A 144,179-nucleotide genomic window follows, 5' to 3' on the forward strand; every position below is an offset into this window, starting at 1 on the left:
GGCCCGCTAACCATAGCTACTTACTGTATTTTGATATATTACAACCTCAAAAACGGTTACTATATCACAGAAACTTACTTTGTCAGTATTTAAGTGTAAAAAGCTGATAAGTACTGAAACACCAACTCAATGTTAAAGAAAGCTCGAAGATACATCTCTATCATAATTACGTCAATCGCTACGATGGAAACACGTTCAAATAATGCTTGATCTAGGTAACGTTGAGCATTTCCAGGTTACTCAAGTGTTAAAATCTGATAAAAACTTTGCTAGAACTTACCTGACGAATGAAACATTTTTCACATGAAGTATTAAGAAAGGAATGTAGATGCATCCTGTTTCGTAAGCCCATAGCTCAAATACAATACATACACATACTTTGGCTGATCTATACTTCTTAGCATACCTACTTAGACCAACACCCACTTATGACATACCGTCTTATTTAGACATACATACTTGCATACATATACATATAAACAGTTGGCCTACAGTTGACCCAATGTCCCAGTTTTTTTTTAAAGATGATCTTGTTCCAAACAAAGTTTTCAGTCAGTCTGATACCTACCGGCTAAATACATGATCTTTGTAATGTACGTACTACCATTCATTTTCATACTGATTTATATGAGCCCAAACAAACGATCGGCTGATTTGAAGTTTGCAGTGTGCCCTCTTAAGTAAAACTAGCCACTTTCCCGCGGTTTCACCGGCGTCCCGTGAGAACTACTGCTCGTATAGGATATGCTATAGTGAATGTTACTCGAGGCCAAAGTTGTTTTTGAACAGTGAAATATTTTATGTAATCGGTTCAGTCGTTTTGGAGCCTTCTGCATAGAAACACATTTTTTTCCTCTTTATTATATTAGTATAGATATATTCAAACAGGATGCTTATCCCACACTAAAATATCTTAAAATATTGTTTGTTTGTTCATCCTCCAGTTTGAAATAGATTTCCTGTGATCTCAACTCATTCATGCTTTGTAGTGGTAATAATGAAGCAATTAATGATACAATAATAACGTATCTTGTCTTTGATCTTTAAGAAATAATATTGTTTTCATAAATGATGAAAAAGAAACGTGTTTCTTATGTGTTTGGCTCTTTATTTGCGCCACTTAAATTTTGTGAGTTTAGAAGTTTTTTGTTATGCGGTAGCAAGTTAGAAGTTGCATTTGTCTAAATGAAATTGGCGGCCCTGAAAAAAAAACTGAGAATGTCAAAGCTTATGCCAACGCCGTAGTTATAACCACGTTGCATTACTTAAAAACACGCTTACTTTTAAATTTCATTTAAATCGGTTAAGAAGTTTTGACTACAAAACCCGACTTTTTTTTAACGACGTCAAAAATCGTCAAGTGCCCCTCCCACTGTGGGTTAGCAGAGATAAAGGTTAGACTAAAAACCGTCGTGTCCCGTCGTAGGCCTTTTATGTATGTACCAGTGCCGCGGTAACTCTTTCCAACAATCCCGTAGCCCAAGCCCGACAGACTGACAGGCAGACAGAGAGATTTACTTATGCATTTAGTATTTAGAAAGGATGAGGCTAATACCTATCTATAGTAAAACAAGTAACTAAAACATCTTTGAGAGGCTTCGTCAATCACACTGATATTATATCAGACTAACTGTATGAAATCATATCTCACCTGACTTTTACAACGAAATTCTTTAAAACAACGTCCACCTAAATAACAGTTACAAACAAAATGTGTAGAAAGGCCACTACCGAATCCACAGTCTATCATTGTCTCAAAATGCATTTAGCTCATCACTCACGTACTCTAAAACATAAGTGTTGACACTATTCACCTGCTGATTTATAGGTCACCTGACTTCTCCAGTTGCCAAGGGAATATCAGACGCGAATGTTGAAGAAAAATTTACGACTCCAACTGATTTATGAACGACAATAAAATTGGAGTTGTTTGTCAGATCACGGGTTGAGAACAAGGGTGTATTATTAACTTCACTTTTTTGTTATACGATGATATACCGCTTTAAAATGCAAAATGAAAAAGTTTTGTGGGAATATTCGGACAAATTGCAAAAAAATGTTATAATAGGGGTTTTTAGACTTGACCTGCAGGTAAAGGAGACTAGTAGTAGTTGAGTTTATTTACAATAAGGAATAAACAACAATAAATTTATAGACTGGTAGATACTGTTTAAGACTAAGCAATTGTGTGATAAGATCTTTATTTTCTAGATTAAGTATATGAGCTACATAATAAGGTATTCAGTCATTAGTTAAAATATAGAAATAAGAGGGACCAAGAAAATTCAGTTACACCGAAATAATTCAAGGGAAAATAACTGTAAGTACGAAATAACTGTAAGTAATTTGCTACTAGGAACTATACCCATATCAACAGAACCCATTAGTGCTGGCTCAAACCCTATCCCAACTTGCAACAATGCTACAGCATTAGATCAGCTTCTATCTTCAGCGGAAAACACCTCTGCACCAGCGACGTCACATATGACGAGTCCGTTATCCAACCCATGGCGATGCCTGCATCCGCCCACGCGAATTCCGCCCGCCCGCCTCGGCCAGCCGCCAAAATTTTCATAGTTTAGTTACGATTTCGAAAACGACCCGACGCGTCCCGCCGCCGGCGACAAAACCGCCCGATTTCTCTGACGAATCCAGTTTCTTTTAACCTTCGTCAAGTTCTCGAACGTCTTGTTTAGCGAATTTTGTACTTTTCTGTGATTGTGTTTTGACTTGAGTGTTTCGTGACACTATTGGATTATTGGCTGTTCCTATTGTATTTGGTATGTTGCTTTTACTTATGGTTTGTTCGATTTTTAAATTTTACTATTCATATTGAATTAATTTATCAATTTAATTTGGGCTTTGATGTTCAACTTAAAAGCAGTGGGTCAAATATGCGCCCTTGCGGCACTCCATCGCCAATCAAAATATCTATAGAATTTAATGACTCAATAAAATGCTTAACGTCAAGTGTATTTCGAGCACTTTAAGTACTCGAACATGGGAATGCATCATAAAATTTTGGAATGAAATCTTGTACGAGTGTTAGGTAATCAGAGGAAGTTAGAGTTGCAAGTTATAAAATTTCTTCGGGGAACGTTCGCCGCGAGTCGGGCTTCAGAGGCCTTCAGCGGTTACAGAAATAGACCGAGACACTCTTTCGTTTCGTTCACACTCGTGAATATTTGAACACTGGACACCCACTCAGTTACACTTCACCTTGCCAGTGTTGATGGCGCTGACCGCTCGGCGCGTGACTCACTTCGTGAATCGGACCGCACTGAAGTGGCCGACATTGCTTCGGTTACTGACGATATTTGATGTATGATTTTCAGACCTGATAATATTAATGATCTTGACAGGTGTCTTTGTGGATGACCTGAAAAGAGAAATAATGTATCTGCAATAACTGACATACTACATAATGAATTACAATGTAATAGATACATATCAACAGTAGAACTGACTGAGGACAAAGTCCTGTATTTTAGTTTTATACACTCTTTCTACACAGCAACTTCAACCAAACACGATGCACTAGCAGTTTGCATATCAAAAGATGTAGGGAAAAAACTTTATGATATATTAGTTTTATACACTCTTTCTACACAGCAACTTCAACCAAACACGATGCACTAGCAGTTTGCATATCAAAAGATGTAGGGAAAAAACTTTATGATATATTGCTTGTGACATATTTTCAGTATCTACTAGAATGAAAATATGTCTCAATCCAAGACCATGATTTTCAATCTAGAGTACAGACCATCTTCATGCTATGTGTCATCCAAATCAGTAGAGCTGTTTTTGACTTAGCAACAAATATTTTTTCTCTAACATTCACACTACTGTTGGTATTTTTGGTAGTCTTGGTATTCTCTTGAATGTTTGTAGATGTGGATGGATTTCTATCTCAGTATGTCAGATTGAAAACTGCAAAAATATATTCTTCAAAAAGAATAGGTTAACAACTGTATTTTTTACAAACTAACACTGATTGTGCTAGAATGTGATATGCTGGAATGATCACTAATTTATTTCCACCCATTGATTGACATGTTGGAAAACAAACCAGAAAACATTCGAGCTGTTTACCTCGCTTTTTACTCGTGAAAAGATTGATCTTTTTACTTTGCAAAATAGATTAGATTTCGAGTCGATTGAAAGTGAAGGTAGGAAGACCAACAAAACGACATGAAGAGACAAAACAATATGTCAACTGATAGTTGAAACTAATGTTTAATAAAACGAAATGAGCAATCATCGCTACTGTAAAAGCAGAAATCAATATTATCTATTCTCTTGTTACGAACAAAGTAAAATGAAAACCCATCATTCGTAATATTACCACCATGTCCAATGAAATCCTTATTGTTTGAAAGACAATTAAAAAAACTACAAGAACGTAAATACTCAAACTACCCTTAATAAAAGTATTTGTACAATAAGGCTATTTTTAAATTACCAAGCTGCGAATCAGCAGACATTAATGGTGAAAAAAACTTTTGTTATTTATAGTTATATAGTAAGTTATAACTAAAGAATTACTATTTATCTCCACAAATTGACTTATTCCTTCATCACTCTTTTGTATTCAGGAAAGTCCAACAACGGTTAAACTTGTATCAGCATTTGTTTTCATAATTCTTCTAATATCTACTAACATATTATGTTGCCAAGCACCAAACGCTTAACTTTAATTTTTGTTAAGTGTATCAGTCTTGGATTCTTCATCATCAAAACTGACAGTACCCTCCTTCTTTCCAGGTCGAAGCCTATCATCAGAGCGGTAGTGTTGGTCCAACCGCGAGCGTAATGTCCCCAAGCTAACAATGGGGGTCACCGACGATTTAGCCCCTAGCTTCACACAGAAGCCCCAGCTGAGGCAGGAAGACGATGGCAACAAACTCGTCTTCGAATGCCAGCTGGTCGCATCGCCCAAACCGGAGATATGCTGGTTTAGGAGCGATGAACTGCTCAAAGAAGATAATAGGACCAAGTTTAAGTGAGTACTTTTTACTTTGCAATAGTATGTTCAGACGCCAGCGCAAAAAGCTTCTTCAATCTATAAAACCTAATCAATATTGAATCTTATACCTCAGAGATAAAATTGAAAACCTATTAAAAAAAGACAGATTGTAGCAGCTTGGTGCAGTGATGTCACGGTGTACCTGTACTTTAGTACAAACAAAACCTTACAAAAAAATCTTCCATTTTGTCAAAACAAAACCAAATGTTTCCTTGAGATCATGGTTACCTTTACGTTACGGTTCTACGAAGATATCAAACATTGGTGCTTAGTTTTCAAATAATTCTAGAAACGCCCATTACCTTTTGAGCAATTCTCGACTGTTCTACATAAATCTTAAGTGCTCTTTTTGTTTAATTCTCCTTAACTTTTCACCTACAAGGTGGGATACAGACTTAAAATATTGCGAGAATTAATTCAATAATGTTAATTTGTTAATTCAATGTTAAAGAGTCCGGCACACCCACTCCACCGACCCCAGGTAGAGGGTAGTCCATGAGGATTTTCCCCCTGATCAAAACAAATAAATTATTCAATGAATACAATACATTGAACTGAGAAAACTGAATATATGCCAAAGATGTAGGTACTGTGTCAGGAAATGCCAAACAAATGACGCTTGATGAAAAAATATAGCTTGATGACAATACTGAGAAATATGTTACAAAATGGTTAAATTGCATGGCACCCCGAATTGGTTTTATGATTATGAGAATAAAGAGCCAGTAAAGAGAGAAGTGACCATGCTTATTAAGCAGAAAAGTTTCTCAGGAACTACTAGTCTGATCATCAACTATGTTAGTGTCAGCTACCAGTCTGATCTGAAAAATATATCAGCGTTAGGAAAGCCATTTATCGAGGGAGGCTATAAGTTAATTTTTATTCGGGTGCATGAAATAGTTTCAACGGGCATGAAGGAAACCACTGGCATAATCTAGTCTACAATAGATAGATATGGCTATAACATGTTAGAATATTTTAACATCCATTGCACATGACTGCACTAAATGCACCTACGTGACAGGTATCAGACACTCCCTTACATAAAAGTGTTGATACTCTTAGTCATTTGTATAAATTGTAACTTCGTCACGATAACGTTGAATCATTTGTCCGAGAAAAGTTTGTGTATAATATCTCATTCTATTTTCGTCGGTTGTATGAATTTGTTTGTTTAATTTATCCCACCTAATATGTAATCATATAAATACACTATCCGCTGTGGGCAATGTGAACTCCCTGAACTAGTTTTAAGGACGTAGGAAAACAGATCTTGGAGAGTTGGGTGTTACTATTTCTTCAGGACATTCATTTTTATCAAATCTCCTTGGATACAGAATTTAAAAAATCTTGAAAATATTAATCTTCAAGATTAATACTTAACATAAATATTATACACCTAATAGGGCTGAACAAATAACCAAGTTACTTTACTGTGACGACCAGATGACAGGATCGAACTCTGTTCTAGGGTAACTAGAGGTAGAAAACAATTTTGCTAATAATTAAGAAACAATACAATTCTCATAATACAGTCACAGACATTAATTACCAAAAAAAACTAGTTCACCAAATTACATTTGCTACGATTTATCATCATCATCTCCGTCATGGGCAGTTTATTACTGAACATAGAAGATTTCTGGTATCACCAATAGGACTGCTAACAATAGTCAAAGTCCAAATGTCCATAAGCCCAGTGTAACATGTCCAAAATCTATTGGGTCAACGTTCGATGTCTATATATTTACAGTTTGTTTCTCTCAAGCATGCCTTTGATGTGACGGCGAAGTAGCCGACACACTTGGCAAGCAAGCCACTGTGGGCTATTAATATTTGATGAGGAATGGCAATTTCTTGAAGATGATGCAAATTCGTAACTGTGTATCGGTATTTTGTTTTTCTTGTGACTATTTTGTTAGGTAGACTTGTAGTTAATTTCATAACTGTGTAAGTAACTCTGTCTTTGCCCCGCTTTCGTCTCAAAACTACTGACCCGATATGAATGAAAGATACATAGTCAGGGTAGTTTTCTAGAACCTGAGAAAGTACTTTTACATGTATTTCTGAGGTTTGCTTTTATCCGATATTGTGTCAGTTGGCCATTCATTTGTTTACCTGTAAAACTCTATTATTTAATTAAATCAATGTTAACATAGTTTTGCTGCTATAGGCTGGTTTTGGAAAAAGCAGTCAAAATTATTTACCAAGTGCTCGGATGCATGGTAACATACATTAAAACAAGCGTCGTACATGGAAACAAATGTATTACTTAATGTATTTAAATGTAAAACATTCTTAATATATCTTTAGGATCGTGTTCTTTCCGCCCTGTTCCCAGTTATTTGGGGTCTTCCCGTCATTTTTCACTTCTATTCCTTTTTCGTCGGAAGTCATACTCACATCCACTCCCTTTTCATTCATTTCAAATTTCAGACCTCTTGATGTACCTATGCCTCTCTATTGATCCACATTCAGTACTCTTTCTTCATTTTAATCGTAACACGACAAACGCTGACCTCGTATTTTCTCTGTCACTGGCGCTATTTCTCGGCTGCATCTGATATACTCATTTTTCATCCTGGTATTTCCACCCATCCATCTCAACATTTCAAAGTATCTATATAGTAAAAAAATACGTCAAAGTTTAACCATTCGCCACTTCAAAGCTAACCGCATAAACATACTGATCATAATTTAATTTTTTAACGACTCTGAAAATATTATCATTGCTGCTAATCGGTTAAAGGTTTGAAAACTTTCCAAGTATTTACGTGAAAATAGTTCATTCTCGTCAAGAACAAGTTGTCCTTCGTTACGTGTAGTTACGTATTTTGACTATTATCTACATACATTCCGATGTATACTTTACCTATACTTTTGAGCTAGAAAATTTTACACTCATCATCTGTTATCCGTTTCACATCGGCTTTCAATCTAGCTGGATGCAGCTGTGTACCTGTGTTTTACATAGAGCGTCTGCCCATCTGACCGAAAAGACACTAAACGAACTAAATTATAGGTACACCAGAATATTACTCGCACAGCAATAAATCCGATCCCGTAGTAGGTAAAGGAAACATTACAATAACTTTATGTGTTTACAAATACCTCGGGCGACCCACTTCGGTAATCCAGTAAGATCTTGGGCTATTTTAGAGTAGGATTAAGCTGCTGGCTACATTATTCTTAGGTTAGTCTAAAGTGTATCATTTAATTACATTTCGCTTGGAAATATGACAGCTATATTTTTGCCTGGACATGAATAAAGTGGCAGCTTTTGAATAGAGTTAAGATCCATACATGAGTTTGATGGTATATGATCGATCTCACCAAAAACATTTTTGCATTACTTGGTGCGGATACCATAGCAAAATGGGGGTTTTTAGTCAACTGGACACATGAGACTGGTGTCCAGTTGGTGAAACTCAAAATAGTGCCATTTCGTTATCTGGACACGAAAGGATTTTCATGCATGTCCCGTTAGTGAAACTTAATTTATATCATTTTTATGTTTTAGTCCAGATAATAAAACATAATTTACATCACTTGTGCGGATGCTCTAAACTTGTTAACTACGATAGTCTGATACGAGAATTTCTCCTCAGCTAAATCAACCTCCCAACAGTTTAGGCATTTTTCCAATTTATTAATGAAATATATTCCTTCCAGGATCCAAAGCATCGCCAACAACAAGTTCCTGGTGGTGCTGGAACTAGATGACGTGATCGAGACCGACGCGGGGCTGTACAAAGTTAAGGCTAAGAATAAGATGGGCGAGGTGGCCGCTTCCATCAACCTTAACTTCAGCCGTGAGTATTACATACTATGAAAGTGTGTGAAAGTGATGAGTCAAAATTGTTTATTATATAATGGCCTATTTAAGCACTTGTACCAGTGAGAAAATACAAAAGGATAGTACCCCCAAAAACTCCCTCACCACTGTCTAATGTTACGGATGGAAAGAAAAAGCATCGTATGTAACAACTATGGCACTAGACTTATCTATGGTCGTACCTATCTTATTGCTGATTATGACATGCATTACCATTTCCAAAAAAGTTGCTAATAAAACAAAATAAACATAGTAACAAGCAAAGCAACAGTATTTTCTAACTAATTCGTATCCAGAAGGAATGTCCCCGATGGACAGTTTTGCCATATAATTTTCATCAGTCCAGTTTTTCAACTATAAATGGTACCGATGAAACTCTCGTAGTATTAACGGTGTTAAAGCTATATTTCCTGCTGAATTTTAGAACAGCAGTTTCCCTCTTTGTGATGATAAGTCCAAATAATAGTCTTAAAATATTACCTTCATTCATGAACCGCGTTTAATCACCAGAAACATTAATAAGCAATAAATTATTTTATTTTCAATTAATGTAAATATTCAGCAGGTAATTTTATAAAATAAAGCAATAAATTATACAACATTGAACAATTTCTTCTTTTTCTTACATTGCTATTTCCTTTGAAAATCCTTATTAAGGAAGTGACGTAAGTAGAGTTAATTTTGTTTACAATGTAACCGTTAGTCACAACAATGTCTTGGTTTGATTTGGGTTTACTACATGTAACACTAAACGATTTGAAATGGTCAAATTGCTTCCTTCTTAACTCTTAGTTACTCAAGGACTCAACACTGCCTATATCCATTACCCATATTTATAATGAAAAAAAAAACTGTTTCTGTCTACCAAACAATCAAAAACTATAGAAAGGCTTGTCACCATATGTCCGTAACTCAACACTGGCCCAATAAAAATACCTACACAAATAACATTATTAGTCACAGTTGAAAATAAATGTCTAAGAAAAATTATCGTTGAACGGTAACCCACGCTTCGGGGTATTGAGCCAAACTTGCGCAGGCGCATAGCATTGGCAACACTAACGTCTGACAGCAAAACTGTGGTGACGACAATGTACTGACGAAAGTTCAGACTTTGTAAACATGTGGACTGATTTACGATGGTATAAGTTGTATTACAAAATAGCTGTGACGACAATACATTTTCGTGGAATGTAAAATTGTCGATGAATGTAGAATTGAGAATGATGACTGGTTTGAAAAAGACCAACCTAGATATGCAGTGAATGAATATGTACAAGATGTAAATAATGTTAACAAAGTAAATGTAGGATAGATGCTAAATTACAATGAGTTGAAGAACTGTCTTGGATACAGACAATAAGTTATACATCAAAATAAAAGAATAAAAAAAAATAAAAAAATACAGAAAATCAATCCGATGAGTCTAAGATTGTATGTAATGAAGATGCAACTCACATGACACCATATCTAAAAGTAGAACAAGTAAAACCAAACAATGATGCTACTCGACGCAAAAATATTACTTTTGCAAAGAAATTCAATATTGATGCCATAACAATAGCTCAAAATAAAGATGCAATCAATTTTGAAGCTAGAGCTAGTCTAAATTATTTCAGGATTTATCAAATCATTAGGAAATTATTTCATTGTTAATGTCTGCTAGATGTTCTAAATCGTAAACATTAGCTCAAAATATCCGATGATATCGATACTTCTGCAGTGCATTCTAATTTTACGATTTACGTAGTTTATTGCATGCACCCAAATGTTTAGATAAACCATTCGCGAAATTAAACTTTTACTACTCTGTGGAACTTTATTTTGGATTCTATTTTAATGTGGTCATTTTTTTTTTCAGCTGCTGACGAGGAAAAACAGAAGTGAGTATCATATCATAGTTATTTTCAATCATTAAAGTACTGATAGTATCCTGTATTTTAAGGAACACTTACGATCATGAATTATCTGATCCTTTTACACTGACTACAGTATATGCGTTACGATTATTTGCAACAAGCCCCCAGAAACCAAGAACAATTAATATTTTGGAAACCTCTTTTTAAATCGATTAATCAGTAGTTCAGAAACTGCAATTTAAAACTTTCCTCAAAAAGCAAACGTTACCAACTTTGCTAACTTGAAATTCTTTTGCTATAGACAAGTGGACGGTAAAGCGCCCACGTTCGCGCGCAAGCCGGCCATTCGGCAAGAAGACGATGGCAAACGGCTAATATTCGAATGCCGCATAGAAGCTGAACCCCTGCCCCAGGTGTCGTGGTTCCACAGTGGCGTGGAAGTCAAGCCTGGAGCCAGGCATAAGGTAAGAAGAAAAAATATACTTTAATACGAATATAACATGGTCCATTGTCGCGAAAATTTTAGGCAGTGGTGCAAATTTTGTAACCCGTGTGACAGAAGTCGAACGAGAGAAGGCAACTTCAGACTTGTTCCTAAAAAAAGGTATGACTTACCATTACTCTGAACTGTATTGGCATTCGGCGCAAACAGTAGTATCCATCATCGTACTTGTTTGCTATAACTCTTAATAGACCATAATATTTGTATTTTGGACAAACAAACAGAAGTCAATTTTAGCAATGATACAACATTTCTAGAAATGAATATGTTGAACATAACAGTTGTATTCAAGTCATCCTCTCATTTTAAAGGCTTACGACGTTGGTGATAACAATAAAAAATACAAAATTAGACATCGAGTAACACCTTTTTTTATGACTTCGAAAATCATCAAATGACCCCTCCCGCTGTGGGTTAGCAGCGGTGAGGGAGTGTCAGACTCTTACTGACTAAAAACCGTCGTGTTCCGTCGTAGGCCTTTTATGTACCAGGGCCGCGGTATCTCTTTCGAACAACCCGCAGCCCCGGCAGGCCTTGGCCCTACTGGGCCCCGCTGATCGAGTAACACCTAAAACAACTAAAAATGATATTCAGGACTGTGAAGATGATGTAGACGCAACACAAAATACTGCAGATGACATTGCAAAGAAAGTAAAAATAACAGTGACTATTAAAGATGTCCTAGTTTTAATAGTACTCAGAAATGGCCTTGACCCCGTTTTAGTTGGCTGGTGACGATACCAGGTGTCGGCTGTCTTACTGTCGCGCGATGACCTTTCATCAAACGCATTTATTAATAACATCTCTTTCACAAGTTGAAATTGCTGATGCAACAAACATTCTTAGATTTTCGAAAAAAATATTAACTATTATTTTAAACTTTAGTTAATTTTGAGATCAAACTTTAGATGTAGTACCTACCAATACGATTCATTACCATCATAGTGATTTCTCTGCCAATCAATATTTGGAAGAAATCTTTCAAGATTATGAAATCTTATTTCGATTTTGGACATAAATTGACTTCTTCTTTTTCAAGCAGTTATATGTTAATGACCATAATTCTAATCCTTTTATTTTCCTTATCCAGCTCACAGTGAGCAAGGAGGCCAAGTCTTACTATGCATCACTGGAGATCAACAACGTAACTGTGGAAGACGCCGGCAAATACAGGGTTACGGCTAAGAACGAACTCGGCGAGAGCAATGCCACGATCAGCTTGAACTTCGATAGTAAGTGCCTACCAACTGTTTCCAATATCTAAATTAAGACGACATATATTCGCGGCAAAAAATTGGCTTCCAATTTTAAAGTCTTCAATCCTAAAATCAGCGGACGAAATTCAGAAACGAAATTGCAGCGATGACTCGTACAAATTATGCTTTATATTGTTTAACCAAAGCTATTTTATTGTGTGTATCTAATCCTTTACATGTATTAGTTGTTATTTGTCTGAGTATAAACGTAGATATTGCAGCAATGCTTTTATAATCATCAACTAATTCCTTCAGAATGTCAGTTACTCTACATAATACACTAGTTAATGTCGTTGCAATTGGTTATTATGTATTACAGATTAAGATGTTTTCTTAATTATCTAATTCGATCTATAAATTCTGTTTCTTTAAACACACACTCTCAAAATACACTGCACACACACTAACAACAATTATATTGTTACCTATAACACACTCTACACCATACACTATTGCACCAATAATACAATTAAATTATTAATTATTATTTTATCTCTATTTCTTATTGCATCTTTCTCTTTATCACGATCATGTTTCTTATGTTCACTATTGCAACTTGCTTTAACTAACACTAATACACCCTCGCAATATTTTTTGTAGTTAGTGTATAATGTTGCAGACTCTTCGCTTTAGCAAATGCACAATTAACATAATAACTCAAGCAACTGTCATGCGTACTGTTTGTCAGAATGAGAGTAGAATGGAAAATATTATACACGTATAATCCAAATTTTATTTATGTATTCTATTCGATTATATATCATTTATCTATTTTCTTATACATCCCTCGATTAACTCTGAATGAGCCTGCGTTGCGTATCTTAATACACTAGAAAAGAAAACATCTTAAATCTGATAACACGCGTGTAAAGGCAGCTGCAAATCTTCGTCAAATAAACATTGGTGAACAATCTAATAATGTGTGCATTGATGCAATAGGCGACGAAGCGCCCGTGCCTGAGGACTTTATCAAACCGACGTTTACGGAGAGACCAGTCATCAGGCAATCGGATGATGGTACCAAAATCTCATTCGAATGTCGATGTGTTGGCAAACCGAAACCAACCGTCACATGGTAAGACGCTACACAACACATATTTAATGTGACTCAAAACATAAAAAACGGTTTTAACACTAGCACTGAATGATTCAGGTACCATGGAAAAAAGATGATAAAAGAAAGTAGTAGATATAAAATAACGTTAGAAGAGGACCAAACATTATACCACATGGCGCGACTCGAAATCTTAGGCGTTGAGAATGCGGACAGAGGAGAATACAGGGCTGTAGCGAAAAACAAACATGGTGAAGGCGTAGCAAAAATTAACCTAAACTTCGAAGGTGGAGATAAACCTAAGTAAGAAAATACACACAAAATTAATACATAAGATCTTGTATACGTAAATGTTAGGGCAACCATTTAAATATTTTATGTTTTAAACAGAATACCCGACGGTAAAGCACCGAGATTCCCTAAAAAGCCAACCATTAGACAGGAAGGCGAGGTACTTATTATGGAATGTATATTAGAAGCATACCCAGTTCCAGACATCACGTGGTTCCACGGAGATAAAGAAATTAGGGATGGTGCTAAAATGAAGATGTCCAGGAAAGCCACTGGAAAAGATACATTTAATTTGACGTTAGAAATTTTAGGCCCCACGCGGGAAGATGGGGGCAACTATAGGTGTAACGCCTTCAACTTGTTTGGCGAGAGCAATGCCAATATTGCTCTCAATTTCCAAGGTAAAACAGGATAATAATGTGGCATCATTTTTTATTTTCTTATGTACGCATACAGTAGCATCAGCATGTAAAGCTTTAAGCTTTAGAGCAGCATGAATGCATTGTAATCGGTGCTCTGTGTTATAATAAAATATTCACATTTCTCAGGTGGGGATGACGAAAATGGTTTCCCGCCATCATTCGTGGAGAAACCCCGAATCATTCCCAACGAGGACGGCACACTCATCACTATGCGTTGTGTCTGCAAAGCAAAGCCGGCGGCCGAAGTCACGTGGTACCGAGGCACGACCGTCATCAAGGCTAGTAGTAAAATCGAAATCAGATCATCTGAAATGGGTGAAGACGTTTATGAGTTATTGTTGCTTTTGACAAATCCGACGGCAGCGGATGGTGGCTCTTACCGCTGTCACGTCAAAAATGAATATGGCGAAAGCAACGCTAACCTCAACTTGAATATTGAGGCTGAACCAGAACCAGAAGGTGAAGGCCCAACATTCGTTGAAAAGCCAACAATTCAATCAAAGGATAATGGCAAATTAGTTATAATGGGATGCAAGGTCAAAGCTAGCCCGAGACCGACGATCGTGTGGTACCACGAGGGTAAAGAAATCAGGGACTCGTCGAAAATAAAGACCAGGGTCGAGGTCCACGAAGACGTATACACAATCATATTGGAACTTATCGATCCTGGTATTGAAGACTCCGGATTGTATAAATGCAACATTAAAAATGAACTTGGAGAGCTCAATGCGAATCTTACGCTCAATATTGAAAGTAAGCATTATTTTCATTTAAAAAACAAAAACATATTCAAACTACATTTACATTTTACTAATAAATATTTTGTGTCCACAGTCATTCCAGTTATCAAAGAGAAACCAAAGATCATTAAGATAGTTAAGAAGAAGACTGTTATTGTTGAATGTAAAGTATTAAGTAAATTTGCACCTGCATGCACATGGTTCAAAGAGAGTACAGCTGTTAAAGAGGGCTCTAGGCATACTGTGCTTATTGAGCCCAGTAGAGAAGTAAGTATTACTATTACAATAATAACTTTAGCTCCTTCTGTAGAAGGTGAAAATTTAAAAGATGGTAATTAAAGCTACCATGTAACAATGAATTAATGAACTTATGTTTATCTTACTCCAGGGTGAATTCACAGTCAAGTTGGAAATCTCAAATGTATCTCAAGTAGACAAAGGCTCGTACAAGCTGGTCGCCAAGAACGAGAAGGGTGAGGCGACGTCACAGATTGTCGAGATCACGGACATACCTGAAGAGAAGGGCGACAAACCACAGATCATCAAACATCTTAGGAGTGTGGTAAGTTCAATTGATAGTTACTTTTACAATCTACATCAAAACATCATCATCATCTCCCTAGCTTTTTTCCCAACTACGTTTGATGTCAGCTTCCAGTCTAATCGGATACAGCTGAGTACCAGTGTTTTACAAGGAGCAACTGCCTATCTGACATTCTCAACCCAGTCACCTGGACAACCCCTTGGTTAGACCGGTGTCGGACTTACTGGCTTATGACTACCCGTAACGACTCCCAAGGATGTTCAATGACAGCCAGTTCAATGACGTCAAAATATAAGTTCGAAATAATCTCAAAAAACCTTCAAATAATAATTCCAGGCCCGCAAAGAAAACGAGGAAGCCGAGTTCGTGGCAGTTCTCAAGACCTCAGACCAGTCGTGCAGATGCACGTGGTACAAGAACTCGACTGTCATCAGAGATTCCTCAGAAATCAACACTTCGTTTGATGGCACCAATGCCAGGCTGATCATCAGGAAGGTTTCTTCCAAATACGTCGCCAACTACAGAGTGGTGATTAAGAACGAATTCGGTGAAGACGAGTCTAGTGCTGACTTGACTATCGTCGAAGAAAAGGTAAATAAGGAACAATATGATATAACGTCAATATGAATACGATTAAAATTGTTGTAATATCGGGTGTGTCGTACCTACTCACATTAAATTCTATCACATATACTTTATGATATTCTATGGTATATGGTATAATTGTATAAAAAAAATAACCTAATATATTAAAATAATAACAAATAATAACGTATGTAATGTAATGTGATTAGGGACGACGCCCCTGATATACCTCTAATAAAAGTTATAAAAAAATACAAGTACCATTGCTATTTACTAAAACACAACTACCCGAAAATGAAGTACTAAAAAAATCAATTCGTGAATAGATTTGTGATTATATCACAAAAATATTACCTCAGTGAAAATTTACTAGTATTAGTAATGGCATGATATTAACGCTTCTGTTAAATAATTTCAGAAAAAGAAGAAGGAAGAAGAAGAAGAAGAGACCACCGTTATCGAGGAGTCTGAGGAGGAGATGTCGATAGTGGAAGAGAAGTCCATCATCGAGGAAAATCATGTTGAAGAGAAAAAGAAGGTAAGATGAGATGATACGTAGATGCTTATTGACTACTGTGTGTGAAAAATATTAGGTCTGTGTAATATGTGATATATTTCTGTATTACTTAAGATTCAAAATATGTACTAAATGGTAGTTTCATAGTTGTGTATTATAAAATTGTGTATTATTTATAAAAGGAGGAAGAAAAGAAATCAATGCGAAAAATGTCAACAAAGAAGGAGGAAGTTAAAGTTGAAGAAAAGAAAGAAGAGGTCAGCATTGAGGCCAAGAAAACTGAATCTAAGGTCGAGGCCAAGAAGGTCGAATCTAAGGTACAAGAGACCAAAAAGGCCGAACTTGAAGCCGAGGAAACCAAAAAGATATTCGAGAAGAGACTTTCGAAATCTGAAGAAGAGAAGAAAGCTCTTCTGGAAAAACTTGAAAAGAAGAAACCTGAACCTGAACCAGAAAAGAAAATTGAAGGCATTCCAAAACTTAGGTCTGTCAAGCCTAAGGAAGAACCCGTTGAGGAAAAGAAAGAAGACATTAAGAAGAAAACAGAGGAGAAGAAGAAGGTGGTCAAGAAGAAGGTTGTTTCTAAAAAGGATGAGGTAAGTGGAGTGTTCCATTGTTTATTGAGCTATGTAAAAAGCTTATATGATTATAGAAAAATGTATATAACAACTTTCAAAGATAGAAACAGAAGATATAATATGTACTAGTTGAAAAAAATAGTAAACATGTGACTAAATCAAAATTTCATCCCTTTACCCCAACCCTATTGAAGGTATAAGTATAAACTAACTTCTACATGCCTTGCAGTAGATTAGTAATTTACCAAACCGACAGAATTTCATCCTACTTACAAGACTTTTTCAAACTTCAATTTGGTTGGGTTTAGTCAACATTTTAGTGAAAATTGGTAAATAATGTTATTCTCATTAATATAGCTGTTTAGATTGTGATAACTGATTTATCTGTCGTGTGTGTTGTGTTAACTAGATGTGCTCAAATTTATTTGGATATAGGACGTTATCGAGTTCGTCGATGATTACGAGAGACCAGTATTGGAGAAATATGAAAGGATTACTCCGACGCCGCTTGATAAAAAACCTAAAGAGGATCACACACCTAAGGTAAACACATTACACTACACACTTACACACACATTTAATAGGCAAAAAGTTTTTGATGAATTGAAAATTAATACGGATTAAAACGTTTAGGCTAAACGCGCATCTATAGCTGAAAGCGTTAAAAGTGAACAAGACAGTGAGGAAGAACCCTCAGTGGCCGCGCCTGCACCGGAAAAGAAGCCTAAAGTTGAACCTAAAAAGGTATATTTTTATCTACCTAATTTAGCTTAACCGGATTATTTAATCATTCAATGTAAAATAAAATCACGTGTAAATTCTAATAAAAATCGGGTGACTTAGGTTGAAGAAGAAAAGACTGAACCAAGGCGGTCTAGTATCAAAAAGGGATTGCCCAAACCAGAGGAGCCTGTTGACGAGCTTTCTAAGGTTAAACTTGGTAAAGCTCCAACAAAAGCTGAAGAAACTAAGCTTGAGGAACCTCAGGTTGCTAAATCCAAGAAACCGGTTAAGAAGGTAACATCACAGTACATAGATACATTTAAAAAATCGATATGTAGAAAATTTTGTAACCTTTAAAATAATAATTACGATATTTTTGTAAAGCCGGGCGAACCAGACGAATTCGTTGACGATTATGAAAGGCCAGACCTCGAGAAATACGACAAATTCACACCAACTCCTTACGAAAAGTCCAAAAAACAAAATGGGGTTGATCAGGTACAACTATTGTTAATTTATTTAGTTGCAATAATACATTATTTTGGTTTTCACTTACTTATATTAAAAAAAATAGTAAATATCAGATTCTAAATATAATATTTTATAGGCCGATCACGAGTTTGTTGACGATTATGAGAAACCTGAACTCGAGAAATACGAAAAATACACACCTACGCCTAAGGACAAGCGTCCTAGCGAATCTCAGGTAAAACATTATCAAATTGACACTGTATTTATCGATTCTGAGCGTATAATTAAAAAATCGAATATATTTTAATAGGATGACGTAGACATGATGAAGGGTAAAATCAAACCAAAGGAAAAAGAACCAGAACCTGAAGTGCCTACACTCCGCAAACGACCTGTCCAAAAGGACAAGGTAAATAGATAACTTTTATAACAATTTTATTTAAAAACTGTTTGCGAAGTGAGGGCACCAAAATAATCACGCATTTTTATATAGGAGGAGGAAAAACAACCAGAAGACAAGCCCAAGGCTAAACCTAAGAAAAAGGATGAGCCTGAAGCTAAAAAACGTCCTTCTCTCAAAGAGAAAGAGGTATACACTTAACACAATCACTTTACACTTAACAGTTTGGTAGCTCAAGATAACGAGTTTGAACGCGAACATTCTAAAACATAACCACACACTAAGTTTCAAACAATGCAAGGGTCTTATGAAATCACAATGCAATAATCCTCTATCGCGGAAATATTTTCAGCAGTTCTTAAACTTAAGTAACAGTAAGTAGCTTTGTTCGCATGCATGGCAAAAACTGTATCTAAAGCTTCGCTTCTCTATGTTTTAAATGTAATATTTTTTGAAGAAATTACAGCTGTGACACGTGGAAGGAATGGTAAAACTGATCTTTTTATTTTTTACTAGGTCAATTTGGAAATCTACTCAAAATTACAGACTTCACAGAAAACAAATTCATTTGTCTAATTTTCTGTTCTACTCTGTACTTCGTAATTATTACTAATGAAATAACACTCTTTACACAAAACTGATACATAATCAACAATTTAAAGGTTGCTGTCGAGGAGTTTGTCGACGATTACGAGAGACCAGTTCTCGAGAAATACGAGAAAATCACGCCCACACCTCTTGAGAAAAAGAAAAAGGTACACTTTGACAAACGCTTACTACGCTTACACTCACTTGCTACTGCTTCAAAATATACATATTCTTACTGATGACATAAAAATGTTTAGGAAGAGAAAAAGCCTGAGGAAGAAGTACCCTCAGCCACAGCAACTGCTAGACGACGATCTGTTAAAGACAAAGACAAACCAGAGGTAGGAATCACACACACATAAGTAAATTTTCGTAAATTAATTACACTGAAAGCTTCAATGGATTAAAATTAAACATTTCCACAGCCTATGGATGTTGACGAAAGCGTCAGCCTATCCAAACCGAAGGCTCCGGCTAAACCTGGCAAGGAACCTGAAGACGTTTCACTTACACACAAAACACCTGCTGAAATTAAGCCTACGGTTCGTACACTTACATAATTACACATTCAATATTCTAAGAATGATGTCAATAGATATTAACAGCAATTTCATTTCAATGATATTTAGGAAGGCGAGGCTGAGGCTAAACTCAGTGTTAAGAAACCTGAAATTGTTGAGGAAAAGACAATTAAGAGACCTTCACCTAAAGATCAGCCTAAAGAGAAGGTATGGTTTTAACATATCTTAGCAATACAATATATTAAAACACGTCAAAATATTTAAGCTTAAATTCCTTATTTATTGTGCATTACATACATCAAAAGATTTAATAGCTGAACATTTTTGATTTCAAATAATTCACAGACCGGATTGAGGCCAATCAACACTAACATTCCACCATTATCTGCTGATAATGGTGCTCCTACTGTTTTAAAACGAATATTAATTCTAGATAAGGTACCTGAGTCAAAAACAATGTAAATTTTTCAAAAAGCAAAGGCACGGTTGAATTAAATACACGAATTTGGAGTGTAATTGAATATGCACACAACACGATTCCACAGAACACATTTTTATTTTTCTATTAATATTTAGACTAGTGAAACATGTAAGATATGTTTCAATCAAATGAGCTGATTCTATCACTACATATTAACTTAAACAAACAAACCCATAATTTTGAAATGAAAGAAGATATAGTAAAGTTGTCTTGGTTAGTGCTAGGATCAGCGTCATGACACAATTTTATTTTCCACTAACTCAATGATGTGGTGTGTAATACAAATGTGTTTGGGGGCTAGGGAGAGGACACTGAGGAGGCTGTCAGCCTAACCAAGCCTCGCACTAAGACAAGCACAACTGCTCCTGAAGAGGCACAACTCACACAAAAGACACCCGCTAAGAAAAAGTTAACGGTACAGTCACTTTTAGTACTCTTTTTAATTATCTCAGTTCTTTTATATTCAATTCTGTTATTATTTCACTTTAACTTAATGTTTTTTACTTCATATACAAAAGATTTTGTAAAGATGTATCTAATTGGCGAAATGCGTCCAAATTTTAAAATGCAATAATATAAATATCCATAGGAGGGTACTGAGGCAGCACAGTTGAAAGTCAAAAAGCCCGCTGTCGTTAAAAAGGATAAAGAAGACGAGGATCAGGTAGAGAAGATAACGCTTAAATGCTGCAATGTAGTTAGGCTACTGAAACTGATTTTGTAGCCGTTGTCGTAGTACTAGACCTACATACTGAGATAGTTAAAAAACAAACACTAATGTTTTGTAGTTAGTCTAATACAATGGATACTCTTGGTCTATCTACGTGTCACACTATCTATGGGACAACGATGGTGCCACATAATTCTTCTTTTCTAACTTAACAACTGTCATTCTTTTCAACAAAATTAATCGAGCTGAGTAATTATGTACTTTAGCGACAAAAGTGAGATCGATGAAGAGGAAGTCCACTGTAGCATGCAATTTCACGGTTTTCTACAAACACACTAATGCAATAGTTCAGCACCTTAAGCTGCGCTTGTAATGTAGAACATCAATTAAAACTTGATTAATTCTCTAGGACCCAATCATAGTAAAAGGTGGTAGATTTGAGAAACCCCAGCTCAAGAAAACTGTTAAGAAGACAACAGAACAGCCTAAAAAAGCTGTGTTTGAGGACAGAGAGATTGACGAAGACGGGGTAAAAACGGTTTCAAACGATATCCTTAGTGACGTCCACTTTCTTCTCTTTCTGTCTATCTGCAATCTTATTCTTATGGAATGTATCTCTATTACACTTCTTGTTTTGTCCAGTTTCAAGCACAGAACCTTTTGTATCGTCCACAACTAATCACAACTCCACAGTCTTGTTGGCACACACCTCACTACACCCTATTTATTTTACTCTGAAGAGTTCTATGGGTCCTGCGTCGTTTGTCACAGGTTTGGTTGCAAGTCGCATGCCGCTTGTATTATGCTTTTTCATGTAGTTTCTTTTTTCACAGGTTTTTTTTTCATCAATACGTTTGCTGCTTATAAGATTTCGTCCAACCATGCCCTTCAATACTTTTTTTTTTGGTTTGCACTAAATTCAGAAAAGCAGCAAACGTATCAACTTTTTCTTTGTTACATGTTTTTAATATTTTATGTTTTTTTGTTGGGGACTGTAAGTAAATAACCTCCTCCTTTTTGGGAAGTCGGTTAAAAAAACTTTTGAGTAAATTCAGATATCTATGAAATTTCTAATAAACCATCTAAGTCAAGACAAGAAAGTAATACATGATTGTAAACAATTACAGATTGAACTCGACTTTGTCGATGATTACGAAAGGCCAGTACTTGAAAAGTACGAGAAAATCACGCCAACTCCCACTGTTCGGGAGAAGAAAGAAAAGGAAACAGCTAAGGTAAGAAAAGATAAAAAACTTAACAAATCGAATATAAATAAGAAAAGAACAAATAGAGATAATAGGCGTGACGGTAGGCTTAAAAATGATTAGTCCATCTTTATGATTACCAAAAAATATTGGACGCGCACTTTTTATTTCAACAAAACATTAAAAATGAAAAAAGAAATAAGGTATTAAAGGTTGGGAGTGGGACTTTGCGACATCACGTTTATGTATTTGTCTAGAAAATTAAGATACCAAATTAAAACGTGCTGTGTCTTCGCTGTTATTGGTCTGTGTCCATCATTTAAGGGTTATCTAAAAGACGGACTATTTTTTTTCATTCGCCATGCCTATTATATTTATCACCTACAATAAGAAGAAGAAGGTAATTAAAAGGTGTATTTAAATAAAATAGGTGACGATGATCGCCCAACAACAACAGCATCTTGAAGTGAAGGTATAAAAGGAACTGTGATGCGTGTCCCTGTCCATTGTCGATGAATATTTGTACCACCACATGCAATCATTACAGACAAAAACCAAACACTATAAAACGACAATAATAAGATTAATTTTATCGTCTCAGATAGATTGAATATGGGAAAAAATGTAGAACTGAGCAGTCATCCTGAACTCAGTATTGTTATTTTTAAACGGTTTTATTTAGCTCACCCAGTTTGTTTTATTATTTATTCATTCTTGGGTCAAATTTAGTAATTCAAATTTCACCCTCTTCCTGTCAACCGATTAATCTGAAATTTTGTATACACCTTTAATTCCGATGACAATACAATATAGTAATATCAATAACATTGTAAATCCAATATGGCCGCCGGCACAAAATGGCGGATAACGTAGATTTTATCAATCCCATCAATATGGGTATCAAATGAAAGGGCTCAACAAGCAGAATACAATATACTATAAAAAATTGAAATCCAAGATGGCGGCCGCTACAAAATGGCGGATAACGTAGGTTTTATCAATCCCATCAATATGGGTATCAAATGAAAGTTCTCAACCAGTAGAATACAATGTACTATATAAAATTAAAATCCAAGATGGCGGCCTCTACAAAATGGCGGATAACTTAGGTTTTATCAATCCCATCAATATGGGTATCAAATGAAAGTTCTCAACCAGTAGAATACAATTTACTATGCAAAATTGAAATCTAAGATGGCGGATAACGTAGGTTTTATCAATCCCATCAATATGGGTATCAAATGAAAGGGCTCAACAAGCAGAATACAATATACTATAGAAAATTGAAATCCAAGATGGCGGCCGCTACAAAATGGCGGGTAACGTAGGTTTTATCAATCCCATCAATATGGGTATCAAATGAAAGTTCTCAACCAGTAGAATACAATTTACTATGCAAAATTGAAATCTAAGATGGCCGCCGCTACCAAATGGCTGATAACAATTTTTCATCAATCCCACCAATATGGGTATCAAATGAAAGGGCTTCACAAGTAGAAAACTGTCAGTAACTCCAGCGGGGCCCAACAGGGCCAAGGCCTGCCTGGGCTGCGAGATTGTTCGAAAGAGTTACCGCGGCCCTGGTACATAAAAGGCCTACGACGGAACAAAGCGGTTCTTATTCAAGAGTCTGGCACTCCCTCACCGCTGCTGACCCACAGCAGGAGAGGTCATGTGATGATTTTTGGGGTCGTTAAAAAAAAAGTATCTGGAAGGGCTATGTTTTGAGGAATTAGATTGTAATAAATTGTCAGGTAAGAGACCGTGTAATAATGATGCACTAAATGAATTAGATAGAATGAGGAATATTCGGTAGGCATTTTCATTAAATACTAAAACTAGAAAATAAAAATCGGTAAAAAAACTTTTAAGTTAAACGGTTTTATCTTATGTGCACTGAAAACTAGAAAATAAAAAAATAGTTACTTACCTGTCAACCTACGTAGGTGGTCCCGGTCATATTAGACTAAAATAAAAACGTGGGGCCCCTGTGAAATCCTACCTATGGCAAAGCATATCTTTATACTTTGGTAGATCATGAGCTACGGCTGATTATTGATTGTCAAAATCTCCAGTTACGATTATAGTAAGTCGATGCAATCCACACCTATTATACCTCTAGAAGAGAGTACTACAGCAATAGTTAATGGGCCCCACGTTTTTATTTTAGTCTAATATGACCGGGACCACCTACGTAGGTTGACAGGTAAGTAACTATTTTTTTATTTTCTAGTTTTCAGTGCACATAAGATAAAACCGTTTAACTTAAAAGTTTTTTTACCGATTTTTTTAGTAGTAGTACCTATCAAATCAAGTAAAAATAGAATATTGACAACTATGACTAAGAAAGTCTGTCTTGATAGTTACATACATAAAATACTGAATCACACACACGGTGGTTTATCTACATGTTTTGTTATACATGAATCCTTTTGTTACATATTTTACAGAACAAAATATTTGTAACAAAACCATTGATTGGCCCTTTGTATCCAGATTTGTCGATCCTCATTTGTATATATTGTTCTAAAGCCCTGTTTCCATTTGTCCTGTTATTTTATCGTCTGTATATAAAGTGTCGTTTGCTAAAAATACTTTAAGAGTAATTTCTGTGCTAATAATATGTAATATGTTTCGTTTCCCTTAGACCGAAAGCCGAAGAACATCGTTCCAAAGCGAGGTTTGTATTATTTAAGAAATCTCTTTCAGCTTTTACTTTATCTTCAAAAGCCCCATGTGCCTTAAAAAAACTGTCTAAATATATTGTTGCTTTCTCTGCTTCAGTAGCACAAACGTTTAAACACAGTCGTTCTTAAAAAATATATTTATTCTTTAGGTCAAGGAAGAAATGAAATCAGAGAGCCGTAGGAGCTCCATCATGGAAAATAAGGCTGTTAAGGTAAGATAAGCAACCTGACCTCAATTACTGTATATCGAAACAAATCCATAATAACATTGCTAGACAATTAAACTTGGATGAAATAACTATTAAAACCTTAAATACAGTCTTTGAAGAAGGTACTGTAGTACTAATGCCTTCTTCAAAGACTGTATTTGACTGTATTCCTATAGGAAGTATCACAGTAAGTTAACATAAAAACACTAATGATGAATGAATCAGTCAATTCATTGAGATGTCTTTTCTATAGCTTACAAAGGAAACTGCTGAAAGCAGAAAGTCTTCGCTAACAGCTTCAATGGCTGAAGAACAACAAGTTGCTACTGCTTTGAAAAAGACCGCACAAAAGGTATGTAATTATAAGAACATAATAATTTTAATATGAATACTAAGAAGACAACCAAATCTTTCGAAATAGGTATCAATTGAACTTCAAAACAAAAAAGGATCTGATAAAGAAATAACTGAAGCAAAAGTAATTGGTAGTCTTTTTAGAATTCATATTACAACCGTAGAAAAGCAAAACCCTAGCAATTGCAAGATTATCCAAAGTATACTTTTTAGAGTTTTTTGAAGTAGACACTGTAGACCCCGAGTGTCATAGAATTTAAAATTTTGAGGCTGAAACTCCGATGCTTTTAGAAAATAAAGACATTATTGAGCAAGACCCAAAGCTTTAGTAGTTAGTTGAGGCGAATGGAGTTTATTTTAGATTACCTACACAGATCTACACCTTTCCAGTAAAATTAGAATAAGCCTTTTTGTACAGAATTCAACATCTTATCCGTTGAACCAATCATCAAGGCATTAGCAGTAGATTTGCTTAAATGATTCTCAGAAAACATTAGATTTTGATGGCAGCCCCGATTCACGCTTATTCATATTCCCCATTAACTTATTATTTTAGAGTACAATAAAGGCAGCAGAAGCAACCGAAATGGAACAAGTCAAGCTCAAGGTAAGTTTCATGTTCTACACCATGCATGTCCATAGGAAAAATATAAATTGCGAAACTATGGAAAATATAAATGTCACTGACTTTTCTTTTGTATATACAATTCTATTCTCAAACTTCGAACAATCCACAGACGATTGTTTTATTATTATTTGTGTGTCAGTAAATAACTATGTGGTACATAACATTTATTGTAAAGAATATATTGTAAGTACAACGAATGAACGTCGACGTACAAGTGCAAGATACTGAACGATTTATTTTTATGAATAGGATGACAAAGAGAACGTAGAAGATACGGTAACGACTGATAAGCCTTCAGATAAAACATATCCGTGGCGACCTACGAAAACAGACACACAGGTATATACACACACACACTCACACACATACACACTCACATTTAATTATCCGATTTACTTATTTATTTGCGTGTATTAGGAACCAACTGAAAAAGTTGAACCGAAACGTAAGGAAAGCTTGAAAAAGCCGACGGACACTACAGTTCCGAAACGTCGTGAAAACGATACTGAGGTATTATTTTTTAACATTACATTTAGTAATATTAAAATCAATGTTCAATTTACAATAAATGCTAATGATGATAACGTTAATTAGGAAACTGAGGACGTTGAGGAAATTGAGGAAAAGACAGAGGTTAAACGTAAGGCTTCTATCGATAAGCCTAAAGAACCTAGACGCAGACCCAGCAAACCTGATGAGGTAGTCTTTATTTTCAATACTAATGTTACATTTCAAACAAATACTTATTTTACACAGTTATTGTATATGAGTAGGTAGGATGAGTTTTTTTACACATAACTTACATCGTAATTGTGAACAGGTTAAAGAAACCAAAAAGAAAACTGAAACGGTTGAAAACACTGAAACCAAACGAAAAACATCGATTGATAAACCTACTGAACCTAGGCGAAAACCAAGTGCTGATGAGGTAAATGTTAATTTTCAAATTGATTCAATATTAAATCAAAGTAGAATCTTAATTGATGTAAAACTTTTGAACAGGACAAGGAAAATATTGATACTCAGATTATTGAAACTAAAACAAAGAGGAAAGCCTCAATTGATCGCCCCACTGAACCAACATACCCGTGGCGTCGACCGAGTGAGGTAGATGAGGTACAAAATCTTAGTTAGAAAGTTAACATTTTGTTACAATTAAAATTTTTAAAGACACAAGGCTTAATAATGACATTTTTGAACAGGATCAGGTAGAGGTACAAAAAACTGAAGTAAAGAGAAAGGTTTCGATAGACAGACCAACTGAACCTACTTATCCTTGGAGACGTCCAAGTCAGGTTGACGAGGTAGTTAATTTTTCAAATAATATTGAATTAGTAAAAGCAGTAAATAATTATATTGATATTGATTATCATTCTAAACAGGACGAGAAAATGGTAATAGATGATGAGCCATTCGTACCTAAAAGGAGGGTGTCTGTAGATAGACCAACAGAACCTACTTATCCATGGCGTAAACCTAGCATTGCCGAAGAGGTAGATGATTTTAATATTTCTATTGTTGATATTACTTCTCTCAATACTCATATAGTTACAAATATACATGAATGTGTTAAACAGGAAACGGTTGCTCCTGATACTAAGGAAGAAACAAAACAACCTTCAGTAGAGCAACCTAAAGAGCCATCATATCCTTGGCGTAAAACTAATAATGTTGCAGAGGTATACATTTTTATCTTAATTTTTAATATATTTTATAAAGAAGATACTTTATTTTAGAAAGAATATACTTCATAATATGAACTTTTATTTCATTTAATTTATCAGGATAAAAAAGATGTCAAAGAACCTGAAAAGCCTGACAATTTATTGGCTGATAAACCTAAGGAACCTGAGTATCCTTGGCGTAGACAGAGTAAAACTGAGGTAGATAAACTTTACAACATTTCTTTGACAACTATTTTTACCTATCATTTAGAAAAAAAAATACTTATGGTAAATATTTTAATAGGAACCCGCGAAAAAGCCGGAACCAGAACCCGAAATGCAAAAGCCTAAGGTAGCTCATACAAAAATATTCATGATTTATTTCGTACAAAAACGTATATACTTAACTCTTTCACTTCACATTATTAGGAACCCGACGACACACAGAAAACACAAACAGACAAACAATTGAAACCTACACAAACACCATTCTTCATGAGGAAGAAGTCTAGTCTAGAGGTAGGTATTTACACACTATTACACATATACACACACACACACATATATACAAATACAGACACACAAGTGGTGGTATTGATGAAATAGTAGAAATGTATAAGAATAAAATAATACAGTCTCAATTACTTCTAATAGGAACCACCCGAATTCTTGAAGAAACGTACAGATTCAATTGTAGAGCCAACTAAGGATAACTTATCAGAAATAAAGGTACCTACTGTTGAGAAAGAAAAGGATACGCTCAAGGTAGTTTCAAGTATAAAATTACATATTTTACCCTGTATATTTTCTGCTATTCTTCTTAGGGTCTAATTTAAATCCTAAGTATCTGTTTTTTCTATAACAAACATCTAGAGTATCTCTATTTCTAAAATATCTGTTCTATTAATTAAATATATTTTTATCTCAAAAAATATATATTATGACTTCAGCATAAATTATTTTATTAGGATGAGAAACCTAAAATAGAACCACCACTTGAACAACCAACACAAACACAATATCCATGGAGAAAACCACACACAGAGGTAACACACAAAATACATACATTCACACATACTCACACACACACAACAATACTGCACTACACTCACACACAATATTTAAAACCAAATAGAATACTCACGTTCTGCAGTCCGTAAAATATGAAATACATCATCAGGTACCGACAGTCGAGGCTCCTGAACCCGAAAAGAAGGTGGAACCACCAGTAGTTCCATTCTCTTGGCAGGTCATTCCTGAAATACCACAGGTAGACATTGTAACACACATAAATCAAATAATAAAGATGACCAAAATACAAGTGTAGGTAGTAACGAAAACTATTTTAATGATCAGGCTGAACAAACACCCGAGTTAGAAGATAAATACAAACCAACATTACTTGAAACACCAGAGCCAACTGCCCCGTGGCGCAGAGCTAAATCCCCTCAGGTAGACACACACTCATCGACATACATTCATCGCTTAAACACACACACGCACACACTCTCATACAAGAGCACCTGGATTTTGCATTCTCTGATTGGCCAAATGAGTTCGAAAATAGATGACGGATTTTGGTAACAATCAATGTTCAAACGAATGAAGAATTGAATTTAATGGTTGTTACAAAATACGTCATTTAAATGCTTGCAAAATTCCCACACTTCGTACGGTCGCCAATTATAAAATTTACTGTATAGGCTGAAACGACTGAAGGCAAAGATGAAAGTAAACCAGCTACGTTAGAATTACCACAGCCCGCTTTGAGCAGCAAACCTCAAACGCCTGACGAGGTACAATTGAGCACCCAGTCTATTGCACAGGATATTTGCACTATGCACTATTTCTTACAGGACTTTGGTAGAGCACCAACACTTGCACAGCACCTAGTCATCGTATTGCACTGTTGTCTTCTAGAATCTATTATTTAGAAGTAGATGCACTTATTATAGCTCCCTTGTAGTCGATAGCTCTATTTCTATCTACAAGATCTACTAGCGGTTTGATTGTAAATATGTAAATATGCACATTAGTGGTTTAGTATTTAGGTTAACAATAAATGCAATGTTTGCGAGTATTAATAATGCACTTGTTTTAACTAGACTGTTTTTATGAAATAGTTTCTAGTCTAACATTTCCTGCTTACGCTTTTGCTTCTTAATTTATCCACAATTTTGATTGTACAAAATGTGTAATTTTCAAAACTTTCAGGCAAAGGTAAGTATGACGTAAGTATAAATCTTTTGTTTTACTATCTTTAAACCAACACACCAAACTCATAACTTGTTCACAGTTTTATATATAAGAGTTAACTTTACCTTTTCCATTCTAGGTACCATATATTCTTACTTCAACATCTAAAAAAATTAAGACAAACATGTTAAACAATCCTTCGACTTACAGAAAGTGGCAGTTAAAGAAGAAGAAGTCAAAGAAGAAGCCAAGAAGGCCAAGGTTACCTCGGTCAAGAAGAAGGCTGAGGATCTGCCAGAAATCGCTGACTACGAGAGACCCGAGCTCGAGAAATTCGAAAAGCCGGAGTTCACTCAAACAACAAAGGACAAACCAGAGAAGGTACAATCCCATATTTATCGTCCTAGACCAAATAAACCTGCTTTTTAAAAGGTACTCACTAAATCATGTGATTCCAAACAGCCAATACCAAAGGTACCTGAAATCAAGGCGCCTGAAGAGAAACCAGTAGCACCAAAGATCGAGGTCATACGTGAGAAGTCTCCAAAGCCAGAAATGCCAAGGAAACCTTCCCTAGTACCTGGTGCTCCTGTCGGAAGACGTGGTTCCCTTATTCCTCCCCCAGAGGAAATGGGAAGACGTCCTTCCCTTATCATCAGCGACGAGGTATGTAGAGCAAGAACATTTTTTAGACCTAAGATTTTTCTAGAATTATCTTGTTATGTATTATGTACTTGGATACCAATTGTCTCCATTTCAGTGAAGGTATGATTTGTTTTGTAGACTTTTATGTACAATTGTGCCGTCTTAGTCCTAGAAACTATACATCGTTCAGTAAAGCGCTGGCATCAGAATCACTCTTTGAATCGCAAGCTTCACAGCTGAAAGCACTCCTGCGTTTGAGTCACGGAATCAGCATTTGCACTTTCTAAACTCTGGTATTCTGGTTATTTATTTAGTTCTGCTTCAGATATGTCGTTAAAAGACTTATTTTGAAAGTTTAAGTTATTTTGAAATGAAACCAGATTGCCAACTTTTGATTAGCGTTCTGAACTGTTCCACAGATTTTTGCTGCATTTGTTTTGAACATCTGCAATTTTGAAGCATGATACTTTTGAACTAATGTGGTGAAATTATGTGCAATCAACGAGTGATTTACACCGATGTTGGCGTCTTACCACAAAGTAATTTTAGCCCCTCGTAGTATAGACCCTATTCTCTCAAGCCGAACCCATAACACGAATGCATAGACCCTTCAAAGAGACATATTCATAATCGTCTAGAAAGATGATGCTTTGACCACGAACGCTTTAGCAGACGATTTTAGAGAATGACTTGGTTTACAGTGAAGTTGAGCTTAGACCCTTAATTCCTTGCTTCTAGATTAAACAGAGTTTAGCAATATCACAGCAGATACTTTTGAAAACACTGATATTGACTCGTGTATGTAGCGATATTAAGACCGTGCAAAACGTAATCCACAGGAGAATAGAAAACTAAGACCCGGTGAGGTGATCGAAGAGAAGAAGGTAAAAGATCAAACGCTAAGAATCCTAAATGAATGTTATTATTGCCGTGACAAATTCTTAACTATTTCTGTATACGGTATTATATTAATGCATTTGCATCGCGGTTTAAAACACTGTTTCACACGTAATACTGGATAATCACATGAACCTTTGAGAATTTTACTTACGATACATCACATGAGTTGGTAAATGTAATTATCCAGGTTATATCTGTCTAAGAAACGTTTTGTCGTCGACAGCACAGAGCTAAATTGCACAACTTTGTGAAGTACGCACACACAGATAAACTGCACAGCTTGTCAGCACGTAACGCACACGAAATAATGGTCAGAGATTGGTCGTGGCGAGGCGAAATCTTTTACAGGAATGGTGTGCCTAAGGAGGCTTTTCTTACACATCACGATAATGAAACGGACACTAACATGAACGATTAACATGAAGGTGACGCAATTTGTAACGAAATAACTTTTGCACTCGCTGGCTAGGACACTGCACTAAATAATGAACTAAAGTTAGGTTAGGCAGGTAGCCCAGGTTCGGCAGCGGAGATTTAGGTAGGGTAAATATTACATATGGGATTATCAATGTTTTTTAAACAACAGGTCACGAAATTACGTCCCGGCGAAGTATTAGACGAGAAAAAGGTGAGATCGATTGGATCTGGTCAGTTTTAGGTGGACGCTGCTCGCTTTTGCAAAGCATTTTTGTCTTTTAATTTTTTTTCTTCTATTGTTGCACACATGACACGGACGATTTACTCTTAAGATTTAGACTTAAGTTTTTTACAGGGAAGATATGTGATAATTAGTTTTTCCCACAAAGTAGTTTAAGAGTCGATTCATACCCCTATTCCCACACATCGCTTGACACGACAAAAAGTCGGAGCGATCCATGGTTTAAAAAAAAAGAATCAACATTCAGACACACTATCTTCCACTCCTTTCTGTCATAGTATTCCTTTTTCAATAGCTGCGTCTTCAGTAATTTCTTTAGACCCCTAGTTGCAATCTTTACAAAGTCCGAACTCTTTTTTACTTTTTAGTCTTTTTCTTTTTAGATGTTCTTTATAGAATTAGATCTAGTGACCGCTTTGCCGACCAGCGGGTTTACGATGTGACAGTCCGTCGCTGGGTTTGACTTTTATGTTTTTGAGGGAAACAAACTACTTACTTTAATATTTAAATCAGTTGCTAGAACTCTGAGTATTAAGGTGATCTTTGAATATAATCTTTATTTGTCCATCTGCGTAACTATTATTATTATTTTTCTTCTGTTAACTTATGGTTTCTATTTTATCAACAGTTTGTTCCCCTCACAAACCAAGCTTTTTAGTTTTACTTTTAGTATGGCTTTTTCAGTTTCCAATTTTTAGTTTTCCACTAATCATTTTCTAAATGCACTATACATTTGATTTACTACCACTTTGACGAGCTACAAATGCAATAAAACAATACTTTACTGACTCGCATAATATTAACGAATGTACGCGGAACTTGTAAATGCTTGGGAAATATTGTTTCCCAAAATAGTGGAAAAAACTAATTATATTAAGAAATAATTTATACTTAATCATTCACAAACAAATTCACACTATACATTAACATTTTTACATTTGACACTACTACATCTCACACAGACAGAAACACATTTATTAACTTATAAGCACTCAATATGTATTGTACAGAATTTTATATATAAAAGAGCACAATTTAACAGGAATGTTTTACTAAAACTGATACTTTTTTTCCAAAAAAGAAACGCGCCAGGCCGGGTGAACTCTCCGACGAGGTATATAATGTGTGGAAAACTATCTGTTTAGATTATTTACATGTCATAGAAAAAAATAGAATCGTGGCTAACATAGACCTTTTCAAAGTGATTAATTTTTTTACAGTGAATAATTTCATACGTCGTAAATAAAAACCCTATGCACAGATTTGGCATAGAAAACTTGTCATTACCTATATGTTATATTTTTGATCCGGAAATCGTTTATATGTTTTGTAATTAAAATAGAACAGTGCTACTAATACCTTGTCATTCTAACATGTTATTAAACACTTAATTAATGAAACTTAACATTAAGACAACATTTTAAATGTATGCATGTATCCTATTAAAATCCAACTTTAAAACGAAAACAATTTATCGTACTGTGTCAATAAATGGTTGAAGTTAATATAACTTGTTACTAATAAATCCATTTATTTATCAGTACCGATAAATAAAACTATATTTATAACATCTAATATTGTAATAACAATAACGACGCGTTTGCGCACGCACAAGTAAATAACAAATAAATTATTAAATTTATTTAATTTAACGCAACAATAATTGCCAACATTAATAGCTTGGAGCAAGGTTATTTATTGCGTTATTGTGACAATGCATGAAGGTATTCAATTTATTGCTGCAGCACCCAATAACATTTAAAATATGTGTCATAAGTACCTAATAAAAGTAATGTCTATGATGGCCTTGATAAAGTACTAAACGAATATCCAACAGTTATATCTGCTACCTCAATAAACACTATCATAGATGTTACTTTTAATCATTATAAAGATGCCACAAAATGTCAATAAACTTACGAGTCCACAATTTGTATCGCAAAACACAGTATCTAAGTGCACAAAGTAATAATTTAAACAAATCATGCGTAAACAATATTATTTTAGCAACGGAAGCTAAACAAAGATTCTATAATTACTAATGAATTTCGTTTGGAGCCAACATTTTCTGTATCTATGACGCAAATAAGGCGATAATTTTGTCAACTTGATGACTCATAAACAAGTTAGTTGAAGAACGCATAGGTAGTTAACTACGTAAGGGAAGAAATATTCTTTCTAGATTACACTTGAAGATAATAAAATAAGTTCCTATTAACACTAGATTCGTTTTCAAAAAGACAATAAATAACAACAAAGAAATCGTGATGACAATGACAAACTTTGAGAAGCGACAGCTAAACTAATTAAAGTTAATAACGTTAGTCAAGCCTACGTTAATGAAGTAGTAAATGAGGCTTTAAAAGAAAGAGAAACACTACTAATAAATAAAGAAAACACACCTGTTACAGTTGATAACGTGAAGGCAGATGGCGCGCGTGCGTTTAATGAAGCAAAGTGAGCACAATATGATCCGCGCCAGGAGCGCTTGTCGCTGTTATGATTGATCGATATTTGTATTAATATGAGTGCAGAAATCAGGCCAAGAGCCCACTGCTCTTGAAACGTTCTCACCCCTAACTGCCTCAAGTTGCCAGCGCGCCTGAGTTATGTCCGTCGCATATTGTTAAAAAGATATACGTCTCGATATATTGATCGGTTGGACTATTGTTGACACCTAAAATAGATTGAAAAAGATTGATTGCCTTAATTGAACCGTAAATTATAAGTGGCAATGTAATGACGATTTGCATTATTGAAAACATTTAAAAATAAGCTGTCGAGCTAGGCAGACGAATCTAGGCACTGTTGGACAGACAAAAAATACAATTTAACTTATTTAACACTATCACAGACATATCTATTAATATTAAACTCGCAGTACTCGAAAAGCAATGTTTGAACATAACTTGACCCAATACGGAACAGAAATACTTTCTAAATAAAGACAAGAATGTCGTAGGTAGTGAAAAACGTGTTGATAAGAAAACAAACGTTATGACATCAAACATTGTTAAGGCGGATATAAATAATAACAAGGACAGTCCTCAAATAGAAATAAAACGGATCTTTGATTGACATAATGGTCGAATAGGAAATACCTTAAACGCGCGTGGGTAGACCACGGGCGGCGCAAAGGTGGGCAGAACTGCACCATCAGAAAAATTTGGCAAGAGCCGTGATACCAATATGTTTGGCAGTTAGTTCCTCAAATTAATCTCGACATAGACAAGTGTATCTAACTGACCACGCAGAGATTTCCAATCTAGAAGCTCTTTCTTCATACTTATTATACCTACATTCTGAAACAAAACATGTCCTGATAAGCAAAACGGATCATGCTTATGTTATACAAACATACATTTAAAAGTTATCAAAAAGCTTACCTATAATATCATACCCCATAGAAAACTGCAAAAAAAACCACTCACGAAGACTAAGGAACGCGGAAAAACAGTAAAAATCAACAAGTTACAAACAAATGTTTTTAAAATTTGTCGGCTCGGCAGCAATGCAGGCGCTCTCGGCACCGACTAACGTGCCAACTATGGCAATCATGTGAATAGAATGCATTAATACCAGGGTGCCAATCAATCTTTCGATCTTCTTGCGCAACCCCTCAATCTTGTATTATTTATTAATCTAGACAAACACGCGCACACACTTTGTCTCCTCGAGACAACTGTTCTTTGGCTGTGACACCCAACTGATTGTTTTAATATTGACCGACGTCATACAATGCAAACTGAACACCTATAATAGCCAAGGCAAAAGTTCGACTCATCCGCAGTAGGCCATCGGAAATCCATTGACCTTAATTGCAGGTGTCAATTAAAGAAAAATGCCGATCATTAATCATTGCACCGAAACTGAGAGCTTCCTAGGTTCAAAGCCAAACTTCGGTGCGAACATCTCCAGCGGCGACAACTTTACGCATATATCAGTAGGCACGTTCAAGAACATGCTGCGCGGATGGCTCACCTTAATCTGATAATTAATTGTATTGGTCTGCTGATTTGTGCTGTGCACAAATAGCCGCCCACCGCCCCCGCGCCCCACCATTGCCAGGCGACCATGTCCGCACGACCCCTTCTTCAGTCTTTTGACGTTCGCGCCCATTTTTACATGGAACGACATACGAACTGCCCCAAATCGAAAAAACACTAAACGACTCCAAAATAAAAACAACAAAAACTAGAAAAATCGACGTGTGACACTTAGCAGTAATAATAATTTTATAGCATTTAATTGTAAGCTTTTTTTGATAAATATGGATGATCCGCCTGAGAGGAGAGTACTTTTTGAAGTTTTGATTCTTTTGAAAATAGTTTTAAGTATAATAGAAAATGTGTAGACTAAGATAACATGAGACTGTGATAAAGTGCGATGCAGTTATAAACTTTTAATTTTTATACTTATTGTACGAGAAACGATTGTTTTGTGGCATCAAAGTGATTAAACGTGATTAACCATGGCAGCGGTTGCTAAAAAACCGTCAGCTGCCTTACCTAAACCCAAACCTGCGGGTGACCCGGTAAGTATTAACCTGCTTCCGTTCTATGTATTACATGTCCCCATTGAATCAGAGGTCATTAAAATTTTACTTGCTGCTGACAATGCTAAAATAAATGATTCATTCTGAAACTAAAGATTCGACGTTCACGTTTCGATATAGAGACATTTTGCAAAAATGTTACCTGCTCTTTCAGAACGCCGCGCTCTGTCCTTCGGATAATCCACCGTGTATTATTTTAACACAATTCTGAGTTATGAAGCTCACGTAATGTGGCCGTAAATCAGTTATTACGATACACCTGTTAATTATTTCATTTAAATCAAATGCATTCCAAGAAATTCATAATTTAACGCCTACTTGCGTCAATTTCAGCTGAAACTAATACTGTGTTGCGTAGGCAATATATCTTTCTGATTAGCATTGATTTTCAAAGAGTAATTTAGAATACTTTACTATTATTTTGGAGTCTTTCGTAGTAAATCACGATCAAGTCTTTTACTCGATGCTACCATTGCAGTATCTTTATCTATTGTTATTTCTTTAAAGTAGAAATATATTTTTATATCTTTTAAATTATTAGCCACTTCAATGAGTTTTGGCACTAAAGATGAAACGATATTATCATGAAAATTTAATCTTGTTTCCAAAGGGTACTATTCACTTTTACGAGAACTCAAATGCTATAAATTAAAGAAAGTACAGTTGATAGTAACAGTGGTTATTCAAGAAAGCGTGAAAGCATGTAAGAGTACACTTGCGCCACATTCATCAGGAAGTCCGGAGCTTTGTCAGGTCATTTGGCGAACGCTCATAATGCGATACAACTGTCATAACATTCTAATGTATCATCCATTTACTGAGCAGTTACCAAGCTAGTAATTTTTCAATCTATATCGAGGTGGTACATCGTTTTGGTAATGTTTTGATGACCTTTGATGCTGATATGTACGTCATCTGTTTTATCATTAACATTTTGGATATGAGATTTTATATTACTATACATATCAATCAATTGTCTAATGAAGATGATCTTTATTGATACAATAGGTGACGTAAATAAATCTCTCTGTTTCAATGTTATTACAGAAGATATGGTTTAACTTTTATATGTTTATCATCAACGAGTTAACTTATCAATGTATTTTTGTTTTTAACTTTTTCAATTTTCTTCAGTAAAGTCAAGCAAATGGGTTATTCTTAAATGAAGCATATGATCAGAGGAGTACTTCCTTGATTTTAGTAGTTACAGATATATTGTCATTAAATTATTTCCCAAAAGCATTCGCTTGACTTCTATTTGTCGGTTTCAAAGTAATTAACCTACTTGTTGAACTCTTATAAGACAAAAGTGACTCACATGTTTATGATGATATAGAGACGAAAATCTGGCGACGCCAGGAGGCCGTCCGTGCAGGATCTTGAAGACCTCATCAACAAACCTTCAGTGCCTCTTAAGCCTATTGGAAATGAAGGCCCACCGGTTATTGTTGATGTACAAGAAAGCTACTCTGCTGTTGAAGGTCAGATTTATATTCAGAATATCTTAGTATCAATACTGACTGAATTCATTCATCATTTGTAATTTTTCTTTGTTTTCATTCCATAACCAGATCAAACTGGCTACCTCACTGTACAAGTGGAGGGTAGCCCAGCACCTACATTCAAGTTCTACAAGGGTGTCAGTGAGATTATTGAAGGAGGCCGTTTCAAGTTCATCACCGATGGTGAAACTGGTCTCATCACCCTGTGTATGAGGAAGGTCAAGCCCAACGATGAAGGCAAATACAAGGTTGTGGTCAGCAACATCCATGGCGAAGATTCGGCTGAAATGCAGCTTTACGTATCTGGTAAGTTCATTAAAAAAACACTTAAGCTATCTCTTGAAATACCTAACTCCAAAAATAAAATTAGGAAATCGTTGGCAAGAACATCACGTTTTAAAAAATAGGCAAAGGATGATAGTTAAAAAGTCTTTAAAAGACATCTAAGATGTAACTAATCAAAATGTTTACGCAGACGCCAGTGGTATGGACTTCCGTGCCATGCTCAAGAAGAGGAAGTACGCCAAATGGGGGGAAAAGAAAGAGGACCCCGACTGGGGAGACCTCAAAGAGACAGAAAAGCCGATTCCACCCCTCAAGAAAGTGGAAAAGGTAAGGTGTATCTTCATAACAAAATCTCAAAATTTTTTACTGGTACAGCTGACATTCCAATCAACAATAATAATTCTAAGGTAGAAGATGGTGATATAAACACTACTTAAAATAAACATCATAAATATGAATTTAAAAATAAACGACACAAGACAACGTAGATCGGAATTAGATCTTTAGACTGTTCTAAATATAGACATACCTATCAAAGATATTTATCAACACATGTATCAAGATTAAAATAAGCACTCTGTTTTCTATATTGTCTTGTAGTTGATTTAAATCTATTTTTAAACTAGTAGACGGCTCCATCGGGCTAATAATATATCCATAAATGAAGTTCAAGGAACTGCCAAATATTGTGAATACAACAAATTATACATAACTGTATATTCTATGCTTTCAAATCAATGCTTTCTTCAGGTAAAAAGCATGCATAAATGACGAAATAAGTAAAGATTTAGTTAGCTTCCTTTGGTAGATTTTAACAATTTTATTCAAACTCGGAGTATCTTGATGCCATTGGATTGGTTGATGGGTTATGTTTTTTATTTTTTTTGGTAAAGCCATTTTTAAAGAAACAAATGATGCTAAATTATTATCATAGTCATAGTCTGGTATGCATTCCACGAGTATCAGCCAAATCTCTCAATCATCAGTTACATCAAGAACTCCTATATTTGCTTCTTTATATAAAACATTGTATAACTCTGTTTTGAGTTATTTAATATTGTTAACTGCCCAAGATTTGTTTAGTATGTTAATTTGTTCTAATATTTTTATATAATCTATAATCATTATGCATCATGCCATTTGATTCTTAGGGCTTAGAAACTGGATATTTCGAAGATGACGGCTTCATAGTCGTCGTTTCTGAAGGTGTCGAGATGGGTAGATTCCCAGCCAAGAGAAGGCAATCCTTAAACTGGTCCTGGGTCAAGGTCATCAGTATTTTAAAATATAGTATCATTGTTCATTCCATCTTACATTTCCAGTTTATCTTCTTTTATTACGAAATACTAACAGGACGTTAATTTATGAGGAGATTTCTCATTAAGTGATTAATTAAGTTTTGGAATTTCATTTTTTTTTCAAATACAAATGAGGTGCTCAAAAATACCAAAAAGCGGTATCACAGCCCACATGATTAACATTTTTAGTTTTCATACTGTCGACGAAAATTGATGTTTGTAACCAAATAAAGCAATCAATCCCGCATGCACTTAAAAAAGGTTCTAATACTATTAATGTTTCTTCTAAAAAAACCTATCTCAATGTCAAAATTACGTCAATGTTACATTTATGACTTGTTTACATAATGAAAGCTGGTGAATTTTGCTGATGATTCAAAAGCAATGGCTGGCTGGTACTTTAACAAGCTTTTTCCCTGGTTCAGTGTTCGCTCTTCATCCAATTATGTAAGCAAAGCAGAATTATAACTTGTATTAAACATTAAACCAAATACTTACCTAAATACATCTCACGTAATTCACTCCTGTCCATGTTCCATATGGCTTCTTAATAATGTAGCTTGGAATAAATTAATTATGGATTCCGCAGCTGTTGTAACATAACTATTAAAATTCTAGGGTATCTATGAAATAAGGAGACGAATGTCTCTGCCTGAAATAATACCTGATTGGCCCGAATTGATGGAGGCTGTCAAAATAAAGGTTCGATAAAAAGGAAAGATAAACAAACACTAAAATAAAAAAGGGATTTTCTGGTCATTTGAAATCTTTTCCAACTTGCAATTTTGACAATAAACATTTTTCCAATAATATTAGTCAAAGTAAGAATGTTCCCTGACTTGAATTTCAAATGGGCAGAAATGAACTTCTAAATAATGAATGAATTTAAAACCACGAATGATAAAATAACTAAACTAAAATTAAAACCTTTGAAATTATTGGCTTCAACAATATAGGCAACACTCCGAAGGCATATAAAACAGAAAAGATAGATCATGTGTACCTAAGAATTTAAACTAGAAAAAGATACAGAAGTTGAAGTCGGTAGTTCCAAAGCGGTCTAAATAAACAAATGCATTAAATTGAATTTTAAATTAACAAAGGGTTTTGTATCACCACTTCACGTTTCTATAACTTGAACATGACTTTCAGGCAATGTAAGTGGAATGAATTTGATGACTATTGTTACTTTTGGATTGTTGTCCACTATGTCAAATTGCAGGTCTATATTGACTTCGGATTGAAGAGCTTCTGTCACGTCATTATTATCAAAATAATTATATTCCTCATTATTTACTTCATTAATTTCAGCTGATGCATCCGGTGTTACGCAGATGTTGGAATTTTTTCATGAATTATGTTGATTATGATTATTCAGGCATATGACTGTATTGTAATCAGCATTCATATCTTTAGATGTACCTATCAATTTTATTTACATTTCATATATGTAGATCAATTTAAAAAATCCTTGTATATAAATTATGTAGATTACCTGTCCTACACGCGATAGTAATTTCAAATCACTAAGAATGAATGGATATTTTGTAGAGATCCCATAATAGAAGACCGTCACTGGCTGAACTGATCCCGGATTGGCCGGTGCTACACTCGTTCAAAAGAGACGAGGTTTGACAGCAACGTCAATAGACACAATGCATCTTGAAGTGTAATATCACAAAATGCAAATTATTTGTCGCACAGCAATGTGTCCCACGGATATCTGTATGATCGCATAATCTGGTTGAATTGTTTTAGAAAATCTTGCATTAATGTCTGCTATAATATCTGCATATAAACACAAAACTAAAGCTGAATGATAATCTTCTTTATTTCTTAAAATGACAACCAGATTCTCTGTCTTCTTCCAGGCCCAACTTTTGTTGATGGTGTAAATATAATCTATCTTCGTATCAAATTCTTCTTAAATTAATCATATCGACTTCTACCTGTTCTATTAAATACTTCGACATTAAACTTAGCAGATATTCGTGCAGGAATGTTTCAATGATTTTTTCAGATTATTTGATCAACAGCGTCGTGGTCACCGACTAGTCAGTCCAGCACATCTTTGGTACTCTATTCTTCTATTCTCCTCTTGAGCAATTCTTCTGTGCACCATCTTCGTCGATATTTCACTAGCAGCACAGCGCACCGGTTCAATATTCTATGCACAGTGACTTCAATGTTCCAGTGTTAAATAAAATCCCTTCAAAAATGATGAATACAATTCGATATTGTTTGCAGAAAAATTTTACTCTTCCAGAAAATTCATCATTTTTGTTCGGTCAAATGTATATTAATTAAGATAAACGTTAAATAAAATCACGACCACTTTTGCACATACTTTAAAAGAGAACTATGGAAATTCCAATTTCTGTACAATAGCATGGAGTTCACATGATTGTCTGGGTGTCGATGATGACAGAATGGCTGATGATTCTAACGCCTCGGATACTACATAAGAGTTCTATTGTTTTCGTTGATTTTTTGCACTTGAGTTACTGTTCGCTGGAGACGTTGACAGCGGGGAGTGAGACAGGTTTCTTGATGGTCAGCACTCAATGCTTTTGTATGAAGAGCACATTTTTGTGTTATGCACTTTCTCGTCTTTTTTGGAATAGGTATATTTATGTCCCACGGACGTTGTTTTCAGAAACAAGAGTCGTTCTTGAAGCCCCTCGTAGATCAATTCGCGAAAGAAGGCAAGGATAAGAAGGTTACATTCGAAGCCATCTTTACTAAACCAAATGCGAAGCCGAAGTGGTTCTTCCGTAAAGATGTAAGTTAAATTATTTGAATTACTCTTCAACTGTGTTGAGTTCGTCTGAGTTGCTTACTTAACTTTCTTTCATCAATTCACAGGAGCTATTCCCCGGGTCTAAGTACAAGATGACAAACGAACAAGATTCCTACAAACTGATCATCATGGGACCCAAGGTCGAAGACACCGGTAAAATTACTATTGAGATCGGCGGCATCACTTGTACTGCGTTCTTGCAAGTCGATGAGCCTGACCCTACCTACACGTTCACCAAGCCACTGAAGAAGAACACCAGTGGATACACAAAGCACGAGTGCGTCTTGGAATGTGCCGTCTCCAACAGCCTCGCCATCGTCTCCTGGTGGAAGGGCGAGGAGAAATTGGAAGATGGTGACATATTCCAGATCTCCAAGGACTTGTCTGGTGTCTGCAGGCTAGTCATCAAGAACTGCAAGTTCGAAGATGCTGGCAAGTACACGTGTAAGATTGAGAAGCAACCTGACAAGACTGAGACTGATGTTAAAATTGTGGGTAAGTATCTTATGAATCCAAGGATAGACCTAACTCCTAATTTTGTAACACCTATTTAAAAATAAGAACTTACATATTAATCATTGTGACCGTTTTCATTTCAGAATACCCATACAAGTTCACAAAGGTACTTAAATCTCAACAAGCTATTGAGAAAGATACCATTACACTTCTTTGTGAACTGGACGATGCTTCTGGAGATGTCAAATGGTAAGTTTGTTATTTAACTTGTTTTTTTTCTTAGAACTGAGAGATCCAATAGCTAAGTCCTATTTCGATGTTTGTTCATAATTAAAGTATGCCATCTATATCTTGGTTTTTGTAATCAATATCATAATTGTCATCATATTTTTCATTGTTGTCAACAGGTTCAAGAACAACGAGCCTCTGAAGGTTGACAAGCGCATCTCGATCGTGAAGGAGGGTCGCAAACGCAAGGTCATCATCAAGGACGCTAAGGTCACTGACGCTGGCAACTTCAAGTGTGTCAGTAACGCCGATGAGACTGCTTGCGAATTGATTGTCAATTGTAAGTTATTTTTATCACCTAAAACTAGATTATAATAGAAAAGTCTCCATACCCATGATGCTCCACTTTAGGAAAAGTTTAATATGATTATGACAATGTATGATGTTTAAAGCATCTATGTAGCCCATTAGTAATAATAATGAGTATTATTGTGACACATCTAAACAAATGATTGTCTAATACAAGAAACGGGCTTGTTTCTAATGGTCCATTGTTTGGGACCACTAGACTAAAACTTACCTGAGGAAAATCAGTATCTAGGTATTCCAAAAATAATTCTCGATGAACACGGTCGGCATGTAGGTGATCAAAGTAATATATTTTATCTAAAATTGTGTTTTGTCTTGCAGACTCGAATCGCTTCAACAAGAAGTTGAAGGATACAGAAGCAATTGAGAGGGACAAGGTTGTCCTAGAAGTAGAATTGCAGGACCAGACCGCTGAAGCTGTTTGGTCTTTCAATGGACAGCCTATTGTGCCTAATGAAAGGTGAGTTATTTTTTTATAAGTAGCCGTGTCATAAGTAGCCGCTACTTCTTCCTCCTGCCCTGTTCCCAAATTTATTTAGGGTTCAGTTACCCTTATTACACCCATTTACTCATTTAAGTACCCGCTATTTACTGTGTTAAATAAAGATAATAAATAACATTCTATTTTTCTTAAATTGTATCAGAATTGAAATCAAGAACCTGGGCGGTGGTAAACACCAACTCATTTTCAACAAATTGGAGATGGAAGACGATGGTGAGATTCTCTGCGAGTCCGGCAAGTTGACCTCGTCTTGTAAGCTGACCGTCAAGAAGGGCGAATCCAAGCCCTCCATTGAATGTCCTGATGAATTCAACGGACCGCACGACCGACCATTCGTCATTGAGGTGCCTTATAAAAGTAAGTCATAATAACACATATCTCCTTAAGATTTTAATTTAGAAAACAATGTGTAAGAAATTGTCTATAACTATTTATTCAATTTTACAGTTGATGGCACCCGTCAAACACCAATCGAAGCTAAACTATGGAAGGATGGCAAAGCCCTGCCCGCCAAAGAAGTCGAGGCAGTGGTTGAGCAAGAAAAGGTTCTATTCAAGATCAAGAAGCCGAGCAGAGAAGCATCTGGCAAATATACGATCAAGCTAGCCAACGCCCAGGGCGAGGACACGAAGGATGTCACGATTATCATGCAGAGCGTCCCATCAGCTCCTCAAGATGTACAGGTCACTGAAGTATTCCAGACATCTTGTGTTGTCGCCTGGAAGACACCTCAGGACGACGGTGGCACTCCAATTGCCAAATATGTTATTGAGAGGCAGGATATGTCTCTCAAAGCTGGATGGGACAATGTTGCTGAAGTGGCAGTCGGTCAGCCGCTGAAATACAAGGTCGAAGATCTCATTCCGAAGAAGACGTACAAGTTCAGGATTCGGGCTGTTAACAAGATCGGTTCCAGTGAACCTGGTCTCTTTGGCAAGCCTGTGCTGGCTAAGGACCCATGGGGTAAGAGACCATAATATTACTTAATTATACCAGGATATAAATCTGGTTTTGAATCTTTATAACTTGGGTGTTAATACATTCTTTTGTTTCTAGACGAACCATCGAAGCCCAAGAACGTTGAGCTTACCGACTGGAACAAGGACCACGCTGATCTCAAATGGCAGAAGCCTGACAACGATGGCGGTGCACCAATCACTGGTTACGTCATCGAGTACAAGGTAAAAGAATAACAAAAAGTGACCTAACTTTAGCAATTTCAGCAGAAACCTGAAGATTTCTTGATTCTCAAACTATAATGCTCTTGCAGGAGAAATTCGGCAAGGACTGGGTGACCGGCAAGGAGGTTCCTGGGGACTGCCTGGCAGCCACTCAGGATGGCCTCAAAGAAGGCTGCACTTACGAGTTCAGGGTCCGCGCCATCAACAAGGCTGGACCTGGTGAACCTAGCGATGCTACCAAGCCTATTGTCGCTAAGTGCAGATTCGGTAAGTGGGGGGACAGCCCAGGATTTATTTTTGGGGGAAACAACTTTCTGTCACCAATGTGGTGTCTTAGATCTAGAAATTTCTGACATGCTAATTAATAAATTCCAGTCAAGCCTTACATCGTTGGAGAGGGTCTTCAGAGCATGATCATCAAGAAGGGACAGGTTATCACCTTCGACATTAAGTACGGTGGTGAGCCTGAACCGACAGTCAAATGGATGAGGGGTGAAGAGGTAAATATAGTGCATTTTCTACAATTTCATAAATGGTGGATATAAAGTTATTAACTAGAGAAAAAAACAGTCGTTTCACTGTTTCTAATCGTCGTTTTACCATGGATCAGTTTTATCGTGTCCATGAAGCAAACATTTATATTGACACTGTAGAACTCAAAACTATATTTTCAGAGCTTCAATCCGAGAAGTAACGAAATTTTTGTCTGAGTTCATTGTTTTGTATTTTCTATATCGAATCTTTTCACGTTTTCGATTTTAAAAGATACCATTTCATCAACTTTAAATTAGAAAACACGATTTTAATCAAAAATTTGTTCTTTTTCTCCCAAAAAAGAAACGTGGCAAGCCGTACACGGAGAAGGTTAGATGGTTGGATCTAGATGTTGTATCGCATTTATATGTTCTAAACACAAAAGCTCATACACTTTTCTCTATTATTTTATTCTACAAATGTGCTAACACAACTACACAATATATCTACTTGCAACAAACTGTATTTTGTGGTGTTAAATCGAACGAAAATATAATTGTAGCTCTACATATTACTTCCAAGTTTTTCTTTCGACTTAACATCACAGCACAAAGCAACACATTACATTGTTTTCGTAGAACAAACCCACAATGTAATTGGCTTTGCAAAATTACGCTTTCGATGTTGTAACTAAAAGTTACCTACATAATAAATGTATTAACTGAAAATGACTTAGATTGGTTCAAAAGCACCAAACTTATATAGATGCACTTATATAAGTTATATGAAAAAACCAACAAAACAGACTTTTCACAATTTACTCACAAACACTTTTCTATTTTTACTGTGGTAACACTCGGCAGTGTTGCGATTTTATCGAACACTGCCAACACATAACATTCTAACACTTATTACTGGTCGCACCGTGTTTTTTAGATTTATTTTTATGGGATTGCGTCTGAAACCACCTACATATGTCTTCATATTTTTTGAAACATCACCATCACCGTTTTTGCATTCAAGACACAATCATATACATCAGCATTGCTACAAAGACATCAACCAAACAAACAAACAAATGGCGTACGTTTGTTAGTACCACTTAATAACCAGGTAAGAATCTGGTCTTCAAGACCCGATCCAACTAAAACGACCAAGTCGGTCATTGAAGAATAACGTACCGGCAAGCATCTACTGGGAACTGCCATCTGCAGAGCACCTAAAAGGCTTCACTAACTTGAAAAATACTACACAAAAAAATATTACCTACTCTACACACACTAACCATCCATGTCTAAAATAATCTATCACAGAACTACTTATTTAATTTTTCGTCAAAAACATGACATCACCAGAATGCAGGGAATGTCTCATTCAATCGCCGGTGGGGGACTGGATGCCATAGATTCCCAGACCCCCTCCACTCAGGCGAGGTCGGAGTGCCGCTGGGCCTTTTTAGTGGGTATACTGGGAACGTTTTTACCGGGGAGTCCCACATACCCCTCTCCCGTCCCCCGACGGGGAGGGGATGCGTAATAGCATTTTTAGCCCAGCGACAACAAAAAAAGGGAATGTCTCATTACTCACATTCACCACAACACTAAGATCATCAAAACGCACAATATTCAGACGCGATCCCTTCGTAATCACCATACTCATGCCCCCTTGCCATCACAGGAGATCACCGATGATGGTGATCGCATCACCATTGATAAGTACGAGAGGAACACTGTTCTGACGGTCAGGAGGACCGCTAGGGCTGACAGTGGAAAGTACAAGCTGGTGCTGACCAACTCTTCGGGTACCTGCGAGAGTGTTGGCGATGTGGTTGTCTTGGGTAAGTTAATGGCCTTTTCAATCTTTGTATAAAGTTTTAATGCTCATACGAAAATAAAGTAGGTACTACTTCAATAGTTACCACAATATTTATAAACTTTCAATCGTATTTCAGACAAACCAAACCGCCCGAACGGCCCAATCGAAGTCGTGGACATCCGCGCTGAAAAGGCCACTGTCAAATGGCAGAAGCCAGACGACTGGCAAGGATCCGACATCACTGGATACACTCTCGAGAAAATGGATATGGTAAGGATAAAGACTATTACATTGGAACATAAATAACAGAGACACAAGCATTCCTATTGAATGTGGATAAACCCTTGACCTTTCTACCATTCAGGATACTGGCAACTGGGTGCCGTGTGGTGAAACTGGCCCAGACCCTACAGAGTTCACAGTCAAGGGTCTTACCCCGAACCACAAGTACAAGTTCAGGGTACGCGCCGTCAACAAGGAGGGCGAGTCCGAGCCGTTGGAGACTGACGGCTTTATCGTCGCCAAGAATCCTTACGGTTAGTTACATTAAGATAATAATAATATAATTTAAGTTTAAAAATAAATATCCACAGTAATTTTATTCTAATTAAATTGGTAAATGAATTCGCTTTAAACATGTTTTATCTACTTTATTCAATCTAAAACCAAGAACGGAACGTAACGTCTAACGTCATTGAAATGTCACAATCCTCCCGCTTTTTTTTTCAAATTTCGACTTTGTTTTTATTTACTAACACAACTGTTGTTTACATTTGGTTATACGAAACAAATCTTATTAACACTATATCAAAGATATAATAGGATCAAATACATTGAGAAATACACGTCTAACGACTTACCACAAAAGTTTTCGAAGCTTAAATCTTTAACCAGGTCCAGAATGTTGAATTTTGTATTATTTTTGTCATCCAGACCCACCAAAGGCCCCTGGAAAGCCTACAATTGTGGACTACGACAATATGTCGGTGACCCTGAACTGGGAGCCACCATCAGACAACGGTGGAAGACCTATCCTTGGATATGTTGTGGAGATGAAGGACAAATTCTCTCCTGACTGGATTGAGGTGAGTTTCTGAAATATAAACTTGTTATTTTGTGATACAAGGCAAGATTTTTTATTATGGACTTGATATTTTGTGTTTAAAAGTACAATTTTGTGGGATTCAAAGTATTTTAGGTGTTCTACTTGATAAAAACTAATATCCAGAAAAATGTTTGACTGAAACCAAACTTAGATTATTGCTTGGCTACCCACAAAACGTTTTTTTCTTATACTTATCAAAAAGCTGTCCATTGTGTAACAGGAATTTCAGTACAAAGTTAGATATTTTCCTAAATTAGGAGACGCATTCACTCTTTGGAGTTTAATTAATCTCAACAAATAAATGACTAAACTATTTAAATAATAACATTTCATTTTAGAATACCTAGAGCTTACATTACTGACTATAAAATCCATCTCTTCTTCTTCTTACTAACTAAACATAAAATCTTTCCGCAGGTTGTAAAAACAAATGACACAAAGACGGAGTACAAGGTGGAAGGCCTTAAAGAGAAGATGGTGTACCAGTTCCGTGTGAAGGCCTACAACAAGGCTGGAGTCGGTGAGGCGTCGCAGCCCACTGACAACCATCTCTGCAAGCATAGGAACTGTAAGTTATTTATATATTCCCATTTATACTATTCAAAAGAGATAAATAATTATTTCAAAGGTATATAGGCAAAAATACCTATTTTCCAAAAGGGAATATGAATAAAAGCTACAATACTTAAACGGTTAAAAAAATACAGCTACATGATTGAAATTGATGGTCGCTCTTTGAAAAACAAATGTTTTAATTACGCTATGAAATGCAAATTACAGAAATAACAACTTGTTCAGCATACATTTTAAATAGACATATTTTCATTCTGATTTTGATAACATGAAAGTACCTACTATTAAATAAATTTTGTCAATACAAGTTAGAACTTCATCTGCAAAATATAAACTATCTATATAATTACCTACAATTAAAAGTTTTTTTTTTAATCATAAACAGTGAAGCCACGCATTGAGCGCAGCACCTTCAAGTCAGTCATCATCAAGGCTGGCCGCACTCACAAGTGGTCTGTGGACGTCATCGGTGAACCTCCACCGGAGATGACTTGGTAAGTTTCATAAATATATATATAGAGGAATTTTGCTCTACACAATTAACAAAAAAATAATAATATAGACATTGAATTGAAGAGGTTTTCCTGTTTGGGAAATCAGTTGAAAAGAATAATAGTTAAACAGTGCAAGTTAAGTAATACACATAAGTGACCTATTATAAATACAGCGTGTGCTGAGATTGTCCATTCTCTTTCACCATGCAAACTTGAAAACAACACTACAGAGTGTCTGTCTCCAGTCTACAGAAGGAAAGAAGTTATTTATTAAAGACAAAAAAAAACTTTATAAATTACAGTAAAAACTTTCCATTGAATCTTTATGTACAGACACCACATCAGGCTCCAATCTGTACAATTTTCCCAATCAAAATTGAACCTTGTACTCTAGACATAAAGTTGAAAATCCATTCAAGAACAGCTTGTAGTATTTCGTGCTGGCTGTCTGCACATATTTTTAAACCTCAAAACATTAATCATTTAATATTCTTCTCCAGGTCATGGCGCGACAACATCAAGCTAGTGAACACAGAACGCATTAAGATCGAGAACAAGGAGTACCACACAGACTTCACTATTGTGAACGCCGTGCGCCGTGACACGGGCAAATATAAGTTGCGAGCTGAAAACTGCAATGGTTTCGATGAGGAGACCGTTGAGCTGACGGTGCTGAGCAAGCCTAGTGCGCCTAAAGGTGAGTTATTTATATTGTGACTTTACCATAAATTAAATACTACGTTGCTGAGAAGCGTACGGCCCCATAGCAAATTAACGAGGGATGGATGTGCAGATATCACTTCCGTTGCGTTAGTAGTTAAAGGTCTCTTGTATACACATGGTTTTTCGCGCTGAAAATCCACGGTTTATTCGCTGTGAGAAGCCACGATCGTCAGTGTTACATGGATCACTATGGAAGCGTAGACGTGCACGACGGTATACAATGCCTTGTATGTGCAAGAGGCCTGAGGCCGTACTTTCCGAATATAAATCTAGACTGGGAACTGGGAATCTAGTGCCTATAAACTATAATAAAACAACTATGGCTGTTATAAAAAAAACGACTCTATTGTCTTCAACTGGCGTACTACTCCCCTCAGTCCTCCAAAAGAAAGGATCACATACATACTTGCAACCTATCACAACTTTTACAAAATCAATTCTAACTTATTCAATCTTCCCAGGCCCATTGGAAGTGACAGACATCCACGCAGAAGGCTGCAAGGTGAAATGGGAGAAGCCGGAAGACGATGGTGGTTCTCCCGTCAAGGAGTACGAGCTGGAGAAGATGGATGTCGCCACTGGCAAGTGGGTCAGGGTTGGCAGGTCAGTTGATATTGTATTTTTATTGTTATGCTTTTGTAACGTAATAAAAGGTTTAGATTAAGCTATTGTAACTTAATAAGCTGCAGAACTTTTATAATATAGAAAATTAACAACAAATGTAGGGGAAATGCGACTCAATTTTAAGTTAAAAATCCCCCAAATAAGGAGGCTTGGTATTTTTGTTGGATTTTGGGCATGGTTGGACTATAGTATCGTGCTGAACAAGAAACAACCTTAATGACAGTAAAAGTATATTTTTCCAATCGATCTCTTATCCAGATATCTAGGAGCATATAAGAAATTCATACTTAGCGTAAAAATACGAAAAATAGCATATCATAGGTACGGTAGACTGCACATCAGTGGTAACTGTCATGCACCTTAACTCAATAGTAATAAGTACGATTTTCCTATAAAACTGTCACCACTGACCTGAAGTTGACTGTACCTCCCTTATTTTATTAGAAAAATACAAAGATCAGTTGCTCCAGAAGTAAAGAATATTATAGTTATTTATCTTAAGTCTATGATATTTCCTTTTCATCAACCCATTCTTCAAAGACTCCCCGGAAACTTCATAACCCATCAACCTACTATCTTCAGGGTCGCGGGTGACAAGAAGCCTCTAGAGATGGAGGTGACAGGCTTGGAGCCTGGTCATCAGTACAAGTTCAGGGTGACAGCTGTCAACGATGAGGGTGACTCCGAGCCTTTGGAAGCTGAACGCGCTATTCTGGCTAAGAATCCCTTCGGTAAGTTGACGGAAGATTTTTACTTTTTTTCCCGACTGCTAAGAAGGTTTTTTTTTGCCAGTATCTAGTTTGGTGATGATTTGGGGATTTTGAAGTTTTGGGGATTTGTAATAGTATACAGCAGATATTCAGTAAATATATTTAAAGTTTCTTTGATGTCAAATATAATTGAAAAGTCAAGTTATTCTGGTTTCATTACCTTTTAGTTCTGGTTCCTTTAGATTATTTTTTTAAGTTAGGGGCAATTAAATAAGTTAACCAATTTTCGTGGATTCTACTTCTGAGCTGGAAGCTATTTTAGTAAACTTTGCGAAAGTTAAAGTGAAATGTTTTTAACCTCTACATGTTCTTATAAAGGTTAAGGTAGCTAAGTACATACATGATCACAAGGAATTAGTCTCATTTACCGTCAAATAAAAATACAGAATCTAGTAAAATCGATTTTAATCACTTCTCCACCAACAAGTTCTAACCACACCAAAACATTTCAGACGTCTCCGACAAACCTGGCAACGTCGAGGTTGCTGACCACGACAACCAGAGCGCGGAGATCAAGTGGGACCCGCCCAAGGACGACGGCGGAGCCCCCGTGCTCAAATACATTATACAGAAGAAGCCCAAGGGTGGAGACTGGGAGAATGCCGCTGAGGTGAGGAGATCTACCTGTTTATTATTATAAAGAGTAGGCTTTTGCTGGTTAAAACCTATTGCGTTCTTTCTGGAACCCTCTGTGTTCCTAACACTAACTTTTGAAACAATTCTGCAGCCCAAGAAATTGACTTTAAAAAACACTTCTTTAAGACAAGCACATAATTCTTAGACAAGTGATATAATAACAAATTGAATTGTCAAAGATTTGAATTGTATTGTAGATCTTCCACAGCATTTGGGCTAATTCGTAATTATTTTTGGTACTTACTATTATCAAAATTGACTTATTTGGTGATTCATATAATGATGTCAATTAAAAATTGACTAACTTGACTATTCTATGGAAAACGTGAATTTTCGATCTTGGCTATGTAGCTATATTCACACACCATTTCCTGAAAAATTGTCTCTTCAAGATTCATTAGCATTCAAAGTCCTCCTTATTAAAATTCCACCCTACTCCTCAGGTACCTGGAAGCCAAACCTCAGCGAAGGTCGATGGTCTGCCAGAAGGCAGCGAGTACCAGTTCCGCGTGGTCGCAGTCAACAAGGCTGGACCGTCAGAGCCTTCTGACCCTACCAAGATGACTACTATCAGACATAAGGCTTGTAAGTATAATAACATATCATGGCGAATTATTCAGTAGCCTGTATTGTCTTTACCATAGTAAATGATTAGCTTGTTTAATTTAACTTGTGAATTTATTTACTTCAAACTATTTGGTACATGATTTTCTTTGAATAGTTCTAATATAGCCTTCACACACTGCAAACTTTTATTCCGCCGATAGTTTGATTGGGCTCGTAACTACAGATATTAATGGTAGTGCGCTCATTGCAACGATCCACTATCTAACCGGTATCTGACCGACTAAAAAGTATGATTGGATTCTTTCGGATTAGATTATTACCTTCAAATAAACTGTCAGCCTGCCATCGAGCTGACTTATAGTCGACACTTCAGTCTACAGTGTGCAGGGGTTCTAAGAGCTTTTTGATGGAATTACCAATTGTGACCTTCAAAATTACTATAACTAAGCAACAAACATATTATTTACCCATATTTAAGCTCCATTTACTACAAACAATATTTCCCTACGCCCACAGTGAAGCCCCGTATCGACCGCACAAACCTCAAGGCTCTGGCCGTCCGCGCTGGTAAGCCGATCTTCTTCGACGTCAACGTGAAGGGTGAACCGGCGCCTAAAGTGCAATGGTTCTGCAAGTGGAAGGGCGATGAGAAGGAGGTATGTTGGGTGTTGAAAGATGTTTGTTTTTAGGGAAGAAGTAGGATGTCACAAAAAGACTCAGGAATTTAGGGAAAATTACATTTCTATCAGGTAAACAGACATGTTATTCTAGCTTGCAAAAATAACGACTTCGGAATAGATTATGATGTTTCGAAAATTTCTTTAAACTGACTGAAATGTGACAACTGATATACTAAGCACTCCTTAATTTGGAGCCCTCAAAAAATAGTTAACTATAGAGGTAAAGTAAATCCATTTTAGATGAACAATGCTAGATGATACCAAATCTTTCCCTAAGAAGCGATATTGCTAGAATTATCCAAAGATTACCAGATTTTAGCAGTTTCAGTCATTTTTTTTTAAGATCAAACATGTAAAAAACCTACACATTCTATAAAACTCATAAGAAAAACCTCATTATAAATAATCATTTATCTTCTTTTTCCCCACAGGTAACAGAAAACGTAATAAACGTAGACTACAACACCAAACTCGATATCAAGGAAGCGGTCCGCGCCATGACAGGCACCTACCGTATCCTAGCAACCAACGAGCATGGTACTGATGAAGCTGAGGTGGAGATCACTGTCCTCTCGGCTCCGGGCAAACCTGGTGGACCACTGAAGGTCGCTGATGTCACGAAGAATGGATGCAAACTGGCTTGGAAGAAGCCTGAAGATGATGGTGGTAAGTTGAGGATATATTTACGGCTTTTTTTTTGTTAGAGACAGTAGTGATTATATAAAACTTGCTATTATAGTAAAAAGCATCAAAATTGAATTTGTAGGCTCTGGACAATATTTTGCCATAAAGTATTGTAGTTTCCTTAAATTTTTACAATAAATTGTCCTATACGCTGTCATATCAATGATCATGCTTATAAAGTGATGAGGCCTACATAATTGGTTGACTTATATGTATATGTAGGTAAAAAAAATAAAATAATAGTCTCTTGCAAAAAGTTTTAATAATAAAACACTCCCCCTTTCCATCCATCTTTGCCCCTTGTTATATATTATTATTGCATATTTTTTGCTTTCATTTACTTAACAAATTCCTCCAAAAAACCCTTATAATTCTCAAATTTTGTTTTTCCTTAAAATATGACCCTCAAAATTTCAAAAAAATCTCCCCACTTCCAGGCAAGCCAGTAACAGGTTACGTAGTAGAAAAACTGAACAAGGCTACCGGCCGCTGGGTGCCAGTCGGCAAGACTGATGACACGGAGATGGAGATCAAGGGTCTGCAGGAAGGCGAGGAGTACGAGTTCAGGGTCAAGGCTGTCAATGATGAAGGGGAATCTGAGCCTTTGAAGACTGATCACTCGATTATTGCGAAGAATCCTTATGGTGAGTTTCATTAATAAACTGTATGTATATTTTGTGTAAAGATGTCATGTTGGGTCCATTTAGGCTCAATTTTATTGAGAGTCGTTTTCGTTATAAATCAGTTCAATGAAAATTGTCTGGTTTCTTCGAAGTACGGATTATATAAGTCTTGGCTTAGCTTACTTTGGGAATCAATCGTGTTACATAAATCCCCTTCGAGTATTAGAGGTATACATTAATGGTAGGCTGCTGTTTTCCGTAATTAGACGTCTATCTAGTTTGTGTAAATTGACCTTAGTCGCAAGAAATAGTTTTCTAACTTTGATTAAAGTTACCTAGCGCGCACTTCATATTATAACCGTCTATGCCCTTTATAATCTGATAGTTGACACTTATAACCATAGAAACAAAGATTACTTATTCATTAATCCTTACTTTCAGACATCCCCGGCAAGCCATCAGTGCCAACCATTGAAGACTGGGATGTGGACCGAGTGGACCTCAAGTGGGAAGCTCCCAAGAACAACGGCGGAGCTCCCATCACAGGATACATTATTGAGAAGAAGGAGAAATATGGGTCTTGGACTGAAGCTCTTGTTACCAATGTAAGTTTTACTTTTGTGTGTGTAGAACTATTATAGCTATAATGAAATATTTACTTTACTATTCAAGATTATATAGGTTATTTTACTTAACTTCAGTTAATTTAATAAAACTTGAAACATCCTACGATATAATGCAGACGTCAGCAGGTTAACCTACCCCAATCTGTCAATTGAACATTAACCTGCCACGATTTGTGCTAAGGTTGACAATCTACTCAATGTTCATGTGCTGGCGTATGTACTATGGAGTAGGAATCGTCAAGATATACATATTCATCAGTGTCAACAGTCAAAATTCAGAAATCTTTTTTTCCACCGTTGGAACTGACTTCTACCGGAATCTTCTGATTTACATATTTATTTATTTTACCTTCAACAAAAAATATACACAGCACAATCTTCAAACTAAGACATAGTAATCAAGCATGTAGTATATATATATCAAACTTTTTTATTCTTCCCCTCAGACACCGGAATGCAAGGCCCGTGTACCGGACTTGAAAGAAGGCAACGTATACCAGTTCCGTGTGAAGGCCGTGAACAAGGCCGGCCCCGGCGAACCGGGAGACGCCACGCAACCGCATACGGCTAAAGCACGGTTCTGTAAGTATTGGAACACTATTTGTCTCTCTTATTTAGTCTTATAGGACAAGAGCTTGCGATATGTTCACTGCTGAAAATAGGGGTCCTTGCAAATTCTGTGTGCTTCATAAACAGAAAAACAGATGGAGTTTTGAGGGAGAATGAGTGTCTACTTAGCTACTTTATTTTTTTCTACTCTCTTTGCTATTGGGACTTCTTTGATTTTTTCTTTGATTGGGAGATGATGGCAGTCGAGCTTTAATTTTGGAGACTATTTCTCCACGCACATGCCGGGTATATTATCTGGATGAAGTGCGATATAGAAATGGATATGAAGTGCGATATAGAAATGGGTATGAAAAATTATCGATTTAAATACATTCCAGATGGAAGTCCTAGTATAAGTACAGTAACTATGAATTTAAAAGCTATTTTATTTCATCATACAGTCCCTATCCCAATTTACAAAAAAAAAAAAATTGGGGTTTTCAGAACATGTTATCTTCTTTCATACCATTATTTTATTTCCATATCTAACAAGATAATATTGTTCCTACAGTGAAACCGCACATCAACCGCGACAAGATGCACGCTATCCGCGTCCGCGCGGGCACCACCATCAAGTTGGATGTCGACATCAAGGGTGAACCCCCACCATCCAAGACCTGGACCTTCGCCAAGAAGGTGAGCTCCTCAAGTTATATCGATGTTAAGATATGTCAATGATCATAGTTGGTAATTAAATACTGGTTGTACCAGAAGAACCTAATGTTTACAAACATTTTCTAACGGCAATGTGGGAGTACCATAACATTGTGTTGGGTTATGAGTACCAGTCTTTTGCATGGAGCGACTGCCTATCTGACTGCTTCAACCCAGTTGCCAGGGCAACCCGATATCCCTTTGTAAGAGGGTTTCCCTAATTTCCCGTACCTCAGAAAACTTTAGTCTATATCACCTAAAAATGGTGTATCACCCTAACAGTAAAAGAATTTCGTAATCAACCCAGTAGCTCCAGAGCATTTCGGGAATATATATTTTTTTCGTATATACAATATTGGTAAAAAATATTGGTTTTTGCATAAACAACAAAAGTTTGCATCTCCCAAAACCTTTACACATCATCAGATTATAACACCCTATCTCCCTACCTAGGTCCTGGAGACAGGTCCAGGACTCAAGATCGAGAACGAAGACTACAACACCAAGATGCAGATCTTCGACTCGACGTGGCAGAACACCGGTGTTTACACGCTGAAGGCTGAGAACGACAGCGGTGTTGATGAAGCTACTGTTGAAATTACTGTGCTGGGTATGTATTATTTTTTATTTGATTTTTATATACTGTTTTATAGACTCAAAAAGTATGTGTTTAAGTGAATCTTTTATATCCTCTGAATCCTGAATATTGTAGCCCTTCAATTCTTGTTTAAGAGGCATGTGTGAAAGGACATAAAAGCTTAAAAAATAAATGTACATATGTTGGTGAAATGAGGAGGTTCGTTGCCTTAAAATCGTTTTCGCTTGCACTATATAGAATTGCAAGAATTAAATAAGGCAACATACCAATGAGAAATAATTCAGATACGTGGCAAACAATACATACATGACACTCTTTTTTCCCATGTCATCTCCTCTCGCATCCCTGCCACCTTGAAACCACCGCACTTGAAATTGGTTTTTGCGCAGCGACTCACTCTATGTTTCGTGACTGCAAAAAGTTTGACGAAAACGTCCACTCCACGTGTATATGTTTTATCAAAAAAATCTACTAATCCCATGATTTATATTTATTTATTAGCAGTATTAACATCTAACCTTTTTCCCTTGACAGACAAACCCGGCAAACCCGAAGGTCCACTAGAAGTCTCCGACGTCCACGCAGACCACGTGAAGCTCAAGTGGAACAAGCCCAAGCACACGGGAGGTCTGCCCCTCAGTGCGTACGTGGTGGAGAAGATGGACACCCTGACCGGGAAGTGGGTGCCGGCTGGTACTGTTGACCCTGATACCACTGAGGCTACTGTTACTGGTAAGTATGAGGTGTTATTAGAAGAGAAGTATAGAAAATAAATGTGTAAAGTTGAGCTAGCTAAAAATATTTCACTTTAAAAAAATATGTTCTAAAATCCCAAAAATGTAATTTAGATCAAGTATTGAACGTTTTTATTTACAAGTTAATGTGTACACACTATATACAAGATTAAACTACCTACTTATCATTTTTGTAAAAAAAAAAAACTATATAGTTACTAAACTAAAAATAAAATATATTTACGTTGAAATTATCAATTCTTCTGGGATTGATAAAATTATACGAATAGATTTTATATTTTAAGCAGGTTTCAATTTCGAAATTCAATCAAATCAAACTTTGTAGCTTACTAGATGATAATGAAGTTACGTAGCAATTTTTTAAGCTTTGTAGAAATCAAATAAACTCAACAAAATTTTCCCCAACAGGACTCGAAGCGGGTCACACTTACCAGTTCCGAGTAAAAGCCTTAAACGAAGAAGGGGAGTCAGAACCCCTCGACACAGACCATGGTATTCTCGCCAAGAACCCATACGATGTTCCCGCACCACCTGGTCTTCCGGACATCGTGGACTGGGATGAGAAGTCCGCTAAACTCAAGTGGGAACCACCTATCAGGGATAATGGAGCTCCCATCACTGGATATATTATTGAAGTCATGGATAGAGATAGAGGGGAGTTTGTTAAGGTATGTACTGTGAAAAAGTTATGACTATTTTATAACTAGTGTTGTTATGTTAAGAAATTCACTGAGAAAAACGGGAGATAAATGTCTAGGATGTCCGTTTAATATGAATCTTAAGTTAATGCTCCTCAAATTATCTGTGTTGTTACTTCAGGTGACAAAATAAGACTTCATTATAAAATGCTTTATGTGTAATTGATTTTTCCTTATCTAGTAGTACTGACCTAAATGTCTGAAAAAAAATACGTCGTATTTTGCATAGTTGAACAATATAAGCAATGATTTTACTTTTTTGTCATGTTAATTTTTCATCTTGATTTGGACCATATTGTTTTTTTTTTGACATCTCATGATATGATTATGATAATGTATACATTTAACCCACAATTTTTCCATCTCCCAGGCTGTTGAGATCCAAGGCAACATCTGCCAGGGAACAGTTCCTAAGCTGGAGGAAGGCAACCAGTATCAGTTCCGCATCAGAGCGTTGAACAAGGCTGGACAGTCCGAACCTTCGGAGAACACCAACTGGCATACTGCTAAGCCACGATTCTGTGAGTATTTTTAGTTTTAAAAGGTTTCAAAAATGTTATGTTAGGTGTCCTAGAAAGTGAGAGTAAAATTTGTTATTGCAAAAGTGCCTTAAATTATGTAATATGGCTAGCTTCTGATGTGTAAGCTTTGTTACTGCTAAGTTTCATCACAATCCATTCAGCAAGTGAGAAGTTACATTAAACACACACAGATACACCCTCACAAACTTTTGCCTATATAATTTTGATGTTATTTTCTACAAATATAACTTATTGAATTCTTGCTATTATTTAGAACAAAACCCTTATATTTAAAACTGTTATATTTGATTGAATATCTTATATTGTATTTTATTAGGATTCGTCATAAAAAATAAGCTTTTCGAAATAAATGCTTATAATTATTAACTTTTTAACTTTTTTTTCAACAGTGAAACCAAGAATCGACCGCACAAACTTGAACCCGATTACCGTAAAGGCTGGTCTGCCAGTCTCCCTAGACGTGAAAGTCTTCGGAGAACCCCCAGCCAAGGTCACCTGGTACTTCAAGGGTGAGGAGTTGCAGAACAGGGAGAATCTGGAGATCATCAATGTGGATTATAACACCAAGTTCTTGATGACCAAGAGTAAGAGGGCCCAGTCGGGCAAATATGTGATTAAGGCTAAGAATGAGGTTGGTGAAGATGAAGCTGAGGTGGAAATTACTATACTTGGTGAGTTTTTTTAAACTTTGAAATAACTAACATTACTGTTGACTATACTAGACGTTTGGTTCAAAATTTGTTGTGTTTTGATGCAAAGTATGGCCTTTTTTTGGAGTAAAAGTAGGTCACAACAAAGTTATAAGAAACAGAATTTAGATTTAAATTAACTTTTTAATTTTAAGTTCAAGTTTAAGAAGAAAAGAAAACGATTTTCTAATTCAATTATATGTTTAGACCAATTTAAAATCATATGCATATAATTCCTATAAAATACTTTTAACAATGATAGCCAAAATTTCGACTTATTAGTTCCTTATATATTGCGTAGATGGCGCTGTAGTTGTTTTTATAATGACTTCATAATTATTATCATCTCCAGGCAAACCATCCAAGCCTCAAGGTCCTCTGGAAGTGGCAGACGTGACCAAGAACGGCTGCACACTCTCCTGGAAGAAACCAGAAGACGATGGCGGATCACCCATTGAGTACTACGAGATTGAGAAACTTGATCCGCTTACTGGTAAGATCATCATTTGAACCCTTATAAAGTGATTATGAAAAAAACTGAGAAGCCCTGATAAGTAATTGTGGAAAGTAATTTAAAAAAGCTTTAAGAAATTTCGTCTTATTCGAGTCTGAGTACATACAATGAGGAGTATTTATTGTTCTGTTGAGCTGTCCAACTACGAATAATTTCGCGGCTACACAACAGATTTTTTGCTTTTGAAAGACAATTTCGCAGTGTGTTGTGATGCTTTAAAACGCAGAGAGATACAGGATCTGTTTTCTGTGTATGTATAGGATGTACAAAACCTCGTATGTTAGGTATATTTTCAGGATTACTTTTTTATATATTTCTCACAAAAACAAACACAAGGTTGATAGATCGACAAAAGTTATTCCGCACAAACAAGTTACAGCATTTACAATATACCAAGAAAAAAGGATATATTTTCCACTGGCATATAATTCATCCTACTAAACATATTAAACCTTACCTTCCCCAGGCACTTGGATCCCATGTGGAACAGCCAAGGACACGAAGGCCAACATCACCGGTCTATCGGAAGGCAAGCCTTACAAGTTCCGCGTGAAGGCCGTCAACAAGGAGGGAGAGTCTGAAGAGCTGGAGACTGAGAAGCCTATCATTGCTAAGAATCCCTTCGGTAAGTAACTAAAGATTTTTGCATGAGGTAAAATACTTTAGGGACATTAGTTCTTAGCTAAGTAACAGATATATAAGTACGTAGATAGATGATAATATCTATATTCAAAGGAGTCGCTTCTGGTTCCGGGAGATATGATAAAGGACTTGTCTATCATTTGCACAGCTTTGGCAGTCGTTGCGTATAGTCAAACACGGCTTTTCTTACTACATGTGAAACTGGGTTAGAGTGGTTATATGACCAGACAATCTTGTCAAACACTGGTATTTATTTGTGTCCACATAGAGTGGAAGCCGAATCCTATATATGTAATTGAGAAATAGCTAGGCAGATAGTAAATTTAAGAAAGAGCCATATAGATGCACAACAGCCGTCAAAGCCTCATTACTTCTGATTTGGCATTGAACGCCGTCAATCCCAGACACAACATATAAATTATTGTTCGTCAGACACCCGTCGTTCAACCTTTTTTCAAATGCACCTATATGGTACATAAAACATACAAGATATTAACCTTACAACACTTTCCAGACGAGCCTGGCAAACCAGGAAGACCAGAGCCCCGCAACTGGGACAAGGACTTCGTGGAGCTGGAGTGGTCCGCGCCCAAGAGCGACGGCGGAGCTCCCATCACTGGGTACATCGTGCAGAAGAGGGAGAAGGGTGGCAGGTATGAACATTATTTATCTTCTAACTTTAAGTTAAGGATAACTTAGATAGAGGGCGAGAGGTGCGGTTATACCAGCTATGGAAAAAACTGGGACATCCTGTGTATAAGCATCGGCAAATAACATGGAACATGAGTTTATGCATTAACGCTTTGGAAAAAAATCTATGTGAAGCAGTTCGAAATTAATTTTTCAATGACCTTGTAGCACGCATTTGAGTCCTTCCACCATTTTTGACCACTTCACTGACCACGATGCAGACACAATAGTTAAACAATTGGTGTGTATTACATATACATCATCATGGGACAGGGAAGTTACTAATATTGAAAAATCTGTATATTATTTTCAAATGAAGTCCTGAAATGTCCCTTTATTTTTGTAAGTGGTCTACTACAACTTCAAAGCCAAAATATCACTTTTTTGCAAGTTGTATAAAATCATCAATATACAATTTTCAAATCACCTCTTACCAAATTCCCAAAATCAACTCAACTTACGCTCCATATACCAACTTCCTACTTCCAGGTCCTGGACAGACTGCCTAAAAACCACAGGAGACAGGCCTACGGGCCGCGTAACCGACGTGGAAGAGGGCCATGAGTACGAGTTCCGTGTCATCGCGGTCAACAAGGCTGGGCCTGGAGAACCTTCCGATCCTAGCAAGAGTGTTATTGCTAAGCCTAGATTCTGTGAGTATTTACTAGCTTTTGCAAGCGGTTACCTGAGGAAACCAGTGTCTGAAACTGGATAAAAAGTAGCCTCTATGTTCCCATATTATACTGCCAAGTTTCATCAAAATTTATCCCCGCCTCCCGAGGGAATTCAACACATTACGCGGCCACAAAGTAGCATATGCTGGTATATTACTGTCAAGTTTCATCAGAATACATTCAAATTCAATTCAACTGGGTAAAACAGGACCAAATAGCCACACATCTATGTATGTATTTGATGTATCTTTTGTCTAAATGTAGCTGAATAGCTGTGTAATCGGCCACTTCATTCCTGAAAATTCTACTGTGAAGTTAAACAGAACAAGCTACGAGTATTCTGATATAAAATATCTACAACGAAATCGTTTCAATAAATCACTACACATTATTTGAATTATTTATCAAATTAACGTAAAACTAACCTACGTTTTTTCTCAACAGTGGCACCAAAGATCGACCGCAAAGACTTACAAAAGAAAAAGATCAAGGTTGGCTCCCCACTCAAGATGGAAGCCGACGTCAAGGGTGAACCGGAACCTAAGATCACTTGGACCTTCAAGGGCGAAGCCCTGAAGCCCCAAGAGAGGCTGAAGATCGAGAACAAGGACTACCATACTTCCTTCGCCATGGAGAAGATGACCAGAGCTGATGCTGGAAAATATGTGGTGACGGCGAAGAATGACTCCGGTACTGATACTGTGGAAATTGATGTTGAGGTCGTCAGCAGGCCTTCGAAGCCTAAAGGACCTCTTAAGGTTTGTGCTCGTTATTTTTTTGGTTTAATTTTGCAGTCGTTTTTTATCTTCATATCTCATACATAGAGAATCATAGGGGAAATGAATGGTCCAAAAAATATTTTAATCTAGTTTGACTGTTCTTAGTTAGACTATACAAAATCGAAAATCTCAATGCAATTCTAAGACCCTAGGGTATTTTACCCCACACTAGATTATAGATTAGCCACAGAAGATACTACCCATCTGGAAACGGTATAATAACTTTAATATTTTATGGCCCTTAACTACTTCCCAGTCCCATTATAGCCCTTAACTACTTCCCAGTCCCATTATGAATCACTATGTGATCCACAGCAATATTAAATTATAATTTATGTACGTTAAATAGGGAATACTTTAATAAGACCAGTAGCCCCACCTATCTACTTAATCCCCACTTACCTTGCAAACTTCTACCACCAGGTATCAGACGTGAAAGCCGACGGCTGCAAGCTGAAATGGGAACCCCCAGAAGACGACGGAGGCGAACCCATCGAGAACTACGTGGTCGAACGTATGGACACCGAGTCCGGAAGATGGGTACCTGTTTGTACCACTAAGACCCCGGAAGCAGACGTTACAGGGTTGAATGAGGGCAAGGACTACCTGTTCAGGGTTAAGGCTGTTAACCCTGAGGGTGAAAGTGAGGCTCTTACTACTGATACTGCTACTACCGCTAAGAATCCTTATGGTGAGTTTTTCTGAAGGTTCTTTGGCGAAGGTTCATAGGAAATATTAATGTGAGACATTTTTGAAAGACCCTGTTTATATATGGTATGAAATAAGTTCACCTGGAGAACTTGAATTAAAACTATGAATGGTAAATGCATTTTTTATGTGCATAATTTAAGTAATTGTACGACGACGTCATATGAGATAAGTTTTTTAACCATTTCCCACCGTTGGCGTTGAAAAATCTTAAGTAATATAAGTAGCTAAAAAATTATGATAAGAGAGGGTACACAACGCCTAATGTGTACCTACTCTAAACGTTTTCAAATAGGTTACACTCTAGAAGTCCCTGAGATCATAGAGTTCATGGAAATAGACAAACCCTTTACTTAAATAAAATTAGTGTATATTCTTCTGTCCTCTACAAATTAAAAGACTTTTATAAAATACTATCTCCATATTCCAGCCGAGCCCGACGCCCCCGGCAAGCCCGAGTTCAAGGACTGGAGCGCGGACCACGCGGATCTCAAGTGGGAAGCTCCCAAGAACGACGGCGGAGCACCCATCACCGCGTACATTGTGGAGAAGAAGGACAGGGATACCGGCAAGTGGGTGAAGGCTGCTGAGGTACGTAACCTTACCTTACCTAGAATTTTAAAGAAAGAAAATATCGATATTGATAACCCAGAATTTTTATTTTGGACACTGAAGTAGTATAAAATGTCAATATAGATAACCTAGGATTTTTGCTTTTCACTGCTCTAAACTAGTATAAAAAATGATAATAAAAACTCTGATTTTTTGTCTGATGAGTTTACTTGTTAGTAAATGGTAATAAAAAGGTCGTATTATTGCTTACGCGCTCAGGTTTTCTTTCAAATTATATTTTAAAGTGAGGTCTGATAGTCTTTTTGCGAAGACATTAAAATATCTGACCCAATACTACCTATTTAGAAAGGAAAATTTTTGAATAAATACATATATTTATGAGCTTAAAATTAAAATACTTTCTTCAGAAAATACAAAGATCATTTCCACTCCTCAACTTCAACACTTCATATCCCTGAAGACACTAACCACCCACTATCTCACCAGGTACCCGGCAACAAGACCGAGGCCCGAGTACCGGACCTCATCGAAGGCAAGACCTACCAGTTCCGAGTGAAGGCGGTCAACAAGGCCGGACCCGGTAAGGCTTCCGCGCCTTCCGAGAATCTGCTGGCTAAGGATAGATTCGGTAAGTTGGCCTGAATTTATTTGATTTACATATAAAAAGTTTAGTCGACAATCAAGTTTAAGTACTAAAAAAGTTCTAAGGACCAATTTTCCTGGTCATATTTTAGTCGAAGGCTTCAATTCAATTTTATCCGTGATGCCATCGGAATTTATTACTATTCTTTCCGACTTAATTACGTGATTAGTCAAAATAATATTTTCTAGAGGCACTTATTAGGCTTATAATTTTATGGAATGCCTCATAAAACAGTACAAATAGTTTATATGCTCAATAATCCCAATTAGCGTAGGTACATAATCCATAGTTACCTACTCAAAATTTAATTCCATATGTTATGCTGCTACACTTTAAATAAAAAAAAAACCATATGGTCCCCATAGAGCAAAAATTAAAATACTTTCCAACCAAAAGCTATAAAAAAACCACATTAATGTTACTGCTTTGCCTAGGACCAAATTGAGCAACATTTTTATACTTTTATATACCAACAAAAACACACATTAATTTAACTATTTTTGTCTTAACAGCGCCGCCTAAGATCGACCGCACGAACATGCGCGACATCACGCTGAAGGCGGGACAGAACATCCGCCTCGACGTCAAGGTCAGCGGCGAACCGCCACCGACTAAGACTTGGTAAGTTTATATACTATACATGGTTGTAGAGATTACATATATGAAAACTAGCTGCCGCCCGCGGGTTCACCCGCACGGTGTGTTGATACAAAGTGGCCTATTAAGAATCCAGGGTATCATCTATCTACATACCAAATTTCAACCAAGTCGGTCGAACCGTGCCGTTCACACCATGCGTGAAAGAATTACAAAACATGTACATTCATAAAAGTTTCACATTTGTAATATTAGTAGGATTTATATTAAAAAAAATCCTTTTACTGGATGAGATGGTAGCCATCATTATATTTACATATATAGCCTCTTTCGGTTCTTCTTCATAGGACTGCGTTAGATAGGTCTATATGAAAAAACTTATGATGATGAATATTTTAGTCTCATAAACTAAATGTATTCGGAAGTTTTGAAACTAGCCTAAAATAGTACAAATAAATTTATATCTTAAAACATGTGAGTGAGCAATAATCTTAAAGTTTTTATACTCCAAAAAAAGTTATAAGTGCAAACGTCAAAGATTTTCTCTCTACTTCGGATAATTATATACATTTTAAAACATAAGCTACATCAACGTACTCTTTCCCCAGGTTCCACAACAAGGAACGCCTGTCCACTCGCGATGATCTGACAGTGGACGTAGAAGACTACAGGACCAAGCTGTCCATGGTGATAGCTACACGCAAACACAGCGGCACCTATGTGCTGAAGGCTGAGAACAGCAGTGGCAAGGATGAGGCTACCATTCAGATCAATGTGCTGGATGTGCCCGCTAAACCTGAGGGTCCATTGAAGGTAAGTGTTAACATCAGTTGGGATCTAATTGTCCCCAGGAGAACTGGTTTTCGCACCCGGATCAGTTCCACCTGCGTTCATAAGGAACTACTTCCTATCCGAAAAAGTAGCCTATATACTTTCCCAGGTTCTAGATTATCTATGTATCTGGAATCATTTATGTAATTAGGTTCAGTGGATTTGGCATGAAAGCCGGATGAGTAGAGTTGCTTTTGCATTTATTATATTGATTGGGACCAAGCTGAGTATGGTGGTAACGAGTTTTAAAGCAATTATCATCTGCCTAGCCTTTGCCCAACTATGTATGTTGGGGTCGGCTTCCTGCAATCAAATTGGATGCATCTGTGTACACATTTTACATAAAGCGATTGCCTATCAGACGTTAATCTAGTTCCCTAGGCCACGGAGCCACTAGAAAACCAACCGTATCCATTTTAAACCAAAAGTTAAGTCTTCTATTATCTCTCTTCCCCCCCCAGATCTCAGACGTCCACAAAGAAGGCTGCACCCTCAAATGGAACCCGCCACTAGACGACGGCGGAGCACCCATCGACCACTACCTGGTCGAGAAGCTGGACACAGAGACAGGCCGCTGGATGCCCGCCCTCAAGACCAAGGACCCGAAGGCCGAGGTGGAGAACCTGGTGCCGGGGCATGAGTACAAGTTCAGGGTGTCTGCTGTCAATAATGAGGGGGTTTCGGAGCCTTTGGAGGCGGAACACTCTATTATTGCTAAGAATCCGTTCGGTGAGTGCTTATTGGAGTAGCTTATTTTTTGAGAATCTTTTGGATGTCTTCATGATAATGTGTTTTTGAAGTAAGAAAGGTGTACTCAATGCTTTCTTTTTGATAATTAATTTTAATAAATTCTGTGGGGTCATCTACATTCTGAGAAGAATTCTCTCAGGGAAAAGACAGTACTAAACTTCTTAGTCGGTTTAATGACTTTCAATTGGCTTAATACAAAAACACATACAGTCTGGAAATAGTACATACTACGAATATGTTTTGAAAGTAACTTTATAAAAATTTGCCTATTTACCACATTATTTTACCAATAAAACTTAACCCACAAAATCGGCTATAAAGGCACTTTTAACATCATGTGGTGTTTGCCTGTAATTGGTCATACATTTAACACGTAACTTTGTTGCATGTATCGATTTTTCCTATACATAACTAAATAAATAAACTATTATCTTCCAGACGAGCCCGGCAAGCCCGGTACTCCCGAGGTGGTGGACTGGGACAAGGACCACGTGGACCTCAAGTGGGAGAAGCCGCTGAAGGACGGCGGGGCTCCCATCACTGGGTACATTATTGAGAAGAGGGAGGTCGGATCGCCTAAGTGGGTGAAAGCTTGCGAGGTGAGGGTATTGAAGTGTTTGAATTTAATTTAATTTATTTAACCATTTATGTATACAGTAAACACATGAAAGAAGAGTAGAAGTTAAATAAAATAGTACAAAAGTACTGCTAATTTTTCAATGTAATTTTAACTATGTAGTACCGTTATTTTGGAAGTTGAAGTTTCATGTACACTGTATTTTTTGAGATTATCCCCTTTCGGTTTTATTTATTTGGATACAAAAGGATTTTATTTACGTTAGTTGTTTAGTTATCTTGCCAACCCACATTTTTGAATTACTCGGATCAGTAACGTACACAGTAAATACATTATAGTTATAGTATTAAAAGATCAAAATAATTCAACTGTGTAAAAGAGTCTCCGACGAAAATTCCGACAAAATATACAATTTAAATTTCTCACGAAACTTACGTGGCCCATTTTTCCAGTACCTGCTGATACCTAAAATATTGGTTTCTACGCAAACTCGCTTAAAGTTCCGTGACGACAAATAGTTTGACGAACCTATAACATAATTTCTTTTTATACCGATTGCACACTAAAACATATAACATTTTCCATTTCCAGGTCGGTCCCAATGACAACGAGAAGGCCACAGTTCCCAACCTGGACGAGGGTACGGAGTACGAGTTCCGCGTGAAAGCTGTCAACGAGGCCGGACCTGGTGAACCTTCTGATGCCAGCAAATCTGTTGTTTGCAAGCCTAGGAGACGTGAGTACTTTTATTTATTTGTTTATGGACATATTGGAAAAGACGAGAAGGAAAAATAGAACAGTCATTCATAAAAAAAAATCATAGTCTTTAATTTTATACCGTACTTCAATTTTGGAACTTGTTTGTCGTATGTCTTATATCACGTATGCTCTGGAATATTCAAAACGAAGTTCCGTTAGCGATGTTTCGTACTCCAAAAACTGTTCAGTCGCTTAATCTCTGTAGATTTCTTTTGTAAAGCCCAAATATCGCAACTGATCTTATCCTATTAATGTTATAGTCGGATAAAGTGTATCTCTTGTTGGATAGTTACTGGTCCAACGTGTTATATTGCAACTACGACTTTAGGGTTCATAATCTTCTTCTTCTTATATATAAAAATTAATTGCTGTTCGTTAGTCTCACTAAAACTCGAGAATGGCTGGACCGATTTGGCTTTTTTTGGTTTTAAAATGTTTGTAGAGTTCCAGGGAAGGTTTAAACGATACGAAGTTCGCGGGATCAGCTAGTTTAAAAATAAAATTGAACAGCATCTTACCAATTGAAACTGTCCAAATCCTCTCTTATTTTTTCTTATGAATGAATCATTTCCATCTTCTCTTCCAGTGGCACCCAAGATCGACCGTCGCAACCTCCGCATCATCAAGGTACGCGAGGGAGAACCGATCTCTCTGGACGTCAAGGTGTCGGGCGAACCCGCGCCGGATGTCACTTGGACACTCAACGGCAAGTCCGTTAGTAGCGGCAATGGATTGAAATGTGAGTATTTTTGTGATAGAATATTGTAGAGAGGTTACTGGTTTCAATTGCTTTCTGAGACTTCCTTAGATTGGATAAATAAGGTAGCCTACTTATACGTCATTATTATGTATGAGCTACTACATCACTTGCAAGTTTCATCAAAATCCGTTCATCTGTTTATGAGTGGTGAATTAACAAACATACACACTCATAAATAGTACCTCTTACTAAATGGTACCATAAATAGTACTATGACCACCACTATGACTGGTGGTAACTTCCACCAGTTGTTTCACCCGCTGCCAGAAGGAACTATTTCTCGAACCCGAATAAAAAGTAGCTCATATGTTATTGTGATGTCTAAGCTACATATATTAATGGTAACTATTTCAAACTCTGTAAATCAAATCAAAGAAGGCATATGAAAGAGTAACAAACATACACACACACACAAAATTCCCTCTTTACAATATTATTATTATAGCAGCTACATACATACTAATATCATTATTTTTCCCCTCAGTGGTGAATGTACCGTACTTAAGCAAGTATCAACATTCGAGCCCGCGCCGCAAGGACTCGGGCACCTACAAGATTCAGGCCGTCAACAAGTATGGACAGGATACCGCTGAATTGGAGATTATTGTTACTTGTAAGTATTTATTATTAGATTTTTTAAAAGCCTTTTCCCAACTATGTTGGGGTTGGCTTTCAGTTTAACTAGATGGTACTGAGTACTTGTGTTTTATATGGATTATGTGTTATGTATGCCTGTCGGACCTCTTCAAACCAATTACCCGGGGAACCCTTTAGTAAGACTAGTTGTCAGACTCAATGGCATCTGTCTAAAGACTGCCAAAGAACTTTCTGGGTTTCTGATTCAACCTATAACAACTGCCAAAAAGTTCAAATGACAACTGGAACGCGCCAATTTAACATACCTTCGCAAACAAAATCATTATTTCTTTACTTTCAAGCAAATTATAAACGTATTGAAAAGCCATTTATTTACAAAAAATCTTACATTGATTTCCTTTATAAAGGCTCAGCAATTTCCGTAGATCAAAATTTTCATCAGTTAATTTATACCATAACAATAATTCTAACCACAAATTCTCTTCCAGCTAAACCCGACAAGCCCGAGGGTCCGCTAGAAGTGTCAGACATCCACAAAGACGGATGTACCCTCAAATGGAAGCGGCCCAAGGATGATGGCGGTGAACCTATCGAAGCCTACCTGGTTGAGAAGTACGATACGGAGACTGGATCCTGGGTGCCAGTTGGCAAGACCCATGGCAATGTGCCTGAGATGGAGGTAAGGGTCCTGAATTATTTATAGGGTGTTTATTTTTAATGGGTAAATCAATAGAGAGAGAGAGAATTTAAAGGTAGTATACAGCGAGAGACCATAACAGAGTTCAAAAGGGGAGTAATAATAATGTATATAAGGGAGTACATTGGAGTAGTTCATAATTTATCCGATTACATAAGGTTATTTATAAGAAAGTATTAATGATTCGTTAAATAGGAAAAGTACACAACAATGAATATATGAAGAAGTACATTAGGAAGTAGATGAAATACATAAGCGAGTGCATAGGGAGAGTACATTAGGAAATACATAGGGTTAATACATAAGGGAGGACATAATATTAAATCAAACATAATATGTATACTTCACCTATATTCCCAGAAAAAAATCATGCATTATTACTCCTTATTACAATTCGATATCGATAGTATAACATTTACTCTATATTTTCAGGTCGATGGCTTAATTCCTGGGCACGAGTACAAGTTCCGCGTGAAGGCGCTGAACAAGGAAGGCGAGTCGGAGCCGCTTGAGACATTCGGCTCTATCATCGCTAAGGATCCGTTCAGTAAGTTTATTTTACTTACTTACCTACGTATGTACTAGCAAAGTCCCATGGTTTTTACACATGGAATCAGGTTGAAAAGTTACTTGGGTTGTCGGGTACCAGTGAGTTTCATTTCCACTGTATCACAAAAGGCTTCTAGTTTGTCACCGTATGTTAATCAGTAGGATTAATCTTTGTGTCAGATAATAAAAAAATGTAGGCTTTATAATGGTCTCAACCATTAAAGTTTAAAATATTTTTGGACCATAAGAATACAATAATTACTTAAATGAGAAGATTAAAAGTATTATAAACGTTTAGTGGAGATTGTGATCGCTAATTGCAATGCCAAATCTCACAATTTGAGAATTTTATCTTTTCTCGCTTGTCAAAGGACAACCCCCCCATATTTTACTCAACTATTTAAAACCATACACATTCTAAAATTTAACATTTCTTCCCCACAGCAATCCCAGACGCGCCCGGTACCCCAGTACCAGACGACTGGTCAGCCAGCCACGTGGACCTCAAGTGGGAGCCGCCTCTATCCGACGGAGGATCTCCCATCATTGGATACATCATTGAGAAGAAGGATAAATACAGCCCTATTTGGGAGAAGGCTGTGGAGACACATACGCCTACACCTTCGGGTACTGTTACTGGGTAAGTTAACACTGTTGACAGTGAAAATGGCTTTTGGGAAACGGAATTATGTCAGTATTATAATAGCAGACAGAAAAAGCGCGAAAATTAAACCTAAAAATTTGTTCATCAGTTTAGTGAACTGCTAAAATACGCATCACGAACGTCAATGGCTATTAACATAGCTATGAATTTGCATAAATTAAGTATATATAGCTTAAGGAAGTGGCTTTATATCATAAGTGGTCATAAGTGGGCATAAGAGATGGACTGAGATCCTATTGTAAGTAGCTTCTTCACCAGAATTATTGAATATGCTAACACAATATAGTACGCATTTTTAACTACAACCCCTTATTTTACCACATTTGAAACCTCTTTAACAAATTATTGTTATCTAGCTGTTTCCTGAGTTCCAGAGGAAATACTTTCTGCACCCTATAAAATGCAGCCTATGTATTTTCTCAAGCAAGAAAGCTAATCTCACTTTCCTTCCCCAGCTTAATCGAAGGCAACGAATACCAGTTCCGCGTGATCGCCATCAACAAGGCCGGTCAGAGTAAACCTTCAGAAGCCAGCAAGAACTTCGTGGCTAAGCCCAGGTTCTTGGCTCCGAAGATCGACAGGCGTCACCTCAGAGATGTGACTATTTCTGCTGGGTCGACGCTGAAGTTGGAGGCTGCGATTACTGGTGAACCCGCGCCTGCTGTTGAATGGAGGTGAGCTAAAGAAATAATTAGTTTTTCAAAAGTAGTGACAAATGAGCGAAATTAAAAAAAAAAAAAAACTACTTGAAAATTGTTTGAAAGTACGCAAAAATGAACACTAAAAAAGTTACATATCTATATTATCATGGGTGTTGATTTCATTTATATATTTATGTTTTTTTTTTGCAATTTATTATTCTTATTCTTTATTGCACACTTAACAATAAATACATAAAAAGAATACAGACTGTTTATGTACAATGGCGAGCTTAACCCAGAATTGGGTTCTCTTACAGCCAACCTTAAAGCTATAGAGAGATTCGATAGTGGTAGGTTAGATTAAAAAAAAAAGTGCACAACAAACATTAATAACCAAACAAAAAAAAATATTACAATAATTCCATTAGTACTTTATCTGGGATGTGCTTAGTGTTAAGATGTTTTTAAAGATTCAAGATCCCAGATTTGATTTTCCAAACACTAGCGTACAAAATAAAATTTTACATCCACCTACAATATTTTATCAGCCCAACAAAAACAAATATTCCCAGGGATTGAGAACTTTTCTTAACCCGACTGCATCACGCAAAACAATATTATAATTCTAATACCAACTTCAACTCAACAGATACCAAAACATGCCTCTCCGTCCATCAAAGGCAGTCATGATCGACAGTCCCGAGTACTTCACGAAGCTGGTCATCAGACCAGTTCGTCGCGATGACTCGGGAGAGTACACTGTGACTGCTGTCAACTCCAGTGGCAAGGATCAGGTCACTATTAATGTGGTGGTCACTGATAAGCCGATGAAGCCTGAAGGACCGCTGCAGGTGAGAATTTGTAAATCTTAGCTTAACCTTGGGAGGCTTATATAAATCTTACTCTGTGATTCCACTAGTGTATAGCTCTTGCAATAGTAACGAATTAAGTGTGATCATTTATAAAATGTCCGCGAAATTGCAACCTTTGTACGCAAACACACGCTAGACTCGCAGCGATACGTTCTTACTTTGTGTTCTTGATCAAATGTGCGCGAATTCCACATTTATTACAGTATGTTCGGTGCAACTTCATATTCTTAATTTGTATTTACACCAGGATAATAACTAGCTGTATTTTGTTTTAACACACTGTGAACACTTACGCATTCCATTTTTTTAATTCATTGTTCAATGTACGTAATTCTATCCCAAGGGTGTCTGAAAGAAATTGCTTTCCAACGTTAAGGCCGCCTATTGTATTAATCCATATTTGTTTGTATTACCCAGATTTCCGACGTCCACAAGGAAGGCGCTACCCTCAAGTGGAAGAGGCCGAAGGACGACGGTGGCGCCCCCATCGAGTACTACCAGATCGACAAGCTGGACACTGAGACCGGATGCTGGGTACCTTGTGCCCGCTCCGATGAGCCTAGTAAGTATAACTCAACTCAAAATATATAACTAGTTTCCCATTACTTCGCGCACCCGGGCGCTAAGGCCTCAGCATGTTCGTATAGCCTTCCTCAAGAAATAGGCTATCTAATTCCTGAGGTTAGGATGTATAAACAGTCTCCTGCTATATAATATAGTATTAGTATTAATCTGGATTCATAGATTATGACGTGAGTATTTTATTTGTCCAATACGAATAATTGAAAATTCGATCTATTCCTTATGTCATTCATGGCAATTTTTTATTCTACATAAAATTTGTCCTGAGCATATAAAATACGAAACGAAACGAAGTGAAAAATGTAGTTTTATAAGGCTTTATAAAACAAAACTTTTCACTCTTTATATTATTTTTCCAGTTTAGTAGTACATCAAATATGGGGTTCAAAATTCTTAATCCTTTTTATTTCCACAGAATGTGACGTGACCGGTTTGACTCCTGGCAAGGAGTACAAGTTCCGCGTGTCGGCCGTGAACTCGGAGGGCGAGTCGGAACCCCTCACCTCTGAGGAGTCCATCGTCGCCAAGAATCCCTTCGACGAGCCTGGTAAGTTTAAGAAATGGGAATTTGACAAAATAAGATAGGTTTTTAAAAGTAGCATTATAATCTTAGTTTCGTTTCATGATAAAGTATAAGTTCATTTTCGCGGGTAATTATATAAATAGATAAAAAATATACATCTATACTTTGTGCCTACTGTGTAATGTAGGTACTGCTATTTGTTATTCCTCTCAACTAAAATAAAAAGAAAATGAAATAATTGTTTAATCAAGATGTAAAGAATTACAGAGAAACATCTCAATCTTGTGGGGATAAAATGATTATTTTCAAACACCAAAAATTCAGTTTGCTGAAACAAACGAATTTTCCGTTTGGCCAACCATGTGACCACTTTATTGTACAGTACGTCTATAAAAACACCTATTTTGTTACTACGATACCTATTAAAAACTCCTAAAACTTAACCTCCAATTTAATTCCACCATCTTCTCCCTCCCAGGTGCACCAGGAACACCCTCAGTCACCGACTGGGACAAGGACCACGTGGACCTCAAGTGGACCCCTCCCAGAGAAGACGGAGGCGCCCCCATCGAGGGTTACATCGTGGAGAAGAAGGACAAGTTCGGCAACTGGGAGAAGGCTCTGGAAGTGCCCGCGGATAAGACCACGTGTACTGTGCCTGATCTTATTGAAGGACAGACTTATGAGTTCAGGTTGGTACAAAGAAGATAGAGTAAACATTGACTTAGTAATGTTTTTGAGAAATATGAATTATTAATTTACTCCTCTATTGGTGGGTGGAACGAAAAAAGTTTTGAAAAGAGTGGAAGAAAATTTGGGAGATATTACATAGGTCATGTTTGCAGAACGATTAGAAATTTAAAACCATGTAATTTTAATTATATGTGATTTAATCCTTTTTCGCCTTCGACTCAAGGTAACTCATTCTACCCAAATTAAATATGAGTAAAAAAATTATTGTCAAGTCCATATTAAACTAAATACAGACCTTTCCAAATACATATAAATAGTCATAGTTTTTCATAAAAACAATATTATGGTCACTTTGATTCCTTACACGTACTATATCAAATCCTCTTTCCCCCTCACTACAACCCAAGAAATATTATTTATCTTCTTAAATCCCCCATTATGTTCCCTCAGAGTCCGTGCAGTAAACAAGGCAGGTCCAGGCGAGCCTAGCGACAGCACTCACCCGATAGTGGCCAAGCCGCGCAACCTGGCGCCCAAGATCGACAGGACCAACCTTATCGATATCAAGATCAAGGTCGGACAGAAGTTCGGATTTGATGTCAAGGTCAGTGGCATTTTGGAGTATATTTTGTAATTAATGTAGGTGTTGGGTACTTGGGACTGTGAGATTATTCGATAGTTATCGTAGCCTTCGTACATAAAGGGTTCCAGAATAAAATTGGAGTTTATTTAAAAAAAGTATGACACTCCCTACTGATGCAAAAATGTGGTTGGAAGTGATTTCGAAGTAAATAGTTGAATGTCTTTTGGCAATATACTTGTTAATGTAAAAGAAAATTGTTAAAAGACAAGGTGTATTAAACATAAAGCGACTTTTCTACGGCCCATAATTTTATTACTTAATCATATATATGTTACGGGTAATGCTAGAAGGTGGAGTAAACCTAGGTTTACCCGGGTTGACTTAGTATTACCCAAGCTTCTTGGGTAAAGTCCGAATAATAAGTAAAATAAATTTTAATTCGGGGTTTACCCATGCTCACCTAAGTCTACCCAACTCTGACTGGGTAATGTCAAAAATTTGTCTAATTAATTAGTGAAATGAAAATCCAAGGTCATTTCACACATATATTATTTAAAAAACATACAAAGGCGATCGTAATTGCTTGAAGAGCATAAACTTAATAGATTTAACAGAAAAAAAAAAACTAATAACGGTCGTTGTTGTTCAAATTGAAATTATTTATTTACACCTTTTAAAACCCTGGCCTACTGAAAGCGACTGTTTATTTGCAACCTCTCGTAAGCTTTTTTTTCTGGTGATATATTTTCAATATCAATCAGTTTATCAACCTCAACAGTACCACATTCATCCTAGAATTACGCCACGGGCTCGAAAATTACGCAACAACTAACATTACCCAGTCAGAGTTGGGTAGACCTAGGTGAGCATGGGTAAACCCCGAATTAAAATTTATTTTACTTATTATTCGGACTTTACCCAAGAAGCTTGGGTAATACTAAGTCAACCCGGGTAAACCTAAGTTTACTCCACCTTCTAGCATTACCCGTAACATATATACCATACCATAATTTTATTGCATAATCTTTTTCAAAATTTACCAAACAATGTTTATGTAATGGAGTAGTAACTTTGATTAAAAAAAACCTGATATAATTACTTTTATTATCTTAATTCGTCCATCACTAATTTTAAAACACCTGTCCACGCATACAAGGAAAACCAAATCGGTAAGACATACACACAAACACCCCCCAAACCAAAAAATTCTAACTCCACCTTTTCACAGGTATCCGGAGAACCAATGCCCGAAACGAAATGGTTCCTCGCCAAAAAGGAAGTTAAATCCAGCGGCGATGTCAAAGTGCAGCACTCTGACTACAATACTAAGATTAACTGCAAGTCGGCTAAGCGCGGTGATAGTGGCAGGTACACTATTACTGCTGAGAACTCGAATGGCAAAGATGTGGCCGAAGTTGAGGTTATTGTGTTGGATGTGCCTAGTCCGCCGGGAGGTCCTCTTAAGGTAAGTTTATTAAGTTGGTTATTTTACTTTAGGGTAAGGTCTTAGACAAGTTAATGTGACGTTTCAGTAATAAAAACATATATACCGGTGTAGTTTGAGATTTTGCGTGACCGGGATTGGTGTCTGGAATTGAGAATCATCTGGAGAACTGTCTTTAAATACATTCCAAATATTCTGTACAATAAAATCTTTTACAGACAATTTAATGTAAACCTATGAAACTAAATAGCTTGCACCATTTATCTATATAACAATAACCAAACCTTAACCAGCCGTGAAATTGCCTATTTGACATCTGGTTTTCGTTTAGTTATCGTTATAGTTAAATAGTGGAATCTACCTTAGCTATGTGCTAAGGCATGTAATAAGGTACATAAGGACTAGATGTTATAAAAATCATATAAATTCTAAGCCATTCGAATTTATATGATGTTTCGTAAACGACAACCTCTTATCATGACATTAAAAATACTAATCCCGCTTCTATCCTCAGGTATCAGACATCCACGCGAACGGCGCGAAACTCTCCTGGAATCCACCTTCAGATGACGGTGGCCAGCCCATTGAGAAATACGTGGTGGAACGCATGGACGAGGCCACGGGCAGATGGGTGACCGCCGGAGAAACTGATGGACCGAAGACCAGTCTTGCTGTGGAGGGTCTGACTCCGGGACATAAGTACAAGTTCAGAGTTAGGGCTGTTAACAGGTTGGTATTTGAACAAGTGTAATAATCTTGAAATTACAAAATAATTTAAGAATTAAAAATTTAAATTATCGAAATTTTATCTAAAAGCTAGTTTCCAACGAGTCAAAGTCATTTTTTCTTTTATTAAACTTTTCTCCGTGCAATTTGTATGAAAATGCTAGATTTTACGTGAATTGTATACTTATTTAGCTTATATATCAATAAAAAAATGAAATCTATTACATTCAAACGATAAATGAAAATGGCATTATTTTTGGCAAATGAATATAGCGTAATTTATTTTTGAACCAGTCAACTACCCAATGTCGTATATAAATATCAACTAGGCTTAGTCTAAATTCTCTAATGCAAATAAATACTAAACGACATTTTTTTCTTTTACAGACAAGGCAAGTCCGAGCCACTCACAACTCCTCACGCGACGGAAGCCAAGAATCCGTTCGACGTCGCCGGCAAACCCGGTACACCCAAAATCAAGGACTTCGACAGAGACTTCGTCGAACTCGAATGGACCAGACCCCAGACCGACGGCGGAGCCCCCATTACGGGCTACGTCATCGAAAAGAAGGACCGCTTCGCCCCCGACTGGGAAGAATGTGCCCAGATCGAGGGTGATGTCACTACCGGTAAGGTCCCAGACCTTATCGAAGGAAACACCTATGAGTTCCGCGTCCGAGCTGTTAATAAAGCAGGAAAGGGTGAACCCAGTGATGGAACTGCACCACATCTTGCAAGACCCAAGAACTTGCCTCCTAAGATCGATAGGAACTTCATGTTCGACATCAAGATCAAGGTCGGACAGAACTTCGACCTTGACGTGCCAGTCGCTGGTGAACCTACACCTACTAAGGAATGGTTCAATGGTGATAACCTTATCATGAACTCTGATAGGGTCAAGGTCATCAATGACACACACAGCACTAAGATCCGCGTCATTGATGGTAAGAGGGCTGATTCTGGCACTTACACTCTTAAGGCTAGGAATATCAACGGTACTGATTCAGCTACTGTCAAGATCACAGTCATGGATGTGCCCACACCGCCTGAAGGTCCTCTCCGTGCTGATGACATCACCAGGTCAGGCTGCACTCTTCGCTGGAGGCCGCCCAAGGACGATGGCGGTGCTGAAATTACCCACTACGTCGTCGAAAAGATGGACCAAGAAAACATGCGCTGGATCCCAGCCGGTGAGGTCCAGTCCTGCAGCATCAGGATTGACCACCTCATCGAAGGTCACGACTACAACTTCCGTGTCCGCGCTGTTAACAAACTGGGCGAATCACAGCCCCTCGTTGGACACGAGCCAATCACTGCTAAGGACCCCTACGGTACCCCAGACAAACCTGGAACTCCAGTCGTCAAGGACTGGGACAAGGACCATATGGACCTCGAATGGGTCCCGCCGAAGAAGGACGGTGGATCACCCATCACCGGCTACATCGTCGAGGCTAAGAAGAAGTACGGACCATGGGAAGTGGCAGCAACTGTGCCAGGAAACCAAACTAAAGCCACTGTGCCTAACCTTCAAGAAGGTGAAGAGTACGAATTCAGGATCATTGCCGTCAACAAGGCTGGTAATGGAGAACCCAGCGATGCCTCCACACCACAAGTGGCTAAGGCCAGGTTCTGTGCACCACACTTCGACAAAATGCTGTTGGCAGACAAGACTGTCAAGGCTGGCCAGAGGATCCAATACGAGATCCCGATAGAAGCGTCGCCTAAACCAACAGTCGAATGGCACATCAACGGCAAACTGGTCCATCCTACTGACAGGATTGACGTCCAAATTCTACACAACAGGGTCATTCTAGACATTCCATTCTCCGTCCGCGCTGATGGAGGCGTTTACAAACTGACCTTGAAGAATGACCTTGGCGTCTGCTCTGCTGCAGCTCAAGTCACCGTCCTCGACAGACCTTCGAGGCCTGAGAAACCTTTGGTCGTTTCTGACGTCACTAAGGAATCATGTTCGCTTACATGGAAGGTACCTTTGGACGACGGTGGATCACCAATCCTCCACTACGTCATTGAGAAGATGGATCTGTCTCGTGGTACCTGGTCTGATGCCGGTATGAGCACCTTCTTATCACACCAAGTGACCAGGTTAATTCACATGAAGGAATACTTGTTCAGAGTTAGCGCTGTGAACGCTATTGGTCAATCTGAACCTTTGGAGTTAGACCGCGCTATTGTGGCTAAGAATGAGTTCGATGAGCCATCAGCTCCTGGCAAGCCTAAAGCTACCGACTGGAGCAAGAGCCACGTCGACCTTGAATGGGAGAAGCCCAAGTCTGATGGTGGAGCACCTATCACTGGCTACATCATTCAGAAGAAGGAGAAGGGCAGCCCCTACTGGGTGAATGCTGTCCATGTACCTCCTGGTCAGACTAAGGCTACCGTACCTGACCTCACTGAAGGCCAAGACTATGAGTTCCGCGTCATCGCTGTGAACCAGGCTGGACAATCAGAGCCCAGTGAACCCTCAGACATCATCACTGCCAAGGACAGATTCGTGGCTCCTAAGATCCTTACACCGCTTAGGGAGATCCGCATCAAGGCTGGACTTATCTTCCACATGGATGTCGACTTCATTGGAGAGCCTACTCCTGAGGTTACATGGACTTGTGATGGCAAACCAGTGGTTGCCAACGAGAGGACAACTGTCACTATTGTTGGACACCATACTATTGTTCATACTGTGAACTGCAAGCGATCAGACGCTGGTAAATACACACTGAAACTGAAGAACGATTCTGGCACTGATGAAGGTAGCTTCGAAGTCATCGTACTCGATGTTCCCGGAGCACCACAACCTCCATTCGTATACGAAGAGATTACGGCACAATCTGTCACGTTGTCATGGAAACCACCCAAAGACAATGGCGGCAGCGAGCTTACTGCTTACGTCATTGAGAAGCGTGACCTTACCCACGGCGGTGGATGGGTACCCGCTGTCACTTACATCAACCCGAAATTCAACCATGCCACTGTACCTCGTTTGTCAGAAGGCACGAAGTACGAGTTCAGAGTGTTCGCAGAAAACTTACAAGGTCGCTCTGAACCTCTGGTCACAGACAAGGCTATCATTGCCAAGAACCAGTACACAGTGCCCGGCAAACCTGGCAAGCCAGAACTTGTGTCTGCGGATAAGGACCACATCAACATTAGATGGTCTTCTCCTATCTCCAATGGAGGATCCAATATCATTGGTTACGACGTTGAGAGGATGGACAAGGCTACTGGCCGCTGGATCAAGATGAACAAGGAACCAGTCAGGCTGAACGAGTACAACGATGAGAGGGTACAGGAAGGTCACTCCTACGAGTACAGAGTATCTGCAGTCAACGCTGCAGGACCTGGACAGCCTTCCGACGAGTCCAACGTCTTCATCGCCAAACCTATGAAGGAAAGTCCGAAACTGAGGTTGGACCACCTCATCGGCAGGAAGATCAAGGTCCGCGCCGGCGAACCTATCAATATCAACATTCCAATCAGCGGTGCTCCCACACCCACCATCTCCTGGACCAAGGGATCAGTTCCTCTGCTGCATTCCCACAGGATTACAGCAGAAACCAAGCCTGATGAAACTAAGCTCAGCATTGAGAAGTCTGTTCGTGATGATGCTGGTAAATACACCATCACAGCAACTAACGCCCATGGCAAAGACTCTGCTGACATTGAAGTCATCGTTGTTGACAAACCAGGAGTGCCTAAAGGACCTCTGATTTGCCAGCCCGTCACTCATGACGCTGTCAGCCTATCATGGCAACCACCCACTGATGACGGTGGCAGTGAAATCACTGGCTACGTTGTCGAAGTCGCTGAGTTTGGAGTCAACGACTGGCGTACAGTCGCTGGCTTCTGTCCTAAGTGCTCGTTCACTGTAAAGAACTTGACAGAAGGCAAGAAATACGTGTTCAGAGTACGCGCTGAGAACTTATACGGCGTCTCTGATCCGTTGGAGAGCAAGCCTACTCTCGCCAAGTCGCCGTTCGACCCACCAGATGCACCAGAAACACCCAAGATTACCGGATACAGCTCCAACAGTTGCTCCCTCGAATGGGAGCCACCGAAAGACTGTGGAGGCAAACCCGTCACTGGATACTATGTTGAGAAGAGAGAACGTGGAGGTGACTGGGTCAGGGTCAACAACTACCCGACACCTAACACTTGCTACACAGTGCCTGACTTACGTGAGGGTAACCGTTATGAGTTCCGTGTCATTGCTGTTAATGAGGCCGGACCCGGCAAGCCTAGCAAGCCGACCGAACCGATCACAGCGCAGACACAGCGTCTTAAGCCCAGCCCGCCAGAAGCACCTAAACCTGACAGAGTTACTAAAGACTCCGTCACATTGTCTTGGAGGCCGCCGAAGAGCGATGGTGGAGCCAAGATCAAGGGCTACATCGTACAACAGAAGGGCAAGGGAGACAAAGACTGGAAGGACGTTAACGACGTTCCTGTTCCCAACCTTATACATACAGTACCTAACCTTAAGGAAGGAGCTGAATACCAGTTTAGGGTTATTGCCGTCAACGAAGTTGGCCGATCAGACCCGAGCAAGCCAACCAGCGACATCACCATCGCTGAACAGCCCAACAAACCATGCATGGACCTTGGAGGAGTCAGGGACATCACCGTACGTGCTGGAGAAGACTTCTCCATTCACGTGCCTTACACTGGCTTCCCGCAACCGACAGCGCAATGGTTCGCCGACGACAACCTGCTTGACGTCGACGGTGACTCTAGAATATTCCAGAAGATCACACCAGAATCCGCGTCTCTTGTCGTCAAGAACGCGAAGAGGTCAGATGGTGGACAATACCGTCTGCAACTGCGCAACCCGTCAGGATATGACACGGCTACCATCAATGTACGTGTACTCGACAGGCCTGGAAAACCAGAGAACCTGCGGGCTGACGAGTTCGAGGGTGAAGCTCTTACCTTATACTGGAACCCACCCAAGGACAACGGTGGTGGCGAAATCACCAACTACGTCGTCGAGAAACGCGAAGGCAGAACCGCCAACTGGACCAAGGTGTCTGGCTACGTCACCACTCCGTTCTTACGCGTGAAGAACTTGACCGTTGGACGGGATTACGAATTCAGGGTTATGGCTGAGAACCAGTACGGTCAATCTGATCCAGCTCAGACCACAGAACCTATTAAAGCTAGACATCCCTTCGACCCGCCTGGTGCTCCCGGAGCTCCTCGCTCTGTGGAGACTACGGAGTCTTCCATCACCATCACCTGGACGAAGCCCCGTCACGATGGTGGATCACCGATTACTGGCTACATCGTCGAAAAGCGTCTCATCACTGAGGACAAATGGACGAAGGCATCTCACGCACACATTCCTGATACAACCTACAAGGTCACTGGTCTGATTGAGAACCATGAGTATGAGTTCCGTGTGTCTGCAGTCAACGCTGCAGGCCAAGGACCTTACTCTGCGAGCTCTGATGCCATCAGGGCCTGTGCACCACCTAACTCGCCGAAGATCACCAGCGATCTCAGCCTCAGGGATATCACTGTTATTGCTGGAGAGGAGATTAAAATTACTGTTCCTTTCACTGGCAACCCGAGGCCGAAGGTGAGTTTCTTCATTTGAATTTATTTTATTTTCCGTGAAAAAAAAGTTACTACTTCTTTCTAGTTCAGGCTTCTTTATACATATTTACGATCTCAAAAAGTAAATTTATATTTTTCAAATCTCGTCGCACATGATTTTGACTAACTATTATTATTGTATTCCTATTTATATATTATGTATTCTACTAGCGACCCGCTCCGGCTACGCACGGGATAACATAATTTCCCCACTATTTAATATATGTAATTATACATATAAACCTTCCTCTTTAATCTATCTATTAAAAAAACCGCATGAAAATCGTTTGCGTAGTTTTGAAGATTTAAGCGTACAAAGGGACACGGGGATGGTAAAGCGACTTTGTTTTATAAAACTATGTATTGATTATTACTATTAATGAAATTAAATATCTCCTTCCCCAGGTATCATGGATAATCAACGACAAGGAAGTATTCCCTGACGCCCGCATCCGGTTCGTGACGTCAGATGTCGACACTGTATTCCACAACACGCCTGCGAAGAGGTCTGATACCGGATCTTATACCATTCAGCTGGTTAACAGCGAAGGATCTGACAGTGCTACTTGCAGGGTAAGTTACCATAAATAAATATACAAACTCATCATCATTATCCTGCGAGCCTTTTTCCCGACTATGTTGGTGTCGGCTTCCAGTCTGACCGGATGAAGCTGAGTACCAGTGTTTTAGTGTTTTACAAGAAGCGATTACCCTATCTGACCTCCTCAACCCAGTTACCCGGGCAACCTAAAATAAATATACAAACTAAGAAATTGAAAGTTCAAAAGCATTATTTAGGTACAGGCCCTTTTGAATTGTTGAAGCTAGGTATGTATTAGCTCAACTTTACATAATTTTGGTTGCCAGATTAGTCATACATGTGTTTTGTGATTTTGGACAAGAGGATGAGGATGAAGCTATTGAGTGTTTCCATTTTAAACTAATATAAATAATAAACTTAGATTTAATAAAATGACCAAACCAATCCAACTTCTTGGTTTCAAGACATACATATTTCATTTACGTACATCATTTCCTAATATAACGGTTATATTCGATTGTCAACCTTGATTTACATAAACTATTATTTCCTTAACTATGAAAACTATTATTTTCCACATCTTAACTTTACAGTTTGTACATGTTTTTCTTATAAATATAACACATACTTACTATATTCTTTCTCCTACCCAGGTGCTAGTAGTAGACAGGCCAACACCGCCACAAGGACCTCTAGACGTGACTGATATCACTCCCGACACTTGCACGTTGTCATGGAAACCGCCGCTAGATGATGGTGGCTCGCCCATCACCAACTATGTGGTGGAGAAGATGGATAATAGTGGAGTAAGTATTTTATTGGTACAAAGGTCTACAAGCATATATGAGAGTGTTAAAGGGAAAAGACAAGACTGTCCAAATCGTGCTATTTTTTTTTCTTCTTGGTGAAATCCAAGTCATTTAACTAGCGTTAATTTTAATTATTTTTTGTGTTAAACAATCGTTTTTTTTTTGCTCTCATACGTCTAAAGCAGGCAATATAAAGTTGAAATATTAGACTGACAACAAAAAAATTATGTACTTACATAGTTCTCATATGTGTGTCCTAATATTTTTGCTATGTTTATTTTAAACACTATCAAAAATTCCTTACTTTCACAAACATTTTATCATTATATCGTCCAATATTATGCGAAACTATGTATGTATTTAACTTCTGCTATAAAAAAATATATAGTAAAAAAATATAATATAAGGTTATTTTTGGGGAAGTATATGACATGTAAGAATATTTAATTCTTTTTTCTAATCCCCCTATTCTTCAACAGGTATGGTCAAAGATCTCATCATTCGTTCGCAACTGCCACTACAATGTCATGGGCCTGGAACCGAACCGCAAGTACTGGTTCCGCGTCCGCGCTGAAAACCAGTACGGAGTCTCCGAGCCTTTGGCTATGGAAGACCCGATTACTGCTAAGGTTTGTAGTTTTTTTATGTCTTTATGATGATTTTTTTGTCGAAACCGAATCTTCTGAGTAATTTGGAAAAATTATTGTGATTGACTAAAATAGGTGCAAGGCTCAAAGGACCTTGGGATCAAATAATATTTTGTTATTTACCACATAGTAGCTTTTATGTAAGGCAGATCGGAATTATTATTTACGAGACGACCGACAAATGTTTTTAAAACTTATCAAAAGAAAAAGAAAACACGTTCGAAAAATTGCGTATAGATATAGCCTTCATTGATCGGTGGGCTATCTAACACTGACATCATTTTTCACATCGGACCAGAAATTCCTGAGATTCCTGCGTTCAAACAACCATAAATACTACTTTTATTATTTTAGGTATACAAAGTTTCAGACAGACATGTAATAATTATTTTTTATTTCTCCCACAGTTCCCATTCACGATCCCCGACCCGCCGGGCGTACCCCGCGTCACCGACTGGGACGGCTCAGCCGCCACCGTCATCTGGGACCGACCTCGCTCCGACGGCGGCGCCAGGATACAAGGCTACAAGCTCGAGTACAGAGACGTGCAAGATGGCGTCTGGAACAGCGCTGATTATCTCGTTAAGGACTGCAATTACCAGGTAAGTTCTCTACAGATATGAGGAGTAATAAGCAAGTAGATATACCGTCATCTGGGACCGACCTCGCTCCGACGGCGGCGCCCGGATACAAGGCTACAAGCTCGAGTACAGAGACGTGCAAGATGGCGTCTGGAACAGCGCTGATTATCTCGTTAAGGACTGTAATTACCAGGTAAGTTCTCTACAGATATGAGGAGTAATAAGCCAGTAGATATATCATCATCTGGGACCGACCTCGCTCCGACGGCGGCGCCCGGATACAAGGCTACAAGCTCGAGTACAGAGACGTGCAAGACGGCGTCTGGAACAGCGCTGATTATCTCGTTAAGGACTGTAATTACCAGGTAAGAGTTCTTAGGAATATGACTGACTAAGAACCTATATATACTTCATTGGTTAAAAAATTAAAAAAGGACAAACAATTAAAAAAATCTTGGTAGAACTTTTTACACAACTATACATATAACAAAAAATGTACTACTGCTTAAAATAATAATTCAACAGAGGAAGTGGCAATCATTTCTAAGGTGAGTTTTTATATAAGAAGTCATATCAAGATTGTTCACCATTGTAAACCTAATTGTTCGAACGGAATTTAATCGATAAACCATCGTTAAAATTTCGCAATGAATGAATATCGATATCATTTCAAGAGGAATGAATGTATTGTGCGTAGAATCGAGCGTGTAGAAAAGAAAAACTCTTTTTTAAATATCCCCAACTTCTTCTACAGGCTTATAACTTAGAACCCGGCCACGAATACGAGTTCCGCGTCCGTGCTAAGAACGCAGCCGGCTGGAGCAAGTACTCGGCCAGCTCGCAGCCGTACAAGGTGCGGGGTAAGGCTCACCCGCCGGCGCCGCCGCGTGCTCCTCGCGTCGTGAGGGTTGGAAGGAACTATGTGGATCTGTCTTGGGATCCGCCTGCGCATGATGGAGGTTAGTTTTTTTATTTATATAAGTATGAAGATATGATGATGATGAAGATGAAGATAGAATGATATGTGTATGAAGGTGGATTTAATGCCATAGGTAGTTTGTGTATCAGGGATGGGATAAATATCGATGTTTTCGCCAGTATTATTTTTGGATTTCAGTTTTCTTGTAATAATTTTAATGAGTATGTTGTTAAGATGTGATAAATGAATTGGGTTACACAATTAGATTTTTGCATTTATTTAGTTCGGGGCTAATAACAAAGTATACGCGGAGGCCTTTGCCCAGCCGTGGGTCATTATAGGCTAAAAATAAATAAATTCACATCTCTTGGAAATCAATTCTCAGTTAAATTTGACTTGAGAGTATTTTTGGGCTAAACAGACACCAATAAATGCTCCCATAGCCTACATACAAATTCTCAGTTTTTTTAATATTCTTCAAGTTTATGGAAAAAATAACTAATCCTCATGTCCACAACCCAGGTGCTCGCGTAACCGGCTACATCATCGAGCGTCGCGACGTCGGCAGCTCGGTCTGGGTGAAGTGCAACGACTACAACGTACAGGACACCACCTTCACCGCCATGAACCTCAACGAGAAGGCGGACTACGAGTTCCGTATTGTCGCTGTTAATTCGGCTGGTAAGATTTTATTCAATACATAAGACACAGGACAGGAAGAAGAAAGTGGGATCTTTGTCACTGTGTCCTAAGGGACAGTGGGACCTTTATAAGTTCTTAATATTTTTTATCAGAATGAGAGCTTCTAAGGGTCTTAATTGATACTAGGAGATCATAATGGGTCGAGGCACAGTTGTTTCAATAATAATAATGGAACTTTAGAAAATATTATACAAAACATAGAATTCAGGAAAGAATGTAGTGACAGTTGATATTACTACTAGGATCTATGTATAAAATATTTAATACTGTCCCATATAACTGCGTAAAATTTAACGACATCACTCAGCCCCTATTATATCATATAGAAGTTTATAAACCTAACAAATAATGACGATAGACTTAAACCATACCATTAATGGCATAATTTTACGGATTATAAAGTTAATCATGCAAAATTGTAAACTTGAACCATACAGTAAATGGTATATTTTCAGTGAATTTAATATTAACCCCACCACATTCTACGAACAGGCAAATCAGAACCCTCAAGCTGCACCACACCAGTTCGCACCGGCGAGGAGTTGGGAGGCACGAAGCCTGAATGGATGAAGCAGCTACCAGCTACTTCATGCGCTCCTCTCGGCAAACCCTTCACCTTGGAGTGTATTGCCACCGGCAACCCAGTACCTACTGGCCGGTGGTTGAAGAACGGCAGAGAAGTTGTGCTTGGCACGAGGTAAGATATTATTTCTCTTAGTTGAGAGTAAAATAGTAGTTCTCGTAAACCTACTACGTTTAGGTCGTTAACCTTTTTCCCAACTACGTTTAGGTCGGCTTCCAGTCTAACCGGATTCAGCTGCGTACCAGTGCTTTCAAAGAGCGACTGCCCTATCTGATCCCCTCAACCCAGTTACCCGGGCAACCCAATACCTCTTACCCCGGCAACCCAATACCTCTTGGTTAGACTGGTAAAACTAATGGTGTTCCACGGTATATTCCGAGTATAAGAACGCGAATGTGGCGAATATCTCTCCACCACCCGTTGTAACTAAAATTGTGACTCCCACAATGTTCCATGAAAATGAAAAAAATTGCGGAACTAACTTTACTAAATGATGGATATTGTACTTTCCTGTGTGATACATAAGACATTTGGACGATAAGTGATATATTGGCAAAAGTTTAAAGAAATTTTTTCTAAAAATTACATACTGAAAATTGTTGTTCATATTGTCAAAATTCACTAGATTCTGTAGAAAAAAAAAAGTTTTCAGCCATATTTATATAACGGACTACATCTTTAACGTCACCAACATAGGCCAATCCACCCACAACCTGTCCTCAAAACCCGTTGTTTTTCCATCGTCTAATCCCCTAACTCTTCCACCAACAGGTTCATAGCAGAATCCCGCGAGGGTACTCTCCGTCTGAACATCATGGCAGCCACCGACGCGGACGAGGGTGACTACACTTGCGAAGCCGTTAATAACATCGGCTTCATTTACTGTACTGGCCATCTGAAGATTGGAAGTAAGTGTTGTTTTGTTGCTTTGAAGGGTTTTTGTGTAGGAATGTGTGGTGTTGGTGAAAATTATCGATAAAAGGACAGGTTGAAATAAACACTTTCCTACGTCACATATATTTTTAAAACCACATGGGGAAGTAATTTTCTGTTTGACTACCTTGAGAAGACACCAAAACAAACTCAAGGGTAACATTTGTTAATTTGCAGAGTACATGCCTAAATAATAAAACTAAAGCTTATTTGATTCTTCAAATAAGATAATGAAAAGCTTTCAATATAATAATCGGCACAAAATTGTTAAAGCATTGTTTCCCTCAATTTTTTGCATGGAAAATATCGATAAAAAGTTTTGGCATTACAAATGAATAGTCGAACATTCAAACAATTTCATGATGGGACTATTTTTATCCATATGTAGACAATCCTAATTGTATTTGATTACCTATTATGTATTGTGCCAAAAAATACTCATAAATCTCTTCTCCCCAGACCCACCACGCATCGTCCGCATGCCCGGAGACCTTCACCTACCCGAACACGACAACACGAAGATCAAGATCCTCTACACCGGAGACCAGCCAGCCGACGTGGTCCTCACCAGAGACGGACACAAGCTTACAGAGTCCCCACACTTCAAGTTCACCGTGTTCGATGACTACATCCTCATATTTATCAAGGACATCTCCAAGGATGATATGGGTGAGTGTTCTAGTGACTGCATACTGACGTGGTCCTCACTCGCGACGGACACAAGCTTACCGAGTCCCCACACTTCAAGTTCACCGTGTTCGATGACTACATCCTCATCTTTATCAAGGACATCTCCAAGGATGATATGGGTGAGTGCTCTAGTGACTGCATACTGACGTGCTCCTCACCCGCGACGGACACAAGCTTACCGAGTCCCCACACTTCAAGTTCACCGTGTTCGATGACTACATCCTCATCTTCATCAAGGATATCTCTAAGGATGATATGGGTGAGTGCTCTAGTGACTGCATACTGACGTGGTCCTCACCCGCGACGGACACAAGCTTACAGAGTCCCCACACTTCAAGTTCACCGTGTTCGATGACTACATCCTCATCTTTATCAAGGACATCTCTAAGGATGATATGGGTGAGTGCTCTAGTGACTGCATACTGACGTGGTCCTCACCCGCGACGGACACAAGCTTACCGAGTCCCCACACTTCAAGTTTACCGTGTTCGATGACTACATCCTCATCTTTATCAAGGATATCTCCAAGGATGATATGGGTGAGTGTTCTAGTGACTGCATACTGACGTGGTCCTTACTCGCGACGGACACAAGCTTACCGAGTCCCCACACTTCAAGTTCACCGTGTTCGATGACTACATCCTCATCTTTATCAAGGACATCTCCAAGGATGATATGGGTGAGTGCTCTAGTGACTGTATACTGACGTGGTCCTCACCCGCGACGGACACAAGCTTACCGAGTCCCCACACTTCAAGTTCACCGTGTTCGATGATTACATCCTCATCTTTATCAAGGACATCTCCAAGGATGATATGGGTGAGTGCTCTAGTGACTGTATACCGACGTGGTCCTCACCCGCGACGGACACAAGCTTACCGAGTCCCCACACTTCAAGTTTACCGTGTTCGATGACTACATCCTCATCTTTATCAAGGATATCTCCAAGGATGATATGGGTGAGTGTTCTAGTGACTGCATACTGACGTGGTCCTCACTCGCGACGGACACAAGCTTACAGAGTCCCCACACTTCAAGTTCACCGTGTTCGATGATTACATCCTCATCTTTATCAAGGACATCTCCAAGGATGATATGGGTAAGTGGTCTCATAGTCTCATCATCTTCCGAGCCTTTTCCCAACTATGTTGGAGTCGGCTTCCAGTCTAACCAGATGCAGCTGAGTAACCTCTTCAACACAGTTACCCGGTCAACCCAATACCCCTTGGTAAAATTGGTTGTCAGACTTACAGGCTTCTGACGACTGCCAAGGATGTTCAATGACAGCCGGGACCTACAGTTTAACGTGCCATCCGAAACACAGTCATTGGTGTTCATGGATTTCTAAGACTAATATGAGCTAATAGCAAGATCTTGATACTTGTTGGAAAAGTTGTCCTATTCATACAATGTGTATTTGATTGATAAGTTAGTCAAAATTATATTGTCTAATTAATCAAAGAAAACCAAAAGTCCCACTTCTATTGACAAGAAACCCTATATTCCATAAAAAAATCATAAAACTAACAAATTATTTTCTCCCCAGGCATCTACAAGCTCCAAATCACCAACAAATCAGGCGAAACATCAGATACCTTCACAGTTACGGTCACCGGTCTCCCCGGACCTCCTCAAGGACCTCTGGAGACGTCAGACATCTCCCGTCACTCCTGCACCCTGGCCTGGAAGCCTCCCACTTACGACGGAGGTCTACCTGTCACTCACTATGTTATCGAACGTTGTGATATATCGGGAACTGCTTGGATTACCATCGCGTCTTCTGTGAGGGATACCAAGTTTACGGTTCAAGGATTGACGGAAGGACAGGAGTATAACTTTAGAGTACATGCTGCTAATGATAATGGGGTTGGCCCGGCTTTGGAAGGCGCTAACCCGATTAAGGTGAGATTTTTATTATTTATAGTATCTTTATAAGTAAAAAATTTGTTCTGATTTATATAAAGTTAACTGAAGTGGAGAACAAGTTACAGCTCACACAATTTTTTTCACTCAATACATTCAACGCAAGTAATGTGTTTCTGACCAATTTTAAACAAGAAATACTGCACAAAATAAGAACCTATTCGTTTAAAAAACAAAATTCCTTCAATGTTAGGCTACATGGACCATACCATAATATGTACCTTATATACTTCAAAAAAATCTTAACTCTGGATGATTTCTTTTGTTAAATTCAGTATAAAATTAACTAATCGTTGTGTCTACTTTCCCAGGCTAAGGCACCATACGACCCACCATCAGCTCCTGGCATTCCCAAGATCCTGGAGATCGGAGGAGACTTCGTTCACCTGGAATGGGACAAACCAGAGAGCGATGGTGGATCTAGGATTCAAGGTAAAATAACACTTAAAATTATAGGTGAAAATCAAAGGTTTTTGAGAGTTTCCTTTCCAAAAAAAATCATCATATTTAAATATCTATGTACGTTTTACTGACGATGAAGCGATCGTTTGATGCAATATAAATATTTTTGGCTAAATGGATCACTGGAATCTCCATAATTCCTCCCTGAGATCATAAGCTTTTAAAATACAAGTTTTTTTTCTGAATCTGTCATAATCATAGTCACAAGAAAAGCTCCTTGCCAGGTCAACCATCAACCAAGATCAAGATCAACCATCTGCCTAGCCTTTTTCCAAATATGTTCAGGTCGGCTTTTATTCTGAACGGATGCAGTTGAGGACCAGTATTTAGCTTAATCAATAACCCTGATATATCACAGAAGCTACTAACTTAATCTTCCCCCAGGCTACTGGATCGACAAACGCGAAGTAGGCACGAACACCTGGCAGCGAGTAAACCCGACGCTCTGCCTGCCCAACCAGTGGAACTGCTCCAACCTCATCGAGGGTCGGCAGTACGAGTTCCGCGTGACGGCGCAGAACGAGGCCGGAGTCTCGCCGCCTAGCACTGCCAGTCAGCAGGTCAAGGTCGTCGATCCTAAAGGTCAGTAGCTTGGTAGATTGTATTTGACCCCTGATAGAAAGTCAGAGTGAGTATGAGGGGGAGAAAGAAATAGAGAAAAGAATCAGTCAAAATTTAAAGGCTTGAATGTAAAATGGTAAGCAGAGGTAATTAAAAGAGAATGAAGGTTATGTAGATATTTACTAGTGGATCAGAATTGAATAGTCTAATATTGAAATGCGAACGACAAAGAAAACATTCGTGTTCAAAAGAATGGACATTATTGCAGGACTCAAATTGGTTGTTTCTTCAGAGATAAGAACCACCTCCTTTTTGGGATGACGGTTGAGTACCTAGTAGACCTATACATATATGTATGCTTGATTATTCTAGTATTGTAAAATATATCGTCAAAATACAGTTTTATTCATCTGAATTTAAGTATGTTTGGGATAATTTACATCCCAAAAACAGCCTTCTTTATAAAGCTGTAAATTCTACCCTCAAATCTTAGTACCCCTCCACATATTTTCACACCAAAAATCTAACCACCCACTATCACCCACAGCGGCCACCCCGCCAGAGATCGTGAAACCACTGAAGAACGCCAACTGCATACAGTACCACAACGCCAAGTTCACGTGCACCATCACTGGGTTGCCGAAACCTACCATCACTTGGTATAAGGGTGAGTTTCACGTTAAATTAAATAGGCCTAAATATGTTGAATTTATTTAAATAGCCTTAGTTATTTTTAAATGCTTCAATTTCATGATCATCTGCCTAACTATTTACCAACTATGTTGTAATTTAACGTTCGAATAGGATACAAGCAAGCGATAACATTTCAAGGGATTCTTTATTTCATGGTATTAAAAAAAATTGTGGTCAATTATTATATCAAATGTAATAAGAAATTATTAAACATCCTATATAAACAACAAGGGATTTCCTCCCTTAATAATAAACTCTTGGTAAAGTTTGTAAAAGTTTTAACCTATGAATACGTATGGTTATTCCTTCCTTATCTATTTATTAATAAAGTGTATTTTAATTAAAATAAAATATTAAGGATTCATTAGTGCTAGTCACTTAAATTATCTTGCCGTACCCTTACAAAACAAATACAAGGTTAGTGGTTCTCTAAATAAGTACGTTACAAAATATGCGTCATTGCAATCACGCATAAAAATATCAGGTCAAATAATTATTAGAATCAAAGAAACAGCTTATATAACAATTTCTTTTCCCACAGGAGCCCGCGAAATAACGAACGGACCTCGCCACCGCATCTGGAGCGAGGGTGACAACCACTTCCTCACCGTCATGGACGTGTTCGGCGAAGACGCCGACGAGTACGTCTGTCGAGCTGTTAACAGAGCTGGTGTGAAGAGCACTAGGGCTGAACTGTTGATTATGAGTGAGTTTTCTTTTGAATGGACTTTTTTAAAGTAATTTTTTGGATGAGTCCCAGATTTTTTACATGGATGGCTGGTAATATGAGCTTGTTAACTTAGTTACAAGAGCAAAATAACACTGGTTGTCTTCGTAAAACTGTCAGCCTACTCTGGTAATTCTGTTGGGGTCATTAGCTAGACTTTTCAAATGCTACCAAGTTCTAGTGTGTTACATGGAGCGGCTGCCTAGATGATCTCTTTAATTCAGTTACTTGCTTAGGAAACATGTTACTAATACATGATATTTGTCTTCAGAATACCTGGTACGACTATCAAAGATGTTCAAATGACAGTCGGGACCCAAAATTTTACTTGCCTTCCAAAATAGAAGTCATAAAAATATTTTTGACATCCCCGAAAAATATTTAGACTAGTTTCGTCTAAACGTAGTCTTGATACATTCCTCACAATATTTATCCTTGTCCACACTATTTACCTCCATATTATATTCCTAAACCCCAAAATACTCATAATTTACCCATTTCAGCCGCACCAAAACTGAACGTACCGCCTCGTTTCCGCGTCACCGCGTACTTCGACAAGGGCGAGAATGTTGTCATCAAGATTCCCTTCACTGGACACCCCGTGCCCAAGATCACGTGGGTGAGGGAGGGAGAAACTATTGAGTCTGGACATCATTATCATGTGGAGAGGAAAGGTAAGATATTATATTGTAGTTATTAAGAATATATTTACTTAGTGTTAGAGTATAGTGTCAGAGAAGTTGTCTAAAATGGTATGGATTTATAGTTACTATACTGTATGTTTGTAAACTGTATTCAATGTTGGCAATGGCTTTAGAATAGGTTGAATGGTAATCAATTCTGCAGACATATACCAGCAATAGCTGATAAATAATTATCTTCCTGTCTAACCTTATTTAAATCATAAATAATTATGAATTAAAAAATAATTATGAAGTTAGTGTTGCATCATCATCATGTCAGCCAATTGCCGTTGTAAATGTAGATCTCCAAAACCAACTTTCTATTGTTGCATGAATATGAAAAATTACAACCTGAAATGCTCATAAAAGGGCAGTTATATTTGACACTACAATATTGTTAGCCATCGCCAAATTACAGAATACACATGTTCGTAAACATTATGTCACAATTTAGTATACCCTTCTTTTAAATATTCATATAGGTATTATAATTGTATACATTAACAAACTCTACATAATATTCCAGAACGTCACGCGATCCTGACAATCCGCGACGCCAGCAAGCTGGACTCCGGCCCGTACAGGATCACTGCTGAGAACGAGCTGGGACAGGACTCCGCTACCATCAACGTTGAGATTAGCGGTAAGTAGATAATATTGAAGTATATAGTCTTTAAAATTGTGAGTAAGATAAAATAAGGGAATTTTAGAGTCGGTAATACGTGTCCATTTCGACCGCGCGGCCACCTCATAATTTTTGATGAAACTTTGCCAGGAATTAGTAGTAATTTGTTACTTTTCACTCCTCTTTTCCTGAATTTGTTACAAAAAAAACCAAGCCGCTATGACAAAGAACAGTTGGCCGCTAGAACCGCCACTTGCCGTAGTCATCGCCCGTGATTACTCAGAAACTATACAATGCAGATAGACGAATGATACATCAAAAGAAAGGTCTTAATTTGTTAAATTTGTTACAAAAATAAAAAAGGTCAAAACGTAGATATACAAAAAGTTATGCAATGTTAAGTTTTCAGGTTATGAGTAGGTAAGTATATCACCGTAGGCACCAAATTAATAGAGGCTAATGTGTATAGAAAATTAGTCTTTAATTTGTTACAGCGAAAGACAAAATACAAGAAAGCAGGTTCAATAATATGTTAGAGTCGATTTTAGTTGGCCGCGCGGACGGCAATATGCCTAAAATACAATTTCGTTTTTCTCGTTATTAAAAGTAGGTTTTAGCTTAATTAAAGTACTAGTCGATGGGTAACGTAACCTAGTTTGAATAAATATAGCGAATTTAACTGCAGCATTCGTATTTTAGGAGATGTTTACAAAAACACAGTGGTATGAAACTGTATGAGAGTAGGGTGTCCATGCATTTTCACATATTCGAAATTTTCGTTATTCACGTCTTATTTTTTTAGGGAGAGTGCATACTTTATAAAATCAAAGTCACAAATAGATTAAAATTTCTTTATTTACAATCAACACAAAGGCAAACAAATCAAGTAATAAAAGACAACCAGATAAATATAAAATCTTCATAAACTAACATAATATTTATAAATTCTGTGTCACATATTTTCGTGTCTAACTGACACGAAAATATGTGACACAGAATGTAGACATATTTTCTTAGAGGTACTTATTTCAATTTTAAAAGAATTGTCGTCGTAACAAAAATATTTTGTTGTTATTTAAAAAATGACATTTATAGTGGCCTATTTTTGTGCCTGGTATAAATTCTATAGTACCAACTAAGAAATAATAATTATCCTTAATGCTAAGAGTAATCGGCAATTCAGTGAGTAAAACTGAGTCTGCAGCTCCGTTTAAATAAAATGTTATGATCTCGCCTAGCTTAAGTTCACCTTTCAACTCTGTGTCACATTTTTGACACATTGTGTTAACACAAAGGCAAACAATTGATTTGTTTGCCTTTGTGTTGATTGTAAATAAAGAAATTTTAATCTATTTGTGACTTTGATTTTTATAAAGTATGCACTCTCCCTAAAAAAATAAGACGTGAATAACGAAAATTTCGAATATGTGAAAATGCATGGACACCCTACTCTCATACAGTTTCATACCACTGTGTTTTTGTAAATATCTCCTAAAATACGAATGCTGCAGTTAAATTCGCTATATTTATTCAAACTAGGTTACTTTACCCATCGACTAGTACTTTAATTAAGCTAAAACCTACTTTTAATAACGAGAAAAACGAAATTGTATTTTAGGCATATTGCCGTCCGCGCGGCCAACTAAAATCGACTCTAACATATTATTGAACCTGCTTTCTAGTATTTTTTTGTCTTTTTTCGCTGTAACAAATTAAAGACTAATTTTCTATACACATTAGCCTCTATTAATTTGGTGCCTACGGTGATATACTTACCTACTCATAACCTGAAAACTTAACATTGCATAACTTTTTGTATATCTACGTTTTGACCTTTTTTATTTTTGTAACAAATTTAACAAATTAAGACCTTTCTTTTGATGTATCATTCGTCTATCTGCATTGTATAGTTTCTGAGTAATCACGGGCGATGACTACGGCAAGTGGCGGTTCTAGCGGCCAACTGTTCTTTGTCATAGCGGCTTGGTTTTTTTTGTAACAAATTCAGGAAAAGAGGAGTGAAAAGTAACAAATTACTACTAATTCCTGGCAAAGTTTCATCAAAAATTATGAGGTGGCCGCGCGGTCGAAATGGACACGGTAATACTTATGCGAAATTAAAAGAAAGTTACTCAGTGACTTCTCTGTACGAAAACGAAGACAATAAAAAATCTAGCATAAACATATACATATGTGGAAACTATATATGCTAGATTTTTGTCAAATTTAAGGAATCCCCTTTCTTTGATCTATTTGGAACTAAAGGATTTTTTAGATACATAGATTTCTTTTTGTACTTTCTACATTGTGGTGGACTTTGTTTTTTTTTGTCCCATTACCTACTTCTTTAAGTTAATAAAACAACATTGAAACCTGTAGTCGCTCACTTACTTGAGGACTTGCTTAGCTTACATTTTTTATTTTAAATTCCTATTTATACAACTATATACCTATTCAATATATTACAAATTAAATCTACATATTTTCAAAAATAAAAAGGGGAAAATGACACATACATAGTTACAACAAACTATGTAATATGTACTTAGCTTACTAAATACCAATCAATTTCTCAGACCGTCCGGACCCGCCCCGCTTCCCAGCAGTTGACAACATCGGAGTCGACTCCCTCGCACTCAGCTGGAAGGCGCCAGTGTGGGACGGAGGCTCAGACATCACCAACTATCTGGTGGAGAAACGAGAACATCCCATGTCCAGTTGGATAAGGGTTGGCAACACCAGGTAAGCTTAACAAAAGCATTATTTACCATTCCTCATCTAGATCCGGAATGGCAACACCAGAAATGGAAAAGTAACAGATGTGTTACTTAAATTGTCACCTACTACAATGTAAAGGATCAGGCCAGAATGTTACTTCTGTAACTGTAATTTTATTTAACTCCATATAACTATTTTTATGTTGCCTAACTTAAAAAGTAACTAAATCTTTTTTAAAATAAACTTGAAAGACTACCTGCCAAAATGCTGTAACACTTGACCTTAATTAGACATGCTTTGTCGCGAGTTAAACTGAAATTTCACTGTATTCAAGAGAGTCACATCCCACTCAAAACCTTGTCAACTTCAATCTTATAAAATATAGTGTCGTTTAAGTTAATTTTTATCGCAGTATATTTTGACGTTGTACATTAACTTTTATCCTTATGTAGAGATCATTTAACAAAGTTGTACATTGGATTTATTTAACAAAACATCTCTCTTTTTCCCCCAGATTCACAACAATGGCGATCACAGGCCTAGTCCCCGGCAAACAGTATGAGTTCCGCGTATACGCTGAGAACATTTACGGCAGGTCGGAGCCTAGCGAGCCCACTACCTTGGTGCAGACCAAGGCCATTATCAAGAAGGAGTTCAAGAAGAAGGAGTATCCTGGTGAGGGTCGTTTGTATTTATTGGGTCAAATCATATAAAAGATTGTTGCAAAAAAATCGTGAAAAATCCACAGAAAGTACAGACTAAATTGCCTATATAATGATTAGAGTTTTGCTGTTCACATTAAAGGAAGCCACTCTTACTATCACTTCAAAAGTCTCAATGGCTATCGATTGTTATAACTGGTCGATATATAAATATTCCGCCCCTATTAATCTTCAGTCTTTAAATAAATACTTTACCCCATGAACCTTTATTTCAGCTCTATTACATTTTCTTATAAGTTACGTAATTTATCAAGGTCTCACCTTCTTTTATTTTAATCCTGGTTTTATTTTGTAACGGCACTGCCTCAGCTTAGGAATTAGACCCAAATAACACCAAAATGCATAAATTTTTTAGCATTTACCTCATAATCAACAACCAAAACTCACAAAAACCCCCTCTCTTTCAGTCGACGAAACCGGCAAACGTATCCGCACGAACGCAGACCACGGTCCAGTGAAAGACTACGACAGTTATGTGTTCGATATATACAGCAAATACGTGCCGCAACCAGTCGATATCAATACTTGCTCTGTATACGACAAGTATGATATACTTGAGGAGATTGGTAAGTTGAATAAGCATGGTTAGGTATTGGTAGAATTTGTAGTTATGGTAGAACTTGGTAGAATTAGTAGTTATGGTAGAATTTGGTAGAATTAGTAGTTATGGTAGAAATTGGTAGAATTCTATTTGCATGGTACAAAATGGTAGTTTAAATGATAGTGATGATAAATATGGCTTTCAAAAGTCATGGGAATGTGCCATTTGATTTGATTCGAAGAATTTAAGTAGACTTAGAAAAACATTCAATAATTACTATCTGATTTTCAAATGAAAATAATTTGCATGCGTATATTGGTTACTGAATTAGTTAAGAGATTACACTTTTTTAATATTTCCGACTATTACACTTACACACGATTACACAGTAATTTTCCTTGCATCAGATCTATAAAGATATTTTATTTTCAAAACTATGATTAAAAAGTAAAATAAAAACGGTCAACTAACATTTCTTTCAGTTATCTTTTTAAATAAGTCTTAAGGTAAAATTTTACAAAAATAAATGCATATTTCAAAAATTTGAGCATGATAGTAAAAATAAACAATTAAATAAAAACTAAAACACTTACGAAGTTGCTTGTGACGTCACACCGAATTTGATAGTTTTTAAACATTAACATAGAATTACTAACGAAATAGCCGTAGAAATACTACTTATTTTCTGAAAACCAAATCTAAATAACCAGGTAAAGTTCTTTTTAGCATTAAGTTAGTGACAATGGGTCTAAACAGGACATTGGCGATTGCATTCATTCCAATATTCCATTCCACTAAATTTTACCTTTTAAAAAATGGGTTCCAGTAAAAATACCCCCTTCAAATTATGCCTAACTTAAAGCCTTCTTCGCTAGTAATTTATAACATCTTAATCCCCAATCCAAAGTGGTGATTCTAAAATACAATCTTTTGAAAAGAGAGTCTATGGAATTTCTTGCCGGTTCTTCTCCATGAGACCAACTCTTTAGTTGCAACTAGTTTGATATTTCAAAAAGAGGTTTTAATAATAAATAATTTATTCAGATAACCAAGACCGTCTAGGCCTATTTGAAATTAAAAAAACTGACTTCGACTTTGACGCAGTGGTGATGATTCACAGGTGACTTCGTGAGCGCTCCGTCTCGCAGGTCGCGGGCCCGAGGTCTGTGTGAGAATGGATCGATGTAGTGCATCTCTTTATCTGCATCTCTCTATCTCACACGCATACTTATTTTATTATAAAATTCTAGATTTTTCCTTAGGAAAAATTCGCATGAAAATTTAGTAGGGTGATTGGAAAAATGAAAAAAAAAGAAATTATTTCATTTCGTCTTCTAGGTCGTAATATTTCCAGTAACCCTAATTTTTTTAAATATTTATTTTTTTAAGTTTTTTTTTATTACAGTTTATTATCTTTTTTTCTTTTATCTTTCGTAGATCGGATGCACGGTTTTCGCTTTATAAGATATTTTAATTTTAATATTTATTTATTTTACAAAAATTACACAGTACAAAATATTTGTATGCGTTATTACACCAAGTAGAAATTGGCGTATAATATTGGCACAGATTGGTAGATACATTAGAAATTACACTTATTTACGTGTGACTGATTATTTTGACAGCTTATAGGTAAACTGTTCACTGAAATAATCAGCCGTACGTGAAAACCTAAATTGAAGTGGAATTATTAATCTTAAGTATGCGATTTTTAAAAGCTGGCAAGCTCATTAATGTTTCCTGTCCAACAATAATATTATTTCTACAACATTTTGAAAGCCAGCTCTTAAAACTACTTAATACTTTATACTATTGAATATAATGTAGACCACTGTATTTAGACAACTTCGTAAAGAGCAAAATAAGTCCAAAGTAATTTCTCGTTTCTCATGTAGTTGAAAATACTCATAACAGTGAATAAACCATACTTGTGTGTATATTACTACCATATACATGCACATTATCCTTATATGACTCGGCGAATTGACCAATACTGAGCGCTCCCGAGCTTCCACATACAAAGTTAATCTTCATATACATTTACACACAAAACTACTACTCACCCGCTTTAATGAGATAAAAGAGGTCTACTTCTACGTAATTTTTGCTACTTTACGAAGTTATCTACCCCCTGGTCACACCACAAACCCGAAAAAAACAGAGGCATGAGGTATCCCCCAATGTTGTAGGTACAGGCGCTTTCGGAGTTGTCCACCGTTGCCGCGAGAGGGCTACTGGCAACTACTTCGCGGCCAAGTTCATACCAGTCGCAGGGGCCATGGAGAAGGAGCTCATTAAGAAGGAAATTGATATCATGAATCAATTGCATCATAGGAAACTGATTAATTTGCATGATGCCTTTGAAGATGATGATGAGATGGTCCTTATTTTCGAGTTGTGAGTATTTTTGTCACTCTAGTTTCTTTTGTACTAATTTGACAGTGTTTTCCATAAATATTACGGCTTCTGAAAATACCATTGTATCCAACATATTATATGCAATGTCCTTAATTAATTTTGTCATAACTTACCTATTGCATTTGGTTTTTGTGAATGTTGCAAAGCCAACAAAACTAGTTTTTTACCATACTGAAGTTGAAATCTAAAATAAATTTCGAAAATAACGAAAGCCTATCTGAATTTTGAAAGCAATAAAAATAACTAAACTATTCTAAAACTTCAAATAGTGTAATGTAATCGATACCAGTATAGATCTAGACAGGATCTTCTAGTGACATGGCCTAGATTAGAAGAAAACTATTCTTAAAATCTTATCGATTATAACAATCGATTATTAATCGATACCTACCTTCACCAGCCTATCCGGAGGCGAGTTATTCGAGCGCATCACAGAGCCCGGCTACAACATGTCGGAAGCCGAAGCCGCTCACTACATGCGACAGATCTGCGAAGGAGTCAGACATATGCACGAACAGAACATCATACATCTTGACCTGAAGCCCGAGAACGTTATGTGCCAGACTAGGACTGGTACTGATGTTAAGGTAAGAAGAAATAAATAATAACTGATGATTTTGGTTTGGTAGATTTAAAGTTGTCAGTTTAGAAATCTTCCACTGTAATTGAGAGCACTGCTCTCAATTGAAAGTATGTAGTTACTCGAGCATAAGATGAGGCAAATTTTTACGATGGACCCTTAACACTTTTGGGAACTATGTGGTCAAAATATTGTTAATAGAGAATAAAAGTAATGTTCCTAATAAAGTTACCCTCTAGTTTCAAGAGCATGATAATGAAGAAAGTGTTTCTAATAATCAACGAATTGTTGGTCCAACACGTATCTACCTACCATCATCATTAGCCTTTGTCCCATTGGCTCTCCTCAATACAGAGAAGGGTTTATCACCACACTAACTCAAGGCCAATTGGTAATTTCTGACCTAAAATTCGATCAACAAACTTTCTCTTCACCTTTACACAGGTTAGGTTGATTGGTTGCCGAAATTGAACTATTAAACTAAATAACCCGAGATCTTTTTTTCTTTTCAAAACATTCACATCCATCTTCTCCCAACAGATCATCGACTTCGGCCTAGCCACTAAACTAGACCCGAACGAGGTGGTCAAGATCTCGACCGGCACGGCCGAGTTCGCGGCGCCTGAGATCGTGGAACGCGAACCCGTCGGCTTCTATACTGACATGTGGGCCGTCGGTGTGCTGTCTTATGTGCTGTGAGTATTTACTATTAAGATATAGTTTTAAATTAAAAAACTAGACCCGAACGAGGTGGTCAAGATCTCGACCGGCACGGCCGAGTTCGCGGCGCCTGAGATCGTGGAACGCGAACCTGTTGGATTCTACACTGACATGTGGGCCGTCGGTGTGCTGTCTTATGTGCTGTGAGTATTTAATATTAAGATATAGTTTAAATTAAAAAACTAGACCCGAACGAGGTGGTCAAGATCTCGACCGGCACGGCCGAGTTCGCGGCGCCTGAGATCGTGGAACGCGAACCTGTTGGCTTCTATACTGACATGTGGGCCGTGGGAGTGCTGTCTTATGTGCTGTGAGTATTTATGTTTAAGATTTAATAACATATATTTTTGTCGTAAAATATCGATGTTTGGTATTTAGGAGACAGGACCGTGTTCTTGACTTTCCCTCCATATTGATATTAGGCTTTAGGAGGACCCTGTTGTTGATTATTTTCTTAATTTGAGACAATGCGATAATTTGTCTGCAAATTCACTTCGCATACTAAAATCACATATTCAAATTATGCATTACTAAATGCATAATTTTAATTTGAATGTAATTTGAATTTGTATATGTCTCCTTTGTCACAAAGGAGATTTTGTCCGGTAGTTAATAAAGCTCTGTTTTATATTATATGATTTCTCTATTGCAATACATTGGAAAATTACACGACATGTGGAAATAATAAGACATACTATATATAACTACCAAGATGTCTGCCAAAGCTAAAAAACCAGAACCTTCTTTATGGCAACAGAAAATTAAAAGAAAAAAAAGATTAATCATGTATTTTAATTTTATAGATTAATAATAGAAAGAAAGATAAATAATATATTAAATATAAGTTCATATGTAAAACTAATATAACCTTTCCCCCAAAAGTCTCTCCGGCCTATCACCGTTCGCGGGTAACAACGACATCGAAACCCTGAAGAACGTGAAGGCTTGTGACTGGGAGTTCGACGAGGAAGCCTTCCAGCACGTCTCTGATGATGCCAAGGACTTCATCAGGAGGCTGCTCGTTAAGAACAAGGAGTAAGTATTGGTTCTGTTTACTTAACTTGTTTAGGCATTTTGCAAAATACCCTTTGGGGTTTTTGGGGTTACCCGGGGCTGCGAGATATTTCAGATATGAAAGAGTTATTGCAAGCTTGGTGTACAAAATGCTCTAGAAGTTGGCCCATCCATGGGCGTCCAAAAGAAAAATTTAGAAGTTCTAGGCTATGGGGTATCCGAATCACCCCCGTGTATGTTCACCGATTTTTTGTACTTTAGGAGCTAGAATTCTTTTTTTTTCCGTAATTTTCATTTCAACATTGTTTTTTCTATTTTATCTTTTTTTCCTAGCGTTTACAGATGTTTTTTTTTGTGTAATTAATCATCATGATAGTAGCTAACACCTGAAAAAAAGCAGTTTGGCTAAACATTCTAGAACTTATATAAAATGTTATCTGAAGTTCAAAATTAGAAACCTGCTTAGAAACCTTTGGCACCCCTTATTATTTTTTTAAGCCTTTAACATTTTTGACTACTGAACTCCAACAATAATTTTGAACTGACGTAGCGACTGCGTCACGCGCTTACGCTTGTAAGTCCCGTCGCAACTTCTAAGTCGGCTTTATCGAAACTCATACTAATACAGCAATATGTTCATACAGGAAGCGTATGACAGCTCACGAGTGCTTGATGCACAAGTGGCTGGCGGGCGACGCGGCCGCCGCGCGCACCGCGCACATCGACGCGCGCCGCTACGAGGCGCTGCGAGACCGTCTGCGCAAACAGTACGAGGTATGTCATCATCAACATTTGACGACCTCGATGGCGCAATGGTCACCATGCCGGACTGCCGAACCTGAGGTACCGGGTTCGATTCCCGGTTCGGTCGACATGTGTGTGATGAGCATGTTTGTTGGCCGTGGTCTGGTTGTTACAATATGTATTTATCAATATGTATATATGTAGCTATATGTAGTTTATCAGTTGTGTTAGCACCCATAACACAAGTTAATTAATAACTTACCATGGGGCTAACCAAACGTGTGTGAAAATGTGTCCAGACATTATTTATTATTATTTATCATCATAATCTCAGCCATAGGACGTCCACTACTGAACATAGGCCTCCCCCCAAACGTGTGTGAAAATGTGTCCAGACATTATTTATTATTATTTATCATCATAATCTCAGCCATAGGACGTCCACTACTGAACATAGGCCTCCCCCTTAGGCACTTGTCTCACCGGCAACGATTAACGAGTAACGAGTAGAGCTAGAACTAGAAACGAGTTAGCGAGACGCGGGGAGCGAGTGCGTAGTTCCGATATTTGTGTAGCTCGACTATAAGGAGTGTGCGAGTGAGGCGGGCGATTACTCGCATCACTCGCTCGCTAGATACGCACTGTAGAGAAATGACCACAGGTTGCTCTCTCGGCGTGAGTTTTAAACGCTTGGCGAGTGTCGCCGAGCGACTGTTATCTTTCATAGCTTTTGTCGCTCAGCTACAAACCAGTGAAGCGAGTGCTCGCAGGCAGTGTGAACACTCAGCGATCAACTATTTGTATATGCATCTCTTTTGTTCACTTGGAAAGTATATCTATTGTACGTTTCTTGAGCGAGGAAATAGCCGATAGTTAGTCGTTTTCTCGTCGTTGGTGGGACAACTGCCTTAGATCTCCACAGATACCTGTAGGAGACCTATGTGCACGCAGACAAACACACGTGTGTATCCGTCTACACATATGTGTGAAAAAAGTCATCTTACACTCTGACGACATCAATATTCTCTGTGTTTAAGCAGAAGCCTATATTGAGCGAAGATTTAGAATCCTCCTTATCCTTCTATTTGTTTAATTTATGTTTCGTTCTTCCGTAGAAGACTATATTAAAAACTTGATTTTAAAAACTGAACAAATTCTGGCAATTTTTGTAAAAATAATATTTTAACGTCAAAAGTAATCCAAATGTGATAATATTTATTTTATTATACAGCAACTTTTAAATCACATTCCCCAAGGTTATCTGCATCAAAACATATCTACTTACCGATACTCCTACAACTACTAATACATATATTACTGATACCCCTTCATAAATAAAACCTATATTTCTTGTCACAGAACTGGTCATCATTCAAACTGCCGATCGGCAGGCTGAGCGAGTACAGCTCTCTACGCAAACTTCTCATCGAGAAGTGGAAGATATACGACGGACAGTTCGGTAAGATATACATTTATTTACTTTATCTAACTATTTACGTACACAGTAAACACATAACAGAAGAAGTAATAACAAAATAGTACAAAAGTACTGCTTATTTCTTATGAAATATCTTTCAGCAGTCCCGTCCGGACCCTCAGGTTTATGTATAGGAAAATTATGTAGACTCTGATCACCTAATATCTACCAGCACCCAAGTAAATGCAAGACATTTATCCAGGTGTTCAATTAATATACCTTTCAAACATATTTATTTATTGGTACACTGTACTGGTATATAAAAAAAACACTCAAACTACAAAAAAAAACCCTAGAATTACATGCCTAAAATAGGTGAACACACTCTTTATAACATATCAGTCCTTCAATTTAATTAGACATATAATAAAATGATATGAAAGTCAAATTGTACATTGGTTTTTTTTTAAGAATACTTGGGGGGTAATCCATAATTTTCTATATTTGAATCAAAACTATAATTTAATAACTTTCTTTCCATCATCTAGACCGTCGCCAAGCAGCACCTCGGTTCGTCATCAAACCACAATCGGCGTTCTGCTACGAAGGGCAGTCGGTGAAGCTGTACTGCCGCATCATCGCCTGCGCCACGCCCACAGTCACCTGGTCCAGGAATAACCACGAGCTGCGACAGTCCGTCAAGTTCATGAAGAGGTAAGTGTTTAGTTCGTCACTAAAATGGGTCAGTTCGTCACTAAAATGGCTCAGTTCGTCACTAAACAGCACTAGGTTGGTCATTACTTAGCCTTGGGTTCGTCATCAAATAGCCTCGGATTCGTCATCAACTAGCCTTGGGTTCGTCATAGAATAGCCTTGGGTTCGTCATCATTGTTTTGGGTTCCTCATCAAATTGTGTCCTGGTTCGTCACTAAACGGTCTCGGTTCGTCATCAAACCACAATCGGCGTTCTGCTACGAAGGACAGTCGGTGAAGCTGTACTGCCGCATCATCGCCTGCGCCACGCCCACAGTCACCTGGTCCAGGAACAACCACGAGCTGCGACAGTCCGTCAAGTTCATGAAGAGGTAAATGTATAGTTCGTCACTAAAATGGGTCAGTTCGTCATCAAATAGCCTTGGGTTCGTCACTAAACGGTCTCGGTTCGTCATCAAACCACAATCGGCGTTCTGCTACGAAGGGCAGTCGGTGAAGCTGTACTGCCGCATCATCGCCTGCGCCACGCCCACAGTCACCTGGTCCAGGAACAACCACGAGCTGCGACAGTCCGTCAAGTTCATGAAGAGGTAAATGTTTAGTTCGTCACTAAAATGTGTCGATTCGTCATCAAATAGCCTTGGGTTCGTCATCAAATGGTCTTGGGTTCGTCATCAAATAGCCTCGGATTCGTCATCAAATAGCCTTGGGTTCGTCATCAAGTAGCCTTGGGTTCGTCATCAAGTAGCCTTGAGTTCGTCATAAACAGTGTCTTGGTTCGTCACTAAACGGTCTCGGTTCATCATCAAACCATAATCGGCGTTCTGCTACGAAGGGCAGTCGGTGAAGCTGTACTGCCGCATCATCGCCTGCGCCACGCCCACAGTCACCTGGTCCAGGAACAACCACGAGCTGCGACAGTCCGTCAAGTTCATGAAGAGGTAAGTGTTTAGTTGGTCTCTAAAGTGGGTCAGTTCGTCATCAAAAAGTGTCTTGGTTCATCGTCATCAGACTGCAGCCGTGGTTTTATCAGTCCCTCTTCTATTTTTTATTACTTTTTATGTATTATATTTACAGCTTTGTGTTTCTTAGGAAATTAAATATCCAGCAAAACCATCCTTTGGGGATCATGTGTAAAAAATAAGCAATCAATATTTTTATCAGTTCTCTGATGCATTGGCTGTGAAATCAAATCACAAAACGTTCCTTTAAAAATGTTATAATTATTAGAAATATTCTGTTATGTATTTATTTTATATTCTACAAATCATTATCATCATCCTCCTGTCCAATGTTAGATAGGGTCGTTGCAGCATCTTTTTGTCTTCAGTACTCTTTAATCTGCCGTCATTTCATAAATTACATTATTTACTCCCATAATTCCTCTAACTTAAATATGAAAATAAAATTGAAATACCAAGAAATATAATAACTTGTCTATTCTACAGGTACGCGGGCGACGACTATTACTTCATAATAAACCGTGCGAAGTTAGAAGACCGCGGCGAGTACATCATCAGGGCTGAGAACCATTACGGCTTCAGGGAAGAGGTCGTCTTCCTGAATGTACAACGTGAGTATTTTACTTTTTAATTTTTAATTTATATAGTATTTTATTTTTTTGTGTAACAGTTTTTTTCCGCTGTGGGATAGTAGCGGTGAGGGAGTGTCAGTCTTTTAATGACTTAAGAACCCATCATGTTCCTTTTATCCTCTAATGAGAGGGTAAAAAAAATTGTTTATTAATAAATAAATGCAAACGGAGAGCTCTACTATGCATCATGTGACCGAGTTTTTAAAAACAAATTCGGGTTCGCGAGTCACTACCGGGCCCATGAGCGAAGACAGATTGCCGGGAATTGACAGGGTGTCGCCGTCAACGGACACGTCTGGGAGGACATCATCATCATCAATTGAGATTATAAATGCTTTCGCAATATGTCTCAATCTCAATGCAACAAATTCTGAAATGGCAAATAAATAGGCCAAGGTACCAAAATAAATCGACAAACTATTACAAAATAACATCCAGGTACCACAAAATACCTGTTCCAACATGAGCAAGTATTTTCGTCCTACCATCCTTCACAAACATTTTACACTCGCGGCCAATTAGACAGTCATACCGTCGCGATTACAATTTAATTGTTTGTCAGACAATAGTGTCAGAGTACATTCTGAGCTAAATATAGTGCAACACCTTTAGTCAGTCGGCTACGACTAAATTAACCATTGGCTTCCTAACTACTGGGGAGTAACGATTGATTCAAAATATTGGGTCGGCTGCCCCGATTTAGTTGCAATATAGTGCTTTGATTTTCGAGTGATTTTTTTGTAAAAGTGAATTTTGTTGATGTGAAAGTTTGATCGTTGACGTTGTTTAAATTGATTTTAAAACTAGGTAAAAGGAAAAGTATTAGTATAAGTTTTTGGGTTCGTAATATTTCCGAATATTTTATATACTTTTAGTTGGTCGTTCATCTGATCCTTTGCGTTCAATGGCAGCTCCTTTGAACAATTCCGCAGCATTTCAATTTCACAAACTTTCCAGGCATCTTCTTCCCTTATCTCACGTATTGTGGCTACTGCCAAAATCAAATTTGAACCTTCTTCTTCCTCTTCCAGCGGTACCGAAGGTCCAACGCCAGCACCTGCCCGAAGCCCCGCGCAGACGCGAAGCCCTTCCATACACATTCTGGCAGGAGTCGAGCGAGACGGCGCCAGCATTCACCTTCCAGCTGCGGCCTCGCGTCATGCAGGCGCGGGACACCTGCAAGCTGCTGTGCTGCCTCAGCGGCAAGCCCACGCCGACTGTCAAGTGGTGAGTGTCGTACACCTGCAGCTGCGGCCTCGCGTCATGCAGGCGCGGGACACCTGCAAGCTGCTGTGCTGCCTCAGCGGCAAGCCCACGCCGACTGTCAAGTGGTGAGTGTCGTACACCTGCAGCTGCGGCCTCGCGTCATGCAGGCGCGGGACACCTGCAAGCTGCTGTGCTGCCTCAGCGGCAAGCCCACGCCGACTGTCAAGTGGTGAGTGTCGTACACCTGCAGCTGCGGCCTCGCGTCATGCAGGCGCGGGACACCTGCAAGCTGCTGTGCTGCCTCAGCGGCAAGCCCACGCCGACTGTCAAGTGGTGAGTGTCGTACACCTGCAGCTGCGGCCTCGCGTCATGCAGGCGCGGGACACCTGCAAGCTGCTGTGCTGCCTCAGCGGCAAGCCCACGCCGACTGTCAAGTGGTGAGTGTCGTACACCTGCAGCTGCGGCCTCGCGTCATGCAGGCGCGGGACACCTGCAAGCTGCTGTGCTGCCTCAGCGGCAAGCCCACGCCGACTGTCAAGTGGTGAGTGTCGTACACCTGCAGCTGCGGCCTCGCGTCATGCAGGCGCGGGACACCTGCAAGCTGCTGTGCTGCGTCAGCGGCAAGCCCACGCCGACTGTCAAGTGGTGAGTGTCGTACACCTGCAGCTGCGGCCTCGCGTCATGCAGGCGCGGGACACCTGCAAGCTGCTGTGCTGCCTCAGCGGCAAGCCCACGCCGACTGTCAAGTGGTGAGTGTCGTACACCTGCAGCTGCGGCCTCGCGTCATGCAGGCGCGGGACACCTGCAAGCTGCTGTGCTGCCTCAGCGGCAAGCCCACGCCGACTGTCAAGTGGTGAGTGTCGTACACCTGCAGCTGCGGCCTCGCGTCATGCAGGCGCGGGACACCTGCAAGCTGCTGTGCTGCCTCAGCGGCAAGCCCACGCCGACTGTCAAGTGGTGAGTGTCGTACACCTGCAGCTGCGGCCTCGCGTCATGCAGGCGCGGGACACCTGCAAGCTGCTGTGCTGCCTCAGCGGCAAGCCCACGCCGACTGTCAAGTGGTGAGTGTCGTACACCTGCAGCTGCGGCCTCGCGTCATGCAGGCGCGGGACACCTGCAAGCTGCTGTGCTGCCTCAGCGGCAAGCCCACGCCGACTGTCAAGTGGTGAGTGTCGTACACCTGCAGCTGCGGCCTCGCGTCATGCAGGCGCGGGACACCTGCAAGCTGCTGTGCTGCCTCAGCGGCAAGCCCACGCCGACTGTCAAGTGGTGAGTGTCGTACACCTGCAGCTGCGGCCTCGCGTCATGCAGGCGCGGGACACCTGCAAGCTGCTGTGCTGCCTCAGCGGCAAGCCCACGCCGACTGTCAAGTGGTGAGTGTCGTACACCTGTTGCAGCAGTCGAGCGAGACACGGAACAGCTGCCTAATGTCAACAGTCTTCGACACGGTAAATTATGGCACCAGCAAGACCAAGAAATTGGGAAGTTTTGTCGATCTAATCTTACCAAGACTTGTCCAGTCTTAACTGGATGCAGCTGAGTACCAGTGTTTCATACGGCCTGAGGAGTTCAGATAGGCAGTTTTACCTGAACTTCTCAATTTGGGCAACCCATGATAAAACTGGCTGTCAAACTTTTAGATTTCTGACTATCTTAAAAGACTTCCTAATTTTAGGATCTACAATAAACGTTTTTGACTTTTGACTCAAACCACCTTTCTCCCCCCACAGGTACAAAGACAAACGCGAGTTATCCAAATACGACTACGCGATGACTCACTCAGATGGAGTGGTCACCATGGAGATCATAGATTGTCGGCCGGAGGACAGCGGGAAGTACACATGTATCGCTACCAACGTGCACGGTACCGATGAGACTTCGTGTGTTGTTATTGTTGAAGGTATGTAGAAATTTCTGTATAAAGTGGTATAAAATATACTTTTATTACCTTATTTATATACTTACAGGGTGATATGAAAATATAATATGCACCTCCTGTCTATAGGGATTTCGTTCGGAGGCCTGTTGTTATAACTCAATTAAGAGCTTAAATCAATGCAAAACTTAGTTCAGAAAAAAATAGAGTAAACTTAGCTAAATTAATAATATGACAGCGGAAGAACAAATAGTAATGTGTTCAGAATTTGCTACTGATATTTTTTACAACATTTTTGTAAAATCTTATAAACGCTGTTTTAGCAGCATGAAATTTTAGCGATGCATGGTTCTTAGACATGTGTAATCAAAATCGGTTCCTCCGTTTATTAACTTAATAAGTCAACATAAAATGACCACATGATCAAGCAATCAATATCTAAAACAATCTTTAATCTCCAGGCGAGGTAACATCACCTGAGCAAGCGCAGATGATCCACAACTTCCTGCACTCGGGTGACCGTCGTTACATTGAGAAGCCTCTCAAACCAGCGCCACCACCGATTATTACTAAGACTAAGGTAAGATTACTATATTATATTACTAATTTTATACATTGTATAATCATGTATAATATTGTTTAGGTGCTGTGTTATACGGTCAGAATTCAAAGTAACGTTTATAAAAATTGGGATACAATATCTAATATATTTTTTGCCTTGATGAAGAACATTGGTCGAAGTATTGACATAGAAAAAAGTTACTATAATGAATTAGACATTTTGGTTCCGTAAAGAAAAGAATCTGACATTTCAGGGGATGTGCCAAAGCAACTTAATGAAGGGTGTATTTAAAGATTTATTTTCGGCATTTTATTATTGCCAATAAGTTTATTTTGGCATTACAAACCAACAAGACAATAACATTTTGTAAATATATAAAATTTTCAGCTTTTACTTACAATATTTTTACATGTAGCAACTTACTCAGAGTTTCTTCATCTATCACATAATCTCAAAAGCTTATACTAATACACTTTATATTACTATTTTTAGCGTCGAAGGCCCCAAAATGTAAAAAGTGAACAAGAAGTAGAAGAGGTAAACAAAAAATGCAAGAAAAAACCATAAAAATACATTTCAAGTATCAAAACCATGTATATCACTTGCGAAAATGAATGTGGATTTTCATCGATTATTTCAATATCTCTCTCAAATCTACACAAATGCCATGACATTTTCAAAAATATCTTAAATTGCATTCATGTTCGATAGGAATATTGAATTGTCTTCATGAAAAATACGAGCATGACTTGCGTTAAATTTTCGCATAATTATCGACTCGGTACACTGAATTCGCTATTTCAACGAATCTTTTTTTGTTTTTTTTTTTTTTTAATCAATGTTTTTCAGTATTACACACTACATTACTTACTACATGATGACATATACGCGTCTTTGAATTCGCCATTTTGGATTTAGACATCTGTCCCATATTTTATACATCTTCAAAAACATCGATGGCTTCAAAAATGAAAATAGAAACTACAAACATTCACTGCAATAACATGGTGCTATTTTATAAGATACGTCAACAAAACGACACAAGTTTCTTACCTACTTGAAACCGCTCTTTAATTTATTAATCGAACCTTACTCCTGACAGGGATGTTGACTATATCTAAACTAACTCTAAAGTTACGTTCTTATTGACAATACGAGTAAAACCTTAACACGTCCTAATATTGGACAAGATACTTAACATAGAAAGGCAGTGAAGCAGTTAAGATTGACCAAAGCCATGCATCTAATCAACAAAACTAAAACTTCAAACTCACATAACATAGCATGCAATCACACACCACCACAAATTCTCAAAACACCACCATACATAAAAAAAATACCCCAAAATACCCCATTCTAAACCAATTTTTCTCTCTCTAGGTCACCATTGACCCGCCAGCCAAATCCGCGCCCAGACCAAAGTATTCCCCTCAGAGTTCTGTGGACGCCAGCAAGAAGAAATATGGCGGACTTGCGAGATTGGACTCTGATACCTCGTCTAGGTCCAGAAGTGCTACTAAGGAGCTTATATGTAAGTTTATTGGATTTTTTATGTATTTGGATGTTGTATGGGGTAGATATTTTGGGTAACAATGGTATAATAATATGTCGTCTAATGCGAATTTTAGACACCGCGGTTTTCTTAAAAGCAGATTAGCCAGCTGCGCAGGACATGTTATAGTGCACAAGCATTTGCTGCACACTGTTGCAGTTTCTATTACTTACTTCAGTCTCATAACCCGATGGGACGCCAATCCGACACTCGTGGAGATAGATCAGGCGCACGACCGACATTTACGTGCTCTCCGATGCACGGGATTCTATATGTACTTGTATGTTGAGTGGGGTAGATATTTTGGGTAACAATGGTTTATTAATATGGCGTTCAAAGACACGATGGCTGTTCTCATGTAAGCAGATCAGCCAACTGGGCATAATATAGTGCATTGCGTAGACACGGATGCACTGACAATGACATCACTCTTATAGTTCGCTATTTTGGATCAAGTATCAAGATTTCTTATGTTTGTAGTATACTGTGTAAAGTTGACTTTGACAATGCAATAACCGTAACTATTTGTGGATGAATATTTCCCGCGGTTAACCCGTATCCCAAGGGTACTTCTCCCCGCAGCTGGATAAAAAGCCTAAGTTCTTTCTCGGGGTCTAGTCTTTAGACTCTGTTTATCCGTATACCAAATGCGAAACTTTGCTGTCAGTCAGGGAAACTTTGGTGTCAGTTAAAGAGATGTGAGGAACAGGTCATATACGCATACCTGTCCGAAATTAACTTTTGCTAGGACTTCCTTATTGGAGTTTTGGCAAAACTGTACCTTACTATTTCTCCTTTTTCCCTCCCAGTACCAGCATCAGACTCAACAATGTGCGGGCCGTCATTCGCCCGCTCGCTGCCCGACGCGCTGGCCGCCAAGGACGGCGCCCCGCTGCTGCTGTCGGCTGCCGTGCGCGGCGACCCCGACCCGCGCGTGCAGTGGTACAAGGACGGCAAGCCGCTGCACTCCTCTGAGGTATTGTGCACCTTATTGTGTAGCTGTAAGGTTGATATCTGACGCTGCTGCTGTCGGCTGCCGTGCGCGGCGACCCCGACCCGCGCGTGCAGTGGTACAAGGACGGCAAGCCGCTGCACTCCTCTGAGGTATTGTGCACCTTATTGTGTAGCTGTAAGGTTGATATCTGACGCTGCTGCTGTCGGCTGCCGTGCGCGGCGACCCCGACCCGCGCGTGCAGTGGTACAAGGACGGCAAGCCGCTGCACTCCTCTGAGGTATTGTGCACCTTATTGTGTAGCTGTAAGGTTGATATCTGACGCTGCTGCTGTCGGCTGCCGTGCGCGGCGACCCCGACCCGCGCGTGCAGTGGTACAAGGACGGCAAGCCGCTGCACTCCTCTGAGGTATTGTGCACCTTATTGTGTAGCTGTAAGGTTGATATCTGACGCTGCTGCTGTCGGCTGCCGTGCGCGGCGACCCCGACCCGCGCGTGCAGTGGTACAAGGACGGCAAGCCGCTGCACTCCTCTGAGGTATTGTGCACCTTATTGTGTAGCTGTAAGGTTGATATCTGACGCTGCTGCTGTCGGCTGCCGTGCGCGGCGACCCCGACCCGCGCGTGCAGTGGTACAAGGACGGCAAGCCGCTGCACTCCTCTGAGGTATTGTGCACCTTATTGTGTAGCTGTAAGGTTGATATCTGACGCTGCTGCTGTCGGCTGCCGTGCGCGGCGACCCCGACCCGCGCGTGCAGTGGTACAAGGACGGCAAGCCGCTGCACTCCTCTGAGGTATTGTGCACCTTATTGTGTAGCTGTAAGGTTGATATCTGACGCTGCTGCTGTCGGCTGCCGTGCGCGGCGACCCCGACCCGCGCGTGCAGTGGTACAAGGACGGCAAGCCGCTGCACTCCTCTGAGGTATTGTGCACCTTATTGTGTAGCTGTAAGGTTCAAATTCCTCTGAAAGATTCAGACTTTAAATATGGTTGTTTTAGCACTTTATTTTTTAAGCTCTTCGATCATCGCGATGTTTGGGAGTAATGCTGCCTTTCTTATCAAGCGGCAGTCTCTACAAGCTTTAGTTTATTTTCTATAACTTTTAACAAAAATTTCCCCCTTTCAAGAAAAAACAACTTTCTGACTGCGTCGACACTTCAAGAAGAACACCTTCAAGTCACAGAAAAATATTAAAAACCAAATATATTGATCCAAATTACTTACCTATATTATATCATCCAGGTGGTAGACCTCAAATACAAGAACGGAGTAGCATCGCTGGCCATCAACGAGGTGTTCCCTGAAGACGAGGGCGTGTACTCGCTGAAGGCCATCAACAGCCAGGGAGAAGTGGAAACCAAGTGCAAAGTTACTGTTAAACGTATGTATTTGCATTATTGTCAACCTTTATCCTATATATCTCCTATATTATTCTGTTATCTCCCATGTAATCCTATACTTATATCTTCTTAATATTCTATATCTTCTTTTATCTTGCTTCCGAAATAAATATTTTTTAGCTTTCACTTCCACATAAGAAAAATAGTCCTATACTGTAGGAACTATCCTGAATCTTTGGCATTAATATCGTACATTTAATTCGTAAACATTAACATAATAGCAATTAGATAGCTTAAAAATATTGAAAAAAAAAAACTACAAGAATTGCTTCAGCACCTTCAGAACTTGCTTCACTTGCGTGAAGATTGCTTCACGTTTGGGTTTTAGGTCCCTGATTGCTACAAAGTAGCAATTGTTGTTACAATTCCCCATAAAGCGAATTTGAAGAAACTTTGATACTAGGGGTTGTTAAGTGATTGAACCTGCAGCTCCCTTGATAAGAAAATATTATAAAACTAACAATATTTTTTCATTACAGCAATGGAAAGCGCCGTAAGTGCGGCGGCCGTGAAGTTGGGCGACAAGCCGCCTAGAATAGTGGACCACGCGCAGTCACAGACCGTTACTGACGGAGATGCTGTCACGCTGTCCTGCAGGTAACATACATATTATTGTTCAATATTGTAATAAAGCAAAAATATGAATTTCAAAGACCTTAACGTTACTCGTAATCGAAATTGCTCTTTAGAAGGAACCATTTTCCGCATCCTTATGTAAAGTAGTTTCTTATGTTAGTCTCACGTACCTATGAGCTACATATCTGTCAAGTTTTCAATATATAAAAAGAGACAAACATACACACTCACAAACTCTAAAAAAATACAATTACTGAGATGATTTTTAAGAGATTTTAAGGTTGAGAATCTCCGTATTCGTCCTACTGGAATATGGTTATTTTGTTATTATTAACCGACTTCAGAAAGAAGGTTCTCAATTCGTCGGTTTTTTTATAATATAAAAACAAAGAATCTTCTTTGACAACAATTAAATACTCCTAACTCTTCAACAGAATCACAAACGCGGAACGCTTCGACGTGATCTGGCTACACAACAACAAGGAGATCAAGCCCTCGAAGGACTTCCAGTACTCCAGCGAGGCCAACATACACAAACTGCACATCGCTGAAATATTCCCTGAGGACGCTGGTGAGTAAACCTTTAAAAATACATAAAAATAAATCTTATCAGCTGTTCCGTGCAGTTTCTATAGGAACTAAGTACTTCTAGGAGCCGGTTAAGAAGTTCCTATGTCCTTTCTCGGGCTTTAGAATATCTGTGTACGAAATTTCATTGATATCAGTATTTAAGTCATGGAGGTGTAAAAATATTTATCTTACATGATTTTATCAAAAGACAAATTCATTTGAAATTGTTAGATCAAAATTCAGTACTAAATTCGTTCGAAAATGTTAATGATATTTTGTTAACCGAGCGCCATCTATGTCAAATACTAAGTACTGCAAAAGACAAAACTGAATAGACAAGCTATTGGTTACCTTTACTCACAAGCTTAGTAGCGCCCTACGTAGTACAAGGGCTTACTGATAGAGGGCGTTGTTATTTTACTCGTTCAGTGTAATAACTATAGATAGCGCAGTTTGTAGTAAAGCTAAAGTAAAGCTATATCAGGATTTATTTATTTTGCTCTTGGAGAAAAACCGTTTTCATTAAATATTTTATACCGTTATTGGTATCGTAATGAAGGTAGACATATTTTAATTTAATAAAATAAAGGGCAGTTAATAAATGACCGTATTGATTGATTTTAACTTAAAATTCCCGTAGGTACCTCTCTAGCAAAATCATTTATTTTATTTATACCTTGTTTTACTTTTTTATATGAAGTAGTACAAAATACTAACCTTACTTATTTCCCTATAAAGGCGTATACACATGCGAGGCGTTCAACGACGCCGGCGAGTCGTTCTCGTCGTGCAGCCTGGTGGTACAAGTGCCGGGCGAGGCAGCCACCGTGCCTCAGTACACCGCCTACCCTGCCTCCGCCACCGTGGTTAACGGGGAACCTGCTGTCTTCCATGCTGAGCTGGATAAGGTATACTTCTTAACTTCTTCTTCATCTGGGGTCAAACTCCAAGTATGTACCCGTAATGGTTTATCTATTACGCCTGGGACCGACGGCGTTCAATCCCTTGATCGTTAATGGTTAATATAAAATACGAGCTCTATTTCGCGGTTTTACTGGCAACCAAGAGGTACTACTTACTTCATGTAGATAACTGATTAAAACATAGCTTTTGTCACTCAGAAAGTGTAGCGTAGCTTTATATTGGTCAAAGAATTTACAAAATTGTTTCAGTAAAACCAAAAGATTACGCGAGAATACTTTGCATCTCCAAAAAATTTATGGAGTGAAAACATGCATCTCTAACTGTAAAGATTCCGAAAATTCTGTGATCATCAAAACATCTTTAGAACAGTTGTAAAGCATTTAACTAACTAGGATTCCGCTTCCTAGTATTACAAAAACCTTTCCAACTGCATAAACAATCGTATAGAATGTGTTAATAAGCTACAGTAGGTCAAAACGTGCTTACATTGTAACTGTGAACAAATGAGCAGCATTATTCTCAGAACTAATGACATCAGATTGAGCGAACACTCTTAATTTATAATCATCATTACCCTTAATAAACAATATGCATATTTCGTACATTTCTACGAATTTACAATCACTGTTGATTACAAGTTGATAGAGATTGATGTCTTCGTTGTCATCTGTATTTCCTTTAGCATCATTTTTAAGTCATCCTCCGAGCCTTTTTCCCAAACTATGTTGGGGTCGGCTTCCAGTCTAACCGGATTTAGCTGAGGGTGTCAGACTTACTGGCTTCTGACTACCCGTAACAACTGATAAGGATGTTCAATGACAGCCGGGACCTACAGTTTAACGTGCCATCCGAAACAGTCATTGGTGTCTAAGATATACTTAGACAGTACATACAAACTTAGAAAAGTTGCATTGGTACTTGCCTGACCTGGAAATATAATATATCACATTTAAGTTCAAAATGTTCATCGAAACCTTTTAGACTTCTTTTATACAATTCATTAGCTACCCCAAAAATAATAAATATACTTATAAATGTCATAAATATGTGAGGATTTTTGTAATCTTTTCCTAATATTATCAATGTATTCCACAGCCACCACTCCAGCTTCAGTGGCTGAAGGACGGCAAACCCATCGACGAAACCTCCGCCAGATATAAGTTCATGATGGAGGGTACCTCGAGGTACCGACTGGAGATCGTCAAGGGCAGCCCCGACGACGCCGGCCAGTACCAGGCCCGCGCCGTCGGCTCCAAGGGCGACGCCCTCGCAGCCTTCTATCTCAACGTCATCGACCACTAAACTAAGGACTGACCGGGAAACCACAGCGGACCCAAAACAAACCCCTGTGGTACACCCACACAATATCAAACACTCTCAAACTGGATGAAACGATATATTGAGTATGAGTAACGATTTTTTATACAATTCGGAGTCTAAGTGTGTAAAGCAGTTTTTTTTATAATTATAATAAATTATTTATTAATTAAACAGTTATGTTAAGTGTTACACCCTGTCGAATGCCTATGAGAAGACGCCTGGACGATCGAATCCTCGTACGCTCTCTAGTCACTGTTAACTTTTAAATGTTATTTATTTATTTGTCAACTATTATCCGTTGTTATTTTTTTGTTTATTTATCGTCCTGACCTAACAGATATGCAGCTTATTTAAAAAAAGCTTGAGTTTAATAAATGTTGGCATAGATTGTAGGCCAGGGTCGTGGGCCATGCCGCCGCCACCTCGGCGTGACCTGCCTCCCTCGCTCATCAAAATCTCTATAATTATTTTTATATAAATTTAACTGTATTATTTAATTGTACATAATTTAATTTATATCATGTGACCGCGTAATTTATGAATAAATATGTATACTTAAAAATAAACTTTGGTCTTTTATTTATATACTCAATCTGAAATACCAACATGAACACTGAAACTCAACTATAATGAATTACAAAGATTTAAATAACCTCGCGCTCACTATTCAACATTTTATAGCTATCCACCATTTTTTCTTACACACATCTAAATAAAATAGTAATTCCAATCTTACGGGCCGTCAAACGTGACGTAGCACAAAGTCGACGTATTCAAAACAAAATGTATTAAAATATGAAATACTTGGGAACACGGAGGAAGGAAATATAGCGGAGATGCCATAAGGAAGGTAGGTCAAGCGCCTTCTTGTAGGTCACGGTATGGTAAGCGTGATCAGTGACATCAAATCTGGCAAAGAATAGTCTAGACTGATTGTTGATTTTATTTTGAAGGAATGTAAGTAGAAGGAAGTAGAAGGTTGTCATGGTATGGGCATGTAATGAGGGGGGATATACGCATGCAACAAAGTGTGTGCTAAGTATGAATGTAGATGGATGCAGAGGAAGAAGAAGACCTAAGAAAAAAGATGGATTGCCTGAAAGATGACATGAATAGGAAAGGAGTGAGTTCAGTATGACGAGTGACAGTGGAAAATGGAAGAGGATGACATATTGCGCCGACCCCAAATAAACTTGGGAACAGGAGGAAGAAGAAGAAGTAAAGACGCATTTTGATGCGCTACTTTCTTAAGAGATTTCCCGTTATAACATCTCCGCTAGTAATTTCATTCTCCATGTTCGGGAACGAGTTACAAAAGTTAGTTTTTATTTTTATTGGAATCAGATCGAGGGAGTGACGAGGCAGTAAGTTTATATGAATCCTTTATTTCGTTTCTCTGTTATTGTTTTTATATTCTCGGGATTCTGATGATTGGTTTCGTATTTTTTAATGACAATGATTAAACGAAGCGAATTTTCATAGTCATAAGTTATTATTCAAGAACACGCTTTATGTATCTGAATTCACACAATAAAGAGTTACATTTACAAAGTTGGCAAAACTTATCAATACATGAATTCTTATAAATTCAATCACAATAGACATTATTAAGAAAGTTCAGAAATCCTCAACTGCATAAACTTGCACTGGTGGTATTCACTGTTAGGAGTTATGCCCGATTCGTCATTTTAGTGATTTGGCATCCATAAAAAACGTGTCCCAGTTGGTCATTCAATAAAATATTTTATTTTGCTTAGTCCCAATTGGTCATCCGTACTTTATTTTGTAAAAAGTACTGTCAACAAGATAAGCTTTACAATATTGTAATATGTTTTTGTTTTATTTATTTTGGTTATGTTTTTTCCGAATATGGCAAGACGCTATTAATAAAATCGCGATTTCAACGGCGTCACACACCGCACGGCCAAAACCAAAATACCAGGATCGCATAAATCAGATGAGTAATATACCAATCAACGAGTGTCCATGGAACTGCCCACCATGTACTAGGACCGCATAACTTACAGGAGTATAGCAGTCAAGAGTGTCAGGATTTTACGTTTTTTTCCTAATTGTAGATAAACATACCGATTTACACCATCATTCATCATTTTTATGTATATAATCTCTTTGCTAGTTATGGGCCCCTGGTACTTTTGTTACCGGCACAAAAATATCGAGTCACATTTTCGGGTTTATAAAATGTAAATTTTATTATATTTATATGAGAGCTATACCTTTTCGAAGTTTTTCATTTAAAATTTCTTCTAACACTTTTATTTCTGACGGTACTCTGATACGTGAAATTTTATGCGGGTGACGAATCGGTACTCAAAATTTAAATATTAAATTATTTATTTTGCTCGAATGACCAATTGGGATTTGGTGTATGGAAAAAATAGTTGGTGACCAATCGGTACTAATGACAAATTGGGAATAACTCACTGTTAGAGTTATGCCCGATTCGTCATTTTAGTGATTTGGCATCCATAAAAAACGTGTCCCAGTTGGTCATTCAATAAAATATTTTATTTTGCTTAGTCCCAATTGGTCATCCGTACTTTATTTTGTAAAAAGTACTGTCAACAAGATAAGCTTTACAATATTGTAATATGTTTTTGTTTTATTTATTTTGGTTATGTTTTTTCCGAATATGGCAAGACGCTATTAATAAAATCGCGATTTCAACGGCGTCACACACCGCACGGCCAAAACCAAAATACCAGGATCGCATAAATCAGATGAGTAATATACCAATCAACGAGTGTCCATGGAACTGCCCACCATGTACTAGGACCGCATAACTTACAGGAGTATAGCAGTCAAGAGTGTCAGGATTTTACGTTTTTTTCCTAATTGTAGATAAACATACCGATTTACACCATCATTCATCATTTTTATGTATATAATCTCTTTGCTAGTTATGGGCCCCTGGTACTTTTGTTACCGGCACAAAAATATCGAGTCACATTTTCGGGTTTATAAAATGTAAATTTTATTATATTTATATGAGAGCTATACCTTTTCGAAGTTTTTCATTTAAAATTTCTTCTAACACTTTTATTTCTGACGGTACTCTGATACGTGAAATTTTATGCGGGTGACGAATCGGTACTCAAAATTTAAATATTAAATTATTTATTTTGCTCGAATGACCAATTGGGATTTGGTGTATGGAAAAAATAGTTGGTGACCAATCGGTACTAATGACAAATTGGGAATAACTCACTGTTAGAGTTATGCCCGATTCGTCATTTTAGTGATTTGGCATCCATAAAAAACGTGTCCCAGTTGGTCATTCAATAAAATATTTTATTTTGCTTAGTCCCAATTGGTCATCCGTACTTTATTTTGTAAAAAGTACTGTCAACAAGATAAGCTTTACAATATTGTAATATGTTTTTGTTTTATTTATTTTGGTTATGTTTTTTCCGAATATGGCAAGACGCTATTAATAAAATCGCGATTTCAACGGCGTCACACACCGCACGGCCAAAACCAAAATACCAGGATCGCATAAATCAGATGAGTAATATACCAATCAACGAGTGTCCATGGAACTGCCCACCATGTACTAGGACCGCATAACTTACAGGAGTATAGCAGTCAAGAGTGTCAGGATTTTACGTTTTTTTCCTAATTGTAGATAAACATACCGATTTACACCATCATTCATCATTTTTATGTATATAATCTCTTTGCTAGTTATGGGCCCCTGGTACTTTTGTTACCGGCACAAAAATATCGAGTCACATTTTCGGGTTTATAAAATGTAAATTTTATTATATTTATATGAGAGCTATACCTTTTCGAAGTTTTTCATTTAAAATTTCTTCTAACACTTTTATTTCTGACGGTACTCTGATACGTGAAATTTTATGCGGGTGACGAATCGGTACTCAAAATTTAAATATTAAATTATTTATTTTGCTCGAATGACCAATTGGGATTTGGTGTATGGAAAAAATAGTTGGTGACCAATCGGTACTAATGACAAATTGGGAATAACTCACTGTTAGGATCAACAGAAGAGTAATAAATAACAATAGGAACCTTTTTACTGTCCCACTGTTAGGCACAGGCCTCTTCTCATACAGAGAAGGAATGAGCGTTAATCACTTTTAATTAAAATAAACGTAAAGGTAAAGATATATGTATTAATAAAGTGATGGGCGTTTCCAACTAACCATTATAAAAGTAGGTATTCAATCTTATTGGCGTAGAGAATATAGTAAATAGGTATAGTCATTGCCAAGAGAAATCCTTTGTTCTATAAAATACCTAAGACTTGGAAAACAATAGGAAAAAGCCTGCGGAGTTATCTACAATCCAATAATACATTATCTGTATGTAGGTATTACATAATAAAATTGTAGGTAACAAGTTGGTGAGTATTTGCGACAATATTACACAGACAATTACCACTTGGGTATCAAAAAAGTTAAATGAAAAAATCCACCTAGGTATTCGTAAAGTTATTTTACAAAATGTTGTTTTTAAATAAAGCAATAACAATTTAGGCATTCATCAAAAAAGAGCAACGCTACTTCTACAAATTCACAGTTTTTATTCAAATTCCATAGAGTGCCTACCTATACAAGGCAGCCATTTCTATAAAACACGTGAAAACATTCATAAATACAGCAATAAAATTAAAAATTGGTTACGTTTCCTCTTAACTAGATGCGTTCACTTAAACTTTTATATCTAACGTAGCGCCAGTTAAAATTAATAGACGATAAAACGGTAGCCCAAGCTACAGGATACCACCATTAAACCATGATCAACGCCATTAGAACACGTAAAGAATTATAAAAAACGCAACAAAAAAAACAACATGGACGATGAAAAAGGAATGAGGAACTGCCACGGAGGAAGGAAAGATAGCAGAGATGCCATAAGGCAGGTAGGTCAGGCGCCTTCTTGTAGGTCAAATACGTATGGTGGGTGTGGCCAAAAAGCTCAGTTACGAGTGAACTAAGTATCCAGGCTATTTGACACACTGTTGAACATTTTTGTTTTTTGAAAAAATAGGTGAATTCCAAAGAAGGCGTTTGAGGCGTTATTTCCAAAGTAATTTTACCAAAATTGCTTACTATATTTATCTACTTTTTATATTTAATAGCTTAATTTTGCAAACCTTATCGTAGGAGGTCAATGCTCCTTTTGTTAAATAATATGAGATCCACATGTACCTACCCATATTCGCAAAAATAAATAAGTTTCGAGTTTTGAGGGCGGAGCTAGTAACATTCCTCGATCCACTAACACTCGCATTTTGACGCACTATTTTTTTAGAGATTTTGCTTATGACATCTCCGCTCATCATTTCATTCTCCATGGGAACAAAGAATATCATATCTCTATACCATATTTCAATATTTATCACTGGATCGTTCGTTTTCGAACAAAATTCGAAAAGGGTATGCTTTTGTGAACGCTTTTTTGCTTTAGACTGTTATTATAAATGACCGGTGCAGCTTGAAATCTGAACATTTCTGAATGTCTTACGCGGTTGATCGCTGGATTGGATCTGAGAAATGGAATTGCTATTCCAAATTGGAAATATGTAATTAATTGTTTGCATTTTATTTAATGTATTAGTAGGGGCTGTTTTACCGTAAAAAATTTGATAGATACACATACTTAGGTACACGATTTTTTACAGTTTTGATCTTAGATCTAATAAAAGTAGGTGACTTATTTGATTGTAGGTAGGTAGATTATTATAAATGTGAAAATTAAATGACCAGTTATCTTAGATTGCTAACAATGTCAAAGTCAAAAGGTAGGTAATATAGGTACGCTTTATAGATATTAATTTCATTATGATTTTCAAGTACCTAATTATTATAGTTATCTATTATAGTTATCTATCGTAGATACAAATGCTAATAAGATAGAAAGATAGATGAAATAATGTTTCTATTCTAGTAATGTCATTTACTATTACCAACACCAAAGCTAAGACATAAGTATGAAGTTAACAAGTTACCTATAAACTCAAATCATTCAACCAAAACCGAAATTGCAAAAAAAAACTTAGCATCATTTACAAAAGTATTATACAAATATTATTTACGATCTCAGTACACGGGTAATTAATATAATGGCCACGACATATTTTATTACTTACTTCGTCCGGTAATCGAACCCGGTGCGGCAACAAAAAGTCCGAACCGTGGTATCTTCTTTGTGAGTTTTAACTCATTTTTGTAAGTTCAAATCATTTCTTGGTGTTAGGGTTCCTTGGGGTTTTTGGTTTTGATGTATTACTATAGTTTTAGTGAATCTATGATTATAATTAATTTCTTCATTGGTACACATTAATTCGCTATCATTAATAGCAAAATAATATAATTCAAAATAACTACTTGAAGCTACCTATTACATAAATTGTAACTAAATTATTTACCACTGAATTTTATAGTAGCTATACTTTTCCCTTGGCAAGAATCAAATAAACTTTAACCAGCCGCCTAATCAAACTTATTGCAAGCAATTCAAAATTGAAAATGACACCCCAACATATTTATTTCATACAAACATCACATGCAAACCAATAACATACGTATATTTAATTAATACCCAACAATTTGCCATACATTGCTATGTTACGGTGGCTACTAACTATATCTCTTACTAGCCGCTTTCCTACGGTTTCACCCGCGTCCTGTAAAAACTACTTCCAATACCGGGATAAAATATAGCTTATGTTACTGGTGAAAGTGTAGCTTTCCAACAGTGAAAGAATTTTTCAATTCCGTTCAGTAGTTTCGGAGCCTTTGAGGTACAAACAAACAGACATACAAAAAAATATTTGTTCTTTATTATTTTATGGTATAGATGATCTGAGTGTCATTACTAAAACAGTAACAAAATAGTGTGACACTAATAGCCTTAATGGTTATAAAAATCAATTAGATACGGAACCGTCGCGGCGGGCACGGCGCACGCGCACGCCCGCGGTTTTCCATATCTTATTTGATTCTCGGACTGAGAATAAAGAATACGTGGAGACGAGTGCTTTTTCATTTTTTTCATTTTTTCTTTTTTGTTATTTTTCATTTGTTTTCGGTGAGATTTCTGTTTTTAGATATACAAAGTAATTTTGGTTCGGTTTTTGACTAAATACTTATTTTCTTATTTGACAGTAATATGCATTTTTTGTAAATAAAGCATTGCTTCTGATGAATTCCCCTTTTATTTATAGAACTTATTCGGTAACATTTAAATATGAATGGACATAAATTATTTTTTGTTAAAATTATTTTATCAACCAACGTATTTTCGTTGTTTACGTACGTATTCGTTATGCATATTGATATTAATTAATGGTTCTTATAGGCAAATTGGTTATGTCATTTTATTTATACATACGGTAATTACAATTTATATTTAACATGTGCGTGTTTGTTTAAAAAAAATAACAATTAAGTACAGCAGCCATTTTTATGACCCAACAGATTCAATTTTAAAGATACAAACAAAAAAAGACCTCAAAAATCTTTAGAGCCCCCGACCACTCCACAGATTTCAGTGTGGTTGCACTTACAATAGTTTATTACGTCGTCGGCGCGTCGTTTATTTGCGCGATCGGCTCGTACTGATTTAAAACGCATGTGTCTTCGGTTCGATTCCCCGGCCGTGATTCTACAACTGGGTGCAGCGACCGTTGTGTGATGGTTGCTTTGAAATTGTTGTTTTTTTTTTAAGTTATAAAGATGATTCTGTTATACAGAACAGATTATGTAAGGAAGTTTTTAATACTAGGTATTAAAGGAAAATAAGATGCAATCAATCAAAATGAGCTCACCTTACCTATGCCTGGTATAAACACTTAACTACATCCGTAATTAGATCTTATCAGTCCATATTTCAGGAAGATTGTTTCCTGATTTTAAAATTAGCCTAACATTCATAAAGAGAAGGGTAAGTAAGCTTAATAATCTTTAAAAGCAACGCTCGAGAGGAATCCTTCTCCGTGTGAGAGGAGGCCTGTGCCCAGCAGTGGGACGATAAAAAGGCTGTAAGTAACAGTGAAAGCAACACGATTCTGAATGTCATGAGAAACAACGAAGCGATGAAACAGAGGTCTACATGAAGCTGTATGAAGTAAAACAAAACAGTGACATTGAATGGATTAGGACATGCATTTCAGAAATAATATATTTATTAAAAAGGTTGCTATCCACGAATCCACGCTTGGTGTGACTTGAACGGCGCTTCATTGACCATAAGCCCTAGACCATTAGGTTTTTACAGATCTATCCAGGTTGTAAGTCTGGACGAGATTTTCTGTGAGAGGTTTATGGAAAGCTGCACACAGGACCGATGGGAAATAGGACTAAGTAGGTACTTACAAAGTTCCGCCGGTTGCTGCAACTTGATCCACTCACACAGTACACAGATCACTTGTACACATGTTATTTATGGTTTGATGGGCGCCCAGTAACTCCCTGCAGGGGTTGTTGACTAGTTTAAGAAGTTTATTGAAGTTTAGACATAGTTTTTGAATTTATTTTGCGGCGCGTTATGGCGGCCGGCCTCGTGTTTTTGGCACTCGCGCGAAAGTTTTTTGTATTGACGGTGGCGCCACGTCTCGCTTGGTGAGTGGCAGTTTTTGGAATTAGGAGAGGGAAATGGAAGGAACAAGGAATGCATGCAAGCTCAAACAACGCTAACGTGCGTGGTTTTTTAGCTACGCATCGGGATAAAAAGTAGAATATAATATCATCTTCGTCGTAATGGGCTATTTTACAATATTACCAAATGAATACAAAGTTGTGAATAAACCTTGCCACCTGGTATTCGTATTTTTATTGCGAGTTCCAATATTAGATATATCGGGTGTGTCGTTCACAATCACATTAAATCATATCACATATACTTTATGATATTCTATGGCGAATTGTAAAAAAAAAACATAATCCATTCAGTGGTTTAGCCACAGGAGTGATTTTTCGTTTTTATAATTTATAACATCATGTGTAAAGCAGAGATAAAGTTAGGAGTATCGTATGTTTTGATCAGTTGACAGCTGTCAGTTTTCAAGGGAGAATTTCAGTTGTTTGTAATGACTGACTTTTATATGGTGTTCTAATTTTTGCACATTTTTATTCCATTTATTTTGTTTGAAAAAATCATTTTCAAACAAAATTCATTTTACGTATTTTTCTTTTATCTTTGTGTTAATCGACATATATTAACCAGTATATTAACGCATTTAATTTAATGTGATTATGAACGACACACCCGATATAAAAACCAAATAAAAGTTAGTCTTTTTTTTAATTCTTCGTGATCCTCTCATAGATTTTTCTACTACTATCTCATAGATACTATACTACTAGTTGATCACTCGAAGCAACCAGTAGCAATATGCAACCGATCGCTATACCTCTAGTTACACAATAAACTCACTATCGAATTCGTTTCAAGATTCTTATTCACTGCTAGCCATCTACCACTTACCACTTTATCTCGTACCATTCAAATGAACCTTATCAACAACGCAATAAGTTTCAATATTCAATACAAAAATTCAACAAAAAAAATTGTACTCATTGCAACAATTTAACTTACACAACTTTAATTTTGCAGCTTATTTTGCACAATACCCGAAGAAATTAAACGGGATATTAGTTTACGAGCTGCATTTAGTAAGTTTGTTTTTATAGCAACATCAGTAGATAAAAGTTATTGATATATTTGGAATTTAAATTGCTGTAAATCATTTCTGGGAATCTAGAATTAGACTTTTGAGTCTGTTTTTAGACTAGATCTAAAAATAATTGCAGAATGACCGTAACGAGTTTCAAACAGGATTTCTTAAAAGTCAAAGCCATTTAAGTTCAAATCTAATACGTGTTTGTTTGTTATGCTAAAAAGTAACTGTAGTTAGTTTCAAGCAAAGAATTATTAATGCTTGCACGAAGTATTTATTACTCCAAACATTGAGTTACTGTTAAGGTCATTCGAGGTAATTAAGTTCATACTGATGGTAGCTCCCATTTTAATTATTACAAAAAGTCTGACAACCAGTCTTACTAAGAGGTACTTATCGGGGTACTCAGCTGCATCTCCGACCCCAAGATAGCTGGGAAAAGGCTAGTCAGATGATGATAATGTTAATTATTAATACAAAATTATGAAAACCTGAAAACAGATACAACCATAAACCACAACATCATATTATTTATGTTACAATCACAATCATATTACAAACCACCCGATAAATTTCCTTAACTATCGAACACATGCAAGTTAATCGCAAAAACAATACAATTTATAATTAATACCAATCGTAAAATGTCGACTGTTTAATCGTACCGGTCTAGCCTTAGGTGTTATCCGAAACCTATATCATTTCGCGCACGCCCTCCGGATAAAAAACGATTCGACTCAGGCGCAAATTAACCGAAACGAACGAGCCGTGATCGCAATGAATCCTCATGAATTGCGCAATCGCACCTTATCTTATAGCTAGCGATGTCATATGCCCTAATGATTTGGTTTTAATCGCTATATGTCGGTATCAGTCATTGCAAGGTCCTGCCGCGGCTGCGGGATTGTTCGAAAGAGTTACCACAGTTCTGGTATGTAATGGGCTTAAGAAGGAATCATCATCTCCCGAGCCTTTTTCCAACTATGTTGGGGTCGGCTTCCAGTCGTGCCTCTGACCTTCTCAAGCCAGTTACCCGGGCTTAAGAAGGAACATGATGGGTCAGTAAGAGTCTGACACTCACTCACGCTGCACCCACAACGGGAGACATTAGATGATTTCCCGTCAAGAAGGCCGAATATAATTCTTGTCGAGTGACTTGCAAGGGGTAGCTATTGGTTGCCCGGATAACTAGGTCGAGGAGGTCAGATAGACAGTCGCTTCTTGTAAAACACTGGCAATCAGCTGCATCTGATTAGACTGGAAGCCGACCCCAACATAGCTGAGAAAAGGCTAGGCAGATAATAATGATGACTGCTACTGAGTACCTAGCTGAATGTGAGAATTCAGTGAAAGTCCAAGATTCGCTACCATGGTGCATCAAATTGCAGTCTTGAAGCAAATCGGATGGAATCGCATTTCTTTAAAGGGAATATCGACACGGCTATTATCATAAATCGCTAATACCGATCCCGCGGCAAACCAACTAATTATTAACATTGAACATTTTGAGGCTGTCTGTTTGTAAGTGAATCAAACTTTTCATTTCATCAGCAAGATTCATCATCCTCCGAGCCTTTTCCCAACTATGTTGAGGTCGGCTTGCAGCCTAACCGGATTCAGCTGAGTACCAGTGCTTTACAAGAAGCGACTGCCTATCTGACCTCCTCAACCCAGTTTCCCGGCCATCCCTGTCAGACTTACAATTATGTGACCTATTTCAGACAGCTAAAAAACTACATTGCTAAAATGCAACTCTTAGTAAACGATGACAATCTAAAAAAAGGAACAAAATTACATCAGTAAGTAACAATAACAATACGAATTTCGTCAAATCAGTTAATTTATAACATTTCCCCCAAAACGAACAATTACAACAATAATTGAAACCTATAATTATAAAATCATAACAATTAAAGACAAGAAACACCAGGGAGCAACACTAGTTCACAATAAGCCACCGATACCCGAGGGGTCTTTCAAAATTTTATAATCCAAGTTCCTTGACCTCTGCTATTGTCTCTACCACAAAGGGGGCGTTTCGAAAAAGGTACAGAATTAAAAAAAAAACTATATTCCGTCATTGTGAAGCTGTCATTGATCATTTTTCAAAAAACCCACAAATTCCTGTACTAAATTGAGTTTGGTTTGAAAAGGGTATAAAATAAGTGGGATTTTCGAAGATAAAGATTTTTGGTTGTATAAAGGTTTTGAGGAACTCCCAATTCACGGGTGATCACTAATTTTGTGTGGAAGATTGTGGGTTCCAATTATGTGCGTTTTGTGAGATCATACTAATTCTTGAATTGTCATATTTATTTCCGTAAGGATAGTAGAATTCGACTGTACGTATAATTTATAAGAAAAAGAAAAGAAATGGTTTATAGTAAACGATTAATGATTTAAATTGTAATTATTTTCGCAGTCTTTTTAAATTGAAGCACAACGAAGAATTTTCGTATTTGAGATAGTATCTAAAATCACTGTTCTTCGATTATTCTAAAAGCTCCTTCCACCACAATTTATGCAAAGTTTAGCATGATGAAATACTAGGACGTGAAAACTTCCTTCTAGAGCGCTTCGTGTTCCAGGGTCCCGATAACTTTTTTCAATAATCCTGCAAGTTTTACCCTACTTGCACTAATTGACCTGGGAATTTAACTAATTGCATTTTACAATCTTAATTTGTTCTAGTGTAGCATGTTATCTATTAATCTGCTCTTAGCCCAATTTTATCTGGGGTCGAACATTTCGTATTCTTCATCCATAGTTTTCTAACTGACGTCATCTCTCAACACACCCTCAGACTCAGTAGCCTATAAAAAATCTAGTTTACCAAACCCATCAAATTCGCTCATAGTTAATTAAACGAATGTGTTATTAGCGTACAAAATTAGAACTAAGACGAAAGCGGTCTAAAAATAATCGGGACAATGACAAAGCGTACAGACGGACGGACGAGCAACAATGTTCGCGTACTTATAAAATGTATGTACAACCGCGCGATCGGTGCCTTCACCCATACATATGAATTTTATGAATCCAGGACAGGGAAAACTGTTGACTTGCGTTTTAGCGTAATTTTTTTGCAATTTAGAACACAAACTCAACTCAAAATCAACATCGTTTTCAAACTTGGCTGCAAAACGGCACTTTTTAAACGTCAAAATTAACAAAAGACAGCCCCCAAAAAACTTAATATTTTAAAGAAACTTGGGCTTACGTATTTCGCATTTTTGATCACGTTGTTAGAGACCTTTCATTTGAACATCTTTGGCAGTCGTTACGGGTAGTCAGAAGCCAGTAAGTCTGACAACCAACCTTGGGTTGCCCGGGTTACTGGGTTGAGGAGGACAGATAGGCAGTCGCTCTTTGTAAAACACTGGAGCTCAGTTGCATCCAGTTAGACTGGAAGCCGACCCCAACATAGTTGGGAAAAGGCTCGGAAGATGATGCTAGTTTTTCTGTTATGTTTAAAACTAGAGTAGTGATCTCATAGTATTCCAGATGAGTAGTGAATAAAGTTTATTTCTGTAGTTAGTAGACAGCACAAATACTTTGAGTGTTACAGAATAATTAATTGACGTAACTATGTAATGAATCTATCATCTGTGAGCGTGTGTTGTTTATTTTAAGGAAGACAGATGGCGTTACCTTTGAATGTCAACTTTGGTTTAATGAATTAGTAAATGATTTTTGGATTAGATTATTGCAGCCTGCTTGGTTACGATAATTCTATATTCACTTCAGATGTCGTGATAATTTGAATAGATATAATAAAATATATATATATATATATAATATATTTATGAGGCGTTATTTGTTCATATTTCCAAATTCATGACATTAAATCTTAGGAAAAATATCTTGTGTTAATTCTCGCGGTCTAGGCACTAAATATATGTTTATTTCAAATGAATCAAAAAAAAAGGAAAGTCAAGGAGTACCTAGGTATAAGAAAATGGCCATATTTTTCACTCATATTGGCACTAAAACTACTGGTACTTAGGTCTGAAACGCTACAAACATAAACGCATACTAATGTTGAGTATGAATATGCAACAGGGCATTAAGAAAAAGGCACTTGAATTGTCATGCTCAGACGCAGATAAGTTTATAGATTCAGTATGGCATATTCACCTGGAAAAAGTTTTGTCGAATAAGTAGTAGACCTAAGTCGCAATCACCAGGGCCAAGGCCTGCCGTGGCTGCGGGATTGTTCGAAAGAGTTACCGCGGCCCTGGTACATACATAAAGGGCTTAAGAAGGAACATGATGGGTTTTAGTCAGTAAGAGTCTGACACTCCCTGACTCACCCACAACGGGAAGGGTCATTTGATCATTTCCCATAAAAAAAACAAAAGTTCTATCACCTAAAAACGGAGAAAATGACAAATTAAACCAATTTTACAACAAAAATTTGTATAACATAAATTCCACTAAGCGCAACAATGCAAAAGTTAGCGGTGGGCGACTCGAGGGATGCGCGCGCGACTCGGCGCGGCTCGGCGGCGGGCCCGCGGCGACGTGCATCGATTTATGCCGATACTCGATAATTAAAAACAATCCGCCATATTCGTTTTTGTCTCTCGTTTTATTCCCGTTTTCGAGCATCCCTCATTTGATTGTGTAGCTTTTTTGACTTTTTTTTGTATAAGTTTGCCTCCTTAAACGGCCCGCGTTTTTGTATTAACCTGACTATCTACTCGTTCGTCTCTTCGTATTGCATTGAGACGTTTTAATTTATATTTTTATCGTCGGCCGAGTGGTGTGGGACCCGCGCTGCGTTTGCGCACGTTTCTTTATAATATTACATCGGTAATGAATTTGTAGTTCGCTCGCCATTTGCGATTCTTTTAGATTTTAATTGCGTATGAGATAGTTTATAATTGTGGGCCAGGATTATTAAAAAACTACCTACAGTTGAATGTTTATTTTTGCATTGGTATTACGATATGTAAAGAGCCTTAATTAAAATCATTCATCAAGCGCCCAAATAGCTCCTCTCGAAAGCCTTTTCTTTTACAAGATTGGAATAAGTATAGCATCACATAATGTTTAAACAGTTCTGCCATATTCTCTGTAACAAATTCAGCTTTGATTGAGTAAAGACTACAACAGCAATTAAAAGTTCATCATTTATTATTTAAGTTATTACCAGACCCCTGTCGTAAGCGTAAGGTTCTCCTGAATATCTATTCAGCCGTTTTGCAGTAACAACGTGACAAATGAACTCACTTGTCAACATCATATCAACTCTGCAATAACTAGTTGAGACACTGATTAATTATAATCATAAAAGTAACACAAAAAACCTATAACTTGTCAATCTACTCATATTATAAGACCCAGGTATTGTTGGGGTCTGCCTATTGCAATATTTATGTTCCAACCATGGAGAACTAAATGACTAGCGGAGATGTCATAGCGCAAAATCTTTAAGAAAGTAGCGCGCCAAAATTCGAGTGTTCGGTGCGAGGAACGTTATAATCATCGGCAAGGATATTGAGCCCTGACCTTCACCTGCGCAGAAGTGATTTATGGGTTTATTGCCTTAAGTGTATAGTGCGCAAAGCGATCCTCACTCTTCCGCCGAGAGCTCATTATCCGTGCCGATAACTATACTAGCTTCCTTATACGACTTCTCTGGAACCTGACCATTATTTTACCTTTTTAGATAATCAATACCAATTTTTGACTGATCAGTCAAAGATGATTTGATAACCAACCCTTTCGTTTGGTAGTTCTTATAACTGAATACGCGAACCGTGCGTCGCTTGACCTACAAGAAGGCGCTTGACCTACCTTCCTTATAGCATCTCCGCTATTTTTCCTTCCTCCGTGGGCCGACCGGCCATAGCCCATAATAATATGTATCTTTGCCATCTGTAGATTTGAGACGTAAAGCTGGTTAATTTCAAAGATGCTATCTTTTCAAGCTAGGTCTGCTTGTACTGTGATATTAATGCTGTATGTAAGCTCAATTTAAAGTTACTTAAAGTATCTCTAGGATTTTTTAAAATATGAGGAAATGGTGGTGTTTGATTCTCAGTTTGGGTATGTTTCAACTCATTTGCAATTCATCAGGATTTTAATATATTTTTTTTAATTTCTTGTTTAACTTGTATTCATCTCGGATATTATTTTAATCCTATCTCCTAAAAGTTTTATAGAAGAAGTATATTTTTTGCTTATGATGATGATGATGTCCTCCTAGCCGATTATCGGCTACGGCGGCTGTTCTCATGTAAGGAGATTAACCAACTACGCAGGACATATTATAGTGCACGAGCATTTGCGCAGACACAGGTGCACTCACTATTCCTTAACTCTCATAGCCCGATGGGACGGTAATCCGACACGACCGGAGAGAGATCAGGCGCAGGACCGACATTTACGTGCTCTCCGATGCACGGGTGTATCAATCACCAGCTTCCAGGCTCCGGGCTGCTTTGTGAAAGTCTTCTAAAACCCACAAAGCGATTTCGGCCCGACTCGGGAATCGAACCCGAGACCTCGTGATCAGCAGCCGCACTTGCGACAGTTAGACCAACGAGGCAGTTAAAATTATACTGCAGTTTTAGCCACATTAAACCTTTCTTGATGATATTAACTACATTACTTTTACATGCCTAATTTACTTTAATTACCTAGACATAAGTAAGTAAATGGTGAACTAAATTAGTAACTAAAGGAGTTAATGTACATAGAAGCAATTGCTCCAAAAAAAAAACTGACACTATGATATATTTCGACTGAAAAAAAAACGATGTTAGTTATTAGCGATTGTCACTAGATTTTTTTTAGATATTACTACTCTTAACAGATAATGTCAAATGTCATGAACTTAACTGTAGAGATGAGAAACTAATGGCCTCAATTTAACCGTACTAGATAACGAACTATTATAAGCACAGTTTATTTGAACCCCAAAAATCAATATTGACCCCCAACAAAAGGAAATTTTGCACTTTTTTAAATTTCAACACAAAAACACGCTGTATAAAAACTATCCAGGTGCAGTTAAAGGGTTAAAAAGTATCTCTATCTCTTTCTTTCTTCGTACAAATGTTCGCTGTCTCGCTCGTTAACCCTTTAATGGAGGGTGCATTTTTTTGGGTCAAATCTGGTATTTTCCCATTGATTTTATATTTTTTTCGATATAATGAGATATTGTGTTTCGGGGTCTTTTGTTAAAGTTTTAAAATTCGGAGCGTGGTCTGATTTGAAATCATTTTTGAGTTTTATGGTTTATCGCAAGCTGCGGTTTTATAACTTGCTGGGATATTTTGTGGTGTTCAGTTTAATTTGGGAAAGAAAAGAAACTTGGTTCGTAGGGGACTTTAATCTTATATTGTTCATTGATTAGAAATGACCCCTAAACTAAATGAAACTTTTAAGCACTGTTGAGTAAAAGTTGCTACTGCAATTATTTTTTAAATCGAAGTTTATATATGTACCTAATAGTGATTTTATAAATATGTATTCTCTTACTGAAAGAGCTTCTTAAAAAGCAGATTTGTATTATTTTAGCATACCTATTGAATATTTACATTACCAACATAGTTATAATTAAAATAAAATGATACTCTAAAGCAACAATTTCTCCAAATATTAGATATCAAATAAAAGCTTTACCAAAAAAATACGTCACATGACAAATTCTTTAAAAACTGGTCACAATTTAAAATTAAAATCTTATATCTACAAACTACTTGTGCAGACCTTACTTAGAAAAAAATGTCACTCGTTAGACTTGACGTCTAACGTGTGAATTATGTATCTAGGCAACTGGGCAGGTATTAGTCATTCCTAGGACATCACTATTTCATCATACACTCATTGGCCTACTGTGAACGTGCGTTAAACTTAGTAAAGTTTAAGGTGGGTACAACACTAATAGGATATGTAGGATATTTAAAAAAGTTTTGTAACATCATATTAATATTATGTAGGTACCTACTACTAGGGTAAAACAATTTGACACTTATGTAAAAAAAGAAGGAATATACGTGATTAGAGCATAGATGTAGTGTAAGAGATGCAGGCATATCTATACTAATGTAATAAAAAGGAAATATTTTTTGTTTGTTTGTAATTTGTACCCTAAAGGCAGATTTTTTTTCACTGTTGATAAGGTACCTACTATTTTCGCGAGTAACGTAGGCTATATTATATCCCGGTATGGGCTGTAGTTCCCATGATAACGGCTATGTATAATATATGTGCCTAATGAAAATATGTTTAATTGCGTTCATGCGTACCTACCTATAGCCAATAAAAAAAAAAAACATTTTCGATTCACAAATAATACGATCCTGTCACAATTACGGAGGCGTTACACAGAAGCTAACTATCTAAAGTGCAACGACACAGTTACACGAACCATTTAACTTCTTAGTTAATACAAAATTAATAAAAACCACCTACAAATAAAAATTAACAATTCAAATACTATTTCGGTGAGTAACGGAACGGGCGTCATGACATTTCGAAAAATACCAATTGTTCTTCGAAGCTGAGTAGCATCGCCCACGTCCAAATCTTAACAAACGGTGCGAGAAAAAATAATTAAATAGAATCATAATTGTGTAATATGCTCGCCCCGCCATGCTGAACATCTGTTAATGTTACGGAGGTAGGAAAGAGTGGAGATGCTATGAGGAAGGTAGGTCAGGCGCCTTCTAGGTCATATACGGATGATAGGCTGGCAAAATGATCAGTTACGAGTGAACTAACGAGGTTTTAGGTTCTTTGCGATAACCATTTTTGGTTTTAAAAATGGGCGGGTTCCAAAGGAGGCGTATAAGGGCGGAAGCAGTAGCGTTCCTCGTCCTTCAATCTCATAGAGTTACTTGCCGGGTCTTCTCCAGCTCTTACAATTTTTTTGGAACTGTGCAACTAATGTGACGTTTCATAAGAGCCTGCAAAGCTCCATCTATCTATCTTCTTCTTCTTTCTTATATAAAAATGAATTACTGTTCGTTAGTCTCACTAAAACTCCGGAATGGCTGGACCGATTTGGCTTATTTTGGTTTTAAAATGTTTGTAGAGGTCCAAGGAAGGTTTAAACGATACGAAGTTCGCGGGGTCAGCTAGTTTGAAATAAAAACATTTTAATTTGACTTTGAACACCAGCATTTTGGCGCGCTACTTTCTTATGAGATTTTTCGTTATGGCATCTCCGCTTGTCATTTTATTCTCCATGGTTATTGTCAACACACCTGAGAAACACGCGGGTATCCCCGTCTTTGTCGCACAATCAAAAAGCTTTTAAACCAGAAAGGGACGGAACTAATGAATCGGTTCAGACGAGATGTGGAAGTGACAAAAAACTCATGCTTCCTGTGTCTTTCGTATCATTTGAAAAAGGAATATTGTTGGTGTAGTATATTTAAGGATGGTAGAACGATTTGTGTAATAAAAATACTAACATAGGTACTTACCTAAGTTGGAAATGTGCATTTATTGTAAAAGTAAGATTTATGATGATATCTTTTAAAATAGAGACCAGTATTAGCATGACAATATGAATGCAGTGACGGATACCATAGTGCAGAAGGTTTGGTACGTACCTACATACTGTTTTGATTAATCAGACGTAAATGGGATTTACCTTTCAGTTGATCAAGAGATCTAGCTGGAGTGAAGAGACAATACAAGTAAATACAGTGTATAGGAAATAGAGAGACAACGTTGGAACTGTAACTAGACTGAGATACCTGTATAACTGTTACAAGTCGATAATAGAATATGTACTGATTTATACTAAGTTTGAGCTATTGAAAGATATTAAAATGAAATAAATAGTATTCTAGCAGACTTTGTTAATGGAGTCGTAGTTTAAAGTCATAAGCACGCAAGAATTCTTATTGGAAAAATAATTCCTTATCTGAAAGTCTTACATATACTACAGTCACGGTGTATGAAGTTTTGACGTATTCCATACAATGTGGACTTTTTAACAAATCGAAAATAGAACGTTTTTAAACTTAACCCTTCCATATTTGACAAAAAAGAACTTTTTTATATTTAGAACGCGACGCTCCGAACAGGGATTTAGTTCTTTTGAATTTAGAAACTGTTCGAATATGGAAGACATTCGAAATATGGATTAGAATAACGGACTTTAGAAACTGAGGAAAAAAGGGTAGCCATATTTGGATGTTTTATAATTTGTTAAAAGTCTTGTCTTGGCTTGCTTTTTAAGAATTTGTGAAGACATTTCGAGTAATATTTATTCTATACTTATGGCCTTGAGTTTATATTTAGACAGAGATCTGGTCTCAATCATGCCTTTGGCTACTTACTTTGAAGTTTGTGTCAAGTACTCCAAAAATACTTTGAATCTTTGAGCGCTTAATAAGTTTTTGAACTTAAAAAAATAAACGAAAATACATTCATACTGTACTCAGTTACAATCTCAGTTAAAAATATACAGTTAAGATTTTTAACTTCCGGCGTTTTTATTATGTAGCGAAATGAGAAAACCGAAAAAATACAACTTCTCACAAAGTTATCATTAAAACTGTTATCTAAGATCGTAAAAAAATATCAGATGTCGTCACCCAACCCTTCCAACGACGAAAAAGGGGTAATTTTGACCCAAAAAAACTGTATACAGTGTAATATTTTGACAAAACTGTGGAGTCACGTTACAGCCGGGTGTAGGGTTAAAAAAAACTTGATAAAAAGGGTAAAAAGACAGATTTCTTGCGGAACGAGATTTCTCTGTGACAATGTAGGAAGCATTGTGTTTTTTTTATGAGATATAGAAATTATTATTTTTCTGTTGATTTTTTGAGGAACTGACAGTTTGTTATACTGATTAACGAATGAAAGAAAAAAGTAAATTGAAGCCACTGATGAAATCTTGGGATAATTTTATAAAAGCAATGTACTACTTAATAATATTAATATAAAAAATATTACTTCTTTTGCGGAATAGATTTTATAATTGCTTTTAGTTGTATATATGTATATATAAGTTTATTTTTACGTCATGTAAATATGTAGATAAATATAAGTCCTAAAAAAATGGTATAATTATTTCCTAAAAAAAAATAGATACCTAATTATCTAAGTACTTATGTCAGCTAGTCTAGAGGTCCAGTACAACAACACCGCTGAACATTTGAAAATAATAAATTCACAACACAAAAATATGGGACCGTTTTCGGCAAAAGAATTTCAACTTTCTGACCTTCACTAATAAAAATGACGGACAAAAAACAAAAAACAAAAAAAAAATACCAACACAAAAAAAAATGGCGAATCCCAAAAAATATTTGTAATTAAAGCTACTGTGGATGAATAAAAATGCCAGGTCGTTTCGTTATTAATTTTACGCGAAATTTTAACAAAACTGACATATCTCAGAAACTATGCAAACGTTTTGCGCGCCCAAATTTTTTGCATGACATTGTACAGTCAACTTCAGGTCAGTGGTAACAGTTTTATAGGAAAATCGTACTTATTACTATTGAGTTAAGGTGCATGACAGTTACCACTGATGTGCAGTCTACTGTACCTACATTGTTCAAACGCGCAGTGAGAGTGAGAGTGACAAAATATCCCCCTTAGAGAGATAGAGAAAAGAGTGGTAATAGTGAATGCATTAAAGGTCCAAAATAATTCTTGTTATGTAGATTTTGTGGTACACTATAAGCTGAAGACACTTTAGATTCGGTAAACTTTTTGAACGTCGTGTGGCTTCGCTTTTTTCGCTCTTTTCAATGTATTCCATCGCTTTTTTAAAAAATACTGGTATTGAATCGCTTGTGAACTCGTTTGTTTGTTTAAAATATCTAGTTTTTGGTGCAAAAATAATAATGTATTTATTTCTTCCCCACATTTTAGTACCGTGGTATCGTTCGGCAAACCGACAATCTAAAGCGATTCTTTGTAATATTGTATAAAAATGAATCTCTATAAGCCCGGTTCCACTGGTTGCTAATAAATGGTCAGTAACTAAATTATTCGATAGTTAATACTAGTTACCAGATAAAGATTGCTTACAATTTCTGACAGATACCTAGGTACTGCTATTAGAGACCTGTAAAACCAAAACCCATAGTTTATCTATCGGATGCTATCAGAGACTTTATTAGTAACCTGTGAAATTGGCCAATACTTTTTCAAATCACCACGTCTGCAACAAAATGACAGAAAATTCAAACATATTTTGTTCTTTTTGTTTTGCTCCTCATTAAATCTTGTACATAATTGGCTATGATTCATAATAAATTAACAAAAATGTATGACACATGTTGTCAGTTTGAAAAACACACATTTCACATCGTCGGCGACCGGACGCAGCGAATTTCCGAAAACGTTCCGTTTTTGTTACCGCAAGTGTAATTTTCGGAAAATTCGTGCGCGCGCGCCGCTCTTTTAGCCGAAACCGTAATTATACCTATTTCGATCGAGGACTTTTTCGAAGTCCGCAATCAGTAATCGAAATTATTTTCGTTCGCGAAAAATATATTTAAGTAAGTATAAGTAGCGAGTTTGAGTTCAAATTCTCCGAATGCACGTGTTTTTCGATTTTTGATCGGGAGATTTAAATTGTATCGTACCGATGTTGATTATTGAAGTTATTATGAGGTTCAGAATATATAAAGAAGATACTTATACCACGAGTATTCATTTAGATGTTGCTACAGATTTTCAACTTAATAGACAGAGCGTGCTAATTATATCTACCGTTACTTACGACCAACCACTATTAACCAATCAAAGGGCAAATTTTTGAAATCATCAGTTTTCTATCTGAGCAATAAATAAATAGTGCTTTGACATACTATGTTTTCTGAAAAAAAAAAAATGACAAACATTCTTTAGAAAAATCGGCCCTAAATGAACTTATAGATTATATTTTTTATAAAAAATGCAGAAATTACAAAAAAATAGTATGTAGTAGTAAAGTTTACTACTGCATACTAGTAGTAATTAGTATAGCTAGTACTTAGTAAAGTTTTTTTTTTTTTTAATTTTCGTATTATTTAAGAACATTAACAAGCGTGGGAGCTATAGAACTATAGATATTTAACCACGCAGATGGCGATAAAAGAATCGAACACTTTAAACTCTATCGCGTGGGGTCACAAGTGGTTTCTCTAAAGGGACCATAAAACTGTGTAAAATGTAAAAGTGATTTATAAATACTTTAAATGACTTTTCAACATCTGTCAGTCAGTTAAAATATTGAAAAGTTCAATAAAAATACATATAAAATTGTATATTAAATTAAAAACCATTTTTTTTAATTATATACAATTCACTTATATACAAAACTATAATTTGAATAAACTGGACTAGACATAAGTACCTATTTAAGTACTAAGTATTAAAAAATTGATTTTAAATTGAAACAATCATTTTACCAGATTTAATATTATAATACAGTATTCTAACCTCGTAATAACACAACAAAAAAAAAAGAAACAGAAATAAAATTTAAAGAAAAGATTCTTAAAGAAACCCTAAAATGCGAGCGGGGTACATTTTGACCCACCTGCTAGATTCGCGCTTCACAATACGCGAGGGCCCGACCCTTCGCCCCGGCGCATCCCTCGCGAAAAATAACCAGATTCTGACATTACAAAAAAACGGAAAGATGCCAAAGGTGTCTCAATTTTGAAAAAAAAGTTCACCAAGGTTAAGACCCATGGGAAAGAGTTAGATACGGTCCTTAATCTCCCTTTTTTAATAGAAAGACGATATCTTCCGCGTGCTTTTTTTATATTTCTAACTGTTTAGGGTTCCGGCATTGTGAGATTTTTAAAAAATCGCGAAGTTTTGAACCCTTTGCAACAGATGATCGCGAGATGCGTGAGATAGTTTTTTTTAACATTTTTCGTACTTTGATTTATAACTGTTTGCAGTAATTTGAGAGTTTTATAGATATTGTACTTTTGTAGGAGTTTTTTTGTGTCGGTTTTATAACGGTTTTTAAGGAAATTTTGTTATATCATTAGGTTTTTTTTCTTGCCAAGTTTTACGTAAGATATTACTGCAGTTGCTTTTGTAAAACTTATAATAATATGTTTCAATGGATACGATATTACAGATCCTAATCAGTTTAATTAGTTTTATCTGTTTAGTCATTCCTACGAACGCTTAACCTTTATTGTAGTGTGTCCAAAATATCCTCGCAGTTAAATTCGTAAATATCATTCTCAAACCTTTGACTAACATTAATCTAGATATCACGATTCACGAACTAACCAAAAAACGGAGTATTCTCAAAATCAATGGTCCAAAAAACGTACAATTTAACGTTTTTTATGATGTCTTTAGTGATTGCG

At 37.6% G+C, this 144,179-nt stretch overlaps 1 protein-coding gene and 3 long non-coding RNA genes across 4 annotated transcripts; 3 read left to right on the top strand and 1 right to left on the bottom strand.

The window, feature by feature from the left end:
- The first annotated feature begins 2,474 nt into the window (after nucleotides 1-2,474).
- On the top strand, nucleotides 2,475-120,772 carry LOC110373907 (twitchin). Its single transcript, XM_064041697.1, has 149 exons — nucleotides 2,475-2,780; nucleotides 4,768-5,005; nucleotides 8,702-8,841; nucleotides 10,726-10,747; nucleotides 11,025-11,187; nucleotides 12,316-12,457; nucleotides 14,375-15,001; nucleotides 15,083-15,255; nucleotides 15,377-15,550; nucleotides 15,869-16,123; nucleotides 16,536-16,655; nucleotides 16,817-17,230; nucleotides 17,648-17,755; nucleotides 17,846-17,956; nucleotides 18,056-18,229; nucleotides 18,320-18,433; nucleotides 18,543-18,641; nucleotides 18,717-18,815; nucleotides 18,900-18,995; nucleotides 19,469-19,561; nucleotides 19,652-19,735; nucleotides 19,820-19,936; nucleotides 20,024-20,122; nucleotides 20,698-20,811; nucleotides 20,986-21,060; nucleotides 21,476-21,595; nucleotides 22,194-22,301; nucleotides 22,702-22,743; nucleotides 24,919-24,951; nucleotides 25,108-25,170; nucleotides 25,421-25,519; nucleotides 26,078-26,128; nucleotides 26,399-26,488; nucleotides 26,567-26,659; nucleotides 26,744-26,848; nucleotides 26,970-27,077; nucleotides 27,152-27,265; nucleotides 27,352-27,453; nucleotides 27,532-27,642; nucleotides 27,727-27,828; nucleotides 27,934-28,032; nucleotides 28,118-28,165; nucleotides 28,243-28,332; nucleotides 28,782-28,859; nucleotides 28,994-29,083; nucleotides 29,170-29,265; nucleotides 29,517-29,609; nucleotides 30,220-30,390; nucleotides 30,472-30,675; nucleotides 32,141-32,182; nucleotides 38,104-38,248; nucleotides 38,339-38,575; nucleotides 38,745-38,881; nucleotides 42,509-42,634; nucleotides 42,718-43,147; nucleotides 43,252-43,357; nucleotides 43,516-43,676; nucleotides 44,027-44,165; nucleotides 44,350-44,564; nucleotides 44,655-45,170; nucleotides 45,264-45,388; nucleotides 45,478-45,655; nucleotides 45,764-45,888; nucleotides 47,540-47,699; nucleotides 47,814-47,947; nucleotides 48,042-48,213; nucleotides 48,611-48,762; nucleotides 49,200-49,350; nucleotides 49,741-49,849; nucleotides 50,350-50,546; nucleotides 51,034-51,175; nucleotides 51,779-51,927; nucleotides 52,419-52,576; nucleotides 53,046-53,187; nucleotides 53,686-53,825; nucleotides 54,281-54,515; nucleotides 54,971-55,177; nucleotides 55,598-55,761; nucleotides 56,229-56,364; nucleotides 56,903-57,027; nucleotides 57,499-57,655; nucleotides 58,178-58,375; nucleotides 58,807-59,066; nucleotides 59,467-59,617; nucleotides 60,028-60,309; nucleotides 60,680-60,820; nucleotides 61,308-61,466; nucleotides 61,998-62,136; nucleotides 62,663-62,826; nucleotides 63,292-63,605; nucleotides 64,050-64,317; nucleotides 64,765-64,925; nucleotides 65,394-65,535; nucleotides 66,063-66,171; nucleotides 66,756-66,960; nucleotides 67,440-67,707; nucleotides 68,167-68,327; nucleotides 68,897-69,041; nucleotides 69,651-69,803; nucleotides 70,309-70,437; nucleotides 70,910-71,100; nucleotides 71,551-71,665; nucleotides 72,112-72,307; nucleotides 72,787-73,005; nucleotides 73,622-73,823; nucleotides 74,262-74,406; nucleotides 74,842-74,973; nucleotides 75,428-75,641; nucleotides 76,093-76,246; nucleotides 77,454-77,690; nucleotides 78,184-78,398; nucleotides 78,783-83,991; nucleotides 84,414-84,581; nucleotides 85,203-85,355; nucleotides 85,838-85,987; nucleotides 86,413-86,607; nucleotides 87,341-87,545; nucleotides 88,028-88,186; nucleotides 88,700-88,904; nucleotides 89,562-89,698; nucleotides 90,183-90,392; nucleotides 91,960-92,315; nucleotides 92,648-92,768; nucleotides 93,183-93,380; nucleotides 93,907-94,026; nucleotides 94,594-94,758; nucleotides 95,283-95,453; nucleotides 95,989-96,105; nucleotides 98,664-98,829; nucleotides 99,320-99,480; nucleotides 99,935-100,093; nucleotides 102,258-102,465; nucleotides 102,887-103,073; nucleotides 103,607-103,761; nucleotides 104,669-104,821; nucleotides 105,445-105,574; nucleotides 106,904-107,003; nucleotides 107,510-107,675; nucleotides 109,124-109,248; nucleotides 110,301-110,496; nucleotides 112,206-112,375; nucleotides 112,813-112,931; nucleotides 114,294-114,444; nucleotides 115,275-115,441; nucleotides 116,659-116,797; nucleotides 117,296-117,413; nucleotides 117,827-117,963; nucleotides 118,701-118,870; nucleotides 119,982-120,772. The coding sequence occupies exons 2-149, from the start codon at nucleotides 4,833-4,835 to the stop codon at nucleotides 120,186-120,188; spliced, it is 28,500 nt and encodes a 9,499-aa protein (XP_063897767.1). The 5' UTR covers nucleotides 2,475-2,780; nucleotides 4,768-4,832; the 3' UTR covers nucleotides 120,189-120,772.
- On the bottom strand, nucleotides 2,788-34,737 carry LOC126056462 (uncharacterized). The gene is made up of 3 exons (XR_007512072.2): nucleotides 34,615-34,737; nucleotides 28,958-29,069; nucleotides 2,788-3,379 (listed from the first exon to the last, which is right to left on the bottom strand). It is a non-coding gene; the product is annotated as an uncharacterized LOC126056462 (long non-coding RNA).
- LOC135118798 (uncharacterized) lies at nucleotides 39,536-40,554 on the top strand. The gene is made up of 2 exons (XR_010277788.1): nucleotides 39,536-39,822; nucleotides 40,471-40,554. It is a non-coding gene; the product is annotated as an uncharacterized LOC135118798 (long non-coding RNA).
- Nucleotides 96,596-97,819, top strand: LOC135118824 (uncharacterized). Its single transcript, XR_010277805.1, has 2 exons — nucleotides 96,596-97,382; nucleotides 97,427-97,819. It is a non-coding gene; the product is annotated as an uncharacterized LOC135118824 (long non-coding RNA).
- Nucleotides 120,773-144,179: the final 23,407 nt, after the last annotated feature.

This window comes from Helicoverpa armigera, chromosome 26, assembly GCF_030705265.1.
Source record: "Helicoverpa armigera isolate CAAS_96S chromosome 26, ASM3070526v1, whole genome shotgun sequence".
NCBI lineage: Eukaryota > Metazoa > Arthropoda > Insecta > Lepidoptera > Noctuidae > Helicoverpa > Helicoverpa armigera.

What these genes read in the sequence shown, in the direction of transcription:
- LOC110373907 (XM_064041697.1), top strand. Translation starts at nt 4,833, where the DNA reads ATGGGGGTCACCGACGATTTAGCCCCTAGCTTCACACAGAAGCCCCAG. An exon ending in TGAAAAAGACCGCACAAAAG is followed by an intron (nt 25,520 to 26,077) that starts GTATGTAATTAT and finishes TTATTATTTTAG; the next exon opens with AGTACAATAAAGGCAGCAGA. An exon ending in AAGAGGGAGAAGGGTGGCAG is followed by an intron (nt 62,137 to 62,662) that starts GTATGAACATTA and finishes TCCTACTTCCAG; the next exon opens with GTCCTGGACAGACTGCCTAA.